This window comes from Nerophis lumbriciformis, linkage group LG04, assembly GCF_033978685.3.
Source record: "Nerophis lumbriciformis linkage group LG04, RoL_Nlum_v2.1, whole genome shotgun sequence".
NCBI lineage: Eukaryota > Metazoa > Chordata > Actinopteri > Syngnathiformes > Syngnathidae > Nerophis > Nerophis lumbriciformis.
The window spans coordinates 11,868,296-12,012,474 of NC_084551.2; the positions used below are offsets into that span (position 1 = coordinate 11,868,296).

A 144,179-nucleotide genomic window follows, 5' to 3' on the forward strand; every position below is an offset into this window, starting at 1 on the left:
GTTCCCACAATGATGCATGGATGCTGTGTGATACGGCGTCTACCCGTGTCAGGTTTATTATAGCAGCTATTACCCCGCAAGCAGGGGCGCCGCTAGGGATTTTGTGCCCCATGAAAAGAATCTTTACAGGGCCCCCAACACAGTGTCATTATTTTTTCTGTATTATAATTTCATCATCATTAGGGGCCTCTCTGGGCCCCCCTCCATCATGGGCCCCTAGAATCCGTCTCCTTTACCCCCCCTTTTCGGCGCCCCTGCCCGCAAGTGTCGGATGTCCACGCATGCATAAAGATGTCAACCTTTGACCTTCCACCTGTTTGTCAACATGGAGTCGCTCATAATGATCATTATATAATATACACTACAGTATATGCAACATACACCTTCTCTTATGAACTTAGTTTAATATTCTTCATTTTAATAATGGTTGATTTTTATGTTTTTTTATGGTTAGCTTTGATGTTCTTTCATTTAGTTTAAATCGGTTTTTGTCTTAGATTTAGACAAACTTTATTGATCCACAAGGGAAATTGTTCCACACAGTAGCTCAGTTACAAAGGATGGAAAGGGTAAGAATGGAAAGGATAATGCAGGTATAAAGTGGACTAAAAATGTACCATAGTAGCAATATCAAATTTAACATATATATATATATATATATATATATATATATATATATATATATATATATATATATATATATATATATATATATATATATATATATATATATATATATATACATATATATATACATATATATATATTATATTTGTATATAATATATACACTATATAACAAATCCCAACTACCATGTACAATATTACAGAATATGTAACAGCTGCAGCAAAAAAAAAAAAAAAGGCAGCATAAAATAGAGTAGTTTTATTTTATAAGCTTAGCAAATAGTGAACCGTTGCCAAATCCTAATTTTCCGTAGAAACAGAGCATAAAATTCCTCATGTGTTTAATAATTATTCAAGGTAATATCATCACTGTATGAAAAAAACAGAATGTACCTCTAAATTGTGTTTATTGGTATTTTATTCGCTTAGCTATTAGTTAACAAATCCCAATCTTCAATAGAAACAGAGAATAAAATTCCTCATGTGTTTATTATTATATCATCATATCAGAGTATTATCGTCAATGTCCGGAAAAAAGGAATGTATGTCCAAATTGTGTATGTTTATTGTTTCGGTTTAAAAATAACTCACAAAGTAATACAACAATGGCGTGTCTCAAAGTTCCTTACCTTGACCCGGAAGATGACAATTTTTCTTCTCTGCCACACACAAAAAAAGTATATCTTAATTGAAGCAAGAGAAAAGGTTGTTGTGTAGAAGTGTGCACTCACATTTTTGCCTCCCCCGTCTCCTCTGACTGCAGCCACAGAGACGCCTCTTCTTCAACTGATGGTCAAACCACCAGCTTCACCTTTTTCTTTCTCATTGCGCCTTACTTTCTTCACTTTTTACAGTTTGACTTGTAACATTTGATATTAGACGCCGCAGTTTCACATGTTCGCTTTAAACTCCTGAGATTTAAAAAATTGAGCAATAATTGTTTTGTTTGTTGGCATTTATTGATAACAAATTCAAATAAAACAGTATATTTGTCATACATTTCACTGTTAAGCTTTTTCTTATTAGTCTTATTAAATCTTTTTTTTTTGATATTACTGTCCTAAAGTTTGTACAGTTTGGGATTCAAGCAAAATTGTTAAGAAAAAAAGACTCAAGTCACACAAAAAATCCAATATAATGTTATTTTTGTTTCCTTGTTATTGTATGCATGGTATTACTGGCTAAACTAAGGCCTCAGTCATAATTGTATTTCAAACCCCCACATTTTTTTATTCACGTTAAATCATATTTGTACTTTTTGATGGGGGTGTCAAAAAATATATATTTTCGAATGAATCGTGATTCCTATTTGTAACGACAATTCATTTAATTTAATTTAATTAATCAATTAATTTAAAAAAAGCAAACATTTTAACTTTTTTTTTCTTTAAATCTGTCCTGTCCAGCCACTTAGACAAATAATTTTGTTGATGTAGATGCTACAGTAAAACAATAACACTAAAGTATTGCTTGCAATGCAGTTTTTACCTTCAAACAAACCAACTAAAAACTTGCTTAGTGCAGCGCCCCCACCTGGCGGTAAAGAGACATGTGAAACATTGCACACCATCAGGTGCAGTGAAGAATAAATCCTGTTGGTTTGCTAATAAAATCCATGTATTGAAGGGGTCAAATTATTGTACAAATATAATATAATCGTTTGTCTAGCAATGATACATATACATATACATATATATATATATATATATATATATATATATATATATATATATATATATATATATATATATATATAAATATATATATATATTTATATACATATTTATGTATATATATATATATATATATATATATATATATATATATATATATATATATGTACAGGTATATATGTATATATATACATATGTATGTATATATGTATGTATGATATGTGTATATGTATAAAGGGAATAAGCGGTAGAAAATGGATGGATGGATATACATACATATGTACATACATACATATGTATGTATATATGTATGTATGGATATGTGTATATGTATATAAATATATATATATATATATATATATACATACATATGTACATACACATATATATATACATACATACATACATACATACATATGTATGTATATATTTGGCCCACCCCTATAATGTTATTCATTTGCTCTACCCAAAGTATAAAAAACAGCATATAATTATATCCAAACAAAAAAAAACAATGACGTGTGTGTTGTTTGGGAACAGTTGGTAATGGTTATGTGCAGTAAAACTTCATGAACTCAACTCACCTTAATGTGTGTTCCTAAATTTGTGTTGGACGTCTTAGATGAAGAGAGCAATTATGATTTTGGTTTACAGAGTAAACAACTAAAAACTAAGGCTGTGGGCATTGTTTTCTCTAAACGCATACATTTGTCTAAATATTACCAAAGACACTCATTATTGTTGGGTTCCTGCACATCGTCTTCATCACTAGAGGAAAAATCTAATCTGCGATAGAGAATTCCTCTGCCATTTACAACTATGTTTGTTTTTTGTCATCAGCTTGAAGCGTCCTTCTGTCTCCGACTCCCTTGTCGTCATGTGACATGAGTGCGTGTCTATTATGATTTTGCTTACTAGTTTCAATGACCCGCCTTATGTTGCCTCTGATTGGCCAGTCCGTAATGTTTCGTCCTTACCTTAACCAATTGTGACTCATCATACAAACATCAACCAATCATCATGGATTTTCTCCATATGTATGGATGTTCTCATTTATCCATGCATTTATAGACCATGAGCTTCAGTTCTTTCTATGGATTTTTGATTGAATTCAACTCACCTTTAGTTTTTTCTCTGAAACCAATTGAGAGTTTCATTGGCAGTATGTTTTGGATCATTATCTTGCTGAAATGTCCACCCTTGTTTCATTTTCATTATCGTCCAAGATGGCAGCAGATTTTTGTCAATATGTTGGTACATTTGCCAATTCATCCTTCCTTCAATGGGAAGTTTACCAGTACCATTTGCACCATCATGTTCCCACCTCCCAACTTCACCGCTGGTATGGTGTTTTTAGTGCCAATTCATCTCCAAACGTGGTACATTATGGCATCCAAACAGTTCAATTTTGCCCTCATCAGTCCAGACTATGTTCTCCCGGTATTTAACTGGCTTGTCCAAATGTTGTTCAGCGCAGCAAACTTTAAACAAACGTTTTATTCAGCAATGGGTCTTGCGTGGTGAGTACCTGCTAATTCCAAGACTTTTCGAAGTTATCCTCAGGTGGTCTTTGGCTTTTGGTCAACTCCTCTGATTATGCTTTGCACTCTGTCAGAAATCTTGCGAGGAGCACCTGATTGGAGCAAACTTATAGTGGTATGATTGTCTTTCCACTTACGTATTATGGTCCCAACCGTGCTCACTGGAACATTCAGAAGCTCACTGTAGATATGTGCCTGTAACCAAAGCCATCATTATATTTTGCAACAATAAGTTTGCGATGGTCTTGGGACAGCTCTTTGCTCTTATGTAAGTTGGTCTTTCACTATGTAAAAGCGCTTTGAGTCACTAGAGAAAAGCGCTATATAAATATAATTCACTTCACTTACCCATCATGAGATGTGTCTTGACTCACACCTTGGCAATGAGACCTTTTTGTCGACCACCAATTAGGACTGAACCAGCTAATAATAATTTGCACTGACAAGGGCTGGATTGTTGTTGATTATAGATAGATTGTTGGTGTTGTTTTGGCTTTGCATGCCTTTTTGCGCTTCCCCTTCTTCATGTGTTCAGTACTTTTTCTCAGTGTCACACAATTTAATTTCTGATTAGCTGTTCTACTTTCTTTGTATGTATGGATAACTTGGGTTGATTCCAACATCTGGTGAAATGTTCATGTCAATAGCACCTTTGGAAAAAAGTAAGTATGTATGTAACTATATATATATATATACATATATATATATATACTAGAGATGCGCGGTTTGCGGACACAACCGCGGAGTCGGGCGGGTAAAAATAGATTTTAAATAGATGCGAGCGGGTTGCGATTGCGGTTGAACCAATTCGGAAATATATATACATAGTTAAATGTTGTTACCCACATACGAAAAACGAGCAGCACTCTTTGAAACAGTCAATTTTTCATCAGGCACCGCATCCCAGCAACAGTGGCGAAAGTGAGCGCTCCTTCAGCGCAGCAGGGCGCATTTTAGAGGCCAGGCGCTCTCGCATGAATCCTGGCACTGTAGATGCCATTTTATTCCTGCATAGTGCTAACAAAAAAAAAAGTAAGTAGACATACGGTTGGATATGTTAAACGAATTAGTCTACGTTACCTATAGGCTATACCAAATAAGCCCATGTCTAACCTATATTGAGTTCGGTCAGCTAAATAATTTTGATGGTTACGTGTTGTTTGGGCGCACTACAATGCAAAGGAATTAAGGCAATTGCGTTGTTTATTGTGGGTTTTTTCTATTCGAGATATACTACTATGTGTGAATAATTATTTGGCCTCGCTTTCAAGTGAAGCTCATCTCCGATTGGCAACAATGTAAGGATATTTAGCCTGCTTTGTTTGTCGCGACCGTCTATTTTCATTATAATTCAAGTTTGATGATAAAGTGCAGTCTGATAGGTTTGATTTCCCCCCTTCAGCTATTTGCCTTGGCCAATAAGTTGCAGGTAATTTGTTATTATTATTTATTTAATTTATTTTTGTTTAAATAGAGATGACATACATGTTATTGTATAATTTAAGTTTGTGCGCGTGATTGACAGGCTAAGGCTTATGAGGCACATTTTTTTTATTTTTTTTTATTTCAACTTAAAAACGTATGAGCCTATGCCTACAACATAGGCTATGTGTTTATCTTTATTTCCCTGCCTGTCGTTGACAATGGAGATTGTCTGATATTTTGTCATGGCTGCAGATCAATCAATAAAGGTTCATCTTTGTCGCAAAATTGTTCACTGTTTCACTGTGCACCCCGCCCTCGTCCCTATTTGAGCATTATAACGTTAACAAGTTAATATTCATTGAAATAAATTCAGAACTTTTTTTTACCTAACGAAAATATAGGCCTAGTCTTTCTAAAACATTTTTTAAACTTCTTAAGAGCCTCGTTCGGCTTGCTGCAACTGCGCACACAAAGTGTGAGGAACGCACTCCTGATCTGAGGGCATTGGCAACAATAGTCAACACTTTCTTAATGGAAATGACAATAATATTATAATAATGATAAATAATATTATCACGCATTAATATCTCTTAGCCACGAATGCGTGGCCAAGAGATGCGTGGCACACATTGAATGTCTCTGCTGCATTGGATCAGTCTCCTTTCTTTAACAGGCAAAAGCTTTATAACCTCACTAATGCCTTGCATCGTCTATATTAGATATATAACAACGGGCGGGTGCGGGCGGGTGTGGTTTTGATAAAATGTTGGTTCGGGTGAATGGCGGATGGATGACGACTTTTGTAATGCGGTTGCGGATGAAATAATTGCCTATCCGCGCATCTCTAGTACATATACACACACACGTATACATACATACCTGTATTATGACTTCGAAAGAATACTATAAACTTAAGGTGAATAAGACGTTTGTTCTGATTATTTTTTTTACTTTAATTTTTTTCCTGATAAGTTTTTTTTAATATATATTTTCTGCAAATAAGTGTGAATTCACTGTACTTATTTTAGCATTACAACAGAGCAGCTTGTGGTTGTCTTTGCAGGTTCCACTGTAAATCTTGAGCAGGTTTGTAATGTCTAGTCAAATAGAAAAAGGTAAAGTCAGAAGTTCCATTTCAAAACTGGACAATTGGACATAAATGTGGTACTGCTAATTCATGTGGTCGTCAAGTCCAAACACAAGTCTCTGCGAAGGTTATAAAGTCTATTTTTGAGATATATATCATCCAAAGTCGAGCTTGGGTTTATGGAAAGACTCCGTCACTGGAATCCCAACCACACAATGAGCACTTCGCAAGGTAGTAGATCATATCTTACAAATACTTTCCATGTTTTATTCACACCCCAGAAGCAAGGATGTATTAAAAGTATGAAGGTAATACAAGACACATTTTGCAAACATCTATTTATTTTTCACTTTGATTGCACATCACAGCATTTTCCAATAAGCATACCTGGGGAAACAGACGTGTGTTTCCACATAGCAGACCACTGGCCTTATTAAGGAAAACACAACTCGGGTCCATTTTCTTTTTTTCATAACACAAAGGCCCGATGCTTTACAACAAGACTATTTTTTCAATAAAATAAACATTTTCAACATGTTAAGGTGCAGCTGATAGGAGACAACATGATAGGACAAAACAACACAGCAACCATTCACTCTTTACTAAGGGTACTTTGCATGAATACAAAGTGTGTGTCTGACGCACAATACAATTACACGCACACAGCAAACACAGCATTAATAAAAATATATCTTTCATCTATTAATAATGTCAGCCAAAATGACAGATATTGGTAGTTAGTCAGTATGACTAAGAAGAAGGTCACAAGTCCATTACACAATGTATTATTAGGGATGTGACAAGATCTTGTGTCACGAAATCTCACCAGAATAAAACGTGACGATATTTCTCCTCATAAGAAAAGTGGGTAGAAGATAGTCAGAAGGTTGTTTGTTTAATAGAAGTATATTTGCCTGGCCGTGCGTGAGTGATTGGAACCACACGTTAATAAGTACGTTGTGCACACTAAAAACTGAACGCTAGCAAACAAAGCTAGCTTCAGCTCTCCTTCAAGCCAACGCTCCATGTCTACGCCAAGCATAAACTGCTAAATTGTCAATAATGGACGCCAAAAGGGGACTGAAAAACACTCTTAACGCACCGGATTGCTTCTGCCAGCAGCAGATGCAATCCAGCAATCTACAGCAGCCCAGAGATAATACGATACAGACGAATCAGTGACACACTTGACAGCTGCGATATCAGAGATGCAGAAGACGCTGTAGAGCTCCTCAAAAAATATTACTATATTTTCTTTAACTTTCTATGATTTTTCATTTTAGGTTTTAGTTGTGAAAACAAGTTATAAGTTAATGCATTGCTCCATAAGCCCCCTCAACACCAGCCAATTGTCACAACTCTACCACCCTGCATGGGCACCTGCTTGAAATTAATGTTAAAACCTTGTCTCGCGAACCCGATATCATGTATCGTCTCGTGAAATGAGAGTATCGTCACACCCCTACGACGTACACAATGATGGTGTGTGACGGCTGTTCATAGCAAATGTGTTACCGAATGCTTAAAGAGGCAGTGAGGTGCAGACGTGGATTGTACAAAGACTTCCTACCGAGGGTTCTTGGGAATGTCCTCATGCGGTCATTGTGGGAGAGGACCGAGGAGCGCCCTGTTTAGTCGGAACATCCACGCTGTTGTCATAAGGAGGAAAGAGCACCTGTACATAAGGGGAAGCAGACGGAGAACAAGCCTTTAAAAGAAAACTGCTTGCTTTATGTGAGCCAACATGCAGTCCAAAGCAACATTGTCGTTATGTCTGACCAATGACCCAACAAACAATGACACGTTGAAGTGTCAAACAATGCAGCGTTTCATTTGGAATTCTAATCTCATAAGGAGTTTATGGACCTCAAATAATGAACTCCCTCTGACTGCCGGTGTAATTAGATTATATTATATTAGCTGTACGTGAATAAATCAATATCTCGGTCAGCTCTGCTCCTAATTGGCTCGTCATGGTACCATAGCATTATACCATGTTAGCATCAGTATAGTAGTGTATAGTAATACACTACCATAGTGTCATACAATCATAGTATCACACTATCATAGTCATGGTATCACAGCATCATAGTATCACCCTATCATACAGTAATATCATACTATCACTACATCATGGTATTACAGTATCGCACTATCATAGCATCATACTATCGTAGCATTGTAATATCGCAGTATCACACTATCAAAGTATGATACTATTATAGTAAATAGAGATGTCCAATAATATCAGCCTGCCGATAAATGCTTTAAAATGTAATATTGGAAATTATCGGTATCGTTTTTTTATTATCGGTATCGTTTTTTTATTTTTTTTTTTATTTTTTATTATTAAATCAACATAAAAAACACAAGATACACTTACAATTAGTGCACCAACCCAAAAAACCTCCCTCCCCCATTTACACTCATTCACACAAAAGGGTTGTTTCTTTCTGTTATTAATATTCTGGTTCCTACATTATATATCAATATATATCAATACAGTCTGCAAGGGATACAGTCCGTAAGCACACATGGTTGTGCATGCTGCTGGTCCACTAATAGTACTAACCTTTAACAGTTAATTTTACTCATTTTCATTAATTACTAGTTTCTATGTAACTGTTTTTATATTATTTTACTTTCTTTTTTATTCAAGAAAATGTTTTTAATTTATTTATCTTATTCTATTTTATTAATATTTTAAAAAAGGACCTTATCTTCACCATACCTGGTTGTCCAAATTAGGCATAACAATGTGTTAATTCCACGACTGTATATATCGGTTGATATCGGTATCCGTAATTAAAGAGTTGGACAATATCGGAATATCGGCAAAAAACCATTATCGGACATCTCTAATAGTAACATTATATTATAGTATATTATTCTATGTTAGTATCATACTATCATAGCAACACTATCATATCATCATAGTCCATCCATCCATCCATTTTCTAACGCTTGTCCCTCTCAGGGTCGTAGAGGTGCTGGAGCCTATCCCAACTGCATTCAGTTGGAAGGCGGGGTACACCCTGGACAAGTCACCACCTCATCGCAGGGCCAACACAGATAGACAGACAACATTCACACTCACATTCACACACTAGAGCCAATTTAGTGTTGCCAATCAACCTATCCCCAGGTGCATCATCATAGTATCATACTATTTTAGTGTCGTACTATAATACTGTAGAATGATAACATCGTAAAATAACAGTATCATACTGTTGTAGTATCATATCATCATAGTTATCTTAATATCAGATCATTATCGTATTATACTATCTTAATATCATAGTTTCATACTATTACAGTATTAGAGCCTCATAGTATCATACTATCATAGCATCGCAGTATGACTATTATAACATCATACTATCAGTGTCTTAGTACAGTTCTGCAGTATCATAGCATCATACGATCACAGTAACTGACCTTATGTTACTATAATAGCAGCCCTTCTCAAAGGGTGGATGGGGCCCCCTGGGGGGGAGTGGTGCGATACCAGGGGGGCGCATGTGACCTTGGGGAAGATGCTTTTTTTGCCGTACCAGAATATAATGAAGCGTATGTTGCACTTGGCATCACTGTAAGCACGGTGGGAGACGAGGAACGACCGGTGTGCTGTTTCCTTGAATGTTAATACGTTTTAAATGTTATGCAGAGGTATACTTGTAACAAATTACACTATTTATAGTCATGGTGGAGAGTGAGGGGGCACAAAATATTTTCTTCTTCCTGGGGGTGGGGGGGCGTAACATAAAATATTGGAGAAGCACTGCTATAATAGTAAGAACGTACATAGTATCATATCATCACCGTACCATACTAAGATGACATGACACGATGATACATCACAGTATCATACTATGAGGACATGAAAATATTACACCATCATAGTATTATGGCATCAGATCCACAGAAAATGTTAAATTATTGTACATAACGGCTGTGGGAAGCTGAGCATATTACATTTACATATTACAATAATATAATGGATACATAATTAACAATTACTATAATTTAATATTAAGAGTATGTGAAAGTTCAACTCCTACCTTGTGTACTTCCGTGACAACCTCTTTAAATCTTTGTAATCAATCAGAAATATCTAGCAGCTAAAAGTCAAACATAGATAAGTGTCAAGAGAGCATTTTTCATATTATGCCTTGCAAGGGATTTAAATGGGTGCAATTTCAAAGGGACAAGCGGTAGAAAATGGATGGATGGGTGATGGGACACTTTTTTTTATTATATGCACAAAGTTCAGTGAGCAAGTTGTGTTATGTGTGACCATGTGTTAACTTTTTGTGCTGGTTGATTTTTTTTTTTCTGCACAATGACTAGGAAAGGTTGTTTGGATTGGGTCATACAAGTAACTGCTGTGCTTGTAATGCAAGTACAAATCATGGTCACTGACTAGAGTTTCTCACATTGTCTGCAAGATGGTGACAAACCGCTCGGGATGGTTTCCTGCTGGCCCCAATATGGACTGGACTCTTACTATTATGTTGGATCCACTATGGACTGGACTCTTACAATATTATGTCAGACCCACTCGACATCCATTGCATTCGGTCTCCCCGAGGGGGGGGGTTACCCACATATGCGGTCCTCTCCAAGGTTTCTCATAGTCATTCACATTGATGTCTTACTGGGGTGAGTTTTTCCTTGCCCTTATGTGGGCTCTGTACCGAGAATGTCGTTGTGGCTTGTGCAGCCCTTTGAGACACTTGTGATTTAGGGCTATATAAATAAACATTGATTGATTGATTGATTGAAATTGCCACCTGTCAGACTCCTGGCTACTTAAAGGTGCCATATTTAATAATGTGGCCAGAAATGGTACTGCAATCACGGTCAGGATTCTGTAGTCCCCTCCCTCTCTCCCTGACTGAGGTTGCCAGATACGCAGGCTAATCCAGCTCGATCAACTGGGCTACTCCAAGGAACTTCCACTGCCTCTAACTAGGGGTAGAGGGGCTGGGACCATAATAGACAAGCGTTGTCAATAACAAATCTCTAACCAATAAATTTTACACAGAAATTAGGCTATTTTCAGGAAGAAGTACATCATGCCTGTGTACAATATCACAACAAATGGCAATCATATGGTTATTGTCAGTACTATCACAAAACAAAGACTTAAACAAACTACAACCAATGCTAGCAATGGTTATACTGGTGAAAATAAGTAGAGCATGCTTAGCAGCCTAACGTACACCAAAACTAATGAGGAGACATTTATCAAGGTATGCCTATAAGCTACACGAATGAGTAGTTATTTTATCATGTGATTTGGCTGTCTCCATACGTTTCACATTGCCATGATGACAGCCGTGCTAATATTGGAACCCATTTCCTCAGAGTATCAGCATATTGAGAACCAAATAGGCACTGACACTACCCACAGCCACATAGGTTTTATTTGTCGAAAAAGTATCTTTTGCCCTGTCAGTTTGAATACACATTGACATACAGGCTAACGGGCATACATTTCCCCTGTTAGCCTGTATGTCGATGTGTCATTGACCGGGCTAGCATGCTAAGCATTACACTAGGAGCTACACACTATCACACACTAAGGATTCGTTCCGCGAACATTCTAGCTTTGTTAGACAAGATCATAGACTGTATTGGACAATATAGTTTACAAACTAAATGTCCATTTCCATTTATTAGAAATAATAAGAAAACTTAAATGCCCGACTTACCTATCAAGGAGGAAATTAGCAAGTTTGGCGTCAGATGAAAACATCTTCTCCGCCTTCAATCGTCTCCATCTTTCAAAGGCATCATCGATACAAATCCTCGTTTTGTTCCTGGCTTTGTCATGAATAAGTTGAGAATCGTAACGGCGCCTTTTAGATTTACTAAGGTCTGACATGTTTAGTAACTTTACCAGTGGCAGTAGCCAGACAAGACGAAGATGGCGGTGCGTAACTGGCAACCTGAATGTGACACACTCATTGACTTTCTAATTGGTCAAACGGTGGAGGGCGGGACACCGAAATGAAAACAATCACAAGATATCAGGGCTGTAAATCTAATTTTGAAATGAGCATATCCCGGCTGTACTACTGTTATTAGTCATAGAGGTATTCGAAAAGAAAATGATTTATTAATGCCTTTTGACATATCAGGGCCATTTAATGATGACTTGACATGAAATCATTACATAAGGCTCCTTTAAATTTAATATGATAACTCCTTGCAAGGCCAGGTTCAATCAATCAATCAATGTTTATTTATATAGCCCTAAATCACAAGTGTCTCAAAGGGCTGCACAAGCCACAACGACATCCTCGGTACAGAGCCCACATAGGTTGCTTATCAAAATTGCACACGTGCCGTGTCTCGTGGGCCAAATTGAAAATGGTCGTGGTTTGGACACCCCTGCTCTAAATATACCATACTGATGTTGAGTTTTAATTGGCCTTGTGGACCAGGGCCCGTATTTATCAAGCGTCTTAGAGTGCCATTTTACACTTAAGTCCTGAGAATTTGCGAAATGTAGTCCTACTCTCAAACTTAAGAATAAAAGCTATTTATCAACTTTCTTAAGTCTAAGAATCACTCCTACTCTCCACGATATTTAAGAGACCTTCAGAGGTGTCCTAAGTGGTTAGGAGTTGCCAGCGGGGGATGGCACTGAGGCGAGAGAGACGTGCGCGAACGTTCAGGGAGCGGAAGGATGTCCTGGCTTTGTTTGATGACGAGCAGCTGATCAAACGGTATCGTTTAGACAGAGCGGGTATTATTTTTGTCAGAGATTTAATAAGGGGCGTCATCTCATCAGCAACATCACACAGCAGAGCTTTCACAGCAGAACTAAAGGTCATCACAATGCTTCGATATCTCGCCACTGGGAAAATGAATTGGAAAGAAAAGGAAACATTTATTTTTGATTCATTGCCAATATTGTTTGTTTGTTTTGTATTATTTTGTAGTTTATTGTCAAAATATACACTCCCATTGTCCACTTAAATATTTATAAGACATTTCTTTATTCTTAGACAAGGGATTCCCTTCCGTGATTGGTCATTTCTATGGACTCAGAAATGACATCACCTAAAATTCCGTTTACGGCACATAGTAATGTCGTAATTCAGCTCTGAGTGTGACACTTAAGATTCAGTCCTACACTTCGCTGAAAGTATGAGTAAGACCAGGGCAAATGCTAAGGGCGCCGTCCATCAAGGGGCGCCACGTCAGTGCCACAAATGTTGGAGGAAAAGAAAAAAAAAAAAAAAAAAAAAAGTTGGCACTATTATTTCTAAATGCAAAAAATAATCCCACGTTAATTAAAATGCAAAGTAAAGCCTATTTAATAGAAATATTATTTGTTACAACATTACGCCCCCCCCCTCCCGCACGGTGCGCCCCTCCCTTCCCGTAACGTCACCACATCAAAAAATCAACACAAGATGTCAAAACGGCCAAAACTGTCAGGTGCTCAGGGAAGAAAAAAGAGAAAAGAAGAGGAGGAGAAACGAGAAAAGACAGAGGTAGCAGGTAGGTAACGTTAGCCTACATGAAATTATTTGTCTGTTACAGAATGTGATAGAAACCTGGCTTTTAGCATTAAGCTAATGTTACATGATTCGGCAATTGCTAATCAATAAATAGCTAGTTCTGTTTTAACGTCGGGTTAATATTGTGGAGGGGGCTAAATTGTTTTGGAAAATAATAATGTAACGTTAGGTAATTACAGTACTCCCACCCAGAGGTGGGTAGAGTAGCCAGAAATTGTACTCAAGTAAGAGTACTGTTACTTTAGAGATTTATTACTCAAATAAAAGTAAGGAGTAGTCACCCAAATATTTACTTGAGTAAAAGTAAAAAGTATGTTGTAAAAAAACTACTCAAGTACTGAGTAACTGATGAGTAACATATACACACACACACATATATATATATATATATATATATATATATATATATATATATATATATACATATATATATATATATACATATATATATATATATATATATATATATATATATACATATATATATATATATATATATATATATATATACATATACACACACACACACACATATATATACATATATATATACACACACACATATATATATATATATATATATATATATATATATATATATATATATATATATATATATACATACATTGATATATACAGTATATAATTTATTTATTTTTTTTTTGCCGTTTTTGTTTACATGTTAATAGTGTTTTAATGAATATACACGCATGTTTAACACATATAGATTCCTTTCTTTCATGAAGACAAGAATATAAGTTGGTGTATTACCTGATTCTGATGACTTGCATTGATTGGGATCAGACAGTAGTGATGACAAACGTCCACGTTTTCAAATGGAGGAGAAAAAAAGTTCCTCCTTTCTGTCTAATACCACATGAAAGTGGTTGGTTTTTGGCATCTTATATGTCCAGCTTCCATTTTCGTTTTTATACACTTTACAAGAAATACATTGGCGGCAAACTCCGTAGCTTGCTAGCTTGTTTGCGCAGGCTTTCGGAGACTCTTATTTTGAAAGCGCAGGCGCGATGGAGCGGCACTTTTATTGTGAAGACAGGAACTGTGCAGTCAGTCTTTAGGCTTTTGACGGTGTGTACGGTTGAAATAAAAAATGGTCTATTTTCCTTCACACTTTTGATTGATTGATTGGAACTTGTATTAGTAGATTGCATAGTACAGTACATATTCCGTACAATTGACCACTAAATGGTAACACCCCAATAAGTTTTTCAACTTGTTTAAGTCAGGTCATGTGACCCCTGGCTCTGTTTGATTGGTCCAACGTCACCAGTGACTGCATCTGATTGGTGGAACGGAGTGAACGTCACCAGTGACTGTATTTGTTGAAACGCAGGCACTTTGAAGGTCTGTCTGACAGACCAAAACAAACAAAGCGTGCATTAACAGATCGATAAAAATTAGTAGCGAGTAGCAAGCTGAATGTAGATAAAAGTAGCGGAGTAAAAGTAGCGTTTCTTCTCTATAAATATACTCAAGTAAAAGTAAAAGTATGTTGCATTAAAACTACTCTTAGAAGTACAATTTATCCCAAAAGTTACTCAAGTAGATGTAACGGAGTAAATGTAGCGCGTTACTACCCACCTCTGCTCCCACCTTACATTCCTCAGGGACATTTGTATTAGATCTTTTAAGCAGGTGTTTTTATTTACATTGTTATTGCCTTCTGGTTAGCTAATGTTTGCCCTGTAGGTAATAGTCACTTTTCCACCCCTTTATATATTAGGTATAGTTGTAAGTAAAAAAAAAAAAAGGTCAAAGACAAAGCTATTCGGTTTCTTGTGAGTATATACACTTCACTGCCGATGTGGGGGGGCGCCACCTAAAATCTTGCCTAGGGCGCCAGATTGGTTAGGGCCGGGCCTGAGTAAGACGCTTGATAACTAACTTTTAAGTGCAGCTTTCAGCGAATAATTTCTTTACTTATAAGTCAACTCTTAGCAGACTTCTTAGGAGTAATTCTAAGACACTTGATAAATACGGCCCAAGGTGTTCATCGAACAAAATGTTAATAATTGTGTTTGTAGTTTACAGTGCACCATACATAGCGGCGTTTGTAAAATTGTGTCTTACCGTTGTGTCATCGGTTGTGACGTAGAGTAGGATTTGTGCAGTGCCGCGGCTGCACACGTATCTGTAACAGCTCCACACGCATGCTATCAGGTAAGCCTGGTGTAAAATGACAGCATTAAAATTATTATGTACAGTGTGAAAATATGCACTCCTTTAACACCATCAATGTAGTATGTTTCTGTTCACATCTGACTGTTACACTGTACAGTAAATCAATCATTGGTGTGAAAATTTGCAATCCGACATCACATCAACTCTACAAGCCAGAAAAAAGGAGCTTTAACTGTTTTACATGAATATTTATGTAATATGATAATATAATTGATCGTGTTGCTCCACAAACATGGAAGAGGACATACCTTGAAGGCCAAAATACAGCTGATGAAGAGCAGCACGACGAGGACCAAGCACACATTACTGAGAGCTGCAATGTCCTCTTTGTAGGGAAAATTGTCAGGCTGCAAAGGGGGGTGTAGAAAGTGTACATGAAGTACAGTATATTAGAGCACTATACTTGACCATATCCATAAAAGATGTACAAACACTTTAAAACATAACACCAGGCTGTCTTTCTTACCAATTGCTGCAGGTAATCCTGTATCGTATTTGGATAGACCACAATGCTCACAGCAACAAGGGTGTTGAGTGCAAAGTCGAAGATCTGATAGCAGAAAAACGGTATGATCCAGGCAGCATGCAACTGAAAAAGATTGTTTACATTTTAGATGCAGGGACAGCATCAAATAAAACCACTAACGATTAGTCTTTCGATTAAATAAATGAACTGTTCAAATAATTCATTAAAAGTTCTATATACATCAGAAGTCGGTGAATATGCAGCTTTCATTTGACTAGTGGGTAGACTGTCTGTTTTCTTCCGGTACTTTCGTCGCACGCGCCAGTGCCTCAATGAATGAGAAGCGCCGAATTCTGTGTCGTAATGGTCATGTGTGAGGGTCCTGTCAGCTCATTGGTCCCGTGCTGCAGCTTTACCGTAAAATGCGATATAAAAGCGCCTTGTCATGCAATAATTTTTCAACATTTCAAATACTGTTTTGATTTACACGGTAAACGGGACAAAGTGCGTCCCTTTACAGATTGATATGCGTACTTTTGTTACTAAATACGGAACGATTCCGTTTTTCAAGGGACCGTTGGCAACTACAGAATCCTGCCCAATTACAATACTGTAAACGTGTAGGGACTAGGGATCAGTATTGGCGGATTTATGTGAAATAAAATCTTTATCGCCATTGCCAATTAAGGCTTTTTAATGTTGAACACAAACACCCAGCCCCTCTGCCTGACACTGTATTTATTGCTGGAGCTGGTGTGGAGGCGCTCTTATAAGCTTACAGTTGGTACAAAATGCGGCTGCTAGACTTTTGACAAGAACAAGAAAGTTTGATCATATTACGCCTATACTGGCTCACCTGCACTGGCTTCCTGTGCACTTAAGATGTGACTTTAAGGTTTTACTACTTACGTATAAAATACTACACGGTCTAGCTCAGTCCTATCTTGTCGATTGCATTGTACCATATGTCCCGGCAAGAAATCTGCGTTCAAAGAACTCCGGCTTATTAGTGATTCCCAGAGCCCAAAAAAAGTCTGCGGGCTATAGAGCGTTTTCTATTCGGGCTCCAGTACAATGGAATGCCCTCCCGGTAACAATTAGAGATGCTACCTCAGTAGAAGCATTTAAGTCCCATCTTAAAACTCATTTGTATACTCTAGCCTTTAAATAGCCCCCCTGTTAGACCAGTTGATCTGCCGTTTCTTTTCTTCTCTCCTCTGCTCCCCTCTATCCCTTGTGGAGGGGGGGTGGGCACAGGTCCGGTGGCCATGGATGAAGTGCTGGCTGTCCAGAGTCGGGACCCGGGGTGGACCGCTCGCCTGTGCATTGGCTGGGAACATCTCTGCGCTGCTGACCCGTCTCCGCTCGGGATGGTGTCCTGCTGGCCCCACTATGGACTGGACTCTTACTATTATGTTGGATCCACTATGGACTGGACTCTCACAATATTATGTCAGACCCACTCGACATCCATTGCTTTCGGTCTCCCCTAGAGGGGGGGGTTACCCACATATGCGGTCCTCTCCAAGGTTTCTCATAGTCATTCACATCGACGTCCCACTGGGGTGAGTTTTTCCTTGCCCTTATGTGGGCTTTGTACCGAGGATGTCGTTGTGGCTTGTGCAGCCCTTTGAGACACTTGTGATTTAGGGCTATATAAATAAACATTGATTGATTGATTAATTGATTGATAAGCTAATAATAATAATAATCACCTCCATTGCGGCAAATAAACTGTACATATCTTAAGTACCATTATCACTGGAGGACGAGGATAAACATGTTACACACCGAGAGCAAGCCCGAAGCAGGCATGCTAATAGCTAGGCTAACCGACCACTAAGCTAGCTTTAAACAACACCAATAAAGAGGTGCTTAGTAAAGTTTTGGAAGTGTAGATGGAAGCAAGTTACAGCAGAAAGTAATCAGTTATTAACATGAAATTACTTTCCAGAGTAGATTAACAAGAGTTAGAGAGAGGATAATATGACGACAATTCTTGGTGTGTCTGCATTGTCCCAGTCAGTACATGACACGCAAGAGGAGGACAGATCAATCCATAAATTGGTTGTGTCGATAACAAGGGTAGTATCATTATATGTGCGACACCAGAGTGGTTGTATCAATATTTGTATTTTCTCAAAATAATCTTTTGGTCGTTTTTGTTAAGATTTACACACTCATGAAATGATTCCCTAGACACAGGAGGATTTAGGACTTGGAGGGCAAAATATTGAAATTAGTAGTTTAATTTATTGTGCACTATAGACTTTTTTTTTTTTATCAAACAATTGTATGTAAATAAGAGAATAAGGAATGAGTTTAATTATTGGATTGATATTGTTAAATTGTCAATAGCACTCACCATAATTACATTTATAGTTAATACATTTGATTGGTATCGGTGTTGATATCAGCCAATCTCACTCATTAGAATAAGCAGCATAAAACGCTGATCAGAACATCCCTCACTTAGGAATTAGATACAGAGTGATAATCCAATTATGTCCCATTTTTTTTTCAATAAGACGCGTGAAGGTGTGCAAAAGCACAGCAAACTAATAATAAAACAACATTTAGTTGACCTTGTATGCACCATATGTTGCCATCCCACATATGAGTATCATCAGCAGGGAGATGGATGAGGCGATGCACATGTCTAAAACAGAAAGACAAGGCACACTTTTAAGAGAGTATTGTAACGTTTCAGAGTACTACAGAGTCTACGCCTGTAAAAAGAGACAATCCAAGACATGTCAATAAACGTATTATAAAAAAGCAGATTTAGAAGATCCTGGCGCAGTGAAAAACCCACACAATAGAAAGTAAAATAAAATAATAATTTTTACTATGAGCCAAAAACACCCAAACAACTGGACAAACTATTGTCTTTCCTGAAAACCACAATAAGAGACAATCCTTTGAATTCTAAAAGAACTTCATCAAAATATTTGGTAGAAAATACAAAGGATTTAGACTGCATGAGAAGAGGGCTGCTGTGGGAATGTTGGGAGCCTGTAAAGTGTGTGTAAGATGAAGAAGACTGCAATATCACACATCTGATATAAAACAAGTATTGCATATAAGATCGTCATTACGTTCTCCTTCCAAGAGAGGACAAAAGATGATGAGGATTAAAAAAGACAACAGGCAAATGTATTAATGAACAGCTGAAATGTTTGTATTAGCTTTCCCCGGAAGACAAAGAAGGAATCAAAAAATATTTAGCAAACAAATCAAGTACTTTATGGAGAATGATGACACATCAGAGATAGGTGATCATTACTATTGCAGTGGTTATCAAACTTTTTTTCACCAAGTATCACCTCAGAAAACCCCTGGCTCTCCAAGTACCACCATAATAACAAACATTGAAATACAATAGTGTAGCAGGCCTAAGTATTCATTAAAAACAAGGCAGAGGTTTTATTTAAAGGAGCCATATGTAATAATATCATGTCAAGTCATCATTAAATGGCCCTGATATGTCAAAAGGCATTAATAAGATTTACAGCCCCGAAATCTTGTTGTTTTCATTTCGATGTCCCGCCCTCTACCGTTTGACCAATTAGAGAGTCAGTGAGTGTGTTTTTTTTGATTGAATTGATTGAAACTTTTATTAGTAGATTGCACAGTGCAGTACATATTCCGTACATTTGACCACTAAATGGTAACACCCGAATAAGTTTTTCAACTTGTTTAAGTCAGGGTCCACGTCACATCCAGGTTGCCAGTTACGCGCTGCCATCTTCGTCTAGTTCAGGTGTCGGCAACCCGCGGCTCTAGAGCCCCATGCGGCTCTTTAGCGCCGCCCTAGTGGCTCCCTGGAGCTTTTACAAAGATGTATGAAAAATGGAAAAAGATGAGAGGAAATAATTTATTTTTTGTTTTAATATGGTTTCTGTAAGAGGCCAAACATGACACAAACCTCCCTAATTGTTATAAAGCACACTGTTTGTATTAAACATGCTTCACTGATTGAGTATTTGGCAAGCGCCGTTTTGTCCTACTAATTTTGGCGGTCGTTGAACTCACCGTAGTTTGTTTACATGTATGACTTTCTAGGACGTGTTTAATGCCACTTCTTTTTCTGTCTCATTTTGTCCACCAAACTTTTAACGTTGTGCATGAATGCACAAAGGTGAGTTTTGTTGATGTTATTGACTTGTGGGGAGTGCTAATCGGGCATATTTGGTCACTGCATGACTGCAAGCTAATCGATGCTAACATGCTATTTAGGCTAGCTATATGTACATATTGCATCATAATGCCTCGTTTGTAGGTATATTTGAGCTAATTTAGTTTCCTTTAAGTCCTCTTAATTCAATTTATATCTCATGACACACTATCTGTATGTAATATGGCTTTTAATTTTTTTGCGGCTCCAGACAGATTTGCTTTTGTATTTTTGGTCCAATATGGCTCTTTCAACATTTTGGGTTGCCGACCCCTGGTCTAGTTACTACCACTGGTAAAGTTACTAAACATGTCAGACCTTAGTAAATCTAAAAGGGGTTGTTACGATTCTCAACTTATTCATGACAAAGCCATGAACAAAATGAGGATTTGTATCAGGGATGCCTTTGAAAAATAGAGACGATTGAAGGCGGAGAAGATTTTTTCATCTGACGCCAAACTTGCTAATTTCCTCCTTGATATGTATGTCAGGCATTTACGTTTTCTTATTACTTGTAATAGATGGAAATGGACATTTTGTATGTTAAACTATATTGTCCAATACAGTCTATGATCTTGTCTGACAAAGTTAGTATGTTTGTGCAACGAATGCTTTGATGGTGCTCCTAGTGTGACACATCGACATATAGGCTAACGGGGGAAATATATCTGTCATCGAACTGACAGGGCAAAATATATTTTCGACAAATAAAACCTTTGTGGATATGGGTAGTGTCAGTGCCTATTTCGTTCTCAATATTGCTGATACGCTGAGGAAATGGGTTCCAACATTGGCAATGTGAAAACGTATGGAGACAAATTAGCCAAATTACATAATAAAATAATTTTCATTTGTGTCGCTTATAGGCATACCTTGGTAAAATGTCTCCTCACTAGTTTTGGGCATACATTAGGCTACTAAGCACGCTCTACTTATTTTCACCAGTAAAACCATTGCTAGTGTTGGTTGTAGTTTGTTTTAGTCTTTGTTTTCTGATAGTACTGACAATAACCATATGATTGCCATTTGTTGTGATGTTGTATGCAGGTATGACGTACTTCTTCCTGACAATAGCCTAATTTCTGTGTAAAATGTGTTGGTTAGAGATTTATTATTGACAACACGCTTGTCTATTCAGCTATTATGGTCCTAGCACAGGGGTCGGCAACCTTTACCACTCAAAGAGCCATTTTGACCCGTTTCACAAATTAAAGAAAACATTGGGAGCCACAAAACTCTTTTGAAATTTAAAATGAAATTAAAGCTGCAAGCAGCGTTGGTCGGGCCCGCGTATTTGGCAGGTGCTAGTCCTAAGTCTCCCAATACTTTTGTCCAGTTTTAGTCCCAAGTGTCCCAATACTTTTGGCAAGTTGTAGTCCTAAGTGTCCCAATACTTTTGTCAAGTTGTAGTCCCAAGTGTCCCAATACTTTTGTCCAGTTTTCGGCCTAAGTGTCCCAATACTTTTGTCCAGTTTTCGGCCTAAGTGTCCCAATACTTTTGTCCGGTGGTAGTCATAAGTGTCCCAATACTTTTGTCTAGTGTACCTACCTTGTCTGCATTGTGTAGGCACGCTGGTGCTTCCTACTTTTAAGCAGCCATCTTAAAAAAACAGCAGCGCAGCAGCATCAGCGCAGCAGGTCTTTGAAGGGTCATAAAATCAAAACCAGAGCAGGTATTAAAACGCTGTTCTATTATTTTATACACAAGGGTTTAATCTCTCTCCTGTGTTAGTTTGAAGCAGAAACGACAAACGCGCTCAGAGGAGATAGTTTTTGAAGGAAGGTGACCGGTTTTTACAAAAAAATTGTTTTGAAGGGGGAATAGCAAACTTCCTGTTGATTTTTGCTGGGGGTTGTCAATTTATGAAATGTCTAAGTGAGCCCTACATAGAGGTTTTTGTTTCATGTCTCTCCGACCTTCCCAGTGGGAGTTACAGGCAGTTTTGTCAGTTTTTTCATCCGAGGAGCAGTTTTTTGTGCGTTTCATTAAAAAATTGCGCTAGAGCACAATTTTGAGATTTGGGGTTAGGTTTTTTTATTAGATCGCAATTTTTGCCAGTCCTGATGTGTGTGTTCAGTTCGGTGAGTTTTGAAGCATGTTAAGGGGGTCAAATTACAGCTCAAAGAGGCAAAAGTGACAGTTTTTAGTACTTTTTTGTCTTGAAGGGGGAATTGCCAACTTCCTGTTGATTTTTGCCCGATGATATACAATTATGAAAACTAGGTCTAAGTCAGACCTACATACAGGTTTTTGTTTCATGTCTCTCCGATCTTCCTAGTGGGAGATATAGGCAGTCTAGTTTTTTTTTTTCCTAGGGGGCGCTAGAGCGCAATTTTGAGTTTTGAGGTTGTTTTTTTTTTTAAAAAGGTAATTTTCGCAGGTCCTGATGTGTGGGTCAAATATGGTGAGTTTTGAAGCATGTTAAGTGGGTCAAATTACAGTTTAATGTGGCGGCGGAAGAATAAAGAATAAAGAATAAAACCTTACAAATTCAATAGGTCCTTATGTCCCATTGTATAAGGACTCCCAAAGGGAGTCCTTATACAATGGGCCATGCGGGCCCTAATAACACTGCATACAAAGCTTTTTTTTGTTTTGTGCTATGTATAAACCAGGGTTCTCAGACACGCGGCCCGTGAGACGTTAATTTGCGGCCCGGCCCGTGAGACGTTATTTTGCGGCCCGCACCTTAATATGAAAATTTAATGTTAGTGCGGCCCACAAGTTTTATATGAATGGCGCTTGACAGCGTCATACTTGCCAACCTTCCCGATTTTTCCGCGAGATTCCCGTAATTCAGGGCTACTATCCTTTCAAAAGTCAGCTGATTTTCGACCAAACAACAATAATAAGGACGTGCCGTGATGGCACTGCCATTGGCTCCCTCTACAGCCTGTACTAACAACGTGCCAGCTCTTTTACATGTTGTATGCGGCCCCTGCCTGCAAACGTAAGTGACTGCAAGCATACTTGGTCAACAGCCATACAGGTTACACTGAGGGTGGCGATATAAACAAGTTTATCACTCTTACTAATATGCGCCACAATGTGAACCCACACCAAACAAGAATGACGAACACATTTTGGGAGAACATCCGTACCGTAACACAACACAAACACAACAGAACAAATACCCAGAATCCCATGCATCTCTAACTCTTCCGAGCTACATTATACACCCCCGCTACCACCAAACAGAATTTTGACTGTGATTGCTCCTTTAACAAGTACATTTAATATTTTTGGCCACTGTAACATTACACAACGTTTGAACAGTAACACCGTGTTTAAAATTTTAATCAGGTGATTCTTGGACGTACCACTAGATGGATGAAAAACTCGAACAAACAAAAGAAGTCGAAGATAAATTTCTAAAGAGCAATAAATATGGCTAAAGTGGTGAAGCTGAATTTTCATTTGCACTTACATTTATTGACAGTTTAGTTAAATATAAAAAAATTCACCTATTTAAATATTAATTTTAAAATATTTTATCAATTTTAACTATTTCATTATTATCATTTAGCAAGATGGAATATTATTTTTGTAAGTAGGTTAGATATAAATATTATTATTAATATCAAGAGTAAGATTATTAATTCAGTGTTAATATCAGAGTGGGCCCTTGGGCCCTCTGTAGTGGAAAAGTTGGACCCCGAGGTCAAAAATGTTAAGAACCCTTGCTATAGTACACACTGAAGAAAATTATGTGCACTTATTAGAAAAAAAGCAAAAAAAAAAAGTGTTTATTTCAACTGGCCTCCCTAAAATATGCATTGAGGTTATACAATGTGTTTTATCTGATTACTCAATTAATTAATCAAACTAATCTATGGATTACTAAAAATCGATAGCTGCTACCCTACTGTCAACAACTCAATTAACCAACTACTATAACCATCTACGCTAATCATCACTTTCTTCAATGCAAGATATTCACAATGTTCATAGAAAAGGTAATTGGTCATTAATTATGTGTGATAAACCTGCGTTCATTCTTTTATCTATCAATGGTTGGTTAGAAAATAGGTTGCAGTGCCAATCTGTGGCAAAAAAATCAGGGAACAGTTTAATCCCTGGAAAGTAGGACAAAAAAGGCTAACTATGACTCTCACTGCGACCCACCTGCCATGTTGTTCTGTGCACACCTGCTCCAACTGTGAACAACTACGGTATGCACCTATTAATATTATGATCGTATATTTTATATATATATAATGGTGTAACATATCAGTTTGACAACATGTCCTGTTTGGACGATTTGCTTACTTACTGGCATCATCCATGACATCCAAGTCATTAGCCAACTCAGCACTGGTCAGGTGGTACTGCTCAGGATCACCGAGTGCCGTGAGCAGGATGAGTAACACCACGGCGTTGATGAGCTTAGGGACACAGGACATATGGGCAGATAAGACAAACAATACGGAGGAGGAGGCAGGCCGTTTAGAAAGTAAACTCACAGAGACATGTCAGGATTTCAAATTACATGTACTGAACTCACTATAATAAAACATTTAAAAAAAGCAATATCTTTATTATCTCATTTGTGGTGTGCAATGGCGTATCTATACTGGAATGTTATGCATTCTGCCCCTAACTAATATATAACATGTATATTTTAAACATCTAAAAGCAACCAGCTTCCCAATAATGTACAACCGTTTTTAAGAGAGAAAATTACATTTAAAACAATTGTGAGCATATACAGTACTAAAATAATTTTGCATACCCCGAAATGGAATTAAATAATGGAGTGAAGAACTCAAAGGATGTACTAATGTCAGACACTTGAAGAGACAGTATAAGCATAGGATGTTTACCAAGTACAGGGACGAAGAGGACGATTAATCGGATATCATCTATCATCTAAAGTCGGAATTTGTTACAAATCGATTAGTTTGTCGAATTAATTGAGTAATCGGATAAAATACCCTTAATATTCTCAATGCCTATTTCAGGGTAAATAGTTGAAATAATCAAAGATTTTTCTGCTTGCCATAACTGGCACTCTTTTTTCCTAATGGAGAGACATCAACACTGAAATTGTACTTACATGTGTTAGTAACATTTTTTTTTTTTTTTTAAACTGCACTCTATTGAAGAGGCTCTTTGGAAACAATGTGAAGTGAATTATATTTATATAGCGCTTTTCTCTAGTGACTCAAAGCGCTTTACATAGTGAAACCCAATATCTAAGTTACATTTAAACCAGTGTGGGTGGTACTGGGAGCAGGTGGGTAAAGTGTCTTGCCCAAGGACACAACGGCAGTGACTAGGATGGCGGAAGCGGGGATCGAACCTGGAACCCTCAAGTTGCTGGCGGCCACTCTACCAACTGAGCTATACCGCCCAATATGTGCGTATATTTAAGGTTCCGGGCACTCTGTGTGATCTGCATTTTCTATTTTGTATTAATTACCCTTATTAAAGGATTAATTAAAGCAACGGAATAAAAATTAAAGCTTTTTTCTAATCAAATTAATCAATTTTATCGAATAATCGTTGTATACCTATATACACCTTATGAGGACTGCAACGATTTATCGATTAAGTCCCTCGTCTATAAACAATATATATTTGTCTGTCAGTTTTGGCTATAATACACTTAAAAGTTAAAGTTAAAGTGCCAATAATTGGCACACGCCGCGTCTTAGTATTCATCTATTCATTTACAATGTTTACGTCACTCTTCGGGCGGCACTTATTGATTATTTTAGTAATTGCGTAATCTATCAATCACTCAGCATCAAGGGTTGGAATTGGGGGTTAAATCACCAAAGATGATTCCCGGGCACGGCCACCGCTGCTGCCCACTGTTCCCCTCACCTCCCAGGGGGTGATCAAGGGTGATGGGTCAAATGCAGAGAATAATTTCGTCACACCTAGTGTGTGCGACAATCATTGGTACTTTTCTATTCATCGAGTAATCGGATACAACACACTTTATAGCCTCAATGCGCATTGTAGGGAAAATAGTTGGAATAAACAAATATTATTCAACTTACCGTAACCTTCATTTTTTTTCTAACAAATGCACATCATCAACATTGAAATTGCAGTAATAAAAACTAATAAATAACCTGGCAGTACAGGTGTACTCAATGAAATCATCGGCATAGAAAACTACACTGACCAGAGTAAACTAATGGAAATATCTCATGAATGAAATTTGCAATGTTTAGTTCACTGGTATAATACTACATGCATGGCATGAAGATCCTATCTGGTCAGATGATCAGGTGGTGGTAATGGAAAATTGTCTGGCAGTCTGAAACTAAATCCACCTGCTACCTGCAGAGTTTTCATTTATTCATAGGGAGGGACACATCATCTTTCCATGTTTGCCTTCTGCATTACAATTACAAAATGGCAAATCAATTATACATTTTGTACATAAACAACATTCTAAAGTGTGCATAGGCATGTGAGCTCATGACTTGCTATTAGCTGACTATTTTGAAGCTAACTAGTTAGGAATGGTAGTATATATCAGTACACATTGTAAAGTCATGTCTAATATTTATTATTTAATTGTATGTATACGCCAACCTGCCAGGGGAATACCGACGGAAATTAGCCTTTGGCCATAACCTGAAATATTTACATATATCAATGTTTTTAATATGTGCTGTCCCTATTTTAAATAAAGAGAAACAATAGGTGAAATAATATTGATAGTGATGCTCACCATGTACCAGACCCCCAAGATGATGGTTCCTGTGCGGACATGGCAGCACAGGCAGCAGTTTGTGGAGTACCATTGGTTCAATGTCGTCATTCTGTCAAGCAACTTAAAAAAAACAGCATTTAGAAAACACCAACGTCCTTACTACGAGGGTCCCCAATGAATACTGACGAACACGACACCATCTGCCCGCCTTTGACCTGCACGTTGTTTATCTACGTGGGCAGATTAACCGAAGATAGCGTCGAACCTACTTCCGCTTTCAAATTAAAACCTTGAATGGATTAATCAGCGGTTCTTTGAAATTAATTACGAATTATCGGAATTGTATACATTGTCAGATACATTGTCAGATTTATCGTATCAACCGTGCCCCACAGCGGTACATTTGGAAAGGTTAACAGGATGTGGATGGTGTGCTTTATTTTGGAACGTAATCAGAATATAACGATGTTTTATACGAACGTTATAAGACCGAAAACGTACGTATTTTGGAGTTATCTTATCACATATGTATAGTATCTGTATTATCGTACAAAAGCAATTTGTCATCTGGATTTTTATATTAAAAGTAGCACTTCCGGTGTGCGTACACTTGTCAAGGGTTTGCTCGAACATCTCTTCTTGCTTTAAACGGCATACAGTATCCTTTTAATTGTAACCACCCGTTACTGTTAATGAAAAAAATAGTTTCAGTGAACCTGAGAAGACCAAAATTATCAAAATTGGTGCTCATTATGATATGGAAATAGTGTGTAGATGCACCAACATAGTGGCAATAAAAACAGAATAAAACGTCCAATGTTGGTCTTTTTACATATGGCTTTAGCTGTACTTTAATTACAAACAAGTTTTTACAAAACAAGTCAAAGACTTTTGAATTAACTACAGTTGGAAAGTCAGAAAGAGGTTGAAGGTTGTAAGATCTTCAATCAGCAGTCATATGTAGTTAAAAACTGGAAGGAATCAGAAAGCTTGACACAGTATACCACAGACAAGTTAATTAACCAGATGGACTTAGTCGGCTGTAATCTCACAGATCATGAAAATACAGACATGTTCACACTGTTGAGCCAATAAAATATCTTCCGACCCTTTTCCACTCAACGATGCTCACTGTACCATCAAGGCCGACAAAGAAAAGGAAAGGCCAGTTCAGCATAGTGTTGTCATGCTGAGTAACCGCATAGTCACCACAACAACAATTTCTTTACATCTACATTTCTAACTACTATATCCTTCACTTATTTTAATAGAATTACAAGACAGTATCAAAAGCATGTTTAAAAATTAATTCACAAAGCATGACGTTAGATTCAGCTGCTTCGAGGTTCACTTTTGATGATGATCCAGACTGACTGGATAAAAAGGTTGTCGTTATTCAGTCAGGATTTAAGGTAGTCCATCAAGTCGACCATAGATCAGAGTTGTTTTCTTCTTGCATAATCAGGATATCAAGTCTTTTGCATGTGGTTGACTAAAAAGTGGACTCATGTCTCCCTCCTTGCCTTCTTCTTCTTCGATGGCTTGGTTGTTTGGCTTTCGTCAGGTTTTTCTGCAATAGCAAGAATAGAGGATGTTTACTTTCGATTTAGACATTTCCAAATGATTCTATTTCTCTGAAACAACAATCAAAAATAACTACTGAAAGACTGGTCATCAATGGCAGGTAATAATGTTTTAAATAATTGTAATCAGACTATTGCGCTCACGTTGTGTTGCAGGAGGAGGGTTGATCTGAGCAGTGGCTTGTCCCTCAGGGAGCTTCGGTGGCACTTGTGTGGCGAGAGGTTTCTGCGATGCGTTTTCCTTCGCTGATCGCTCCAATCTCAACTAAAAAAAAACAAATTTCAGTGATGGGTGGGGTGGAACTACTGACAGTTATACCATTTTTTTATAATTTGAGGACAAGCGGTAAAAAAATGGATGGATGGATGTTGTATTGACCTCAATAGCAGACGCTTTTACAGGCTTGACAGCGGCAGGAGGACCCTGGACAGGCGGCTGCTGCTTCTTCTTCGGCTGAGCTGAATGTTCCACCTTCTTGTCTGGCACTTCAACCTAAGTCAGACACAGCGACAAAATAGTAATAACTACTAAATATCAAAATAAAAAATGATATGCCGCTACGAAGACAGCCCAATATTAATCATGACACAAACGTATTTCCACCGGCAGTCACCTGGCCAGTTGTTCCACCCTCCTCAGCTGCCTTTTTCTTTTTCTTCCTCTTCTTTTTTGTTTTAGCTGCTCCATCAGCCGCAGTTTCGTCATTGCCCTTCTCATCTTCATCATCATCCTTCAGTAAAGCATCATGTAAACCATGCATTCAAGTGTTAAATTGAGTGTGTTATTCATCTAAATGTCATCGGGGGTAAGTAAAACATTTTCAAATGTCGGGTAGGTAGGGAAATTACTCAATTTTAATAAGCTAAACAAAACTGATAATTACAAGTAGATCAAAAGAACTGTGCCGCAGCTTTAATTATTCCTATAAAATAAATTTAAAAAGTTATAATAAAATGTTTGATGTGTTGAAAGTTGAGATCTGTGCAGTCAACCACAGAAAACAGAACCCATTCCTATAGGCCCCAGCAATCGTTTTATGATATATATATATATTTTTTTACAGGGTTCTAGGTGTCTCCTACAGGTGTAACTTACGGCAGCTGCACTCAGCAGAACAGGCTTAACAGGCTCAGGTCGAGGCTGCTCCTGAACAGGAATCATCTTAGGGCTAGTCTCTTCAAAGTTTCCCCAGGCTTCGGCGGGGGCATTCCAGTCCGAGCTTGGATCCAGTGAACCACCGTCTGACAACAGAAAGCATTAGTAAGAAAATGACGGCAGCAAACACCAGTCTTAGTTAAGAGTGGAGAAAAAACATAATGGAAAGTGTTTCACTTGAAATTCTTACTGTAGGCAGACCACTCATCCTCCACTTTGGTGAGCCATGGCACATTATCTGCCGGCTTGGTTTCTAAACACACAACATACCATGACTATTAGGTATTGACCTCAACGATGAGAAAGACTAAACTCACTGCACTTACCAGCACCACCCAGTTTAGTGAAGGACATCATATTAAGATCAGATGGAACCCTATCAATCACAGTCCAGGAATCTTTAGGGGAGAAAAAAAATAGGCTGTTCACATTTATTAGTGACCAATGACAACCTGCCAATAGCAAGCAAATTTACAATTTTAGCCAAGTGACACGACAAGCTGAGCTCACTTATGCGAAATAACAGACACCCTCCGCAACACTGATAGCTGAGCAATGTACTTCTGTCAAAATAAAGCCTGGATTATGCTCTTGTGCCACCACTACGCTGTCTTTATCCTTTCGCAGCTCTGTCTGTGTTGACAGCACGACATGCAATTCACGAAGTGGCGGTGTTTTCCCCGAGTGAGCAAACGCAACCCACAATTCTAACAATGGCGACTGAAGCATTGTTTGAGCTCGAACTAATTAGTGTGAAACCATCACCCAGTGATTCTCAGTCAACTGTGTTACTTGTCAAACTGTGTGTACTGTTAGAGTGGCCAAAAATATTCAATATACTTGTTAAATAAAAGCTCTGCCTTGTTTTAATGAGTACTTAGGCCTACTACGCTACTGTATTTTAATGTTGGTCATTATGGTGGTACTTAGAAAGCCAAGTGTTTTCTGAGGTGGTACTTGAAGAAAAAAGTTTGAGTCACTACCCTAACCGTCAGGAGTTTTACTGTAGCTGTCATTATTAATGTCTATGGTTACATCCCTATTTACAACACACATTTTTTTTTTGGCATAATTCAGGCTTAACAGTGGTCTCGCCTTTTTTATAGCCAATGTGTAGAATAGACACTTTTAATTTTGATCATCAGGAAGAATACATTCTAAAAGGCCAGCCAGTGTTCAACCTATATGAACACATACACTGAGATACACTGACTACTGATAGAGGTGGAATATCATTTGATACCGTCAATATCTGCCTTCCACAGTGGTGCCGCAATAGTTGGTGCTGGTTCTCTCGTAGTACTCCACGAGCCTGGTTTCTTTGGCGCGACAGTATGGAGAGGAACCTTGACCGCCTTCACTGCTTGACTGTCAGTCACACCACCAGCTGCCACCAATGCTATGTCGCTTCTGTTACCTGATAGCAACAAAGAAACCCTTGATAGTCAGCCAGGCCTCGCATAGATCGTAATAATGGCACACCATAGAATGTCGTTACTAAAAGCATGAACCTTGAAGAGATCATATTTTTTTCTACTGGTAATTACCTTGAGAGACAACAGCATCCACCTTTGCAGCTGTCACCTTTGAAGACTCTACTGAGAGGAAAGTAACAAGAGCGGTCAATAAAAACACATGAACAAAGAACACATTTGTAGGACTGTTTGTCAAGATAGAGCATTCAGGCAACTGTTTCTACCTACAGCACTTAAGGGAAAACCATTCCCCTGATGTGCGTATTATTAGCCAATGGTAGCAACACAAACAACAAACACTTGGTACACAATAAGATCCAATTAAAGTCACAAGGTATGTAATATTTGTCTAATTTTCTTTGCTTTTAGATAAAAAAAATTCTCCAGGGAACTAAAAATATGCACCTTTTTTCTTCTTCTGGGGAGCAGGCGGAGTGGCTGTTGAGGGCTTGCACTGCTCTGGAGGAACACTGGCAGGCATAGCACTGCCTCCAGGACTGGACGAGTCATCACTGGAACTCTTGTCCTTCTTGCGCTGCTCACGTTTCTCCTTATTACTGACTTTGGTCTCCCAAGTGCCTAAAGTCAGTCACAAACACAGAGTCCAATTAGTTGACAATTACAGAATAAGTTTATTGTAACAATTTATGGATTAGATAGGACAATAGACTACTTAGGCACATTCGCTACTGAAAAAATACCTCGAGGCAAAACCTGAACTTTTGGATGGCATGCATTTTTAATTTATTTTTGCTTTGTGGGCTCTTTGGAACTCAATGAATATAAAAACAAAAAAAAGTTGAAAGTTGCCATCTGAACTTTTGAATTTGTATTTTCAGTCAGTTTGTGATGCCCCACCACTAATTGGCAGTATACTGTCCTCGTAAGTGGAAACCAGGGTCTTGTAGAGAAAAATGCTGTATAAAAATAAAAATGTGTTGTCTACAAATGTGGACGCCATGTACTCGAAGGTTAAGTACATGTATGTACGCATGTATTTATAAATTAGAAGTAAAAACACCTTAAAAACAAAAAAGGTGTGAACAAAGTCGTCCGTGCATCCATCCATTCATTTTTGTACCGCTTTTCCGTTTCGGGGTCGTGGGGGTGCTGGAGCCTATCCCAGCTGCATTCGGGCAGAAGGCGGCGTACACCCTGGACAAGTCGCTACCTCATCGCAGGACCAACAAAGATAGACAACATTCACAAACTATAAATAAAACAAATTCACTTTTAATAAATAAAAGTTTTTTTGTTTTAATGTTGAATTTGTTTAATTTTTTTTTGTATATTTTATAGTGCTTTTCTCTAGTGACTCAAAGCGCTTTACATAATGAAACCTATTATCTAAGTTATATTTAAACCAGTGCGGGTGGCACTGGAAGCAGGTGGGTAAAGCAGTGACTAGGATGGCAGAAGCGGGGATCGAACCTAGAACCCACAAGTTGAGCACGGCTGCTGTACCAACCGAGCTACGCCACCCCACGTTATATCTTTAAAAATTTAAATAAACTTACAAAAAAAATCTTGACTGTTCAGATCTTTCCAAGGGGGTTAAATTTACAAAATTAACAGGCGATCAGATGCTTCTGCAATTGTTGATTTATGCCACTAAATGTTTTATTTTGAAATTATCATTTTAGCCTAATTATTAAATCAAATGAAATGTTCACTTTATAGAAAGAGCATGTACTAGTCATAATAGGTGGGAATCTTTGGACATTTTATTAATTTGATTCTAAATTGATTATTCATGCATGTTTTTCCAAGATAACTGACGTTTAATGAAAATTAAAGTCGGTGAGTTTTCCAGCATTGATAAATCGCCATGTGCATGCTTTTCAAGAGCATTCACGCTTTTTGTCGCTTTTAGCAACTACGCCCATTTGTACCATAGCGGAGTGGGGGGAAAAAAGGGTGAATTTTGTTGGCCTTACTAAGTGCCTGACTCTAGCAGACAATGGCATCACACAGTTAGCATGTATCAGCTAACAATGTAAAATGTGATCACAAAATCAAATTCCTCCGCACCAATGTGGGAATATTTTATTGTAAACCTTTGAACAAGATGAGCCGATCATCGAGAAGCCAGTTTGCCGAATGTGCGCGACTACAACAAACCTGCAACCCCACTCGATCTTCACTCACTTTGCGTTTGGCGAACAAGCCAGGTCAGTGTAAACAAAACAGTGCAAAATGGTGTGCGCTCACAGAAAGTGTGGTTAAATTAATTGCCAAAGACATGCTGCCATTTTAATACTGTTACAAAACTACAATTTTTTTAAAGCACTGTCATGATGTCATGCCATGTAGGTGTTCCTCACTCGGAATCTGCCAAACTTAATTTTGTTTTGCATTCGACCTGTTAATACATCGGTTTAAACTGTAGTGTTTATATTGTTACTTTGCACTTTTGTTTATGAAGGTCTGAACTTGATTGTCAGTTAAGTAATGTACAACTGATGATGATTAACTTGTGTGATGACTGTATTATGCTGATAGTACGGTATATATTTATACCATGAATTGATTAACGAGGACCCCGACTTAAACAAGTTGAAAAACTTATTCGGGTGTTACCATTTAGTGGTCAATTGTACGGAATATGCACTGTACTGTGCAATCTACTAATAAAAGTCTCAATCAATCAATCAATCCTCGACCTCTGCCTACCTGTTCAATATTGAAGTGCAGCTTTGTTTGTCAATACTTTATTTAGCTATTTTATTTATGGTTATGGTTATATTTGAGGCCGCCCCAAACCCCTCAAGATATTTTATTGCTGTCGGTTGTACTTTTTATTCAAGTGCAAAATTTTGCTAACAAAGTGTATTTTATTATTTGTTTAATTTAAACATTTTAATGGCAATAGCAATGTTAAAATATACAAAAATACCACTTTATTGAATTTGAAAGGATATAAATGCATTATTATGCATTATCATTACATCAATGGTTTATTTGCTCTCATAAAAATAATGGCAATAATATCATTTAGCGGCAATAATTTGTAGGTCAATATATCGTTACGCAAAATTTGTTATCGGCCCAGGCTTATAGACCCCGTTGTGTTCTTTGAGGTTTCCTTCTTTTCATGTGTTTTTTCCTTATTTTGCTTTTTGTAGGCTTTTGGATCTGCTTCGTGGGAGCTTTAAGGCAATGACTCGGTTGTTTGCACCGGAGACCACTCTACTCACCAGAGTCTGCATGACGAGATTGTATTTACAATGGAGATGCAGAGGAGGGGAGAGGGCTGCCCAGCTTTCGCTAAGCCTTGGGCCGTGTTCGCCCATAAAGTCCTCTAAAAAACGTCCAAAAACCGCCAACAATACTCCATTTACATGTCATGACCTAAATATTAAAAGTTAAAGTTAAAGTTAAAGTACCAATGATTGTCACACACACACTAGGTGTGGCGAGATTATTTTCTGCATTTGACCCATCACCCTTGATCACCCCCTGGGAGGTGAGGGGAGCAGTGGGCAGCAGCGGTGGCCGCGCCCGGGAATCATTTTGGTGATTTAACCCCCAATTCCAACCCTTGATGCTGAGTGCCAAGCAGGGAGGTAATGGGTCCCATTTTTATAGTCTTTGGTATGACTCGGCCGGGGTTTGAACTCACAACCTACCGATCTCAGGGCGGACACTCTAACCACTAGGCCACTGAGTATTATATATATATATATATATATATATATATATATATATATATATATATATATATATATATATATATATATATATATATATATATATAGTATATTAACTACGTAATTAGCAATATTGTTGTTATAAGCGCCAAAGCAGACAAATTAGTTTTAGCTGCGACGTGATCACAGAGAGTTAATTACCGGTATACAGGTATTGACACATTGAGCCGATGAGCTGCTGCTGCATCACCTTTAAAGTGGTAAAAGATAATTCTAGATAATAAATCATGCATCTCACCTGAATAGTAGAAAGATGTGGCCATAAACTGAGAAGTTATATCTTTAATTATTATATTGTATAATAGTATTATATTGTATATATATTGTGCATCTATTACACTTAACTAATATGTATAAAAAATACTCCTGCTGTTTAGGTGTGCAGTATTTCATAATATCTGGGTTTTGGATATCAGTGCGCACAGCATAGACAGATTAAGACTAAATACGTGAAAAATGTGATAAAATAAACAAACGTCTCTACTTAGCAAGGAGGCATCCTTGTTTTTATTTCCGTGCCTTCTAAAATAAAATGCTAAGAAACTGTGCCCCCTGTCGCCATAAACATGGAGCTCAAAGAGGCGTGTTATATTTACTATCTACCCATTCATATCTGAGGCTGAGAGCGTTGTCGCACAGTGTGACTATTATTCTTTCTCCTGATTTATTGATCTACTTGTTAATATCCTCTTCTTAGCGGGTTACTCTCAGCTTGGCCTGAAAAGTTGGTGAACTTTAAATCGCCAATTTTTTTCACGAAAAATTAGATTTCTGATTTGTTTTCCCTACTGTAAAAAAAAAACAAAAAAACTAAACATTAAACACATGACAGATAATTCAAATCAAGTTTTTCTTTTATTTAATCAAAAACCAGTAGTTTGAAATCATACTGCATCCTACTCTTGGCAAAATTATAATTTGTATAATGTTCTTTTTAGACCAGCTATAAATTTCACCTTTTATGGAATCATTTTCAAATAATTAAATTTACCTTTACTAGTCATTAAAAAAAAAGAGAAATAGACAATGCTGAATGACAGCATGAAACTTGATGGTCATTACAAAACGCAACTAAAAATAATGACTACCTGGCTCACTCTACACACAAACTTCTGTAAACAAACAAAACAAAACTTGATATGAATATTATTCTTTGCATTTTACCTTCCTCTGGCTCCTTTCCAGATGCTGTAACTGTCACCTTTGCTGCCTGCTTGCCTTTTTTCTTGGTCTTTTTGGCCTAGAGGAAAGCGAAATGAGAGCTTATCTTTGTTGGAGAACAAAAACCAGACAGTAGCAAATAGAGTGACACCCTGCACCTAACAACATGATCAGTTGAGGCTCAATCTGGACTCACATAAAAGTAAAAATATTTTTATCAACTAATATAATCATAGTAATCAAGCATGTGTGCAATATTTATTGATAGCTATTTTTAGTTGTTTTACTTTTGTAGCTGTATGTAGAAATGGCTGCGCTGAAGTGGCAGCTGGTTACATCACCTCTGTGCTGTTTTAATGTCCTTTGATGTTCCCCTCTTGTTTACTTGTGGGGGGGGTTTTTTTACCTTTTTGTGGACTTTTAGTATTTACACTGTAACCCACACCATTGTGGGGTAAATAAAAGTCTATATATCCATCCATAATGCTGTGTAGCGTGTTGCATAATAATGAAACATTGAGAAAATCAATGTCAAGAAAAAAAACTAAAAAATTTGGGGTTTCTACAGCAAGTGTCATCCAAATGTTATTTGTGCATTTCCAGTAGGGACATTGGATGTGTGCTGATAGTGCAGCCTGAAAAACCAAACCCGACAATCCCCAGTTATTGCATCAGCAAGTAATGAATCAAATGTGCACTCAGGCTATAGCTATAGATAAGTGGAAGAAGAACAGATACATGCTGTAACCACATGTCGTGATTCTTACCACCATTTTGGACACGGGTTTGTGCTGCTTCATGCTATCTAATTGCTATACCATGTGACATAAGCCGGGAGTCATACCCTGGGGGATATCTGCTTGTTACAGTTAACACTGTAACCGAATACCAGCAGCTGCTGTGGTTGCATCACAGATGTGTGACAGTGACACAGGAGAGGGTCGTCATCCACCCTCCCCCTAATCGTATGATGATAGTATGTGGATGGTGGACTCGGACAAGAAATGTGGCATGAGAAGAGGTTTGTATATCCCCTATTCATTTTAAAAGGTGAAAAGCTGGTAATTCCAGGCAAACCGGGAATTTTCGGAATACGTTTGCTTGAAAATCCAGAAAGTGTGCGGATGGTGAAAGGTTCGAATCAGATGTCTTTTGCATACACGTGCACGCACACACACACACATACATACTTGGACACACCTACTCCTCATTCAATGCGTTTTCTTTATTTTCATGACTATTTACATTGTAGATTGTCACCGAAGGCATCAAAACTATGAATGAACACGTGGAGTTATGTACTTAGCAAAAAAAAAAGGTGAAATAACTGAAAACATGTTTTATATTCTAGTTTCTTCAACATATCCACCCTTTGCACACTCTTGGACAAGTTTGGAAATTGGCCAATTAATTCTCAATGGGAAAAAAAGTGTCCCATAAAACCTGGATTTACTGGTAATCTGGGATAATAAAGTTAAAGTACCAATGATTGTCACAAATTGTGAAATTACCCTCTGCATTTGACCTATCCCCATGTTCACCCCCTGGGAGGTGAGGGGAGCAGTAGCGGTGGCCGCGCTCAGGAATAATTTTTTGGTTATTGATTTAACCCCCAATTCCAACCCTTGATGCTGAGTGCCAAGCAGGGAGGTAATGGGTCCCATTTTTATAGTCTTTGGTATGACCTACCGATCTCAGGGCGGACACTCTAACCACAAGGCCACTGAGCAGGTTTAATAGGGCGTAGCGTTTAGATCAGGTGTGGCCACACTTTTTCTGCAGGCGAGCTACTTTTCAATTGACCAAGTCGAGGGGATCTACCTCATTGTAATATATATTTTATATTTATTTATGGAGACATTTTTGTTAACAAGTTAAATGTGTTTTATGATAATACAAAGCTTGCTTAACACGTATAGATTATTTTGTTTCATGAAGACAAAAATATAAATTGGTGTATTACCTGATTCTGATGACTTGCATTGATTGGAATGAGACAGTAGTGCTGACAACGTCCGCATTTTCAGATGGAGAAAAAAAGCCCTTCTTTCTGTCCAATACCACATGAAAATGGTTGGTTTTTGGCATCGTATTTGTACAGCTTCCATACTCGTTTTTATACACTTTACAAGAAATACTTTGGCGGCAAACTCCGTAGCTTGCAAGCTTGTGCACGCCAGCTTTCTGAGACTCTTAGCGCAGGCAGGATGAAGCAGGGCTTTTATTGTGAAGACAGGAACTGTGCAGTCGGTCTTTATAGAGTTTTGACGGCAGGTACGGCGTGAGAGTCTATTGAAATAAAAAGTGTTTCTCACCTTCCTGTCGGTGATTTTTTTTCTTAATAATGAGCGTCATCTCACAAGACCCTCGGCTGCCGTGAATTTCAATCAAGTGACAAAACGTGGGACGGCGTGGCGAAGTTGGTAGAGTGGCCGTGCCAGCAATCGGAGGGTTGCTGGTTACTGGGGTTCAATCCGCACCTTCTACCATCCTAGTCATGTCCGTTGTGTCCTTGGGCAAGACACTTCACCCCTTGCTCCTGATGGCTGCTGGTTAGCGCCTTGCATGGCAGCTCCCGTCATCAGTGTGTGAATGGGTAAATGTGGAAATACTGTCAAAGCGCTTTGAGTACCTTGAAGGTAGAAAAGCGCTATACAAGTATAACCCATTTATCATTTAAAAGTGTCGTCATGGTGAAGATTGATGATTGCTAATTTTGAGGTCTATTTTTTTTGGCTGGTGATCGACCGACACACCCTCCATGATCGACCGGTAGCTCGCGATCGACGTAATGAGCACCCAGGTTTAGATACTCTGACTGTTTGGATCAAATGAAAACTGGGGAAGAAGGCCGTCGAAGTTTGACAATAACAAGAGTAATATTAAATTTTTTTTTGGTGCAGAATCTTATGTGTGAATGCATAAAAAACATGTATTTACCTCAGCATTCTTGGCTTGTACAGAAGGCGGCTGGTGATGTGGCACTACCTCCTCTGTAACTATGGCATCTTCTTCCTGGATTTCTGCGACAGCTCTCCCGTTTGGCTGGGCTTTCTAAAAAATAGAAAAAAGATTGTTAGTTTTGAAAATGTACTACAAAATGATTAGTAGTTGGATATTAAGAATAAACATATCGTATGAAGAGTTAGCTTAGCAACTAGCCTAGCTAACGACACGGTTCATTAAATACGTTTAGTGTGGTTAAATCCACATGCCTTTTCAGACTTTTTCTTCCTCTTTTTCGGTTCCTCCGCTTTAATTGCCTTGTCGGCCTCTGGCTTGACGCCGACGCTGTCGTCCACGACGGTGACAGCAGGCCGCTTCTTGGAGAAGGGAGCCCGGCACATCGAGGCCCATAGCGCGAGCATCAGCACCAAGCCGGCGCAAGCCGCCAGCAGGGTCGCCCATGGCGGAACCAACTCGGGCTTCAGCCCCAGATCCACGCCGAGCTCCGTGCGCAAAAACTCCAAGCCTTTGGACAACATTTCATTCAGGCGCTCGGCAATTAATTCCGCCTGCTGAGAGGCCTCGTCCTTCCACTGTTCCATTGCTAATGAAGCTAGCTAAGGATTTACAATGAAGCCCGCCCCTGTTAGCCGTCCAAGCTTGCGGTTGCTAGCTAAAAATAGCGGAACGACTTTGACATGATGGAAAGAATAAAAACCTTCCTCTACGTAGCTACATCAGACTGGCTAGGCTATTCTAACCTATCCGGTCGTTATACAAACGAGGACGTAGCGGGGAGCATCGCACAGAACGGTGACAATGTGGCCACTGTGAGCGCCACTCGAGGGCGGCAGGTTCACCTCATATGGCTTCGACCGTGCCCTCGCCGTGCTAACATGTGCTGCGTTCAGGTTCCACCCGGAAGTCAGAAAATCATAATCACATCGCATGTCAGAAATCCTATTTGCGTGTAACACAACACCAAATGTAGCTTGTGATGTAATGGGGAGTGTGGGGGGAAAAAACGTGAATGTAAACAGACATCAATTCTAATAATGTATTTGTAAAAAAGCTTGATACATATTGCAAGTTCTTATTTCCGGATTCTATTTTGTGCTTGATGTCTACCTGATTCTGAGTCTGACCTCAGGAACTCTCCGATAGTGATACGTGAGTATCGATCTGTTGATATTAAAGCATTAGTGCACACGTTCTGGCACTATGTCGTTTGGTTATAAGTCTTTCATTTAAAAAAAGACATCTGCTCTAATTGTTCAGCCTACGTGTTTGGGGTCATAGACTGGACACTTTCAAACGTCCTCGCACAGACTGATTTGATTTTTATTTTTATTAATGATCCCCAAGTTGGTTGCCTCAACAACCCACTAGTCTTCCTGGGGTCCACAATTCGATACAATTACAAGTAAAAGCATATAATTAAAACTATACAATACAGACAAAATAAAAAAATAAAAAATAAAAGCATCAACAATTAAGAAAACAAGCAAACAATTTACAGTCACAGAATAATAATTACCATATAAATATAACTACACAATATAAAACCAAACAAATCATCAACGAGCAAACTAATTTAAAGACTCAGATAAAATATTACTTCCATCCATCCATCCATCTTCTTCCGCTTATCCGAGGTCGGGTCGCGGGGGCAGCAGCCTAAGCAGGGAAGCCCAGACTTCCCTCTCCCCAGCCACTTCGTCCAGCTCTTCCTGTGGGACCCCGAGGCGTTCCCAGGCCAGCCGGGAGACATAGTCTTCCCAACGTTTCCTGGGTCTTCCCCGCGGCCTCCTACCGGTCGGACGTGCCCTAAACACCTCCCTAGGGAGGCGTTCGGGTGGCATCCTGACAAGATGCCCGAACCACCTCATCTGGCTCCTCTCGATGTGGAGGAGCAGCGGCTTTACTTTGAGCTCCTCCCGGATGGCAGAGCTTCTCACCCTATCTCTAAGGGAGAGCCCCGCCACCCGGCGGAGGAAACTCATTTCGGCCGCTTGTACCCGTGATCTTGTCCTTTCGGTCATAACCCAAAGCTCATGACCATAGGTGAGGATGGGAACGTAGATCGACCGGTAAATTGAGAGCTTTGCCTTCCGGCTCAGCTCCTTCTTCACCACAACGGATCGATACAGCGTCCGCATTACTGAAGACACCGCACCGATCCGCCTGTCGATCTCACGATCCACTCTTCCCTCACTCGTGAACAATATTACTTTCTTTTTAAAAACCTGTTTACTTTCAATGCCGGTGAGAATTTGAGGCAGGTTGCATGTTTAGTGAAATGCTTCGTGTAACGCCAACTACAATATGCAGGAATTTAACCCACCTTTAAATAATTTAAAAAGGTGATTTAAGTACAGAAAAATTAAAGCATGTGCGGGCCATTGTGATGTTTTTTTCATTTTCAAAACCAATAAAATGTGTAGATTTTTTTTAGCCTATAGGGCTCCTCTGATGTTTGGTCTCAGTGATAAACTGTTAAAGATAAGTCCATCCATCCATCCATCCTCCATCCTTTCGGGGTCGTGGGGGGCTGGAGCCTCGCAAGTCATAAGAGAGAGAGAGAGAGAGAGAGAGAGAGAGAGAGAGAGAGAATCGGGTGAGAAATGTGGGAATTGTGCACATTTGAAAATTGACACACACACACACACACACACACATTCTTGTATTTGTTTCCTTCTTGAGACCTCCGAAAAATGCCTACCTCTTTAGGACCACCCTTTCTAGATGTATAAAGATGTTTTGTTTGTAATTGTTTTTTGATCTTCATTATTTACTTTACGATATTACAGTATGTCTTCATATACATATTTTATCCTATTTTTTTCATTAGTTTTGGCCAAAAGAGGCGCATTTCAATTCCTTACACACACTTGTACATATGTTGGCCAGAGGGGGAGCACTTCAATTTTTTTACATACACTTGTTATTTCATATGTTGACCAGAGGGGGAGCACTTTTAAAACAGACACAGTCAATTTGAAAAATCCCTCCTTTTTGGGACCACCCGAATTTTGATAGATTTCCCCACTATTGGTGCAAATTAGATCTCTATTTTTTGTTTTTTTTGGAACGTGCTTAAGGCCGATGACAAACGGGTCACGGACCACAGACGGCCCCTGTGCCGCACTTTGGCCAACCCAGCTGTAGAAGCTAACTGTTAATGGCTACTATAGTCTTAGCACCGTAGTGTATTTGTTCATCCTACGGTCACATATGGGACGCGGGTTGTCTTACGTCAGCACCGGAAGTCGTAAAATCAGCTGTTCACCTGGCGGGTTTTTTTCGGGGATGAATAGGGAAGTCCTTCTTTAGCTGATGTCTTGTTTTATCATATATTGCTGCCTTTGCACCTGTCAATGTTTACTTTTGTATGCACATTAAATCACCAAAAAATCCTGACTTTGGAGCAATGTTCACGGACTCTGGTATTTGTCTCTCTATTAGATACAATGGTTTTCCGTATTGGGACCATGATTTTGGTCCAAACGTGTTCACCAGTCCTTATGTGGAAGGTACTTTTCCATTTTGATGTCTCAAGAAGGGTAGCAATACAAGAACCCACACACACACACGCACACACATATATATACAGTACAGACCAAATGTTTGGACACACCTTCTCATTCAATGGGTTTTCTTTATTTTTATAACTATTTACATTGTAGTTGGTCACTGAAGGCATCAAAACTATGATTGAACACACATGGACTTATGTACTTAATAAAAATAGGTGAAATAACTGAAAACAAGTTTTATATTCTAGTTTCTTCAAAATAGCCACCCTTTGCTCAGATTACTCTTGGCATCGAGAGAATGCCAAGAGTGTGCAAAGCCGTAATCAGAGCAAAGGGTGGCCTTTTTGAAGAAGAGCAGTTCGGACCCAAATATTTTTAATAACTACCGACCTGTTTCCAACTTACAGTTCTTCGGTAACAGAAAAACTTGTTCTTAACCAAGTCATTGACTTTTTAGATATAAATAACAATTTAGAAAGACATCAGTCTGGTTTTAGGATGAACCACAGTACCGATCCAGCACTTTTAAAGCTATTAAATGGCATCAGGTGCAATCCAGATCACAGTGTTGGTTCTGCTGGATCTAAGCGCTGCTTTTGATACAGTAGACCAGTGTTTTTCAACCACTGTGCCGTGGCACACTAGTGTGCCGTGGGAGATTATGTCATTCTACCTATATTGGTTAAAAATATTTTATGCAAACCAGTAATTATAATCTGCAAATGATGTGTTGTTGTTGAGTGTATGTACTGTCTAGAGCTCGGCAGAGTAACCGTGTAATACTCTTCCATATCAGTAGGTGGCAGCCAGTAGATAATTGCTTCGTACATGTCGGAAACAGCGGGAGGCAGTGTGCAGGTAAAAAGGTGTTTCATGCTTAAACCAAAAATAAACAAAAGGTGAGTGCCCCTAAGAAAAGGCATTGAAGCTTAGGGAAGGCCATGCAGAACGAAACTAAAACTGAACTGGCTACAAAGTAAACAAAAACAGAATGCTGGACGACAGCAAAGACTTACTGTGGAGCAAAGACGTCATCCACAAAGTACATCCGAACATGACATGACAATCAACAATGTCCCCACAAAGAAGGATAAAAACAACTGGAATATTCTTGATTGCTAAAACAAAATAGATGCGGGAAATATCGCTCAAAGGAAGACATGAAACTGCTACAGTAAAATGCCAAAAAAAGAGAAAAAGCCACCAAGATAGGCGCGCAAGACAAGAACTAAAACACTACACACAGGAAAACAGCAAACGACTCAAAATAAGTCAGGGCGTGATGTGACAGGTGGTGACAGTATACCTACTTTGAGACAAGAGTGATGCATGCTTGGTTATGCTTTAACTTCATATCCAACAATTGCGACAACTTTTTACTGACAATTAGTTTTTGTTTTTGAATGATTTCTGCTGGTGGTGTGCCTCCGCAATTTTCCAACGCAAAAAATGTGCCTTGGCTCAAAAAAGGTTGAAAAACACTGCAGTAGACCATCACAATCTTTTCAGTAGACTTAGACACCTGGTGGGCCTCTCTGGTACTGTTTTTAACAGGTTCCACTCTTATCTCACAGATTGATGTTTTTATGTACCGGTATATACATGCATGTTTCTCAGGAACCCATGAGATAAGATGTGAGGTTCCTCAAAGCTCAATTTTAGGTCCCATTCTTTTTAATCTTGACATGCTGCTTCCTGTGGATGTCAAAAGAAGACACGGCATCACCATGAATTGATTAACGTGGACTTAAACAAGTTGAAAAACTTATTCGGGTGTTACCATTTAGTGGTCAATTGTACGGAATATGTACTGAACTGTGCAATCTACTAATAAAAGTTTCAATCAATCAATCAATCAAAGTTTCCACAGTTACGCTGATGATACACAGCTGTACATTGCTGTGTGTCCTGATGACATAGGACCAATAGATCCCCTTTTAACTGCATTGTAGACATCAAGTCGTGGATGGCAGTGAATTTCCTACAGCTCAACCAGGACAAAACAGGTTTAAGTTATAGGCCCTGAAGACCAGAGGGGGATTTTAAACCAACACAATCTAAAAAATCTCTGTGTGACTTTTGATTTGACACAAAAATGTTTTATCATCTTAAGAACATAGCCAGAGCCTATACCTGCTTCTCTGTCAGGCCAACACATAGATGCTAATGCATGCTTTTATTTCCTGTTGTTTAGACCAGTGGTCCCCAACCACCGGGCCGCACAAAAAATGTAAAAATTTTTTTTTTTTAAATTTTTATTAATTTGTATTTTTTTTAAATCAAATCTATAAAAAACTCAAGATACACATACAATTAGTGCACCAACCCAAAAAACCACACCCTCCCCCATTTACACTCATTCACACTCATTCGCACAAAAGGGTTTCTTTCTGTTATTAATATTCTGGTTCCTACATTATATATCAGTATAGATCAATACAGTCTGCAGGGATACAGTCCGTAAGCACGCATGATTGTATTTTTTTTATGACAAATTAACCCCCCCGCCCCCCTGGTCCGTGGGACACATTTTCAAGCGTTGACCGGTCCGCAGTTACAAAAAGGTTGGGGACCACTGGTTTAAGTTATAGGCCCTGAAGACCAGAGGGGGATTTTAAACCAACACAATCTAAAAAATCTCCGTGTGATTTTTGATTTGACACAAAAAGGTTTTTATCATCTTAAGAACATAGCCAAAGCCTGCCTGCTTCTCTGTCAGGCCAACACATAGATGCTAATGCATGCTTTTATTTCCTGTTGTTTAGACCAGTGGTCCCCAACCACCGGGTCGTGGCCCGGTACCGGGCCGCACAAAAAATGTAAAAAAAAATTTTTTTTTAATTTTTATTTATTTGTTTTTTTTTTAATTAAATCTATAAAAAACTCAAGATACACTTACAATTAGTGCACCAACCCAAAAAACCACACCCTACCCCATTTACACTCATTCGCACAAAAGGGTTGTTTCTTTCTGTAATTAATATTTCTGGTTCCTACATTATATATCAATATAGATCAATACAGTCTGCAGGGATACAGTCCGTAAGCACGCATGATTGTATTTTTTTTATGACAAAAAAAAATACCCCCCGGTCCGTGGGACAAATTTTCAAGCGTTGACCGGTCCGCAGTTACAAAAAGGTTGTGGACCACTGGTTTAGACTAATGTAATGCTCTGCTCGCTGGCCTTCCCAAAAAGAATATTAGAACTCTACAATTATTACAAAACTCATCTGCACGAGGACCACAGGGCGGGAGCACATTACACCAGTTTTAATTTAGCTGCATTGGCTCCCTGTCTGCTTCAGCGTCGATTTTAAAGTTCTATTATTAGTTTTTATCTCTTATCTCTCTGACCTGTTTTTACCGTATCAACCCTCACGGATACTGAGGTCCTCTGGCACTTGCCTTTTAGCTTTACCAAATATCAGAACACAGACCCACGGTGAGGCGACATTTAGCCACTATGGCTCCCACCCGTGGAACAGTTTGCCAGAGAGTCTAAGGACTGCAGAGACCATTGAATGTTTTTAAATAAGGCTAAAGACACACCTTTTTAATTAGGCATTTTACTGATCACATTAAACTCTGTTTTTATTTTGTTGTGTTGTTTACTATCTTAATTATTAATTTAACTACTATTCTCACAATGTTGTTTTTATTAACTTATTAATGTAATATTGATATTATTTATACTTTACTTTTACATATTTTATACTATTTTTTTTAGATGTTAATTTTAGTTATTCTCCAGTGTGGACGTCTCAAAGGTGGCGTTTTTCCTCAAATCCTCAGTGCCATGCCATGTTTTGTGTTTGCTTTGTTACTGTCAATAGTGCTGTGTGTGCGTGTAAATGCGTGTGTATGTTTTATTCTCTTCTATTTTTTTTTGTACAGTACTGTTTGCCACTTGCCTGTGTATGGAAAGTGCTATATAAAAAAGTTTTATATACCGGTACACGATAGTTTTATATACGATAAATACATTTACATATATAAATACATATACATATGTATATATATATATATATACACACACACATGTATACATACATACTGTATATATCAATATGTATATAAAATATATACATATATGAATACCTAAATATAAAAGATACCATATACAGATACATCTATATATATATATATGTAAAATATATACATAAATCTCTATTATTCAATGCTTAAATCTGTAGAATAGATCACCTTCAGGTTTATATGTCTATATGAAGTTAAAAAAAAGAAAAAATGTGGTATGCCCTTTTTGTCAAAGAAAACATTCTTTAATGGCAAAAACAAAAACTATGCACAAAAAAATAATTACACTAAAATGAGGATGGGTATCAAAAGGGCTGCACTCATGTTATAATTCTTTTTTTATTTGTACTTTCAACACAGTCTCTAGATCAGCTTCAGATTTGTCAAGTTTTTATTTCATGCCCTTTGAGCCAAAGAAAATAAAATAACATTATTATGCATTATTTTCCCCAAAAAATATTTCAAAGTGGAATATTTGATGTGAACTAATTGAAAAAAGAAAACAGCCTGCCTGGCAGCTTTGGTGTTATTAGTCGACATTGCAGTTTCTTCTCATTACATGTCATCCATTTGGTCTTTTTTATTTTGTTTTGTATTTTGAGAATGTGCTGCGGACCGCAAATGACCCCCAGGCTGCACAAGGTTTGATTTGTGAATAGCTTATTATTCTGATATAGCAGCAATTAATATCTTAAGATACCTGTAACACATTTCAATCTAATTTGTCATGTCAAAGATGAAGAACGGACTCAATTTTGCATCCAAGTTTATTTTGAAATTCCCTACTCCCCCTGTACAAGAAAAAAAAAAAGATTTCCCAGAAAGGCAGCAGTGAACTGTCAGTGATAGTACTTTTCTGGGGAAGGAAAATTATAATCACAGTGCGTCTTCTTTTAAATACCTCTACTGCCGTCATCTTTGGCTGGGTTTCGGCAGACAGCTTTCTGTCAAACCAAATTTATGGGAAGCAAATGTTTAAGTCAATAGAGCAGAGCTGTGGGCTTTACATTTTACAGTGCCAATGCAGGAATGTTCTGGACTGTATACATATTTTTCATGAACACAAAAAGAAAAATAAACAATAAAAATTGAAATAAAAATAACAAGTTTGTGTTCACAACACATCGTTGGGGAGATAGCGACAGTATGTCAAATTTAATAAAATTGTATAGACAAAAAATAAATCTACAAAATGGAGCTAAGTAAATATTACACAACAGTAAACATGTTTTACTTTTTTTTCTTTTTTCATTTTTTAAAACTCTTTTCTGTTGAGCCTCTACACAAAACCAAAGTTCTTGGTCTTAATGGCTAACAGGAGTTTCTGTTTAAGTATCTGTTTTGAAGAATACAGTGGCACGTAGAGGCGCGAGATGCATGTATTTGCTGTAGGGAGGTGCTGGTCGTCTGGAGGCCGGATAGTAATGGAGGGCATAGGCTGAAAGCCCTCTTCGCTGGCTGGCAGGGAAGGGCTGGACGTCCAGAAGTATACCTGATGATCAGAAAATTTAAAATTTGCTACTGGGTCGAGGCAGAAGCAGAGGTCGTTTCACAAAGACCCAATCTTACCAGATCTTGCCGCTCAGTCATGCTCATCTTTTCAACGATAGACCAGAACCAGCGCTTAAACTGCAGTAGTTTGTCAGCATTTTCCCCTGTTAGAGTACCAGTTTTGGCTTAGTATTATACTGTCTTAACAAATAAGTATTGTATACTTAGATAATTAGCAGATGAAAATCTAGACAGCCATACCAGACTCATCATTGAAGGAGGTGAAGCTAATGAGCATCTGCACGTTGACCTCGCCGCAACCATTGACCAGCAACCTGAAGTCCTCAGCAGTCAGGTCTTCAAGGGCATTCTTAGGAAGAACATCCAGCAGACCCTTCCTCATTGCCTTGGATAGACATAAAACATAACGCTTGTGAGTACATGATTCAATTAGAATACTGTACGTCAGGTGTGTTCACCGCCAAGAGAAAGTCGATGGACTCACGTGGAGAGGTTGCTCAGGCACCACCAACATTCTGTGCTCTGCATACTTTCGAACATACTCGTACACATTGAGGGGAGTTACTGGCATGTTGACCCCACCAGAAAGAAGCTCCACCTGAACCAAGAGGAACAGTCAATGTCATATATTGTGGACCCTCCAAAGTCGCACGTGGTACAATTTGTATCTTTTTTTACTTTAAAGTTCATCTTGTGATTTAGATTGTAAATACAGTGGGACCTCGGTTTTACAAATTAGGTCCAAGTGGTCTGTAAAACCGTAACAACACTTTTCATAAAAAAATCATTTGTGTTATCTATATCTACATACTATATTTATGACAACATATGTATACATTTACGAGTGTAGTGTTATGTAAAAGTCTATCATATCTAGATAAATAGCTATTACTACACTACCATCAGAACTGTATAAAGAAAGTTATAGTAACCTACGGTATAGTTAAAATTTTAATTTAAAACCTCTGTTTCTTATTATTTATTCCAACTCATGAATTGAAAGTGCGCTCAAATATGTATGCAGCTGTTTTCACACGTGATTAGGGACGGCGTGGCGCAGTGGAAGAATGGCCGTGCGCGACCCGAGGGTCCCTGGTTCAATCCCCACCTACTACCAACCTCGTCATGTCCGTTGTGTCCTGAGCAAGACACTTCACCCTTGCTCCTGATGGGTGCTGGTTAGCGCCTTGCATGGCAGCTCCCTCCATCAGTGTGTGAATGTGTGTGTGAATGGGTAAATGTGGATGTAGTGTCAAAGCGCTTTGAGTACCTTGAAGGTAGAAAAGCGCTATACAAGTACAACCCATTTATCATTTATTATCATTAGCGATCCCAATGATTTACCGGTAAGTCTGCAATTTTCGGGGGACATTGCCAACACACTGTCACAAGGACTCGCGTGCGTGCGTGCGTGCGCACAAAAGCACACTTCATGCACACACACATGACACATTTTCTTGCTAAGCAGCAGACTGTTTTAATTTAATTTAATTTAAAGGGGAACATTATCACCAGACCTATGTAAGCGTCAATATATACCTTGATGTTACAGAAAAAAGACCATATTTTTTTTTAACCGATTTCCGAACTCTAAATGGGTGATTTTTGGCGAATTAAACGCCTTTCTATTATTCGCTCTCGTTGTGACGTCACATCGGGAAGCAATCCGCCATTTTCTCAAACACATTACAAACACCGAGTCAAATCAGCTCTGTTATTTTCCGTTTTTTGACTGTTTTCCGTACCTTGGAGACATCATGCCTCGTCGGTGTGTTGTCGGAGGGTGTAACAACACGAACAGGGACGGATTCAAGTTGCACCAGTGGCCCAAAGATGCGAAAGTGGCAAGAAATTGGAGGAAATTTGTTCAAAATACGAGGGTGTGGGGAAAGCCGACGAAATGGTCAGTCGTTTGTTCCGCACACTTTACCGACGAAAGCTATGCTACGACAGAGGTGGCAAGAATGTGTGGATATCCTGCGACACTCTAAGCGGATGCATTTCCAACGATAAAGTCAAAGAAATCTTCCGCCAGACCCCCATTGAATCTGCCGGAGTGTGTGAGCTATTCAGGGACACCTGATAATCGTAAAATAATATTTTAATTTACTCTTTCGAATGCACTGAGAAGGCAAGACGAACACACAATACAAACACTATCTTGACAACATTTTGAATTGAACTGGTGATTTCGAGATGTACTTATTTATTTATTATTTATTATTTATTAACCACAATCGAGGCAGAAAGGAACGAATATGCGAAGGCTGTTCAAATGTCCAGATTGAGCCAGTACTTGCAATTAATAAATCACCCAAAAGCAATCACCCACTGATTTAATAATGGTGCCAGAAAAACAGATAGTTTCAGTGATGAAGGGATGCCATTTTTTCCAGTGAAGATTGATTACACATGGAAAAATGACAAAAAATAGTTAAAATCTTTTTAATCGGTCACTTCAGCTGTAACTGTAGGCTAGTATGTATCTTACTGGACAAAAACAGCACATTTAAAATGCTGAAATCGTGGAAAAATATATGTTCTTAGCGCGCCTGAAATGGGCTGTCTGCACTCTCAAAGTGCATGTTGTTGCCAAATGTATTTCATATGCTGTAAACCTAGTTCATAGTTGTTAGTTTGCTTTAATGCCAAACAAACACATACCAATCGTTGGTTAGAAGGCGATCGCCGAATTCGTCCTCGCTTTCTCCCGTGTCGCTGGCTGTCGTGTCGTTTTCGTCGGTTTCGCTTGCATACGGTTCAAACCGATATGGCTCAATAGCTTCAGTTTCTTCTTCAATTTCGTTTTCGCTACCTGCCTCCACACTACAACCATCCGTTGCAATACATGCGTAATCTGTTGAATCGCTTAAGCCGCTGAAATCCGAGTCTGAATCCGAGCTAATGTCGCTATACCTTGCTGTTCTTTCCGCCATGTTTGTTTGTATTGGCATCACTATGTGACGTCACAGGAAAATGGACGGGTGTATATAACGATGGTTAAAATCAGGCACTTTGAAGCTTTTTTTTAGGGATATTGCGTGATGGGTAAAATTTTGAAAAAAAAACTTCGAAAAATAAAATAAGCCACTGGGAACTGATTTTTAACGGTTTTAACCCTTCTGAAATTGTGATAATGTTCCCCTTTAAAAGGAGACGATTTGAGATAGTTTTTTGAGTATTGACTGTATTGGCAGTTTAGGTCATTACCTGTCCAGCTCCTTCCTCTTTGCAGAGGTCAATAGCAAAGGCCAAGTCCATAGCAGCGAATACTGCGTCTGCTTCACCGGCCAGTGAATGGCGAATAAGCTGCCGCAGACTTTCGTACATGACAGGGTCGAAAAATGCAAAGTCGTGCCAGTTCACCTGCAACGTATGACAGCAGCTTTAAATACGGCCATTTTTTTACGATACATCCTTGGAAGATGTTATTTCCTACCTTCCTTCCGAGCAAGACCTTGATAACGTGTCTGTTTAACGTTATTGGACAGAGCTCATTCTGAAGAAGACACAACCCTAATATCCTAAAATGAAAACAATTGTTATGTTAAAAAAAACCAACGCAAATGTTATGCTTGAGTAACAGAATCTCTCCTATGACCAGCAAGGATAGTTCATTACCTGCCGATGTTGCGGAAGCAGTTTAATCTGGCTTCTGTGTTCTTTCCGGGCCGAGGGGAGTAGAAGCCCCGCTTGCCAGGCTGATAGAAGAGGGGTGCGTTGTCATCCCCATCGTCTGGGTCATCGAGCTCCATGTCCACCACACTGCGGGTTGAACCATGGCGCTTCCGGTTCTCCAGTTGCTATAACCATACAAAATATACAATTATACACACAAAAAAAACAGGTACAGGAATATAATTGTATGCTAACATTTGCTAGCCATGACTGTCTAAGGCTGGATGTATACTGCATGGTATAAGAGGCAATAGTTGTTTTGCTACCAAGTGGTACAATTGGAATATGGGTCATGGCAGCACAAAGATTCAATAGCCTCAGGTCCAAATGTAAACAAAACATCTTATATGAATTGAATATCTGTCAATCTGGAGCCTGAACAGAAATCCATTTTACTTGATTGAATTATAGCGCCTCCAGTGCAATGATAAAGGTTATTCTATAATATTCTAGTACGAATATCAGGAAACATAAGATATTGGGTTTACTTGTGCTTTCTCTGGAGCTTCCAGAAGACCCAGATCCAGTATACTGTCAGCACCATTTTCCCTGTAGAAGACAATGGATAGAAGGAGTTCATGTTTGGTCACACTTAACAGTGGTTAACATTTTTGAAATACTCAAATTAATAAGTAATAAACTAATGTTTAAGTTCTTTTACACGTAAATAAAATCTCACTAGACGCCCATTTGTAATGTTTTGGAGTTGAGTGTAATTCCCTTCCCTTTACAGGCCCCTTGTTGGAGTGCGCACACACTGCTTTGGAGGCCAAAGCCTGTTTGTATCCTCCTACAGTGTGGTGAAGCATGTAATTGACAGTGGAGTAGTTGCAATTATTAAGTGACATGTTGTCATGCAAACAAATGTAGACAAAGGCGTGTGAGTATGCTGCAGCTTTGACTTTTGGAATTTTTTTGAGTCCTCATATTTTATTTCCATGATGAATTGTGCCAACAGGTAATCTTTACCATTAACAACCTGCAAGAAGCGATTGGGGAAGTGATTAGTGTGCTGTGCTCACACTAGAAAAGTGTGGCAGACTTAAAGTGGTCATATTATGATTTTTTTTCTTCTACATTTACCACTTCCTTAAAGTCTACATAACACGTTACAGTGATTATTTGATGGTTTAGCACAGGGGTCGGCAACCAGCGGCTCTTTAGCGCCGCCCTAGTGGCTCTCTGGAGCTTTTTCAAAAATGTATGAAAAATGGAAAAAGATGAGGGGAAAAAAAATATTTTTTGTTTTAATATGGTTTCTGTAGGAGGACAAACATGACACAAACCTCCCTAATTCTTATAAAGCACATTAAACATGCTTCACTGATTCGAGTATTTGGCGAGTGCCATTTTGTCCTACTAATTTTGGCGGTCCTTGAACTCACCGTAGTTTGTTTACATGTATAACATTCTCCGACTTTCTAGGACGTGTTTTATGCCACTTCTTTTTCTGTCTTATTTTGTCCACCAAACTTTTAACGTTGTGCATGAATGCACAAAGGTGAGTTTTGTTGATGTTATTGACTTGTGTGGAGTGCTAATCAGGCATATTTGGTCACTGCATGACTGCAAGCTAATCGATGCTAACATGCTATTTAGGCTAGCTATATGTACATATTGCATCATTATGCCTCATCTGTAGGTATATTTGAGGTCATTTAGTTTCCTTTAAGTCCTCTTAATTCAATGTATATCTCATGACACACTTTCTGTATGTAATATGGCTTTTAATTTGTTGCGGCTCCAGACAGATGTGTTTTTGTATTTTTGGTCCAATATGGCTCAACATTTTGGGTTGCCGACCCCTGGTTTAGCATAAATTATAGGAATGCAACGAGTTGTGGTTGTGGTTTCAAAATCCTCGCAATAATGCAGTGACATGTGACGGTATCAAAAACTTGGTTGAGTGTAGTTTTTTTTGGTACTTTTGCATTGGCTAGTCTGAAAAACTACATCTCCCTTAATCCTCTGCGAAGCGCAGCGCAGGACTGGCAAGGTGGAACGCTGTAAAGGGGAGAAAAAGAGGAAGCCTGCAGGAGGCGTGTGCTCATAGCAGATAAAAATAATGTTTTTTTGGGATATTTCCTGAAAATATCAAAATACATTCATACATTTTTGAGTTATGTTGCTAAAAGAGACAACCTGGCGAAAACATAACCTCTTTGGCTAAGCTAGTAAAGTCTGCGTACTGCAAAGGAAAGCGCACCACCTTCATCTCAAGCAATTCCAAGCAGACAGGTGGTCACGGCGCTCAGGAAAAGCACTCAGTGAGAGGCCGACATTGCACACCATGGGGAATAAGAGTAATATGGGAAGCTACTTGATAAACCATCACCCCGAAAAGATATTGGAAGCAGCGAGGCTAAACATCAATTTGTAATGTATTTACATTTATAGAAGTGAAATTGGCAGCTAACTTTTCAGAGAAACAGCATTTTCCAAACACTACATCTCTGAAAGTAAAACTCAAAAGACACTAAACTGAACATTGTTTTTTACACTTATTATGCTGGATGTTTACATTATCACTTTAGAGACACTCAACTATAAGTGTTTTTAAAAATATTTTCTTAAAACAATGGATGTTCTTAGACAATTCTTTGCACTTAAAATGTTTGTAGTAATATATATGATTACATTTGAGCATTATGTTTTTGTTCAATTACAGTAAGTGTTTATCCTAAACATTACTGATAATTCATTTTACACACTATGGCATTTTTACCAAGTCTTATTAAATTTGGACATATACCAAAATAATGTTGTACCGTGACGTTAATACCAAGACAATGTCATACTGTGAGATTTTGATATTGTTACATCCCTAATAGATTTTGTTTTACAGAATATCTTCAAACTACTTTCTGACTGTCTCTTCAGGATACGTCATTTTGTGGGCGGTCTTATTTACGTGGCTCCGCATCGACTGTCTTCTGCCCGTCATCCACGCTGGAGTTTTTAGTGTTTCCATATGGCATCTACTTGTTAAAAAAAAACTAAGGTTGTACGGTATAACGGTACGAATAAAGCACTGCAGTACTAATGAATAAAAAATGGTACTATACTGCTTCTGAAAAATACTGGTATTTTTTACCTCCGCCGGGTACAATGCTGGTAAAAACGAGCAGGGGCGCATGTTAGGCAACGCACACAGAAACAGTGTGGAGATAGAAAAGGAAGAATGGATGCATGTTGGCTTAAAAACTAACGATAAAGTTGAAGCCATAAACACTGAAGCACCGCTCTGCAAGAGGTGCTTAGCTCTTGCTCTTGTTAACTAGCTAGCAGCTAACGTCCATCCGCAGTCGGTAGTGTTTTAGCTACTTCTAAATCAATAATCCTCGCCTTCATGGCGACACAAACTACGTTTCTTACAAATATCATCCCTGCAGGACAAGAAATAGCTAAACATGCTTCACCACACTGTAGGAGGATACAATAGCTAACTGCTAATAGCAAGCTAGCGCTCCTGAATATAAACAAATGCCATGAGTGGGTCTACCGGTACATACAGACATCGTCTGTAATGACACCAAGTACAAGAGCCATACATAGTTGATACTATAATGATTACGTCGATATTTTTATTATCACAAAATCTTTTATCTTTCTCATTGTTTATAAACCCATTAATTCAATCCCAGGACACAGGAGAACTTTAATTATGACCAATGTAAGACCCTATAACTACTTGGTATTTGATTTATACCTAAATTTATAGTATCAACCAAGACTTATGTAAAGGATCAAAGAGAAGAATAAGTGATAATTACATTTGAACAGAAGTATAGATAGTACATGTTAAAATAAAAAGTAAGCAGATATTAACAGTAAATGAACAAATAGAATAATAAATTTTCTACCGCTTGTCCCTCATAATTTTGACAAAATAATACAATCATAAAATTACAATATGTTACTGCATACGTCAGCAGCCAATTAGGAGCCTTTGTTTGCTTACTAACTACTAAAAGAGAAGTTGTCTGGTATGTTTACTATTACTTATTTATTGCCAAAATTCGTATTTGATTGCAATAAAAAATGTATGTTTAATGTATCATAAATGTATGTATCATGTATAATTTTTTGTTCAAATAAAGCCAATAATGAAATGTTTTGTGGGCCACTTTATTTTTTATCCAATGTATCTAAATACATTTTGGTACTGGTACCAAAATATTAATATTGGAACAACTCTAGTTAGAAATATATGCTACTTTATATTATACATAGCAACAGCAAAGGATGTTTGTTTTGCCATTGAGTTCAGTGACAATGAGGTTGCAATGAGGATATTACACATCCAGTTTGCACCCTTTGGTAGAAGAAAAGAGGTATGTGGCTTCAACTGTTAGTAGTATGTCATTTATTCCACTTTAATGAGCTACAAGTGTGTGTGATGCTTTTATTTAATGATAAATTACACAACATAAATACAATAATCTCAGTGAAAGGAGATTTCCTTCATAAATAAAGCACAATTGAAATGTTCCCAGTCATATTCGTTAAACAAATATCTCACCTCTTTTTGTCACAGTAGTTTTCATAGTGATGAAAGTTGGAGACCTGCTCTATCATAAAGCTGCACAATGAATGTATTCTGTTTTAAGTTAAGCAGGACACACCCCTGTTAAAGAAATATGTTTCTTTTTTATAAAGCAGGAAATATTTCTATTTAAGACAAAAAACGTGCACTTAATTCTTACTGTACTTACTGTCACCAAGTTTTGAACAAATCAATGATTTGCAGTTCAGTAAAACATTTAGAAAACGTTTCCGTATGACATTCTGACTACAAAATTGCATTTGTTTACAAATAGGTTTTTTTTAATAAGAAAATGTTATTCATGCAAGCAAATAACCTGTGATTAATCACAGAATTAGAGTGTGATTTATCTGATTAAAAAATTAATCGTTTGACAGCCTTAGTATAGTGCTGTCAAACAATTAAAATATTGAATCGCAATAATCGCATTGTTCAGTCAACTCAAAATTAATCATGATTAATACGATACAATTTTTCATCATTAGTACCGTAAGTGTACCCTAGACAGATAATTTTCAAGTTTTAACACAATGACTGGACTAATAATTTGCTTTAATAAAATGTGTTTTAAACATTATGCTTTTTAAACGGCTCAAAACAAAAAAGACAAACACGCTTTTATTGAAAAAATGCAGTGCGTTGCCGTGTCTTGCCAGATTTTGTATTTTGTTGGAATACTACATTTGTATTCCTACTTTAGAAGCACTTGCATTAATTGAAGGAGCTACACTTCCATGTTACGATAGCAGTTTCATGCATTAATAACACAAAATGTAGATTTTTACGATCATGCTTTGATTATTAAAGATGTTTGCTAATGTAATGTGATATTTCTACCTGAATAAATGCTGATATTCTGTACATCACATATTGTACAAGTTAATGGTCTTCATATAGCTGCATGGCAATGTTTGAACCTTTTCTATTTATCAATAAAATGTAATATTCAGCCTGCTAATCATTCTGTAATTGAGGACTCGACCACGACATGTTATAACATATTATATAACCTCTTAGGCTGGCTGCTGTAATCTAACTCCGCCCACTCTGCTTTTTGCTTTGTCTGCTTCTGGAGCTGATGTGACGTAGATTACCGTAATAACCCGTGTCTCACTCAATAGTGCAGACTCCAGCCATTGGAATACTCTCTATAGTTCAAGACTTACTGTAATTTGAAAAATGCACTGCATATCATATTGGCGGCTCCAGTTTTAATGGTAAAGGTTTTAAAAAAAATAATTTGGAGACGCCAGGAGGGCCGGGTTGAAAAGCTTAACAATTTTTCATCATTAGTAAGTGTACCCTACACAGATAATTTTCAAGTTTTAACACAATGACTGGACAAATAATATGCTTTAATAAAATGTGTTTTAAACATTATGCTTTTTAAACGGCTCAAAACAAAAAAGACAAACACGCTTTTATTGAAAAAATGCAGTGCGTTGCCGTGTCTTGCCAGATTTTGTACACATGGCACTCGGGCAGTAAAATTGCCCATGCCTGCCTTAAGAGATAGTAATGTTTTTTGAGAGAGAGAAAGAAGAAAAAAAAAAAGTAAAATATAAACAACCAACTACCGTAAAAAGTATGTGGTGTAATACAGTAAACAGTGAGTGCTGGTTGCTAGGCTTAGCTGGTCTGCTAAATGTATTCTAACCTTCCATGTGCAATGAGCAGCTCCATAGCCTCTTCTACTCTGGCTCTGAGAGAATCCTCACTGGCCAACAGCAGCAATAGTTGCGCAGGGGACAGCTCCAGCAACATGCCTGTAATTTTACTAGCAAAAGCCTGCAAAGACAGAACAGCAAGTCTTAGTATAGTCTACGAGTCATCATATGAAAATAAAGGCACACAAATGAGTTTAATACATTAAGCTTTCACGTCCTTGTTGATAAACTACTGTCAAATGAATTGCATTAACTAAACATAGTTCTTCTAAAGCGGTGTGCCGTGAGAGATCAAGGTGAATTGTGGGAAATTATCAAATGTATTTAAATAACGTATCTTTGTTCATTTTGTTATGTTCCTTAATATAAGCATGTTTAGAACCAACTGAACTATTACCATTACCATAAATGAACACAGGCGCTTATACCCTACCGGTTGCATTGCATGAACACGCGGATAGAGTCTTTCTCCCAAGGCTTGTCTGTGGGCAGGCAGAGGGTCTGGCTCATCACTGGGGTTGCCCTCAGATGATGGCCTGAACGGCCTTGTGTCTATGGACAGTTGTCTCCGAGAGTCTCTGGAAAATACCAAGACAGACAATACATTGACAGTATTATCTAGCAAAAGCCACATTGTTGGCTTATTTAAAAAGAGGAACATGTATAGTTGGGAGTTCACCTGTCTCGATCCCTCCTGGATCCAGCCCTTAGACCTCCACTTCTCCTTTCCCTTTCCCGGTCTCTGTTTCTCAAACGCTGCATTAGGTCTACATAACACACAAAAGGTTTACTTTGAAGTATGTTTTCATTTGAAATCTTAAATTAAATTATCAGTTTGCAAGATTGAAGTCAAGTTCCAAAAATACAGTATAGTTTCTTTGTAATTTCATACTTGAATTGTAATCGTGATGACACGTACTGCTGGCCTGCATGCCCTTGCTGACACTCTGGACGCAGTCCAAATTGGGAAGCTTGTCATTAGAAAGGAGTGCCAGCGCAATGGCTGTGTAGAAGCTGCGGGCCACACCACTGCCCTCTCCAGGCTCATCTTTAAAGGTGACTTTTACTCTGTGTACAGCCATCGGGGTGGTAGTGCAGCGTCTGCCAAAGTGAGTGTTGAGCTGACGCATAGTCTGTTGTATTAGTTGGTCTCTATCCCTATCAACTTCCAAGGCCAAGTCTCGGGATTGCAGATTTCTTAACTTCTCCATTTCTCGACGGAACTTTGATTCTTTCACCTCAAAGCCACCAAGCTCAGTGAGGATCTAAAAAAAGAAAGAAACAAAAAAGGAAAAGACACACATGATTAACTTGGAAAGTTACACTGAATGGCCACAACTTTATGACTACTGGTACAAACTAATGAACATTTCTGACTTTACAAAATATGAAAATGTCTAGTTTTGACACTCTCAAGACATGTATATTGTTGTATACATTTTTGCTCTTTTACTTGGCTAAATAACGAGACCAAAATATTACAAAAATTACCGATCCTGGCTCAGCTCCAACATCCTCCATGAAGACACGACCAAAAAGTTCCAATGAAAGACGCCAGCGTCCAAGCAGCATGTCATGTGAGATCATCATCCCCATGAAACTACAGTGAGGTCTGCACACAGTAAGGCAACAAGGGGCATCAACGTTTAGTCAATTACCATATAATAAATACATTCAATGTTACCACATGGAATAGCTAGTTATCATTAAGGGTGTCCCAGTCCGATACCAGCAAAATTACATCGGCTTATATCTAAAATTCATATCAGTGTTTCGACTTGTGCAAAGCTCGACAGACAGTTAACATCTAAATGTCCTCCAATGAGCACACAAGGCTGGTTCTTTCATGTGTTTTAGTGAAGTCATTTACAGAAGATAAACATTGTAGGCTATAGGCAAATTGGAGGTAGCAACTACACAACAGCTAAGCTGACAATAGCACACAATCTAAACATTTGTAATGACAACATTGCAGTCTAATACACCACATTTGTTAATAAAGGAAGTGTCAGTTATTGATGCATATTAAGAGCACAGACCACCACGCCCTACCTCCCAATAGCAAAAAGATACAAATCACCCCCATAATTTAATCACTTGTTCCTTATCCCATTTCTGACATTTCCTGAAAGTTTAATCAAAATGTGTCCATAGCTTTTTGAGGTATTTTTAGCAGAGCCAATTACATTTTGTGAAGCCTCGTCAGTCATTGGGCGGCGGTAAAGTACGTGCCCACATCATTCAACTTAAGTGTATTTAACTTAATTAAATATTTTGTCCACTAAATCTCCCCAAAAAACTCCACAATTATCAATCCACTTCAATTTAAAAATATAAATCCATTCCAATGGTTATTATTGAACAGGTTAGTGTTTTCAAACCTACCATTGTTCTGAGTAATTTCACTTAATCAAGCCCTTTCTATCATTCCACGCTACAAAGTATAACTTGTGCTGATATCATACTGGTAAATATCTGTATCGTATCGGAAATGAAAACGTATCAGGACCCCTCTAAGTATTATTACAATGTTAGCATTACACAGACATTTTAATGTTGGTATGTCCCTGAATAGTGACGATTAAACAATGTCAGTGTTTTGCACATTAATTATATTTAGTTAGCAAACGGTTTGCAACCTGAATGACGGGAGAGGAGGTCCATCACTTTCAGTGAGGCCAATCTCAGCTAGCAGGCTGCTCTTCAGCTGAGCAGCAAGGTCATGGGGTGAAGGACCAGCTTTTGAGGCTTCTATTTCCTGGTTTGCTAGTGGTTGGTCCTCAGAGCTTTGCTGAGAAGTCTCCATACTCATTACATTCTTCAGGTTGGCCGAGTAAGACATCTTAGTGGGAAGGACCTGTGGTTAATGGAAATCAAATTCAGGTCAACATTCTGAAGGTGTCAAAATAACAGTTAGGATGAAAGAATGGAAATGGTTACACAGGACACAAAATAATTAAGCTGCATAAGTTGTATTCTAATATTCATTTGAATTGTGAGCAACACCACTAATCATATCAATTAGTCTTTCTAGCCAACATTCCTAATGCTTTACCAGAGCAATGAGCATAAGAGAAAGGAAATTATTTCCATTACATGTAACTATTAGAACACAGCTACAAACATATTTTTGAATGAAGATGGGTGGTATACCTGTGAGGGGGAGGGTAGAGAGGAGCCCAAGTTTACCTCCAGGCAGTTCCTGTCTGCGCTTGCCTCAGCCAGGCCTTTAGTTGCCAGGTAAGAAGATGAGTACAAACCCTGAGAGGGTCGCCCAAACAGATCCTCCTTCCTCGCATTAGGCTGAAAAAGTAGTAGTGCAACAAAAACATATGTAACTACAAATTGAAAATACCTTAATGGTGTTCACAAAATCACAAACGGTAGCCCCAAAACTTGAACAAATTGGTTTCTTAACTTCAATCATAAAATATGTTGCGAGAGGTGCCTTCATTCGGGGCTATTTCTGATGCCCCAAAGAATGAAGGCAGCATGATGAGCATTGAACCAAACACGGAACTTTGAGGTTAAGTTTCAATGCAAAACAAGAAAGCTGAATGCAATGCATGTTTGCAAAGCTGCTGTACAGAAAGGCGGAACCACCGTCGTGGACTACAATAATAATAATAACAGATTTATTTAGTGACCTCTGCTGCAGAAGTAATCCCAGCGTCTATGTTTTAAACTACTTGCTCGTCGAGCAGATACCAGCAATGACAGCAGCATCAAAAACAGTGAAAACCATCTACTCTAACTGTTATGAGGCAATGCATCATTAATAGTGAACTCTTTAAGCTGTTGCCACTTCAGTGGACGCTGGAAACAATAGGGACAGGTAAGGCTTTTTTGTTGTTGCAGAGCTAGCCTACTTCATTTGTGCTGTATACATTCCTATAAAGGATATGCAGATCGATCGGCCACCGGATGGTATCGGCCTATTATTGGGGAAAAAGTGTGAATAAGGCAGTAATTAGCTAAGTAATGCTTTTCAATGCTGATCACAAACACCGATCCTCTCTGGCTGAGAGTCGGCGAGCAGCTAAATAACTGTCTCCATACACATTGTGCAGCCGCTGCCCTAGACTAATAATCACCTCCATTACGGCGAATAAACAGCCTTTCTTAGTATCTTAAGTACCATTATCAAATATCATTATCACTGCAGGACAAGGCTAAATATGTTACACAGAGCAAGCCAGGAGTAGGCATGTAATAGCTAAGCTAGGCTAGCTTTAAACGACACCAATAACTAAGTACTTAGTAAACTAAGAATTGTAGACGGAACCATGTTACAGCAGAAAGTAAGCAATTACTTTAAATTAACAAATATATTAATAAGAGGAGTGTCAGCATTGTCGCAGTCAGTACACAAGTAAAGTTAAAGTACCAATGATTGTCACACACACACACACACACACACACACACACACACACACACACACACACACACACACACACACACACACACGGTGTGGTGAGATTACCCTCTGCATTTGACCCATCACCTTCACCACCTGGGAGGTGAGGGGAGCAGTGAGCAGCAGCGGTGGCTGCGCCCGGGAATCATTTTTGGTGATTTAACCCCCAATTCCAACCCTTGATGGTAAGTGCCAAGCAGGGAGGTAATGGGTCCCATTTTTATAGTCTTTGGTATGACTCGGCCGGGGTTTGAACTCACGACCTACCAATCTCAGGGCGTACACTAACCACTAAGCCACTGAGGTGGACTAATCCAAAAATTATAGTTGTGTCAATATCAAGGGTAGAATCAGTATACTGTATTTATTTTCTCGAACAATACTTTAATTGTTTTTGTTAATGTTTACAAAAGGTGGAAATAATTCCATGGACACAGGAGAGAAAAAACCAAAGAGTTTAAATGAGACGCAGACAGTAGTTTTTGTTTAGTTATTGAGTACTATTGACTTTGTTTTGCTTAAACAATTGTACGTAATAAAAGAGAATAACCCCGTGACTGCGTGGGTTCCCTCCGGGTACTCCGGCTTCCTCCCACCTCCAAAGACATGCACCTGGGGATAAGTTGATTGGCAACACTAAATTGGCCCTAGTGTGTGGATGTGAGTGTGAATGTTGTCTGTCTATCTGTGTTGGCCCTGCGATGAGATGGCGACTTGTCCAGGGTGTACCCCGCCTTCCGCCCGATTGTAGCTGAGATAGGCTCCAGCGCCCCCCGCGACCCCAAAGGGAATAAGCGGTAGAAAATGGATGGATGGAAGTACCTAGTTTATATACTGTGTTGATTATTGTTAAACTTTCAATAGCACTCACCATAAAGAAATAAAAAAATGTACTGTTAATGCATGTAATTGTATCTCACTCATTGTTGATCGGAATCGACAGCACAAAACCTATACCTAATTCCTACATATCATTCTTGCGTGTTGAGAGGCTTATTACACCCTCATATGAAACAAAAATTATAATGATTAATGATATTGAAGCAAACACTCTGTAGTGATGGTATCAGAATAGTATTGGTCTTGGCTATTATCCAAATTCAGGTACAATATTAGATTGGATCAGAGAAGAAAAAAGTGGATCAGTGCATCCCAAGTGACGTCACATTACACACTTAGTATACCGGTAAATACTTTTATTTTCAAGAAATATTGTAAAAGGTGACTAACTTCCACCAAAGTCAGTGACTAAGTTTCCATGCACGGAATTAGAGTTCTCAAATAGTTCATTTATTTAGTATTTTCACACTTAAATGTGAACTCCTAATGGACACTCTAGTGCAACTATTGGTCATATGCCATGTGCTTACCGCACACTGGGGGGCGCTTATTTCCTTTTCCCTAATGTATTGCTTCTCAGATTGAGCTATGATGTCACACAGCCCAGCTCTTGTTTTAACTGATGCCCGCTGTAATATTGGCACAGATTAGAAATATAAAGTCTCTTATGGGTATGTTGATGTTAAATAGCAGACAACATCAAAAAATGGTCTTAGATTGCGCTACGAACATGACACTACTTCCCAGAATGACTCAGAGCAGTTATGTGTCCAAAGCAAAAAAAGACTGGCAGGGGAAGAGTTGTTTAAGGAATTTTTGGACGGAGAATGGAAAGAAAACTTTAAAATGTCTCAGAGTTCATTCAAAACGCTCTGTGGTTTGATAGAGGGAGTTTTAAAACCAAAGGAAAATACAGTTTGTGCCCCAATACCGCTCCAGAAAGTTGCTATTGGTGTGGACAAGCTTGCCAATTGTGCCAGTTATTGCTCACCAGTTTGGAGTGCACTAATTCAGCGTGAAGAGGTTTGAGTACACTTTATCCTTTGCTTTGTAATATACCTGCTTCATTCTCTTCCATCTCACTCGTATTTAGTTCAGGAGTCCGAATGAAGCCAGTAGAATGCTTCTTTAAACCAAATTATTGGAGAAATCCGACTAATTTAGTGCATGGAAACATAGTTTCTGGTTAGATACTTGTGTCTTCACTTAAGTATTGATTTCAAGTACTTTATACAAGACTGCTTATGATCTTGCAGCTACAACTCTCACCTGCAGGAGGTGGGGCTGGTCTGCTAGTGGTATGGCCTCAGCCAAGGGAACATCAAAGGGGTTGGGTGGAATGCAGCCCAAGAAAGTCATGGAGTCCGAGCGACGGAAGAAAGGGTGATTTTGACCCGTTTCAGCAGGAGCAGCATCTTCGTCTTTGTCTTGTAGAGTCGAACCTGCAGTGAGACAAAGAAAGACACTGTTAAACACAAATTGAACACTGATTTTAAATGTAGCAGTCATCGAGCATACTTTGATTGGTGTCTTCATCATTTTCATGTTCTGAATCCTCATTGTCCAAACCCAATTCCAAAATCTCTCGATTCCTAGGAAAAGATTAATATGAACAGGAAATGTGTCAGTTAGGTAACTTTTCTTTAATGGTTAAAAAAAGACCCCTATAGAGCAAGTGCATACCATAAAGTAATGACACCTTTTTAAAAATGCATTTGATATTTTTTGTAAATAATTGTGTTTCTTGTTTATATTATTTTACAGTGAAAACTCGATTTACGATCTCCTCTAATTACAAATGCGCAAATCCTTCATCCAGTCATTCATTTTGTGTCATGCCTGTAGGCACAAAGCAGGGCGCTGCATTTTTGGGGAGGCAGAGCCCTCCACGTCACTTGCTGCCCAGCACAATACTGGTCACTCCTCAGCGCTTCAGCCTTTGTGCCTTTTGTGTGTTTTTCCCTTTTAAAAAGTTTTGTCTATTTTGCTACAGTGCATCCTGAAAGTATTCACAGTGCTTCACTTTTTCTACATGTTATGTTGCAGCCTTATTCCAGAATGGAATACATTTGTCAGTGCACAGCCATTTTCAGATTTCTCCAGAGAAATCGGATTCAAATCTGGGCTCTGGCTGGGCCACGCAGGGACATTTATAGAGTTGTCCTGAAGCCATTCCTTTGACATCTTGGTTGTGTGCTTAAGGTTGTTGTCCTGCTAAAAGACAAATGTTACCCCAGTCTGAGTTCAAGAGCACTCTGGAGACGATTTTCATTCATGATGTGACTCGTCTCCCAGTACCCGCCGCTGAAAAAACATCTCCACAGCATGCTGCTGCCACAACCATGCTTCACTGTAGGGATGGTATCGGCTTATCGGCTTGGTGATGAGCGGTGCCTGGTTTCCTCCAAACATGGTGCCTGGCATTCACGCCAAAGAGTTCATTCGTTATCTCATAAGACCAGAGAATTTTTTTTTCTCAGGTGCATTTTGGCAAACTTTTACAAAGGAATGGCTTCTTTATGGCCGCTATAACATACAGGCCTGATTGGTGGATTGCTGCAGAGATGGTTGTCCTTCTGTAAAGTTGTCCTCTCTCCACAGAAAAATGCTGTAGCTCTGACATTGTGACCATCAAGTTCTTGGTCACATCCCTGATTGGGGCTCTTCTCACCCAATCGCTCAGTTTAGACGGCCGGCCAGCTCTAGGAAGAGTCACGGTGGTTCTAAATTTCTTACATTTACGGATGTAGAGACCTTCAAGGCAGCAGATATTTTTCTGTACCCTTCCCTAAATTTGTGCTTCGAAACAATCCTGTCTCGGAGATCTAAAGACAATTCCTTCAACTTAATTTTTGGTTTATGCTCTGCAATGCACTGTTAAGTGTGGGACTTTGTATACAGTATGGACAGGTGTCTGCCTTTCCAAATCATGTCCAACTAAACTGAATTTACCACAGGTGGACTTCAATTAAGCTTTAGAAACATCTCAAAGATGATGAGTTGAAACAGGATGCCCCTGAGCTAACGTTTGAGCTTCATGGCAAAAGCAGTTAATACTTATGTAGATGTGATTTTTTTATTATTATTGTTTTTATTAACTTTGCAAAACTTTCTAAAAACGTTTTCATATTGTCATTATGGGTCTATTGTGTATAGAATTCTGATGGCAAAATAAATGTATTCAATTTCAGAAAAAGGCTGTAACATTACAAAATGTGGAAAAAGTTAAGCATTGTGAATACTTTCAAGATGCATTATGAGTCCCAAAAAGACAACAGATCAGCGTGGAAAGGAGGGAATCGCTGTGGAATAAAAAAATAAAATAAAATAAAAATAAAGACTTTTAGGAGAACATTAATGGCACTCACAAGTATGGAGACTTGACAAAGCAGGCTTTGTACCACAGCAAGTTTGAATTGGACTTTTCTGGAAAAAGATGCACGCCTCAGCACTCCGTTCTCCTTGTCTGTGCTCCTTTCTAGCCAACTACTCCTTCGCCGACAATGGATAGTAAGTGGATTTTTATTTTTTTAATTGTTTATATTTGTAGCTGTATTGTTGTTAAAGTTTAGGGATTTTTGTGATTTCTGATCATTTGTGTAGGCACATACGTGTGTGTGCGCGCGCATATTGACAGTGCAGCACATACAGCAGCTTGTGGTTTGGGCTTGTTAATAAAGAGAAAGTTGATCTATCTATCACCCCCTTGTTATGTTTGTTTAATATAGAGTACTGTATAGCACTTTATATTGTGTTAAATGTATACAAACCTTCAATAAAATGTGGACTTATGTCAAGGCTGGAACCCATTATGCATATTTACATGGTTTCCTATGGAAAAATTTGCTTCACTATACAAACTTTGCAATTTACGAACTCTGAGAACCAATTAAGTTCGTAAATCGAGGTCCCACTGTATATCAATATATAATTATTTTACTCTGTTATCTGAGACCTAGTTGCTAAAATGAAGCGACAAATATTAAACAAGATTTGCCAATAGGGCTGCTAAAAATCTGGTGCCAAAAAGGTTAACAGGGAAGCTAAATTAAACATTATTACAGCTACTACTAAAATTTTGGGTTACTTTCTTCTCCACATTGAATTCAGGTTTGTTTATTCATCATAGTGAGTTCAAATTAAAATGAACTAGACAAATCTTTCCACACTGGTATGGGAGACAACGTTACTCGGAAGCCAAGTGTGTGACGGCTATGCGATTGTGAATCAAAAAGCAAATGTGAGGGATGATATGCCCAATTACCTCTTTCTATCCATCTGTGGGGTCTCCAGAGTGGTCTGCTGGTTCATGGCCTTAATCCAGTAGATTAGGGCCTGGAAAACATAGGCTACATGTTTCAGCGAGCAAACATCCAGCACTGGAAGCACATCTGAGTGCTCATCATTGTGGGAGCGCATGAGTGATAAGGCATAGTTTAGGAAGTCGCCTCGTGCAGACATCATGCCTTGGCGAGCTGTCAGCAGAGTGGCTGCTCTTCTGAAAAACAAAACAAGTGAGCCTCCTTTACATTTCACAAACCATTACCGGTACACAGCTACATAAATTATTCCAAGGATGAGAAGTGAATAAGGCTACTGTTTTTTTTTTTGTACCTCCGGCCTTCTAGGGTGCGGAGGTTGGCCTCCTCCCGAGCAGTCATGCGTTCCCTGCGTGCTGAATGTTGAGAGGCGTGAAGGGGGTGACTAGGGTGACCAGGGTCTCCAGCAGATGACAATGCAGACCCATATCTCAACTGAGCCTCTGTGGAATCCATGATGGACACCATCCAGTTCCAGGTGGGTATTAACTTTTCCTCAACATAGTTCTGATTCAACAATAAAAAAATGGTACAATTTATAGAGCAGAACAGATCGAAAAGCTCAAGTAGCGAAAAACCTTCTGAAGTGAAAGAATAACCAGGGTCTACAAAAACAAATATGATACTGATTAAACCAGTCTATATTGTGTCCTGTAATATGATGTGGTCAAAAATACTAAAAAACATGAGGCACTTTACATAAATGTATTTCAAAAATGTCTATAGCTCACCTGCAGGTTGACCGCATCCTGATAGGTAAGCTTCACAGAGGCAGGATACTGTGAGTAGACAAGGTGGTTGTACTTTGGAATCAAACTCATAAGGTCTGAGATCTGTCTGATGACAATACTGTAGGCCCGAGCTAGGCTGCTGGCAGATGTCAGATAGCTGCTGGAGTTGCTGGCCTCCAGAGCAGCAGCAGCTGCAGCAGCGCTAGAGGTGATTGCACTTGAGCGACGCAAGTTTGTTGGATCAATATATATGAGGCCAGTTGAGCTCGCTGTCAAAATAAAGACAAATATTATAGCCATTTGTGTTTGTTACGCAAGCGCAAAAATGCATTTGGCTGAAGAAGGCAACAAAGATCCACCGACCAGCTGATGCTGATGAACTGGGAGGAGCACTTCCAGCAGCCCTTTGGTTGGGAGTGTTTCTAACTGCCCATTGCATGGATCGAGGAGCCTGAGCTGCACTATTGGCATGGGACGCATTAGTTGTCCTTTCCAGCGGTTCATCGAACAGAAATGTTTCAGGGTCGACATCATCGCTTTGACTACTGCTGCTGTCAGAGTCACTGGAGTCATTGGACTGGGAGTCATCCTCTGAAAAGAAGGCAGGGACACTGCTTGCACCTTTAAAAACAATACACAGACAACAGGAAGTTATTGCTTATTTGCATCACTTTTTCTTTGTATTTCAAGTCAACTGTATGCATTTGGAAAAGTCACTTTTGCCCTGTCATCTCTATCTGCATAAAAGATTAAACAAAAATAAGATATGTGAAAGATACTCTACTCCCTGTAAATGAAACAGTTTGGGTATTCAGCTGGGAACCATTTTATCTGCTGTATCATTAGGTGTCAAAACATCCCACAACCAAAATGCTGACAAAAGCACTTGCATCTTTGAGAGGAGTGAATTAGTCAGCAATTTAAAAAGATACACCACAATGAAGCAGGTGATTTAAGAGAAATGTTGAATTCCCTTTCCATGAAAAAAGCTTATTTAGATGAGTCATGAATAAATACCAACCTGCTTCAGAGCCAGCTGTGGCTGCTGTAACAACGCTCCTGCGGCCACTAGCATTATCTTGATTGCTGTGGTTGCTTTCACTATCGCTCTCCGTTTCTGCAGCTGCGAGAAGATCAAGTTCCATGTCACTCCCTAAAAGAGACAAACATACAAAAAAATGCTTAAATTCTCTTTAGATTATAGTTCCCAATTTGACTGTCAAGAAAAAGTCAGCGCCACACCATCTTCATCATGCTCATCATGCTGTCCTTCTGCCTCAGCATTTTCCTCTCCCTGCTCTTCTTGATCATCATGGTGGTCTTCCTCACCCGCGACTCCCTCCACCACTTCAACCTGAGAGATAATCATTTATCACAGTTAAGTATTTCAACAGTTTCCATTCTTGGAGCCAACATGCAGTGAAATTAATTGGATATTCTGTTAAATGAGGCCTTAATGAACCTCTTCCACATCTGCTGATACGATGTCATCCTGTTCTTCATCTCTTCCTCTGACAGGCTGGGACTGGCCACTGTGCCGAGGTTGGGGGTTCCTGATGATATAAGAAGCGGTCGTCTGACTGGAACTTGGGAAAAAAGGAAAACATCTACTAAAATATTTTTGGGTGGTTTCATTGTCAAAACAGCTGGATTAGGAATGGGCAATATGGCCAAAAATGTATATTACGATATATTGCAAAAACGATATACCGGTATATCACTTAAATGGGTTACAAAGACTTAAATAATTAATATGCTAATACTGATATAATTTTTTTTGTAAGACCAATGATTGATTACATTTTTGATCAAAATTACAATGAGACAAAAACACAGGAAGAGGTGTAACAATATCAATTACATTTGTTTTATTATTTGCTACTATTGGCTCTGATTTAAACCTGTTTTTTTGCCCTAAAGGCGCTGCTTTGTCCAGGGACTTATTTCCTGAGTTAGTAAACAAAAACAAAAAAACGACAAAATATTTTTTGACAATAAAAAATATTACTTTAACCACTGAAGCATTGGCCAAATACTGATACTATACTTGGTATCGTTACCGTCAATATTTGTATGGCTCACCAACCTGTTAAAAGTTAAGCTCTAGCTCAGCAGTTAGCATATCATCCTACTCTGTGTAGTGTAGCATGTTTAGCTATACCTTGCTCCTCAGTGATATGACATGTGACAAACATTGAATTTCCGCAATTGATACAAGGATTAGTGAATTGGAAGCAACTTCATACTATGGAGGCACGTTTGCCGCTGGCTAGCTAGCAGGAATGCTACAAAGCGTTGAGGACGCGTTCGTTCTTGTGGAGCTGTCAAATTTGGGAGACACAGCTAGTATGTGTCAACAAAATGCAATATCACGATATAACGTTAGTATTTACAACTATTGTCGGCCAATTTTATATCATTTATACCGTCTATATCACCCCACCCTACAACATATGTCAGGAGTAATTAATTTACACATAACACTTTGTTTGCAGAAAACGTACTTGCTGGACTGATCGGGTGAAGGTCTTGGAGGAAGTGGTTCAACAGAGAAGAGCTCCTCGCTGCCCTGAACAGCATCAATACTTGTACTAGCCAAAGTAAACGGGGCCGTTGGTCTTGCGATGCCCATCCGAACTGGAACGATCAGTGACTCTGCCACATTACAGAGCTCCTCCACAGCATAGGGAAGAAGAGCTTGGAAAACACGCCGGCATTTTCCAATGGGCTGAGGGATGAAGTTGCTATGTTGAAGAAAAGATACAGTCAGTGTGTGTCAGAAATCAGAGGCATAAAATAACAAATCAATTATTAAATTTTTTTCTTTCTTACTTTTTCTTCTTGGATGAGGCCATCTCCACACTGAGTATCACAAATACTCTGGATACAGAGCGAAGAAACCGCCTAGTGACGGTGACTGCCTCCTCTCTTCGACCAGGTGTGTACTTGACCTGCAGCTCCTTTACCAGTGTACCCAGTAAAGTGTCTATGAACTAACACAGGGGAGAAAAAGGATAATCTCTGTTCATTTGAAAGTTGTTTGAAATGATAAAAATGTACAAAAAGGTTTGGTTTCACAATATGGCAGCAGAGGAACAAAGTTATATGGCACTGGACAGCTGATGAGTGGACTTACAGTGATGTCAGGTGCGCACTTGACAATAAGACAGTGGGTGAAACAGTCAAGGCGAATGGTGCCACTCTGCTGATTCAAATAAACTTGCTCTTCCGGGAGGAGGTGGGCAATTCTACTGCTTGCACTCAGACTAATAAACAACAAAAACAGAAAACAATTATTGGCTCAGGGAAACCAGCCCAGGTGTGGTAACAATACTGTTCATCCAAAGCAAGGCTAAAACGTAATTAAAATAGTGTCATTATGATTGTACTTTATGACTGAAAACATATTTGCATACAGGCTGTTGAATATATTGCTGAAAGTCACAACAGGCTATTTGCTTACGGGTCTTTATTCTCTTGTGAACCAAACATGATCATAGACTTCAGGGCATTCCAGTCCTGCAGAACTCTCTCCAGAGCCAGCTGAGCAAAGCGAGGTGGCTCCAAGTCATGATCTGGCATATCAGAGTCTGAATGAAAAAAGGAAATATTTGCATACAAAATAGTAACGAGACTGTTCTTTCAAATAAAAACGGGAGCTCATGGTGGACCGACCTTCTGCACTTGCAGCCTTGCGATTCCTGTCCTCTCTGATTCGCGGTGGTCTGTACTGACAGTGTTCAACACTCTGCCTGGCAACAGTCTGTACTAGGAACAGTAGGATATGCTCACCCCTGGTGATGAAAACAATTTCAATCAGAAATGTGTCCTACATAATCAATTGTACTATTTTGAAAATTGACCTTGCAATTCAACCAATACTCGTATTACAAACCAAAAAAGATGTACTAATATCTAAGTTTATTGGCGATGGATAACTGACCTGCTATTTGGTGCTGTAACCAGGTTAGTGGTAGTAAGCAACCTGTATAGCAAATCTAGGCGAGCAGCCTTTTGGCCAGCAATCAGTGTTTTACACTTGCATTTCTCCCAGCAGTCACAGTACGCTGTTGGAGAGGTCCTCTTGAGTCTGACAAAAAAAATATTATCAACATGTGGTGGAGTGCAAAGCGGGATAAGTTTACAGTTAAGACATTTAAGAAGCTTAAAATAGCCACATTCAACACTAAGACTTACTTGCAGTCGTGTCCTTTGTGACACACCCTAGCACACTCAGTGCAGCAGCAAAGGGACTCAAGTAATCCACATGTCCGACACTCGAAGATGTCCTAAATACAAAGTCAGTGAGGGCTTTCTAGATAACATTCATGTGATTCAATTATACGCAGAGATTCCCCAAGTGTAAGGGCTAACCTGATTAATGTGTTCAGCTCCAGTCCAAGTAAAACTGCATGTGTCATTGCAGCAGAGGACATATAGGGGTGAATCGTCAGGGTTGGTCCCCAGGGGACAAATCATTTCCATGAAAACAGAGTCTGAATCCTCCTTCTCTGCAATGCCTGGATCACCCACTGTGTTTAAGTCACAAGAGCAAAACACAAAAGGTAAATTGATGGCAATACAAATACATGACGACATAGGTCAGAAAGTGGTTCCCACTTCTCTGTGAGCGCTTTGAGTATCTAATAATAGAAAAGCGCGATATAAAATCTAATCCATTATTATTTATTATTAGAAAACAGTCACATTATTATCATGAGTAGTGCAGCAAAATAGGCTAAGGTTCTCAAATTTCAGACAATATGGAGTTATTCAGCTGCTATGACAGCAGACAATATACTTAAATCTTGAAATGCTCTTTGACAGACTGAAGCAATTCCACGACAAATGATAATGTGTCAGAGCCGGAAATATTGTAGCTCAGTGAGAACTTTGCTAGCTAATTATTTCCTAAGGCCAAATGACTGAATGAAAAGACCAACCTCCCCACATACAGTATACTGTTTGGAACATGTTACAAAGAGACTGGAAGCTGACTGAAATGTTATCTTTAAATGCTTTTAAATCTAAACAGAGAGCATTTGAAGCAGCCTCAGTTACCTGTAACTGTTTTACTTGATGCCCATCCTGACATATTAATGTGTAATGTGAATGTAATTTTATATGTAACGTTGCTGCATCTTGGCCAGGACTCCCTTGAAAAATCGTTTTTTAATCTCAATAGGATTTTTTCCAGGTTAAATTAAAAAAATAAAATAAACTCAATTTTCACTGAGGCTGTTTCAGAATTATTTTAGGATAAGTTCCAGCAGAACTTTTCTTTTTGATGATCAAAACGCCACAGGGTTGCCGAGCAAGAGCAGTTTTTTTGGTTCTCGCCTGGCTCCCAGTGCTGTGCCAATAAGCCAAGTCTTTGCAAAATAGGTAACTTTCATTTTAATTACTCTAATGCTGTGCGACAGAGCGCTATTGCGCCGACATTTGTTACTTGAATATTACACAATAATAGCTGTCAGTGGTTTTAATTAATTAGCCGACAGTTGCCAAATTCTGCAGAGAGAATGGGAATTTTCAAAAGAAAAACTCTCGTGTTAACTGCAACCCAGAAAACTAATTATTTCGTTCTGACATATGACAAAACAAATACCATTACCGAGCAGCTCACAATGATCTACAGATCGGAGATCTAACCTGGTGACGCAACGACACGTGGACAATGAAAGTGGTGCGTACTCAGTTTGCGGTCGGAGCAGTCTTTGAACAGACTCGATTCCGCACCCACATTAAACCACCACCAGCACTTTTGGTTTGCGACAGTGGTTCATTTTTAACTACTTTGCACTGAAGAAACTAGACTGAAAAAAATAACATACAATAGACAACAGCTACATTTAAATCATGTGTCAATGACCTTTGCTTAGGAGCTGATTCTATTCTTTCAAATGTCATTTAAGTGCCGCAAGTAATGCAGCAATTCAACATATCAGCATACCTTTAGCCATTTTCTGTGCTGCCTCCAGCACAGTGATGGCTGCAGGATAGGCTCTCCCACTGACTGCCAGCATAAAGGGGGTCATTCCTCGGGCATCCCTAGAAAAACCACAAATACATTCATGTAAATGTGCCAAAAATATTTAAAATAAAACAAAATAAAAAGCCTTCATGTTTCTTCATAAAAAAAATAAAAATCATACTTAGCAGACAGCAGTTCACGTAGATGTGGCCTCAGAACAACACTGTCACACATCAGCTTCAGAATAAGGTGGGCATTGGCCTTCCTGTCTTTGGATTCGACCACAGATGGTTCCATGGATGGTCCTGACCATATTTAAAAACACATTTGAAATAAAACAAAAACCCAAACATGTCCACATACAGGGATAACACCTAAAACTAAACATTTTAAAGATTATATTTTTCACTTGAGAAACACAGTAACAAACATTTGTTACAAAAAAACCCTCTTATTTTAAAATCATCTGTCCAGTTCAATGCGCATCAGGTACACGGTCAAAACTGTGAGGAAAAAGGTCTTACTCTCATAACAATGGTCAGACAGTAATATGTATACAACTATTTTTACAACCCATTGGCAAAAAGATTTTAAAGAGAAATTAATCTTGTAATAAATAATATACCGGTAATTATAAAGATGTGCCATGAAACAACCAGCATATCTCAAAGAATTGTCATTAGACTGGTTGGTCATGACATTGGTTTTAATGCAAAGCCAATGCAATAGCACAACTGAACCTGAAATACAGTGAACTAATAACGTTCACTGTATTTTTACTATTTCATGAAACTTCTAGGGAACCTGGTATGGTAGAGGTGCTAGGTCCCTGGCTGGTCCCAGTGGAGGCTGTTGTTAGTGAAGCCACAGGTGGTGCTAGAATGAAGTCAATATCACCATCTGTTAAGAGAAGATCGACAATAGTGTAAGAAAAAAAAAAAGAATATGCTAGTTTTGTTTTTTATTTATCCCAACAATCACAATCCCCCAACTTTCGTAGTGAAGTTTATATAAACTGTCAAAAATCGTAATTATTTTCCCCAACAAATATTTGTTGAATAATGGCAATTTGTCATCAATATTGTTCAGTTGGTTTTATACTAATTGTTAGGCAATGAAAGGATGTTACAAAAAAGAAAGGGGGAAGAATATCTCTCTGGACAATGCAATATTTCGGATCTACAAAACATGCCGATCTTTAAGGCTCTTGGCAAAGACGGTCGCAATCCCTCCCCTCTCCATGTCAGCCCTGCTTGCCTCTTTGTCTCATCCAGTCTTGTTTAACTTTCTTCTTGCCTCTTTTTCTAAATCTAAACAATTTTTTGAAAGGGCAGTTGATCAATTCCATTGACAAGATCTCGGGTTCTGTCCTGTCGGAACTTTCAGTCGAGGACGTTGACGATATCTACCTATTCGAAATCATGATAATAGTACATCTGCTGATTGGAGTAAGCTTTCCCCTCAGTCTGTGTCCTCTCCCCCCATAGGAGCCCAGTCTGAGATCGACTTTTTTTATACTTCATATTTCCCCAGCGTCTACACTTTTCCCACCTTTACGTGACACCATACTGGCGACCCATCACTATTCCTGTTTGGTCTACCTGTATAATGTTTGTCTAATCTTGAACAAGTTTGTGGTGAAAATTAAATTCTGTTGTACTTGTGCAACGACAATAAAGAGCATATCATACATGTAATGTGATGACAAAGTAACTGACTCGGAAATACAGACAGAATACATGCTGACAGTACTATATTGTCACATTAAGGCAAAGGTTTGCGATTTGGCTTAATGTTTCATACAATAAACATGTTTGTCAAAAACATGCACATTCTGTAATGTGCATTTCAAACATGGCAAGCTAAGCCTTATGCAGTAGATCCTTCCTTTTTCCAGTGACACACTTAGGACAGTTAACTAAAAGCTCCTAAAAAAGTCATGGAAAAAGCTTATTTTTTCCACATTTATAACAGAAGAATTATGATTTGCATTAGTCAAATTGAATTACTACAATTATTTGATCATTAAATACTGACATAGGTGTATAGGTTGTTTACAGATTATGATCCAAATACAAGGCTGATTAGCATTCCACATATAAAGCCCATAGAATAAAAATAAAGACACATCAGGGTTTTCCATTACAATGAATATAGAAGCCAGCTAAAGTGAACTTTTTTTTATGCATATCAGAGTATATAATCCAATCAAAGCACACACCAGGGTCCATGGGAGGAGGGTCAGGAACCCAACTTGGTGGGGCAATTGGAGGTGACACAGGGTCCTGGTGATCGCTTGAGGATGGGCCTGACTCATGGCGGCCAAGGCCGGCGGCTCTTAGAGAGCGCCGCATCATTTCTCTCAGCCGAAGTCTTAAAGTAAGACACAAAAAAAGGAAGTGTTAAACAAATGCAAAAGCATTATCCGTTCCTTCTATTGAACAATAACTCCCTCACCCTCTGCTACTAGAGGAGCCAGTCCTGTTTCCAGAGCTGTTGCTGGAGACCACAGAGATGGCATTTGCAATGGCCTCCACAGCAGACAAGCGCTCAGCAAACGTGTTCCGCTCTGACCTTTCAGCCTCTGAAATTGAATAATGGTTGTTTAGCATTAGCAGGCCGCTCAAGAATGGTACACAGGTTCAAAAGAAAACAAATGTTTTGAATATTTTTAAAATCATAAATGCTTCGATCATTCACAATTCACGTTAGGTTATTGGTCACAGAGAACAAGTGAGAGCTTTACTAATCAAAACTATAAATGTAAATGAAATGAAAATGAACATTCATACATTTAACTATTTGATCTTATTTTCACCTAAAAAAACACTAATTTTTCAAGTGTGGCGACCTATTTTATTGTTTAGTAGTAGTAGCCACTTTCTTGTTCATTTACAGAATTTGTTAAACTTTTTTTTCACTTTATCAAACTGTGCATGCAAGTGATGTCAGACCACATTGGGGCCTGTGCGCGTTTATACTGGAGTCTGATAAAGATAAAATTTTACTTGCAATGTATACAGTTAACTGGAAAAAAATCCTATTTAAAAAAAAATAAAAATGATTTGGGCCACTTTGGCTTGCAGTGTAAACATAGTGCTTGATACAATATTTGTTATGTACAAGTTCATTTTTCTCATTTAAAAGCAAGTTAAATGTTAAAATGCTGTGTTGTTTTTTGGGGCCCAGAACAGAATGATGGTATTTCAGTTAATTTCAATGGGGAAAAATTATTTGAGATCTGAGTATTTTGGGTTACGACTTCACTGAAACAAACGTGTAAGACGAGGTACTGCTATATTACATGATGTCCCTAATGTAACTTGTTAAACATGTCGGAAACAAATCCTATACGTAATCATAAATCCTTTTACAAAAATGTAAATCATCTGATCAATCTTTCAGGTTAATTTACCAGAATAAATATACATTGTATTCGAAAGTTAGCTTTTAATTTTCTATTTTACTCTTTCTGCCAAAAAATGTCTACCAAATAGTGAGTGCCTAATACCAAGCTTACCTTCCTCCTCTTTGGTTTCTTTGTTACTAACAGGGAAGCAAACGGAGACAGCAGCATGCAGAATGTTGCGGTTTCCGTCACAGCGGTGGCCTAGAAGTGCGCCGAGGGCATGGGTGCCCTGATCAAACAGGAAAGCTTGTTCAAGATTCACCAAATACTGCCGACACGCTTCGTAGTCACAACGCAAAACATGCTGCATCAGCATCTGCTTCTAAATAAGACAAAAAAAGAGGATTCATCACATTTTTGAAAGAGACCTGCACATTTGAATAGTGCATTGCAATTTTAGACAAGCATATCAACATGTGAAATACCATGTTTACCTCAACAGCCATAATTATAATAGCAGCTTTCTTTTTAATGGTAGAGTTTAGAGAGGGAATATTGGCAAGAGAATGCACCCCCATTCCTAGGCTATTTATTGGTGGCAGATCCAGCCAATCAGGATCTCTAATTCCACCCATGCAGTCTTTTGCCATTGGGTAGATAGTGCCATTTCCATCTCGAAGAATGATTGGAGATTCCTACAGAACACATTTTTTCAAGTGTCAGGTATTTTTTTAAAGCACACCACTCATTAAGGAGGTTATCTCACCTGTCCTGCAGTAAAGATGGCCACATTGCGCTCACTCTGACCCAGGAAGGCCATGTTGCTAGTAGGGAAGTTATTTTCCTGCTCAGCTTTGCCGGTGGCCAGATCAAAGATACAGTACCTAACCCAGTTACCAGTTTTCAGCACTGCATGAACTCCTGGAGGATGGAAATATAAAGTAAGGCCATATACATAGACACAATTGATAAAACATTTAATTCCATGTATATAAAATGAAGAGTACAAATGACAAACCTTTGGAGTCAACATTAACAGCTAAGATCTCTGCCTTTTCTGGGATACAGAGCTTTTTGGGTGTGCGCTGAAAACAGTCAGGAACCTTTGGAGTACCACCAGTTTTGACCACCTAGTTGTGACCAAGCAAATTAGCAAGTACTTCAATTATTTATCAGAACAGTTTTATCAGTTTGCGTATTTACCTGAAGTTCATCTATCCTAAGAAGCCTACAGTCCTGCAGCAGTGAAGAGGGGTCTGAGTCAGCGGGGGCAGTGGTCGTCTGGTTGCTCATGCTGCTCGATGTTCCTGGAAACTTTACAGCAACATATGCACCATCCACTTTCAGCACCTAAACAATTGTGAGGATTGGAATATATTCAAATTAATAATGAAACAACTTGTAACATGCAGTAACATTTAACATGAACCCACCTTTCCCACAGGGACATTCTTAACATCCTCCACAAACACCACCTCTCTAAGAAGCCATTGTTCTTCGTTCACTTTCTCCTCTTCCTTTGGGGCCGGGGTGGAGCGTCTTCGCTCTGTAATCCACACAGTGTTTGTTGCAGCAGTATAATGAAAAAAGATATGATTGTGATGATGCAAGTAAGCCAATTTGTACCAAGGTGTGGAGTTTCGCATACGATTTATACTACCGTATTTTCCGCACTATAAGGCACACCCAAAACCTCCAATTTTGTCAAAAGCTGACAGTGCGCCTTATAATCCGGTGCGCCTTATATATGGACCAATATTGAGCCTCCAACAGGTAAAAGTTTCAATCAATCAATCAATCGCAACTACGGTAAGCAGCCGCCGACTTCATTTTCCTACGGTAAGCAGCCGCCCCCATAGAAGAAGAAGCGTGCGGTGCATGCTGGGATATATGACTGTGCGAGACGTGCGTTTTGATTTCCATTTGTTTGTTTATGTAAAGACCCCAAAATGGCTCCTATTAAGAGACACGCTTACGACGCAGAGTTTAAACTTAAGACGATCAGTCACGCAGTAGAACACGGGAATAAAGCAGCAGCGACACTGACTCCATTAATGACGACTTCAACGAGACGCATGTTGGATGCCGTATTCGCCCAACTGTTTAATTCGGACACTGAAGAAAAAGAATTTGAGGGATTCGTGGATGAGGAATAACTTCATGAAGTGAGCTTTACATGTTTATTTTGTGTGTTGTGTTGTGTGACATTAACATTTGAGCAACGTTGAGTTATTGATATATTGTTATTGCTCTGCACTATTTCGAGTGTTACTATATTGTGATTGCACTAACGTTTGATTTACCGTAACAGTATCACTGTTTTTTACGTGTTTATGGAATCAGAGAAAAGTTCCCCTTCACTATGTGATATAAATGTTGCACTACATGTTATACCTTGCTGTTGTTAAAAGATAAACAAAACACCACGTCACTGACTTTACCTCGGGGAAAATAATAAAACAGCTGTTTATTCATTTTGGGAGTGAACAGAGTTGTCAGAACGCTGGTTTGTAATCTATTAATAAAGTTTGACTGACCTATCTGACTGTTTTGTTGACATTCCCTTTAGCACAGCTCCATCTAATGGATGCATAGGTGCACCTTATAATCCGGTGCGCCTTATATATGAACAATGTTTTGAAATATGCATTCATTGAAGGTGCGCCTTATAATACGGTGCGCCTTATAGTGCGGAAAATACGGTATCAGAAATTACAGTAATTAGAGCAACAACAACAAAAATAGAAAAATGCCATATGCACTGGTTGCCAACTTGTACAACTTATATTTACTTGCAAGGTATAAGAACCTGTGGTGTGTAATAAACCAACAACAATTGTTTAAAAAGATCAACAAATTTAATATTTACTGTCATTTTTTAAAATAGTCTATATACTGAAAGTTTGTATATTTTGAAAATAAATGCCATTTAAAATGCAGCTGGAATCATTTTAAATGTGCAACTCTATGTACAGAGCCAACTGTGCAACTTGCTGATAAAAGCTTGTACACGGTGCCAGGACTTGAGGGCTCTCGAGAGAAGCAGAGAAGCAAGCAAAAAAACGGACATACTGTATGGCAGTGAGGCGCTGCTAGCAATGGAGGAAGTATCACTGCATGTAGAAGCTGGGGAAGGTGGAGGACCCATTTCAGTCTTTACCAGCTCAGGTTTGCTTTCAGTCCTAAAGAGGAGAATCATTTAGAGGTCCATATGCTTTATTTTTACCCGACAAAAAAACCCAACTTAAAACTGAAAAATTGGGTTGAAAAAAAGACTGACTTGGTTTCTTGGGTTTTAGTGGTCTTCTCCATGTTCTTTAGGCTTTCTGGCGAGCGCAGCTGAAACCTGCAGCTGTCATTCATGTTCCACACAGACTCCAACAACACGCCCACTTTTGGAATCCCAGCGCTGACTGAAAAGGCCACTGCCCCAGCATGGTAGAGTGGGTTATTCCTCAAGCATACCTGAGGAAAGAGGTGGATTTGTCAAAAGTACCAACGATCAGGATAGTTACAGCCATTCATTTACATGTGGCGACCAGCCACAAATAAATTTGGTGCTACCCGTTTGCCTTTGATTAGAGTTTCTGTACCCATTCCTGCACATCGGCAACTCACTCTTGTTTGTGATATTTGCGACAGAGGAACGTTCATTTGTATTTCTAAACATATTTGTTCAGCTTTTCATGTTTACTTTTTATCTCTCCAATGTTATTTCTCTCTCTTACAGCAACTTTATCTCTAAAAAAAAAACACCACCACAAATAAATTGCAAACCTGTAGGAAACTCTACAAAGTAATTCAGTTTCAATGAGAGCTTTGTGCAATTGTTTGCAGTCAGAAGTTGTTAAGGGGAAAAAATAAATAATATATTTGTATTACTTTTTGGCACCTATTGAAGTGGGATACCAATCAGAGGTTCATACAGTTCAATTACTAGTCGACTGAGAATTACTTTGAATGTTTAATGCAAAAGAACACCAAACTCACATTTTCTCAAACAACAACTAATTGCATATACCAAAAACACCACCATGTTGAAGGACTCAATTGCTGCCTTTGTTGACTATGATACATTATTGTGCTTTGTTGAATTATTTAACAGGTTAACCGTCATGTCTATTTTCACATTGCTAACATTGCTTTTCCTTCCTGCTTACACATTGATACTGGGATTAGTGTACCAAACTCACTGTACTGCTAGGCAAGAATTTAGGATAAAATGCACAGATTTTCTCATGTGAAAAGTACAGACATTTTAAATGAAGTTGCCTTAATTCTAGAGGTGTAGCGATTCATTTTGATAACGATTTGATTAGATATTTGTGGTTGCCGATACGATTCAGAAACAATATTTTTTGAGAACAATATGATACGAAAAAATACAGTGAGTTGAAATTGATTCAGTAACTTTTTAGCAATACAAATAAAGCAGTGTGACTGTGAAATAAATACTGGATACTGGACTCTGCAGGTGAAGTTTCATATATTCCTGTTATTTCTTGTAAGGAAATTACCGTATTTTCCGGACCATATGGCGCACCGGATTATAAGGCGCAGTGGGTCTATTCAGGTCTATTTTCATACAAAAGGCACACCGGATTATAAGACGCATTAAAGGGGAGTAAAATACATACTTGTGGTCTACATAACATGTAATGGTGATTCTTTGGTCAAAATGTTGCATATATTATGTTTTACAGACCATCTTCAAGTCGCTTTCTGACCGTTGTTCACATTGCGCCGTTTTGTGGGCGGTCTTATTTACGTGGCTCCACGTCTTTATACAAACACCATAATAATACTAATATAGTGAAGCAGGGTACGTCTGACTACGGTAGCTGTAATTCGTAGACAATCCATCAAGCGGTGCAGCTTCATAGCTTACCGAAGTCGTACCAAAACAATTTTGACAGATTTTTGAGCGGCGTGTGTAATGTTCTATATTCTCAATGGAACATTTAAAGTTTTGGTGTTTACTGGCGTCGTATTGCAGTCTCCACGTATCTCGTATTTGTGACTGTCATCTACTGGTCACACCTATCATTACACCATGTATCAAATAAAATAGCTTTGAGGTCGGTAAGCACAACCCAAAATTATTCCGAAAATTAGGCGCACCGGGTTATAAGGCGCACTGTCGATTTCTGAGAAAATTAAAAGGATTTTAAGTGCGCCTCATAGTCCAAAAAATACGGTAGGTATAAATTAATTATGGATACAAACAAGCAAGTACACAAATTAAATGGGCAATGCATTCACATCTTACCGGTACTTGATAATTCAACCTAAATTGTTGGTTGCACTAACAGGAGGAAACACTTTCTGCTCACATTTTAAATATTCAAACAACTTTCAAAAAAACTACAGTAAACAACATTTTAACAGTAGATTTACCTGCTAAATAAAGTTGCCTGATCCGGCCATACAATATCTGTTCTTTGCCCTGGTGTCGCCAATGAAAGACAGTGTCTCAGGTGTGCGGAAGCATGTATGCTCCGTCATACCTGTTAATAGTGTTAGCACCTCGCTTCCTAATTTCCATAGCCTCAGTCATTTATCTCTTATATTAATTTGTTTCTCATCAAATGACTTCTTGTGTTCCAGAGTCGGTGCGTCGCCGTAACTTGCTAGTGTCACTTCCATTGTGTCGGCCGCGTCTTCTGTGGTTTAAAGTTGGGTTGATTGTGTTGTGTCGTTTGTATTTATTATGGATTTTGCAATTGTGCTCTAGCTGAAATGTATGATATTGAAATGCCTGGCGGTGGCGAAGAAGAGAAAGTCGGAGATACATTGTCAAGACGCTTTCTTAAAAAGCGGTAAACTCGGAGTCAAAACACACACACATACATACATACATACATATATAGGAGTTGCTGTTCGTCACAACTTGCGTTTAGATACACTACACAGACACCCTAACTCTCGCGCGACTCCATTCATTCTACGTCACACACACAACAGCACCCCTTAAAAGGCACACAGACACGGATATCATAGATATTACACTAGTGTCTTGTTGCGCTTGTTATCTTTCTCAACCACCGAAGATATCCACAATTTTGGCTTTGATTACGCCACAAATGGGAAAGAAAAGTTAACGTTTAACATCTTTATTACTAAAATTGCTAAACTTCATACAAAGTCTACCACTTTGCAATGCAATGTTTCTCTTTTTCCAGTATTGATAAAATCGATGGATTCCCTTTTAAAATGATATTGATCAATATCTATCTCTTGAAAGGCAAAGTTGCCGAGCACAGATTGATATACCGGGTATTTGAAATTTAGGAATATACATCGATATATTGATGTATGGATCAATCGTTACACCCCTAATTAAGCCTAAAACCTACAAATTATAAACAGACAGCACTTACTTGGGTTCCCACTGTGATGTTGGGTATCAAGGAAATACCAGCACTGGACTTTGGCTTTTTATTCTTGGCTCTGGCCTTTTCAAGCATTTTCTTCCGCTGACTAAAAGGCACCACACCCCTACGGACACATGAGACATTGACATTTATGCTTTTAGTTTGTTGCTTTGCATTTTTGATTTTAAGTTACCCTTACAATGACATCAATATTGATGGTACAGAGACAGAGAGACAGAGAGAGAGAGAAAAGATCCAGGAAAAGATCATTATACATTATAAATTAATTTGTATTTGAGGACTTCAAGCCATGCACCTCAAGATTAAATCTCGCACGGAACTCCAGAACAATGGTGATCCACTGTTATGTTGTATTTCTTTCATTTCCACAAATTATTACACCAATAGTGGTCACCTCCTCACCATGCTTCTTGCTAATGGTCTTGTAGCCCAATCTGGTCTTGAACAAGTCTACAATCTTGCCAATGGTATGGGTGGAAGAGGCAGTACCGTACTTACAGTAGAGTAACAGACCGCAGTGTTTATCTTAGTACGTTTCTATAGGGACAGGACTGATCTGTGTGCTTCATGGGCACATGACTGGAATATGGGGCTCAAAATGTTCGCTGGTTGATACAAGAGCAAAAACGTATTTCCCTCATTAAAACCTAACTATCATTTAATGTTTATTTTTAAATTGTTTACATGATGTCTCTCAGTTACAGAAAACCTACTATATGAGTTCTGGATTGTTCGTATCTTTGTAATATGTGGACAGCGTGGCTCGGTTGGTAGAGCAGCTGTGCCAGCAACCTGAGGGTTCCTGGTTCGATTCCCGGCTTCCGCCATCCTAGTCATGTATGTTGTGTCCTTGTGCAAGACACTCATGATGGGTCGAGGGTAGGGCCTTACATTAGTGTGTGAATGTGTGTGTGAATGGGGAATGTGGAAATAGTTTCAAAGTGCTTTGAGTACCTTGAAGGTAGAAAAGCGCTATACTAGTATAACCCGTTTATGTATGTGATCAGTGTTGAAATTTAAATTGCATATTAAATAGTGATGCACGATAATGGACATTTGAACAGATATCGATAACCTTTACAACTGATAACCGATATCGATATAGTTACACAAATATTTAACAAGTCACACTTTACGAAATGTAGGCACTTTTACCAAAAATATATACAAATCAACTGATATTTTTCTACTTAAGTATAATTTGAGTAGAAATACATGTCCTACTATACTGCCATGCAAATAATTATAATCATTGTACAGGGCAAAAAGAAGTGTAATTTATTGATATATATTTCAACTTTTAAATGATTTAATTGAAGGACAACAAGCAACTTAAACATTCTGAACCAAAAGAACTAAACCAATAATATTCTGCATTGCAGTTAAAAACAACACCATAACAAGTCGAGTCACATCTCTTGTTGATTGACAAAAATAAAATCAATACAATATCCTTACCCGACAGTAATAAAATAGTGCAATAAGTGCCTTCTCCAAATACGGCATCATTCAATTGTAGAACAAAGAAATCAGGGTTCAAATAATAAAGTGCAGTTTTTCCCACTAAGAAATCATAAAAGGCAAGTACCTAAAGCCTGTGCCTCCAGATGAACAATGAAGTTAAACATAAACAATTACTCATTTTGTCGTAATGTTATTTACTCCTAAGGTCTATTCTTTCAAATTCTTGCCTTAAATGCTTTATCATTGATCCTGTGGCTTTAAATTAGCTGCGGACGTCGTTATTAACGCTAGGTCTCAGCGTAGCAGTCCTACTGCAGTCATAAATTTTCATGATGGTGAATTTTAAAGTGACATAAGATATGTTGTGTTGAAGATTTTTCCCCTCTTGGTGGAATATCTGCAGAAAAATGTTTGCAAACTGAGTAAAATGTCTTCTTCTGACACGGTAAAAAACATCTTGCTGTGTTTTTTGGCAGAGACCAGGGATCTTACCGTCGCAGGCGAATGATGATGGTCATTGACTCGTGGTTGAGGAAAGAGTTGTTTGATGATGGATATTAGAATGCATTGCGACAATCAGCCTAAGTGCATTGTTGCAGCTGGATGATTTTTGAGCATGCCATGCAATGTGCGTTTGCGAAACGCACAGGTGTAGTGTGCGACCTTCCTCGGGGTGTGTGGCCGCGGTGTCGAGAGCTACGGGATGAGAGGCTTAGGAGAGAGGCAGAAGCGTGCGGGCCTATTCAGGGGTTATAATACTTGGCTGATGGCAATAATACTTTTCCCCCCTAATATCGCGATTGACCGGTAGACTCCCAAAGATCGACTGTTTGATCGCTATAGATGGGTTGGCAACCCCTGGGTTGAGGACAACGATAAACACAAAGATGATAAGCCCTTATTATCATTGGCTCATTTTATCTGGATTTTTTCCCAACAGGAATTATTGATGTGACGTCATAATTGCCATTATCGGTGGAGAATTATCGGCCGCCGATATTACCGTGCATCCCTACTAAAAATGCCTTAAATGAGAATTGTTCAAATACAGACGTATTTCTGCAATTGTGAATATAATTACCGTATTTTCCGCACTATTAGCCGCACCTAAAAACCACAAATTTTCTCAAAAGCTGACAGTGCGGCTTATAACCCGGTGCGCTTTATATATGGATTAATATTAAGATTCATTTTCATAAAGTTTAGGTCTCGCAACTACGGTAAACAGCCGCCATCTTTTTTCCCCGTAGAAGAGGAAGCGCTTCTTCTTCTACGGTAAGCAACCGCCAAGGGAAGCACCCGCCCCCATAGAAGAGGAAGCGCTTCTTCTTCTACTGTAAGCAACCACCAAGGTAAGCACCCGCCCCCGTAGAAGAAGAAGCGCGCGGATATTACGTTTCATTTCATTTGTGTGTTTACATCTGTAAAGACCACAAAATGGCTCCTATTAAGAGACACGCGTACAACGCAGAATTCAAACTCAAGGCAATAAGTCACGCAGTAGAACACGGAAATAGAGCAGCAGCGAGAGAATTGAACATAAATGAATCAATGGTGCGTAGGTAGAGGAAGCAACAAGATGACCTGCGCCACTAAGACAGGGAGACAGCGCCGGACGACATACGCCAACATCTGCCAGTGGATTGTAAATGCCTGAGCGGATATATCGGTCTCAACTGTGGTCCGAGCTTTCCGGAAGGCAGGATTCACGGAACTGCTGGACAACAACAGCAACATTGACTCTGATGACTTCGACGAGACGGAGCCGGCCATTTTGGATGCCGTATTCGCCCAACTTTTTAATTCAGACACTGAAGAAGAATTCGAGGGATTTATGGATGAGGAATAATTTCAGAAAGTGAGCTTTAGATGTTTATTTTGTGTGTTGTGTGACATTAACGTTCGAGCAACGTTGAGTTATTGATGTTGCTATTGCTCTGCACTAATTTGAGTGTTACTATTTTTATGATTGCACGTTTGCACATTACATTTTGGGGGTGAACAGAGTTGTTAGAACGCTGGTTTGTAATATATTATTAAAGTTTGACTGACCTATCTGACTGTTTTTTTGACATTCCCTTTAGCGCAGCGTAGGCGCGGCTTATAACCCGGGGCGGCTTATAGGTGAACAAAGTTTTGAAATATGCCATTCATTGAAGGTGCGGCTAATAACCTGGGGCGGCTTATAGTGCGGAAAATACGGTAAGTGTAAGTTATTTTTCTCACCACCAGTAGAGGCTGTTCTCCAACTGTGCGCAAGTGTAGAGCGCACAGCAGTAGAGGGACACCATGCGTTCCCCCTGCAGTTCAGGGAAAGCTTGGGCAGTGTGCTCAAGCTTAGAGGCGACTGTGCTTAGTGTGTCGTCAACCCAAGTTGCCACCTATACAAGTGAAGACAGACACAGATTATTCATTACAAGTGTGACTGATTACTATGCCAAATATTACGACAGATCCCACAATACTAAGTCAAGAGGGTAAATATATACGCATATATATATATACCTTGTTGGTCTCTGTTGCCACTGTGGCTCTGATACTATTGGCAGACAATAAGGTGATCCTCTCATTAGCCAGACCGAGGAAAGACACACGTGGATGATGAATGGAAGGATTCTGAAGGGGCAGATGACAAAAGTTAGTTCTCAATTATGTAAGAACTGCATAAAACAAGACAGAATGCATTAACATCAGCACAGATAGTTGTAATAAATTGGGGAAAAGTGACAATTTTGTTTGTACTTCTCAAGGGTGGCTGACTGTATTGCAATCGTTCGCCCGCAGTTAGGGGAGGAATGTGGGACTTATTGACGACAAACAAAGTCAATCAAATGTTTATTTCGATTATATTAAATTTTTAACCTGGGCATTCCTGTAGGGTTCAGCTTCAGTCCATTTCCATTGATAAAGTTCTCCTTTGGAGCTGACAGCCACCAACTCAGAGAACATAGCCCCAATGCTGACAAACTTTACACCATCCTGAAGAAAAAAAAACATATTTAGCTATAGTTAGCATACACATGGATATACGTATACAACTTTCATAAGAAGATGTCCCCCATTTTACAGCGCATTACAGGCCGGATGCATTAAGCGATGCGTGTGCTCCTCATACCTTGTCCGGCCACCACTGAAGCTCCTCTCCAAGGGAGACAGGGCTCTGAACTGGGATGTTCTTCTTGTCCAAGCTGGTTTCTCCATCCCGGCTGGTGGATCCTCGTTCTGTATCGAACGAGGCCCCGTCCAGCCAGCGGCGCTCACGTAGTCTCAATACAGACTCACGCTCACGCAACAGCTCCGAGTCACGCTCTAAGGGAAGAAGGAGAACTGGTATGCAATAAGGTCACACCAGTGGGATAGAAGTAAGCCACTCTCTGGGAAAGACCCATCAATATACTTTGAAGCATAGAGAAAGAAATATGGTTCTTTAGAATTACAGCATTGCAAATAAAAGATTTGGTGCTGAGGATTGGTTGGGAGTCTCTATAATACTAATAATAGGTGAATCATTTTGCGCGCTCATATAGTAAAATGCCAAACAACGTGGATGGACAGAGAAACCATGCAATTGGTCACAGATTGGGACTGGGTAGCTTTTCTTTTTTTTTTAAGATAGACTGCCTTGTAAAGTTGTTTTAGTTCCTTTAAGACAGGCGGGCATAGCGGGCCTTTCTCAGAGAGCTCATATTTTGTACTACAGCCATGCACCATATAACACCAAACATTTATAGTCTACAACACCAAATACTCATTAAAAACCAAGAAGAGGAGGCTGAACGGAAAAATAATGAAGCTCAGGCCATTTGATTGGGTTTGCATTAATTTGCCTAAGTACCTCTTACGCAAAAGAGTTTACAATTATTTTTCAATGTAACTTGTTAATTGTTGTCGTTTTGGCTAATGGATTAAATCATTCTAAGCACTGAAATTTTAACAGATCCTGTGTTAATTTTTTGGTGAGTTACCTCTGGACGATCCTAGGCGAGACAGTGAGGAGCGTCGGAAAGAGGGGTATCCAAAGTAGCTTATGTCCTCCGAGAACATCGCATCTGCATCAATAATCACGCTGGGGTGGGCTGAATGAATGTCTGCATCCAACAAGGACATCAGGTCCTCTGCTTGGAAAAAAGGCAAAACAAGAATGGGAGAGTAACATCACTTTCAGACAACAAAAGTAGGTACAATACCTGAGTGTGTCGATTAGTGTGTCTACTCGCACTAAGGCAATTGCACAGTGTTTGGACCCACTTCACAACAAAAGTTTGGCATGTTTGGATGAACTACTCCGAGCTCAAGTTCAAAACACTTCTTTTAGCACAATTGGAATAGATGGCAGAAATGGCTGCCGCCCGTTTGCACAAAATAAATTGACTTGAGATAAGACTGCAAAGCCAGTCATTCAAATGCAAAGTCAGGGACATTTCAGGAATACCGCAGTGTAGAAGTGATGGGACAAGCAAACGAAGTGAAGCCTGAATGCTCAGTGTGAAAGAAGGCGAGCGGGGGCCACAAGAGCAAAGAACATTGTGCCTAAATACAGTATTGTACAAATGGCCTAGACATACAATTGTATTCAGTCCTTTGAGACATTTGTGATTAAGGGCTATATAAATAAACTTTAATTGATATTAATACTGCAATACAATGATTAAGTCCTAATTTTCTCTTTAAGTCATTTTTATTTTAATGACATACCTCCAGGGAGGTAGGACTCGCTGGCTGTGTCATCTCCATCATCTCCGTCTTCATCATCTCTGCTCAGCAGGTTGTTGACAGCCAGGTTGACGTCCAGGTTGGTTCTCTGGAGTTCCCGAATGATCACACTCCTGGACTTCCCTTGAAGTACTACTTGGGCCTGAGAATAAATAACATGAAACACCTAAGTATGCCAATTTGAGTTTACATTTGTTTTGTTATTATCAATTGTCACTACAGATCACTTTTACCTGGGATATCAGGTCTTCGGGTATGACTGAGGCTGGTATAACTGGTTGTGGCTGACTACCTAGAAGACCTGATCCCCGATCTCGTCCTGTACGGATCACCCTGGTCTGCCGACGAGAGTCACGTGCTGCTGTTGATGACCTGCCCGAAGTGCTTCCGCTTCCACCTCCTCCGCCGCCTCCACCTCCACTAGTTCCCCCGGCTGCTCCACCCCCTCCAGCTCCTCCTCCACCTCCACCACCACCACCACCGCTGCCTCCATTTACACCAGAGCTCCATCGACTCCTATAACAGAAAAACAAGAGGTAGCCAACGTCAGATACAAATGCCTGAAACATTGTCTGAAGCACAACAGCCCCAAAAAACATTAGGTTGAAAAATATTTAAACGGTCATGAGAATAATGATAGTATTCTAGATACAGCAATTGGACCATTATGCTCCTACCCTTTTTACTTGGCTTTTTGTCAATATAACTTGATGCCATCCCTCACATACTCTCATAAGCAAACCTAATTGCAGAAGATGTCATGCTGGACAATCATAATTGATACGACAGCCCCTTTTGGAGGGCGAGATGAACATGGAGTGAAAACAGGGTTGGGAGAGTTCAGGGTGTAGAGGGGTAGTTTATATGTGTTTTTGTATATGTTGTGTAAATTAACAGAAATAATTTGGAAAGAAAATTCATTAATAATGTATGTGACAACATTTCTATTATACGATGTTTGGCTACATTATAATACAAGAGGAAAATCCAATTATTAAAATACTTGAAATACATGAGTCATGTATGTCGATTTACAAAACAAGGTGGTTTAGCTGTAAGGATTGAAAAATAATGTGTGAGGGTTATGTCCCAATGCATATATATTCAGCAATACCATGTATTAATGCACCAGCAACACACTGACTGACGATTGGTGAATATACTGGAGGGTTCTATACATAAGGTGTGGCACAAAATCTGACAGGGACTGTCCACACATTTTTACAGGACCACTTGTCTCCGTCAATTTTGCCAGAACTTACCCAAGGGTGTTGCCTGCTAGTCTGCCAAGTGTGTCAGAACCAGAGAGGAACCAGGGTGGATCACTGGTCCTGCCTGGCCTGGAGCTCCTTCCTGTTCCCGAACCAGTGCTCAACTTTGAACTGGAAACAAAAGATGGGAGATGAGTTACCAACCTATAAGTGTCCCAGAACTATTTTTGTTCATTTCAGAAACTAAAAGCAACCCATGGGTTAATGAAATTACACCCCTTGGTTCGGGATTTGTTTTCACTTAATAATATAGAGTTTAAATCAAGGGGTTTGCTGGAGACTAGCATGGCAACACCCTTGGGAATCTGAATTGGCTACAATTTGCTCCTCCTCCAAGACTTTCTGTAAGTTCTTGGGGTTTTGTGGCTGAGACTACTTTCTTCAATTTCAAGACTTCTAGTCATATAATGTCTGTGTCTTTTATAGCAGTTAAAAGTAAGTGTTTTTTTTTACCTCATACAAATAAATACTGTGATAAACTTTGCAAAGCAATAAACTAATACAAGAATTATACAATATATTTTATGTCAGACTTGCAGAGGTAAATTCAAAGCTGAACAGTGGCTCTAATACTTTACACAAAGAAGAAAGGCTCATTAAAAAAAGTAAACAAGCTGACAATTTACAGCTGTTCTTAGTCTATGCTGTAGGGAAAAAAAAAACACTTGACCAAGACAGTTTCTAAATTTGATTTTAAAACTACCACATGTTCGCCTGGATAAATCAAAAAACATGTTTTGTGAAACGGTTTGAAATGGTGGTTGTGTTTTACAACCTGAATCGTTGCATTTTAAAGAACAAAAAACATGGCAGTAAATTGTGGCTGCCAACAAAAAAACAAAAAATGACAGAACAACGCATGCTCATAGTGAAGGCAAAAAGATACATGGTATGAAATAAATTAAATGTAAAAAACAAAATAATCCATAAACCTTTTACCATTCATAGAGCATTACAAAATCACTGTTGGTATTGCCAGTCTATAGGGTGTCTGGTGTTATACAAAAATCTAAATGTGTTTAAAGACACAAGAAAGTGCTGATGAAGTTCTCAAAACAGTGGCAAGACATGACAACTTAGCATTATTCGGTACAACTGACTATTCGAAGAACTTTGGTGCAAAGGTTTACAAAAAAAAAAAAAAGTACTTCTTATAAATTAACTTTCATAAATTCAAAACAAGATGCCTTGGAAAGCTATTTATCAATAACCAAAAAGGAAATTCCTTACCCATCACTGCTATCCGGTTTGCTAAGCTCCAGGCGATCAGGCTGGACAGCAAAGCTGATTCGACACACACGTCCGTCCTAAAAGACACATTTATATACAGCATATATCAAATTTGACATGAATAAAAAAAAAATTGCAATATCCTCAAATTGGGTCTTGAAGTACACTATTGATAGAACATTAGACTATTGGTTTTGGATCATAAGATAGCTATTGCAGCGACGTGTGTTTTGATTGCTTATGATTACAATTACTACAGCAATATGAGGGACTTAAAAGATTTGATGAAGCCAATACAGCAATATACATAATTTTATGCAATGCACATTAAATTTGTAATGTAAGGAAGCCTTACCTCAAGAAGAAATCCAGCATGGTTAGGCCCAACAACACACTGTTTCAGGGTGGCCTGCTCCAACAAGCTAAGATGTGGATGACTGCAACAACGCACAAAAACAACTGACGGTTATTTCGGAACGTTATCAGTAGTTTAAAGCTATTCATCAACTATATCCATATCAAATTACAAGATTGACAGACTCACCTATTGAAACTATATTTGTTTAGTTTCTCCGACACTTCACGTAGCCTGTCAAAAAATGATAAGATAATATGATCAAAGTGTTCAGCAACTACAATTGACCAGTACAAAATTTGTTTACAGCTGATGAATATTAATCCAGTCCTAGAAGCTTGCATGTTTCTGAAGAAGATTTCACTTGTTTGTTTAATCAGTCATTGCACCCAAACACATTTTATCTTGGTTAAAGAGCAATTGAAAATACACGAGAGAATGTCTGGTAAGAAACTTATCAGCATAATAAATAGGGATCTACCGACTATTGGCCAGACCGATTATCAGCAACGATTACATTTTTTGCCAGGAATTTCAGTTTTTGTCCTTCCTTCCTGGAGTTTTCCTCCCGTTTTGTGTGTTTTCAATAATGTAGCGAGTTGCACGACAAGCCTCCGTTCGCAACACTTACAGTGTGGACTCATTAAAGGAGTGCGGCAAGTTTTTATGCATATTCAATCAAATAACGTGAAAGAGATGGATGCTATGAAGATGACAGAAAATATATTTCTTCCAACTTTGTGGAAATTTGACAAAAAGGAAACTTCTATAATATGTAAAGAAGAGCAGGCAGCAGGTCACATGTTTTGTAACATCCAGGAAGAAATCATCTCAGTCATCTTGAAAAATATCTCATCGGTCAGCTACAGGAAGGAGCCCAAAATTGTGTATGTTAAATGTTTGCCATATTTTGAAATCATATATTTCGTACCAATCATACCATATTGAGAAATCATTGATGGAAATTGTGTTAAACATTAAAGTTAAAGTTAGTCCTCAGCATTTGACCCATCCCCATGTTCACCCCCTGGGAGGTGAGGAGAGCAGTGAGCAGCACCCTGCGCCGCGCTCGGGAATCATTTGGTGATTCCAACCCTTGATGCTGAGTGCCAAGCAAGGAGGCAATGGGTCCCATTTTTATAGTCTTTGGTATGACTCGGCCGGGGTTTGAACTCACGACCTTCCAGCCTCAGGGCGGACACTCCTACCACAAGGCCACTGAGCTGAACATATGCATGAGTAATTGCTATGAAATGGAAAAGGACTAGGATTGTAAAATATTAGCTTCTTCCTACTCCTTTTTGGACATATTGTAAATAGAAATGAACATATGTAAAATATGTGCTGTATCATATTGAAACTGTATACATCCATCCATCCATTTTCTACCGCTTGTCCCTTTTTTTAGGGTCACGGGGGATGCTGGAGCCTACATGTTTGAAATAAATGTTTACCAATTAACCAACCAGTATTTCATGGTCTCTCACATTGAAAACCTTACAATGTGCTAAAAAAAAAAAAAATGTACACAATTGAGTAAATAGCAAATTGTTGTGACGTAGAAAAATCACGTTATAATTATCCCAGGAGATTTTACATATCTTATGTAATAAAGGTGTTTGTGAAATTCCCTGATGTTGTTTGGTGCCAAATTAACCACAACATTAGCGCCACATTAAACATTATGACGCTACTGGTCTGACTTTTCCTTAAAATAATGTTAAAACAACTTAGTCTTGTCCAGCTGTTTACTGAATATACTATTCATGTTTAAATAAATGTTACTGTAAATAAAATATCGCCTTCAAATATCAGTTATCGGTCTCCTTGACTACTAATAATCCGTATCGGCCCTGAAAAAAAACATATTGGTTGAGACACTCCTCAAATTTCACAATTTACCCAAACTTTGGCAGGAAGAGGTGATGGAGGTTTCAAAATCCGGGCAGAAAAGGGTGTTAGAAAAGCTGTTGTGACATCCTTTAATGAGACGTAATTTGAAATGAAATAACTTAAGATAATACAAATGATTAAGAAATACTACTCATGTATTTTAGGACAAATGTGTTTTTATTCTTTATTAGTGTCATTTTAGTTTTTTCTCATGATCCATCCATCCATCCATTTTCTACCGCTTATTCCCTTTGGGGTCGCGGGGGGCGCTGGAGCCTATCTCAGCTACAATCGGGCGGAAGGCGGGGTACACCGTGGACAAGTCGCCACCTCATCGCAGGGCCAACACAGATAGACAGACAACATTCACACTCACATCCACACACTAGGGCCAATTTAGTGTTGCCAATCAACTATCTTTTAAATCTATTTTTCCATTTATTTGTACATTGTGCCACGGGCCACGTTCCAAAATTTTTTAACACCACTGGCGTCACCAAGAAGACAAAGTGTTACAAACAATGGAATACGCTTTTTCCAAGGTTTTGCACAAGCAATGCACACTCACTGAGCTTGTACAGCGGATTTCATTACATTTCATTGACTAAATATGTGCTAGAATCAATATTGTCTCTAATGTGGCAGTTGCGCACTGCTCCCGTGTCCTCTGCACACCAAAAATCTATGTAGTGCACAAAATCCAAATCCAAAATCCAACCTAAACTCTAAACAAAATAAACACAATTTATCATGTACCATTTTGCAACGAAACTCTATATGAGTGACAGCTGACAACAATTGATCACAAAAGGTAAAAACAATGACATCTGCTGAGGAAGAGAAGAATGTGGTCTGCATCAACAATCATTTTATTGAGCAATACTGATTATTTTTGTCCGTAACCACACCAAAAAAAACATCAGCAACAAAACTACATCCAGTACAACTGGTCACTTTCTGCCGTAATGACATCAAAACAAACAAAATATATGTCATAATGACAGCAGCTGCTCTCCCTCTTTCATTTGCGCCAAAAGACGCACACAGCCAGTGATGTGTTCAACGCCACAAAAACAATCGGACAACTCTACCACCACACAAACTGCAACTGCCAGGTTGTTATACTATCATGCGGTGCGCATGTAATTAACAGCATGCGGTTACATGCTGCATGCTAGCTATTAATTTTGCTGAACAAAACTACAAGTACACAGTCCCAAATCACATGTGCTGATTTTAGTGTCATGTATTAAGAATGTTCATTTATGGGTATTAATATTGAAATGTTCTTACAAGATTACATACATGCTGAAAAGAACTCAGTAAGGTTCAATGTGACTTTATTTGTACCTAAAGGTAGATTTGTTTGGCAGTGTAAAATGGAGACTGACAGTTGCAAATACATTAAAATAAACAAAAGTATTAATACAAAACAAATCACAACATGACGAAGTACTCAACATGCTGTCTGGGACCAGAAAAAGAAGAAAAAAAGTCACATGAACAATAAAAAGAGTCAAAGTAAAGTTAATAAAAGACAATAAGATAACATTACCAAGAATTAATAAATAAATAAAAATAAATAAATATGTGCAATATAGCTATAATTTGCTTAAAAGAATAGTTGCGGCTGGAATAAAGCTGTTCCTACACTGAGATGTTTTGCATCTTGGAAGCCTAAGCCTCCAACCAGACAGGAGGAGCTGGAACTCCCCATAAAGAGGGTGAGAGATTTTTGCAGTAGTTAAATTGGCAATCTGTTGTACCTGCCTGGGTTACAGGAACTCCAAACTGAGCTCGGCCAAACCAATAAGCAGACTTGACAACTTAAATATCTGGCTTATGATATATTTTAGACACAATTTGTACACTGTATCCCATGCTTACATCCTATTGTGCAAAATGTTAAAGTTTCAATGTGTACAAAATTTAATCTTTGAAAGGGGTACAGACATGTCTCAAATCCCACCAAAGTAGGACCCCCACCCTGACATGCAACATACAGCTCATAACAAACACTATTTTTTAATTTCACTGTCAGTGAGCCAAATTATTTATTATACAAAAATAATATACTGGAAATCTATGCTGATCTTTGTTTATTATATTAAAACATTTAACTTGAATCAGCTTTGGGACCGGTGTGACGCTAATGTTGCCCACATGTGGTCTAAGAAATGCTCAAAAAGTTTGTGCGTTTGCTCAGAAACATGAAAAATTAGGGAGAACATTGGCTAGAATGCGTTCCAACTTTTGTTCATAATCAGCTGACGCAACTTTTTTTTAATCAATCATTGTGGTAGCGTCACAGTGCATTAAGCAATGTTGAAGCAGAGCATCCATTTACTCAATGGGGGAGCATAGAGTGGGTTGTTTCACTGCAACCAAACTAAACAGTCATTGGATAAATGCAACTTTTTTTCCTGCCCACAGACAACGAGCGTGTCTGGAAGTGAATAGGCTAGACCTCGGCTGACCTAGACACCGGGTTTCCGCATGATGATTGGATGATCTGTTTGAGGCTGAATCCCTTTTTGATTAACAGCAAAATGAGAGCAAAATGAGTGAATCAACGATCTTGATGTATAAACCACTGCCAAAGCATTTTTCAACTTGAATTTCGTTGTGCCGTGCTAATAAAAATAATTACACAATCCTGTAAGTGACATTTTCTTTGTAAAATCTAGCTTCTTTATATATTTTATTTGTTACTGGAGACTGTACTCGTGTCTGGAGAGTACCCGGTAGCTGAAAATTAGCATCTGTCACGTAAAAAGACCAGCAGCTGCCACTGGTATTTGGCCTGTGTTACATTGTCGAGTATGCAAATTATACAATGACGCCACACCCATAGCCACCCTGATGCGTGAATGCAAGAAAGTATGTGACAAAATTAAACATGTTATATTTTTGGCATTGAGTATCGAGGATGAGAGACCTCACTTGTTGCTTGCTGGGCCAAGGTTTACACTGTTAGGCATTCAGGTTATATTTTAATGTGGTTTAATATGTCTACTGTTTAAGTACTGTAGAGGACATTCTGGAAAAAGTGCGTTATTCTTTTAGATCATTTACCACAAAAAAAGCAACAACCATGCATAATTGTTCAAACCTGCTTTATGCAAAAACTATGTATGGTAAATATTTAAAAAAAAATCAAGAAGTTTAATCAAACAAAAAAAAAACCTTGTCATTAATCAAAACAGAATTGCCAGCAATTGGCTGCTTAACATCACCGCCACGGTGGCAGATTTTTTTTTAAGTTAATGTGTCCGTTTCCACTGCCAAGAAACGGCACCAACATGGCGGTGACGTTCCGCATCCCTGCGCCAAGTATATACAGGGCTTCTATTATTGCCGGTTGCCCCAAAACGGCGGCTCAATTTAGCTAAAAATCTGCTTGTGTTGGATAGGAAGTCATGCAGAAACACAAAGTAAATTATTCGGTTTCTATTCAAGAAAGAATTGTCCGTCTTCAAGACGGATCGTATTTAACACTTTGAAACTTCCGAATGGGAGGGGACGGACATTAAGTCAACTTTTTAAAGGTTTTCAGATGTAATTTCCTCTTGTTGACACTAATGGATATACAGGCATATCCCGGGAAGCTATATGGGGGCCTGTATTAAATACCAGCTGATACAGGGGCCGGGGAAGCAGGGGAGTGGTTTGTAAAAGTAAAATTAAATGTGTGTGTGTGTGTCGTCTTTTCCACGGGTCAAGTCAATTTAATGCCGCCACAGACGCACCTGCCTGTGGGTATTGATGGCCGGCAAAGCTGGAGACATTCCGCAGTGTTTACTTTATCACATGATTCGCGGATTTGCGATATCTCGATGCACGGCGCAGCCGCAACACAGCAGTGGTAGGGATTGCCTAACGACAGATAGCGGTGCCGTTCTGTGGAGGCTATGTATCGCTAGCGTCGTGCATCCTGTGGAGATCAACGGTTACAGTAGGCTTACTATTAAGAACGGTGATGACATTACAACACTAAACAGTTGCTGCCAACCTGCCACCTTGTACTGCCCAATGCTGAACTGAACAAATGCAGTCATCTGATCTGAATTCACCACATCCAACCAACAGCTGTGTTGCTGTGTTTAGCAGCGTCATTTTAGATTTAAAAAGAGATAAAAATAGCTGAATGTACAATGACAAAGTGTGTTTAATAAGCCCAAATTTGGGATGTTTGTTTCAAGTAATGTTTAGTGTGGTTAAAGACTAGGGTTCGATAACGTGGCCATTTTCACAACTCGATTGAAATTTAATTCATAAGGTCAGAGGGATTAATGATATGAAAATTTCATATGGTTGTCACCAAAACTATCACTTTTATTATAGCGGTATTGTTGAATGTGCTCAACCAATACTTATACACACACTGAAATCTTTTGACCAAGATTTACTAATTTTTTAAAATACCGGTAACTAAAATACACTGTTACAAAACCTCCACTATTTTGCATGTTTTGTGTTTTTTATGCTTCACCGATTGTTCGTCTTCGTATTTTTATCTGTTTTAATGGATAAACTTTTATTGTTTTAAATATTGTCGCAATTTAAGATTCATTCAAAGTACCCGTAAAATGGAAAAACCAGTAGCCTCTATATTGAAGCTATTATCAGATAGATCTGATTTATGACACCAAAATACTTAAAGTTTGCGAGTAAATAGATATGATCAAAATAGTATCAATCTCACAGAGATTCCCGAGCCATTTTGAGAGATAATGAGCAAGCCAGTCACGTGATCCGTGACGTAGAGTTAGGAACCAGGCATCCCTTCCCCATCAGTAACAATGCAAATCATGCACTTTGTGAAAGCCAACAACAATTACTTTGGGAAAATTATGATCCAGAACCTTATATTTTATACTCTGAACACAAGGAGGATGAACAATAAGTTTTAGAAGCCGAGTGCTAAACAGATGTAGATTTATTGAAACAGTATAGCATCCAGCAGCACTGTTATGTGCTAAACAAACAAACTAACCACAACAAACCATAATAAAACAAACACTTACTGTACAATTTCCACTATGGCTGGGATGCCGTCTGACGGGACGCTCACATAATCGTGTTTACATGAAGAATAATAAGCCTCACGAAAGGCTGCAACTAGTGTGTCTTTTTTGCCTCTCGGTCCATGGCCAAGTGAGAGATGCATGAGTTATAATCTAGAATGAACTTTTAGCAAGTATGCGATGAAGCAGAAGCATCCACCGGCTCAGTGTGTCAACAATAGCAGCGTGAACTAGCAGTAGCTCACTGCCATCAATGCTTTGCTAAAATAAGCTGTCTGCGTTAGCGCTTATATTAACAATATTGCTCATATTTGGTAAATGTTAAAAATATTTGTATTGTTGTTTGCATTTTTTTAATAGTCTGGGAGTGGTAAGCAATCATAGCTTCACCTAAGTCACTGCTAGTGTTAGCACAAACTAGCAGTGTGATGCAATTCTTAATTGACTAGTGTCCGCTTAGATATCTTTTTCTCAAAAAATAACTCCTCAATGAGCTTGAAAAACCCCTCTGCAGAAGCTACCAGGCTCGCCCCGCCGCACAACGCGGTGAATGCTGGCTGTCCTTTTTAAACTTTTCTAAATACCCACAGCTCGCATTAAATTGTGCTTTTGTACTGGTTACAGCATGGTAACTTCCGGACATCAAGTAGCCATGTAAATGATGAGCCTTTTTGCAAATGATCACTTCCGAAATGTTATCAACTGCTAGCTGGTTCTCATCTATCCACACAAGCAACAGCTTTTGGACCTTGCCTTGCACACTCTCTCAGTCCTTGCAGAGATATTTAAACCCTTTGGCAAAGTCAGCAACCATATTGACGTCCTTTTTTTTTATCATGGTTGCAACTATGAAAAGCAAAAGATGCGTGGGCAGTCCTTAATATAATGGTAGGGGAAACATTGAATTTGCAGTGTTCTTATTCAGGTGCTCATACTTGGCATAGGCGAAACTATTTAGGATGTGACAACCTGAACAAACCAAATCAACCAATCAAATAAGGTATGATGCATGTTTGGCTCTGGAAAGTGGCTGTGTCACTTCTGATCAAGACTACAAATATCACTGATATGAATACATTTTTCTTATGGCTTAAAGTAGAGTGACAGAATCATGTACAAATGAAATGAGAGCAGAATGGATAAAGAAGATGAACTGTGCATGCACATACACTTATTTCCAGTGAGATTTTAATGTAGTACAGTACATAAAGCAAGTAGACCAATAAGAACACACTTTGCATCACACACAGGATGCATTTCATACAAAATAAAAAGCTGTAATCCTGCCCAGCTGTTTGACACTGAAGCTGTTTGCCTTTTGCTAGTTTGTATATTTGAATAAATAGGTCAACCAAGACAGGGCACTATCTATGGCAGTGGTTCTCAAATGGGGGTACGCGTACCCCTGGGGGTACTTGAAGGTATGCCAAGGGGTACGTGAGATTTTTTTTTAATATTCTAAAAATAGCAACAATTCAAAAATCTGTTATAAATATAAATAAAAACCTATCTTTTTTTCCAAATAGTTCAAGAAAGACCACTGCAAATGAGCAATATTTTGCACCGTTATACAATTTAATAAATCAGAAACTGATGACAGTGCTGTATTTTACTTATTTTGCACTGTTATACAGTTTTTCCTTGCCCGTATGTGGGCTTTGTACCGAGGATGTCGTTGTGGCTTGTGCAGCCCTTTGAGACACTTGTGATTTAGGGCTATATAAATAAAGATTGATTGATTGATTGATTGAATTGAATAAATCAGAAACTGATGACATAGTGCTGTATTTTACTTCTTTATCTCTTTTTTTCAACCAAAAATGCTTTGCTCTGATTAGGGGGTACTTGAATTAAAAAAATGTTCACAGGGGGTACTTGAATTAAAACAATGTTCACAGGGGGTACATCACTGAAAAAAGGTTGAGAACCACTGATCTATGGCATTGGACACACACACACACACACTCGAATGTACATTATATGTGTCAGGGTTTCCCCTCGATTGCCAAGATACCTGTAGCGGAGGCATGGTTAGGGTCGTGGTCACCATGACATCACATAATTTGCTATTATATGATTTTCTTTAAAAAAAAAAAACAATAAAAAAATGTATACATGCATTAAAAACAAATCTGTTATTAATCAGTATTAACATATGTTTATCGTTTTGCCATATTTTCAATTGCTGATGCTTATTGTACAATGTACTTTGTTGAGAATATTTTAAATGTCTAGAGCAGGGATTTTAAAACTCATTTTAACTAAGGGGCCGCATGGAGGAAAATCTATTCTCACGTGGGCCGGACTGGTAAAATCATGGCATAATAACTTAAAAATATAACTACAACAACTTCAGATTGTGTCCTTTGTTTTACTTTGGCCCTGAATAGAACAAGCACATTCTGAAAATGTACATATCACAAATAATCGCAGTGTTTCCCACACATTCATTTATTTGTGGCGGCCCGCCACGAAAGAATTACGTCCGCCACAAATGGATTTTTCGGCTTTTGACTCGCTCGACCGCTCATAAAAGCAATGGGACTCTGTCTGTGAATGTTGCTTGTAGTTACAACTCCGGTGCAGTAGGTGGCGGTAACTCCGCCAAATACGAGGGTAATATAGGTTATAGCTGCATCGCTCGCGGCTCGTCATATATTTAACGTTAATCCGCGATTTCACCGAGCGTTTCACTGACGGTGAGCAGCCTGACGCTGCTTCATTAACACCGCCGCTGTTTGACTCGGGGGCCGGGGCAGACGCACGTAGTAACAGTCACGTGTTACCATACCGACGAGCTAACGTGTCTAGGTTATAACCCTGTTGTCAATAAACACACGTGGAGACGGTGCTTCAGATACTGCTTTAATACTGAAGATAATTGTCCACTGTCCACTGCAGCATGTGAATGCAATGAAAATAATAAAATCTGAGCCAACCAGCTGTTAAAATGTTGTCCAGGTTAATGTTTTGGCCATTAAAGGCCCTTCATTTCAAGATTTCAACTGTGATCTGGCTTTAAACAGGTGGCTGACCTGTTCAGATGGGTATAACTGCTACTGGTCAAATAATGTGAAATAGCATTTAATTTTACATGTATGCAATGCCATTTAAATGTAATTATAGAAAATAATAATAATAATAATAATAAATACTTTGTAGTGTTGTAAATAGTCAACGGGAAGGATTCTAGTAAGATATAAGCCATGAGCACTACACAGCCAGAAAAAAACCTAGGCAGGACAAGTAAAAATATTGGGGCAAGTAGATTTGAGAAGTCAGGCAAGTAAAAAAAAAACTTAACGTTGAACCCTGCATGTGTTGAGCTGCTGGTTAGACGGCACTGTACATAGAGCGCTTCTGCTCGTTAGTAATACATTCTAATGTTGGATGTTCACTCCTTCACACAGATGAATATATAAAAATATTTTCAACGGCCGAAAAGGGCTGGACTTGGAGAGGAGGTAGGCCTACAGTCCGGACCACAGGTGCGACCTGTTCAGCAGCAGCAGGAGGAGGAGGAGGAGGAGGTTGACTGACTGTGGCAGGACACCTCTGCCTCTGTTTCACTTCATGTTGCTGGTAAATAATATGGTTGTAGTAGTAGGCTAAAGTTAAATTATTTAGTATTCACTAATTAAAGGGGCAGAGCTTTAAGAGACATTTTAGCTTTTATATTTTATAAGATATATTTTTTGTAAGAACCACAATTAATAAATATATTTCAGTGAAACACTAATTGTTCAAATATGTTTATAAATATGTACATAAAGTGTTGTAATTATATTCCAACTCCGCGTTCTTCTTGGTCATCGCCGCTGCCGCCACCACCCCCCGCCCCTCGACCACACCACCACAAATAGATGCCTGTCCTGTGGGAAACACTGAATCCTCTTGACAAAACACTTCAAATTGCCCACAGCTCCATCTGATTGTTGACTCAAACCACTCACCGGTAAGAGGCAGAGCCAATCAGAAGCCGAGGTCTTTTGCAGACTACTGTAACTCATGGCGGAGAAAGTATATGGAAACAAAAAAACTCTCCCAAAATTGTAATAAACATCCCAGTCCTCTACATCAGTGGTCCCCAACTACCGGGCCGCGGCCCGGTACAGGTCCGTGGATCGATTGGTACCGGGCCGCATAAGAAATAAAAAATAATAATAAAAAAAACTTTTTTTTTAATTAAATCAACATAAAAAACACAAGATACACTTACAATAAGTGCACCAACCCAAAAAACCTCCCTCCCCCATTCACTCATTCACACTCATTCGCACAAAAGAGTTGTTTCTTTCTGTTATTAATATTTCTGGTTCCAACATTGTATAGCAATATAAATCAATAGTCTGCAGGGATACAGTCCATGGGCAAAACAGCAAAGCAGAGTTGTCGCGCCGGATTTGCATTCCTGAAATATTTTGTATATGCTGCTACAGTATATGTGTGTGTCTGTGGGTTTGTGCATAGGCTGCTTAATAATGCATAACAATTAGGGGTGTAACGATTGATAATGGCATTGTGTTTATATGTATGAGTGCACATGTGTACCTTGTTTGAGTGTTAATAAAGAAATTGTGATATTTAAGACATTACATATTGCTAAAAAAAACAAAAAATTCTATGCTACTTATTTGTTTTCATTTAGTAGCACCGGTGCTACTAGTGAAAAAGCTAAGCGTACAGCCCTGTGATTGCAAAAGCCACAACAAGTAGGAAATGACAATGTTTTAAAGCCGCAACACAACTTTAAGCCACAAAGACGTGACCGACAAAACGGATGTGACAGCGGAGGAAGTTAAGGCGAAGCACCAGCTTTTGGAACACAACAACGTGAAAGGTTGTTTCATCAGAAACAAAAATACAAGAGATGGATCAAGGGTTATGGAAATTAGGAAGCAAGGGGCCAACACCATCAACAGGGATGAGGCGGCATACTTGCTTCCCGCACACCTGGGACCCTGTCAGTCATCAGATTCTGTATAGCTGGGTCAGAGAACTTTATTTAGCAGGTAAATCTACGATTAAAACGTTTGTTAATGTAGCTTTATTATCTATGTTGGCCCTGCGATGGCTGTACCCCACGAATGCAGCTCAAGCACCCCCCACGACCTCAAGACGGACAAGCGGTAGAAGATGGATGGATGAACATTTCTTGAATTTGAAAATGAAAGCAGAAAAGGTTTCCTCTTGTTAATTCAACCTAAAGTGTTGGTTGCACTTCATTCAAATAAGATGTGAATGCATTGGCCAACAGTCACACTGCTTGATTTGTTTTGCTAAAAAGTTATTGAATCGATTTCAAATTACTGAATTATTTCGAATCGAACGTTCTAAAAAAAAATTGTTCCTGAATCGTATTGGCAACCACAACTAATCGAATCAAATCATTAAAACGAATCATTACAGCCGTAATAATACAAAACTGGAGTGTGGATTGTTACGATCATACCTTGAAAAAGATGTTAATAATGTAACCTATGATATTTCTACCTAAAAAATGCTTTTGATTATCTGTACATTACGTTTTGTACTTTATATCGCAGCATGACAAAGTCTTGGGAACTTTTTTTTGTAATAAAGTGTAATATTGATCAGCCTGCTAATAATCTGCCAATGTCAAAACTTGTGAATTTAGAATAATTTTGTCAATCACAGGTGACGTTATTAAGGGATACATATTATTTCAGCTTGTTTGTTTGGCAGGGATACACAAATTTCAGGGGTACAAAACTTCAGGGAGCTATTTATTATTAACTCATGGCACTTTTAGTTTTAGTTTGTTTTTATTTACTTGTTTTTAAATAAACATTCTTTAGGCATTCAAACAAAGCTAAGTGTTGGGGTTTGGAATAATACTGTAAATTAATATCAGCTCCAAATATCGGTTATCGGCATCCTTCACCCTGAAAAATCCCTATCGGTCAATTTTTAGTAACAATATATCTTGTATATTCTAAAATGATTAAATGAAGTATGTATAACAATGTTGTGGAAGTTTTGTATGAATGTTTTATACTGTTATTTATTATTGTTGTCCACACACTGACTAACATACACATACCATTTACACTCCGTATTCATTCCATTGTGTATGCAAAAATGTTTTGCTGTCAAAAAAGGGTTGTTTATAGGTTTCTCTACTCGGGAATGTGCTCGCATCATGTCACATATTTAAAATGTCTTCTTCTGAGAGAACATTCTGAAACCTATTAAGTGGTAAGATTGATTTTAAATCACATACTTTAAAAAATATTGACTTATTTCAACTTCTATATTTTTTATTTGTACGCTTATAGATGTAAACAGTCCCTCAATTGGCTTGATCTTCTTCGCCTGTGAATAACATAGTAACAAGGAGCGTGTTGGTCCCTCATGGGGATTGATGGACAGTGAAAAAAACCTAATTGCAAAATTTACAATAGCGATTAAATTCGTGATTTTTACATTTCATTCATTTAAATACATAAAACAGCTAATTTCCTCAGTGAAAGAAGTCATGTTACTGTCAGTCAACATATTCTTGTCTCAAGTTGCAACACAGCAGCATGCAATAATCTACGTTCGAAAATATTTATTACACCGTCTTTGGCTGCTTGCCGTAGCCTCGTCCACCTGTTTCAAACTAAGTTGACAGGCCTCATACTGCTGTCACCAAAGAAATTCCTTCAGCAATTTTACACTGTCACTGTGAAAACTTTTTGTAGATCCTTCACAACAATACTGCACAGTAATACAACGCATATGGTGTTATTTATAAAACACACGGACTGCATCGGCTGCAGCGCAGACAAACTTGCTGTTTCTGTAAACACTTTTGACATGACACGAGGGTCAACACGAGGCTCGAGCCTCAGCCACTTGTGGTTTGGTTATTGCAGTAATTAAAACCTCTATGTCGATTATTGGTGTGCACAGATGACTCACTACATGACAGGGCAACGTAGACAAACTATGAAGAACATAAAAGGTTTACAAAATTAAGTTATGCATAAAAATGATTTTCATTACCAAAATAAGACAGTAATATGTGAAACTAGGGATGTAACAATATGAAAATTTCATATAAAGGTTATTTATTGTCTTCAAAATTATCATGGTTGTTATTATCATGGTATTATTGTTAAATGGGCTCAAAAAGTAAAAGTAAAGCCATATCATTTTTATTTCAGTGTTTAAATATGTTTATCTTTTTTCGTTTTAATTTGTAAGAGTTTGTGTTTTTTTAATGATAATGACAATAACGTGTGATGGGTGCGTCGCGTCCAGTGTGTGTGGCGTCACACAAATTCACTTCCTATTGTCATATTTCTTTGAGTATCAACTAATCTCTGTCTAAAAAAGTGTGCACCTTTGAATATCTTAGTTGCTCAAACAGTAAATTCATTCAAGTTTAGATTGGGGATGTCGTTTTCAACGACGAAAGAGTGTGCATTGTACTTATGTTAGCATTTAAGTTAGCTGGCACTAGCTTGCTTCTCCAGTAAATTTGCTGTGTCACCGGTCCGTGAGTTTATCAAAGTGTTACCAATCACGGTTTTACGATCATTTTAATTTAAAACGATAATACCAACCGTGGGAAGCTTTACCGTGGTTTATCATTATACCATTTATCATTACATCCCTATTGGAAATGAATTCAGATGCGTACAGCTGACTGGCACAATCTAGTACTCTAAAATGTATATAATCCCTACGAATACAATTATTTATTTTTTTAAATAGTCCAAGAAACCTTAAATATTTTCTGTATATAATCTATACTTTAACTCCTCTTCCTATTTTGATTCCCTACTGTGCAAGCATTACATAACAAAATTACGGTGGTCAGCTAAACAATCAATATGCAATAGTATATTCATCCAACTGCTCCATGGGGTAAATGTAACGGTCAATATCTGCCTTTTTACTTGCTGTGTTTGCTTCCACAACAGGACATCGGTTTGGCAGCACATGGTGATTTAAGCATGAAGTGAAACACATTTAACAGCCAGAACCCCTCTGAGAAAATAATGTCATGGGTGGCAGGGGAAAAAAAGTCTATTAACATTATTAAAACGTGCTAGTTCATGTCAGTCCAATTTGAACAAATCGTTGGGTTAGTATCACCCAAGAGCTTTATTGTCTGGAGTCTATAGTTAGCTCTTAAACTCAATGTCAGTCTAAAAGCAGTCGGACTTCTCAACCCTGTTGTCTGCAGAGTACAATAATATCTCATTGAGTAGGCCTGGGCCTATATTTGATAAGTCAATTAACCAAACAATCAATGAAAATGAACTCTGCAAGTTTTTCAGCCTTGATAAGCACCATATGCATGCGCTGTTAAGAGCTGCAAGAGCCGTCACTCTTTTGCATCGGTTTCAGCAGCTGCGGGTGTTTGTACTACACGCACAAAAGCGGTATGATAACCGCTAGGGGTGCACAATTTTGAGAAAAAGCCGAATTGCGATTTTTGTCTCCAAAACTGCAATTGCGTTTCGATTTACAATTGTCATATTTTATATATATGAATGCAAAAAACTGTCAAAATAACAAGTGAAGGGAGACATGTTACTTATAGACTGTCAGTCAAAATATTTTTGTCTCAAGATGCCACACATTAGAACAATATGCAATTTGGCTTCATGCAGACACACTAGAGCTTTTGTCAACCTCATGCTCTTAAACTGAAGAAATAACCGATAAAAACTATAAAGTGTTTATAATGTAATGTAATCATAATGGATAGTAATAACGCAGGACACCATTTTAAATTATATAAACGTTAATTTCTCATTACTGTAGAATTGTTTACGGTGGTACTGTAATTGGAAGGTAAATAAATAGTAGTTATCCTAAATAAACAAATAAAATGGACTAATTTCTGTAAGAAAAAAGTGGCATTACCAAAGGTAATGCCATTTTATGTAGCCATTTTAATTATTGTTTTGGTTGTGTGCATTTGAGGGTCCCTCACCCACTGCTTAACAAAGAAAGAAACTACCTTATTGATTTTTGTTGTGATTTTTATTGAAGTGCAAATTTTTGCCAACATTATTTTAAGTATTTGTTTGTTTTAATTTACTTGAGTATTTAAAAGTTTACAATTCAAATACAATGTTAAAACATACAGGAAATACCAGTTTGTTGCATTTGAAAGGGTATATTTGAAATTTTAATGCATTATGATTTCATCAGTGGTTAATTTGATCTCAAAATAATGTTGACAATATAGTTTATTGGCAATAATTTGTAGGTCGAGCAAAATTTGTTATCCACCCTGGCTAATCATTGAGTGATATGAATATGTTTGTTTATTTCTATTTTAAGCCCAGATGTGTGCAAATCGTCCTAAAGTACTATGGTGCAAGCATATGCATGCGGTTTCTCAGTGTATAGTGCAGCTAAACATATTTATATAAATAAGCTGGTCTGGAAAGGACAGCAACAAAAAATAGTGTCAACTTAGTATCGATCAAGCATAATTCAAAAGACTTGTGTCTGAGCTCATCAACACTACTGCCATGAAATCACTTTTATAATGTATGCAGAGTAAGTTTACCACATACTAGTTGACAAAAGAAAAACGATCGATGCTACCCACATGTACGTTCAATAACAAAATAAAATTTTTGTTAACATTATTTTAAGTATTTGTTTGTTTTATTTAACTTGGCTATTTAAAAGTTTACATTCCAAAATACAGTGTTAAAACATACAGGAAATACCAGTTCGTTGCATTTGAAAGGGTAGATTTGAAATGGTAATGTTTTATGATTTCATCATTTGATCTCAAAATAATGTTGACAACAACATAGTTTATCGGCAGTAATTTGTAGGTCGAGCAAAATTTGTTATCGACCCTGGCCAATCCTTGAGTGATATGAATATGTTTGTTTATTTCTATTTTAAATCCAGATGTGTGCAAATCGTTTTAAAGTACTACGGTGCAAGCATGTGCCTGCGGTTTCTCAGTGTATTGTGCAGTTAAACGTATTTATATATATTATCTGGTCTGGACGGCAACGCAATTTAGTATCCATCCATCCATCCATTTCTACCGCTTGTCTCTTTTGGGGTCGCCGGGGGTGCTGGAGCCTATCTCAGCTGCATTCTGTCTATCTGTGTTGGCAATTTAGTATCAATCAAGCATAATTCAAAAGACTTGTGTCTGAGCTCATCAACACTACTGCCATGAAACCACTTTCCCAACATAATGTATGCAGAGCAGGATTAGCACGTAGTAGTTGACAAAAGAAAAACGATCCATGGTACCCTCAATAACCACAAAATACAATTTTTGCCAACATTATTTTACGTATTTGTTTGTTTTATTTAACTTGGGCATTTAAAAGTTTACATTCCAAATACAATATTAAAACAAACAGGAAATACCAGTTTGTTGCATTTGAAAGGGTATATTTGAAAGTTTAATGTATTATGATTTCATCATTTGACAAGCGGTAGAAAATGGATGGATGGATCTCAAAATAATGTTGACAATATAGTTTATTGGCAGTAATTTGTAGGTCGAGCAAAATTTGTTATCCACCCTGGCTAATCATTGAGTGATATTAATATGTTTGTTTCCTTCTATTTAAGTCCAGATGTGTGCAAATCGTCCTAAAGTACTATGGTGCAAGCATGTGCATGCGGGTTCTCAGTGTATTGTGCAGTTAAATGTATTTATATACATTACCGTATTTTTTGGAGTATAAGTCGCTTCGGAGAATAAGTCGCACCGGCCGAAAACGCATAATAAAGAAGGAAAAAACATAAGTCGCACTGGAGTGTAAGTCGCATTTTTTGGGGACATTTATTTGATAAAACCCAGCACCAAGAATAGACATTTGAAAGGCAATTTAAAATAAATAAAGAATAGTGAACAACAGGCTGAATAAGTGTACATTATATGACACATAAATAACCAACTGAGAACGTGCCTGGTATGTTAACGTAACATATTATGGTAAGAGTCATTCAAATAACTATAACATATAGAACATGCTATACGTTTACCAAACAATCTATCACTCCTAATCGCTAAATCCGATGAAATCTTATACGTCTGGTCTCTTACGTGAATGAGCTAAATAATATTATTTGATATTTTACGGTAATGTGTTAATAATTTCACACATAAGTCGCTCCTGAGTATAAGTCGCATGCAAAAAAACTACGACTTATAGTCCGAAAAATACGGTATCCGGTCTGGACAGCAGCGCAATTTAGTATCCATCCATCCATCCATCCATCCATTTTTCTACCGCTTGTCCCTTTTGGGGGTTGCGGGTGGTGCTGGAGCCTATCTCAGCTGCATTCTGTCTATCTGTGTTGGCAATTTAGTATCAATCAAGCATAATTCAAAAGACTTGTGTCTGAGCTCATCAACACTACTGCCATGAAATCACTTTCCCGACATAATGTATGCAGAGCAGGATTATTAACACGCACTGGTTGACAAAAGAGAAAAACGATCGATGCTACCCACATATACATTCAATAACAACAAAATACAATTTTTGCCAACATTATTTTAAGTATTTGTTTGTTTTATTTAACTTGGGCATTTAAAAGTTTACATTCCAAATACAATATTAAAACAAACAGGAAATACCAGTTGGTTGCATTTGAAAGGGTATATTTGAAAGTTTAATGTATTATGATTTCATGGATGGATGGATGGATGGATGGATCTCAAAATAATGTTGACAATATAGTTTATTGGCAGTAATTTGTAGGTCGAACAAAATTTGTTATCCACCCTGGCTAATCATTGAGTGATATTAATGTGTTTGTTTCTTTCTATTTAAGTCCAGATGTGTGCAAATCGTCCTAAAGTACTATGGTGCAAGCATGTGCATGCGGCTTCTCAGTGTATTGTGCAGTTAAATGTATTTATATACATTACCGTATTTTTTGGAGTACAAGTCGCTCCGGAGAATAAGTCGCACCGGCCGAAAACGCATAATAAAGAAGGAAAAAAACACAAGTCGCACTGGAGTGTAAATCGCATTTTTTTGGGGACATTTATTTGATAAAACCCAGCACCAAGAATAGACATTTGAAAGGCAATTTGAAATAAATAAACAATAGTGAACAACAGGCTGAATAAGTGTACGTTATATGACACATAAATAACCAACTGAGAACGTGCCTGGTATGTTAACGTAACATATTATGGTAAGAGTCATTCAAATAACTAACATATAGAATATGCTATACGTTTACCAAACAATCTGTCACTCCTAATCGCTAAATCCGATGAAATCTTATACGTCTAGTCTCTTACGTGAATGAGCTAAATAATATTATTTGATATTTTACGGTAATGTGTTAATAATTTCACACATAAGTCTCTCCTGACTATAAGTCGCACCCCCGGCCAAACTATGCAAAATAACTGTGACTTATAGTCCGAAAAATACGGTATCCGGTCTGGACAACAACGCAATTTAGTATCCATCCATCCATTTCCTACCGCTTGTCCCTTTTGGGGTCGCGGGTGGTGCTGGAGCCTATCTCAGCTGCATTCTCTCTATCTGTGTTGGCAATTTAGTATCAATCAAGCATAATTCAAAAGACTTGTGTCTAAGCTCATCAACACTACTGCCATGAAACCACTTTCTTGACATAATGTATGCAGAGCAGGATTTCTAACACGTACTGGTTGACAAAAGAAAAACGATCGCTGCTACCCACATATACATTCAAGAACAACAAAATACAATTTTTGCCAACATTATTTTAAGTATTTGTTTGTTTTATTTAACTTGGGCATTTAAAAGTTTACATTCCAAATACAATATTAAAACAAACAGGAAATACCAGTTGGTTGCATTTGAAAGGGTATATTTGAAAGTTTAATGTATTATGATTTCATGGATGGATGGATGGATGGATCTCAAAATAATGTTGACAATATAGTTTATTGGCAGTAATTTGTAGGTCGAACAAAATTTGTTATCCGCCCTGGCTAATCATTGAGTGATATTAATGTTTGTTTCTTTCTATTTACCGTAAGTCCAGATGTGTGCAAATCGTCCTAAAGTACTATGGTGCAAGCATGTGCATGCGGTTTCTCAGTGTATTGTGCAGTTAAATGTATTTATATACATTACCGTATTTTTTGGAGTATAAGTCGCTCCGTAGAATAAGTCGCACGGGCCAAAAACGCATAATAAAGAAGGAAAAAAACACAAGTCGCACTGGAGTGTTAGTCGCATTTTTTGGGGACATTTATTTGATAAAACCCAGCACCAAGAATAGACATTTGAAAGGCAATTTTAAATAAATAAAGAATAGTGAACAACAGGCTGAATAAGTGTACGTTATATGACACATAAATAACCAACTGAGAATGTGCCTGGTATGTTAACGTAACATATTATGGTAAGAGTCATTCAAATAACTATAACATATAGAACATGCTATACGTTTACCAAACAATCTGTCACTCCTAATCGCTAAATCCGATGAAATCTTATACGTCTGGTCTCTTACGTGAATGAGCTAAATAATATTATTTGATATTTTACGGTAATGTGTTAATAATTTCACACATAAGTCGCTCCTGAGTATACGTCGCACCCCCGGCCAAACTATGCAAAAAAACTACGACTTGTAGTCCGAAAAATACGGTATCCGGTCTGGACAGCAGCGCAATTCAGTATCCATCCATCTATTTTTATACCGCTTGTCCCTTTTGGGGGTCGCGGGTGGTGCTGGAGCCTATCTCAGCTGCCTTCTGTCTATCTTTGTTAGCAATTTAGTATCAATCAAGCATAATTCAAAAGACTTGTGCCTGAGCTCATCAACACTACTGCCATGAAACCACTTTCTTGACATAATGTATGCAGAGCAGGATTATTAACACGTACTGGTTGACAAAAGAAAAACGATCGCTGCTACCCACATATACATTCAATAACAACAAAATAACATTTTTGCCAACATTATTTTAAGTATTTGTTTGTTTTATTTAACTTGGGCATTTAAAAGTTTACATTCCAAATACAATATTAAAACAAACAGGAAATACCAGTTGGTTGCATTTGAAAGAGTATATTTGAAAGTTTAATGTATTATGATTTCATGGATGGATGGATGGATGGATCTCAAAATAATGTTGACAATATAGTTTATTGGCAGTAATTTGTAGGTCGAACAAAATTTGTTATCCACCCTGGCTAATCATTGAGTGATATTAATATGTTTGTTTCTTTCTATTTAAGTCCAGATGTGTGCAAATCGTCCTAAAGTACTATGGTGCAAGCATGTGCAAGCATGTGCATGCGGTCTCTCAGTGTATTGTGCAGTTAAATGTATTTATATACATTACCGTATTTTTTGGAGTACAAGTCGCTCCGGAGAATAAGTCGCACCGGCCGAAAACGCATAATAAAGAAGGAAAAAAACACAAGTCGCACTGGAGTGTAAGTCGCATTTTTTTGGGGACATTTATTTGATAAAACCCAGCACCAAGAATAGACATTTGAAAGGCAATTTGAAATAAATAAACAATAGTGAACAACAGGCTGAATAAGTGTACGTTATATGACACATAAATAACCAACTGAGAACGTGCCTGGTATGTTAACGTAACATATTATGGTAAGAGTCATTCAAATAACTAACATATAGAATATGCTATACGTTTACCAAACAATCTGTCACTCCTAATCGCTAAATCCGATGAAATCTTATACGTCTCGTCTCTTACGTGAATGAGCTAAATAATATTATTTGATATTTTACGGTAATGTGTTAATAATTTCACACATAAGTCGCTCCTGAGTATAAGTCGCACCCCCGGCCAAACTATGCAAAAAAACTGTGACTTATAGTCCGAAAAATACGGTATCCGGTCTGGACAGCAGCGCAATTTAGTATCCATCCTTCAATCCTTTTTTCTACCGCTTGTCCCTTTTGGGGGTCGCGGGTGGTGCTGGAGCCTATCTGTGTTGGCAATTTAGTATCAATCAAGCATAATTCAAAAGACTTGTGTCTGAGCTCATCAACACTACTGCCATGAAACCACTTTCCCGACATAATGTATGCAGAGCAGGATTATTAACACGTACTGGTTGACAAAAGAGAAAAACGATCGATGCTACCCACATATACATTCAATAACAACAAAACACAATTTTTTACAACATTATTTTAAGTATTTGTTTTATTTAACTTGGGCATTTAAAAGTTTACATTCCAAATACAATATTAAAACAAACAAGAAATACCAGTTTGTTGCATTTGAAAGGGTATATTTGAAAGTTTAATGTATTATGATTTCATCATTTGACAAGCGGTAGAAAATGGATGGATGGATGGATGGATCTCAAAATAATGTTGACAATATAGTTTATTGGCAGTAATTTGTAGGTCGAGCAAAATGTGTTATCCACCCTGGCTAATCATTGAGTGATATTAATATGTTTGTTTCTTTCTATTTAAGTCCAGGTGTGCAAATCGTCCTAAAGTACTATGGTGCAAGCATGTGCATGCGGTTTCTCAGTGTATTGTGCAGTTAAATGTATTTATATATTACCGTATAAGTCGCTCCGGAGAATAAGTCGCACCGGCCGAAAACGCATAATAAAGAATAATAAATAAATAATGAGAAATGGGTTATACTTGTATAGCGCTTTTCTACCTTCAAGGTACTCAAAGCGCTTTGACAGTATTTCCACATTCACACACTGATGGCGGGAGCTGCCATGCAAGGCGCTAACCAGCAGCCATCAGGAGCAAGGGGTGAAGTGTCTTGCCCAAGGACACAACGGACGTGACTAGGATGGTAGAAGGTGGGGATTGAACCCCAGTAACCAACAACCCTCCGATTGCTGGCACGGCCACTCTACCAACTTCGCCACGCCGTCCCCCAAGGAAAAAAACATAAGTCGCACTGGAGTGTAAGTCGCATTTTTTGGGGACATTTATTTGATAAAACCCAGCACCAAGAATAGACATTTGAAAGGCAATTTATGTCTGGTATGTTAACTTAACATATTATGGTAAGAGTCATTCAAATAACTATAACATATAGAATATGCTATACGTTTACCAAACAATCTGTCACTCCTAATCGCTAAATCCGATGAAATCTTATACTTCTAATCTCTTACGTGAATGAGCTAAATAATATTATTTGATATTTAACGGTAAGGTGTTAATAATTTCACACATAAGTCGCTCCTGAGTATAAGTCGCACCCCCGGCCAAACTATGCAAATCAACTACGACTTATAGTCCGAAAAATACGGTATCCAGTCTGGACAGCAGCGCAAATTAGTATCCATCCATTTTTCTACCGCTTGTCCCTTTTGGGGGTCGCGGGTGGTGCTGGAGCCTATCTGTGTTGGCAATTTAGTATCAATCAAGCATAATTCAAAAGACTTGTGTCTGAGCTCATCAACACTACTGCCATGAAACCACTTTCCCGACATAATGTATGCAGAGCAGGATTATTAACACGTACTGGTTGACAAAAGAGAAAAACGATCGATGCTGCCCACATGTAACATTCAATAACAACAAAATAAAACACGACTTTAACAAAAGCGTGCCAGCTCGCTGTCTTTATGAAGCCCCCTAGCCTTGAGCTACGTTGGCTAACGTTAGCTCCTTCATTGATATGGATTATTAGCGAGACACGCAGAAAAACAAATATCGATGCACGTCAAACTCGTTGACGTGTAATATACGCGGAAATGGCTCTTATTTTCCTGGACAACGACATGCGTTGCGAGCCTTATTTCCCTCTCTTTAACCCATCCCCCAACCCGCATTGTCCATCTCAACTTCGACTGTGAGCCAATCCTTCCAAGAAGCTGCTAGCCTGTTAGCCGTTTAGCATCCACGGCGTGCTAACTGCTACAGATAGCAACACGGCTAAAGGATCGTCCAAGACAACCGGGCCTAGCCTGGACGCTTATAGTACATTTCATACGTTCGAGGGAGCAATTCACGGGCGTGACAATGTCCACGTCAACCACACCGCTATTCACCACAAAGCGGGGACAAATACGGAATAGCGTTCTTCTCCACGGGCCGCGACAACATACCTGTCATTGAGCTGATCTTCGGTCCCGGGCAACGGGTGAACCACGAAGTGTATAGATGTCATGAGGACGCTCCCGAATCACACCCGGCCTGTGTGAACGATGTGGGAATTGATGTCGTTTCGATGACTGTAAGTTTGTGGATTCATAGGAATCGTTTTTGTTTAATGGCGAGAAGCCTCGAGTTTAGATCCCAGCCTCCTCACCCACATGCCGCCATCTTAACTCGAGCAAGCTTCTTGTGTGTTGATTAGCGCACATGCACGCGCCCCGCTGGCTGGAGCTCGAGCACAAACAGGAAACGTGTTACACTGGATCGGAGTCTACAGGAAAGGCAATTAAAAAAACATTTCATTCATTAACATTTCACCTTCCACAAAGGGCATTTCTTTCTTTGAAAGTGCGTGGAACGTACATGTACATATTTTATTCTACGGAGCTTTTCTTAGTGAGTAAAATACATTGCTTTTGTTTGACGATGAGACAAAACAATGCCACAAAAGATACAAAAAATTCTCCCAGCTAGAATTGTTTGTTATTATTTCAAATAGCTTGGTTTTTTTTTTCGAATCATGGACGTTATTCATAGTATATTATACCACTGGTTCTCAATTGAAACTCTTATTACTAAGGCGGTGGTGTCCAAAGTGTGGCCCGGGGGCCATTTGCGGCCCGGAGCTCGTTATTTATTGGCCCAAAAACACAAATAAGAACATTACATAAAAAAATTTGAATATGCAATTTTGAAATGTGCAAGTCAAACTTAAATGCTAACAATAGCTTGCTAATAGAGACGTCCGATAATATCGGCCAAATGCGTTAAAATGTAATATCGGAAATTATCGGTATCGTTTTTTTTAATTATCGGTATCGTTTTTTGTTTTTTAAATCAACATAAAAAACACAAGATACACTTACAATTAGTACACCAACCCAAAAACCTCCCTCCCCCATTTACACTCATTCACACAAAAGGGTTGTTTCTTTCTGTTATTAATATTCTGGTTCCTACATTATATATCAATATATATCAATACAGTCTGCAAGGGATACAGTCCGTAAGCACACATGATTGTGCGTGCTGCTGGTCCACTAATAGTACTAACCTTTAACAGTTAATTTTACTCATTTTCATTCTTTACTAGTTCCTATGTAACTGTTTTTTTTATATTGTTTTACTTTATTTTTTACTCAAGAAAATGTTTTTAATGTATTTATCTTATTTTATTTTATTTATTTTTTTAAAAGTACCTTATCTTCACCATACCTGGTTGTCCAAATTAGGCATAATAATGTGTTAATTCCACGACTGTATATATCGGTTGATATCAGTATCGGTTGATATCGGTATCAGTAATTAAAGAGTTGGACAATATCGGAATATCGGATATCGGCAAAAAGCCATTATCAGACATCCCTACTTGGTAACAGTTAAAACGCGCCAAGTACCAAGTCATATGACTATAAAAAGTACATGAATTACCATGAATTGATTAACGTGGACCCCGACTTAAACAAGTTGAAAAACTTATTCGGGTGTTACCATTTAGTGGTCAATTGTACGAATATGTACTGTACTGTGCAATCTACTAAAACAAGTCTCAAATCAATCAATCAAAAACACATGTAGAATTAGCTAACAAAAAGTTAGCATGCTAACAGTTAGCATGTATCAAGTATCAAAATATATGACTGTGAGGTGTTGGGCTTCATAACTGTCTGAAAAAAGTTTGCATACGAATGTGTGTTAGAATGCTAATGTGTTGATTAGCGCACATGCACGCGCCCCGCTGGCTGGAGCTCGAGCACAAACAGGAAACGTGTTACACTGGATCGGAGTCTACAGGAAAGGCAATTAAAAAAACATTTCATTCATTAACATTTCACCTTCCACAAAGGGCATTTCTTTCTATAAAAGTGCGTGGAACGTACATGTACATATTTTATTCTACGAAGCTTTTCTTAGTGAGTAAAATACATTGCTTTTGTTTGACGATGAGACAAAATAATGCCACAAAAGATACAAAAAATTCTCCCAGCTAGAATTGTTTGTTATTATTTCAAATAGCTTGGTTTTTTTTCGAATCATGGACGTTATTCATAGTATATTATACCACTGATTCTCAATTGAAACTCTTATTACTAGGGATGTCCGATAATGGCTTTTTTACCGATATCCGATATTCCGATTTCGTCCAACTCTTAATTACCGATACCGATATCAACCGATACCGATATATACAGTCGTGGAATTAACACATTATTATGCCTAATTCGGACAACCAGGTATGGGGAAGATAAGGTCCTTTAAAAATATATATATATAGTAAAATAAGATAAATAAATTAAAAACATTTTCTTGAATAAAAAAGAAAGTAAAACAATATAAAAACAGTTACATAGCAACTAGTAATTAATGAAAATGAGTCAAATTAACTGTTAAAGGTTAGTACTATTAGTGGACCAGCAGCACGCACAATCATGTGTGCTTACGGACTGTATCCCTTGCAGACTGATTGATATATATTGATATATAATGTAGGAACCAGAATATTAATAACAGAAAGAAACAACCCTTTTGTGTGAATGAGTGTAAATGGGGGAGGGAGTTTTTTGGGGGGTTAGTGTACTAATTGTAAGTGTATCTTGTGTTTTTTATGTTGATTTAATAAAAATAAAAAAAAACACAAAACGATAACGATAATAAAAAAACGATACCGATCATTTCCGATATTACATTTTAAAGCACAAACAGGAAGCATGTTACACTGGATCGGAGTCTACAGGAAAGGCAATTAAAAAACATTTCATTCATTAACATTTCACCTCCACAAAGGGCATTTCTTTCTATAAAAGTGTGTGGAACGTACATGTACACATTTTATTCTACGAAGCTTTTCTTAGTGAGTAAAATACATTGCTTTTGTTTGACGATGAGACAAAATAATACCACAAAAGATACAAAAAATTCTCCCAGCTAGAATTATTTGTTATTATTTCAAATAGCTTGGTTTTTTTTCGAATCATGGACGTTATTCATAGTATATTATACCACTGATTCTCAATTGAAACTCTTATTACTAGGGATGTCCGATAATGGCTTTGTTGCCGATATCCGATATTCCGATATTGTCCAACTCTTAATTACCGATACAGATATCAACCGATACCGATATATACAGTCGTGGAATTAACACATTATTATGCCTAATTCGGAAAACCAGGTATGGGGAAGATAAGGTCCTTTAAAAAAAAAAAAAAAATAGTAAAATAAGATAAATAAATAAAAAACATTTTCTTGAAAAAAAATAAAGTAAAACAATATAAAAACAGTTACATAGAAACTAGTAATTAATGAAAATGAGTAAAATTAACTGTTAAAGGTTAGTACTATTAGTGGACCAGCAGCACGCACAATCATGTGTGCTTACGGACTGTATCCCTTGCAGACTGTATTGATATATATTGATATATAATGTAGGAACCAGAATATTAATAACAGAAAGAAACAACCCTTTTGTGTGAATGAGTGGGAATGGGGGAGGGAGTTTTTTAGGGGGTTGGTGTACTAATTGTAAGTGTATTTTGTGTTTTTTATGTTGATTTAATAAAAAAAACAAAAAACAACAAAAAAAACAACCGATAATGATAATAAAAAAACGATACCGATAATTTCCGATATTACATTTTAAAGCACAAACAGGAAGCATGTTACACTGGATCGGAGTCTACAGGAAAGGCAATTAAAAAACATTTCATTCATTAACATTTCACCTTCCACGAAGGGCATTTCTTTCTTTGAAAGTGCGTGGAACGTACATGTACATATTTTATTCTACGAAGCTTTTCTTAGTGAGTGAAATAAATTGCTTTTGTTTGACGATGAGACACAATAATGCCACAAAAGATACAAAAAATTCTTGCTATCGTTATTTCAAATAACTTGTTTTTTTCGTCGAAAAATGGTCGTTATTCATAGTATATTATACCACTGGTTCTCAATTTAAACTCTTATTACTAAGGCGGTGGTATCCAAAGTGTGGCCTGGGGGCCATTTGCGGCCCGGAGCTCGTTATTTATTGGCCCAAAAACACAAATAAGAACATTACATAAAAAAATTTGAATATGCAATTTTGAAATGTGCAAGTCAAACTTAAATGCTAACAATAGCTTGCTAATAGAGACATCCGATAATATCGGCCAAATGCGTTAAAATGTAATATCGGAAATTATCGGTATCGTTTTTTTTAATTATCGGTATCGTTTTTTGTTTTTTAAATCAACATAAAAAACACAAGATACACTTACAATTAGTACACCAACCCAAAAAGCTCCCTCCCCCATTTACACTCATTCACACAAAAGGGTTGTTTCTTTCTGTTATTAATATTCTGGTTCCTACATTATATATCAATATATATCAATACAGTCTGCAAGGGATACAGTCCGTAAGCACACATGATTGTGCGTGCTGCTGGTCCACTAATAGTACTAACCTTTAACAGTTCATTTTACTCATTTTCATTCATTACTAGTTCCTATGTAACTGTTTTTGGTATTGTTTTACTTTATTTTTTACTCAAGAAAATGTTTTTAATGTATTTATCCAATGGGGGGTTGGTGTACTAATTGTAAGTGTATCTTGTGTTTTCTATGTTGATTTAATAAAAAAAACAAAAACAAAAAAAAACGATACAGATAAAAAAAACCCGATACCAATCATTTCCGATATTACATTTTAAAGCACAAACAGGAAGCATGTTACACTGGATCGGAGTCTACAGGAAAAGCAATTAAAAAACATTTCATTCATTAACATTTCACCTCCACAAAGGGCATTTCTTTCTTTGAAAGTGCGTGAAACGTACATGTACATATTTTATTCTACGAAGCTTTTCTTAGTGAGTAAAATACATTGCTTTTGTTTGACGATGAGACAAAATAATGCCACAAAAGATACAAAAAATTCTCCCAGCTAGAATTATTTGTTATTATTTCAAATAGCTTGTTTTTTTTTTTCGAATCATGGACGTTATTCATGGTATATTATACCACCGGTTCTCAATTGAAACTCTTATTACTAGGGATGTCCGATAATGGCTTTTTTGCCGATATCCGATATTCCGATTTCGTCCAACTCTTAATTACCGATACCGATATCAACCGATACCGATACATACAGTCGTGAAATTAACACATTATTATGCCTAATTCGGACAACCAGGTATGGGAAAGATAAGGTGCTTTAAAAAAAAAAAATTTGTAAAATCAATCAATCAATGTTTATTTATATAGCCCTAAATCACAAGTGTCTCAAAGGGCTGCACAAGCCACAACGACATCCTCGGTACAAAGCCCACATAAGGGCAAGGAAAAACTCACCCGAGTGGGACGTCGATGTGAATGACTATGAGAAACCTTGGAGAGGACCGCATATGTGGGTAACACCCCCCCTCTAGGGGAGACCGAATGCAATGAATGTCGAGTGGGTCTGACATAATATTGTGAGAGTCTAGTCCATAGTGGATCCAACATAATAGTAAGAGTCCAGTCCATAGTGGGGCCAGCAGGACATCATCCCGAGCGGAGACGGGTCAGCAGCGCAGAGATGTTCCCAGCCGATGCACAGGCGATAAATAAGATAAATAAATTAAAAACATTTTCTTGAATAAAAAAGAAAGTAAAACAATATAAAAACAGTTACATAGCAACTAGTAATTAATGAAAATGAGTAAAATGAACTGTTAAAGGTTAGTACTATTAGTGGACCAGCAGCACGCACAATCATGCGTGCTTACGGACTGTATCCCTTGCAGACTGTATTGATATATATTGATATATAATGTAGGAACCAGAATATTAATAACATAAAGAAACAACTCTTTTGTGTGAATGAGTGTGAATGAGTGTAAATGGGGGAGGGAGTTTTTTTGGGGGGTTGGTGTACTAATTGTAAGTGTATCTTGTGTTTTTTATGTTGATTTAATAAAAATTAAAAAAAAACGATGCCGATAATAAAGAACCGATATCGATCATTTTCGATATTACATTTTAAAGCACAAACAGGAAGCATGTTACACTGGATCAGAGTCTACAGGAAAGGCAATTAAAAAACATTTCATTCATTAAAATTTCACCCTCCACAAAGGGCATTTCTTTCTTTGAAAGTGTGTGGAACGTACATGTACACATTTTATTTTATGATGCTTTTCTTAGTGAGTAAAATAAATTGCTTTTGTTTGACGATGAGACAAAATAATGCCACAAAAGATACAAAAAAACCCTATCCCAGTTAGAATTATTTTTTTATCATTATTTTAAATAACTTGTTTTTTTCTTAATCATTCATAGTATATTATTATATCACTGTCCCCTTATCTAAACTGTCCACCATGGGTGCCCGAGCTTTCAGCCGCTCTGCCCCACATCTTTGGAACTCTTTACCACCAGACCTTTGTAACTGAGACTCAATATCCCTCTTCAAATCAAGACTCAAAACACACCTATTCCTGACTGCTTATTCATTGTAATCAACTTATCTTCTCTATCTTTGTTGTTGTTGTTGTTGTTGTTGTTGTTTTTATCCAATTTGATTTTATTGTTTTGATTTTGTACGGTGTCCTTGAGTGCCCAGAAAGGCGCCTTATAAATAAAATATATTATTATTATTATTATTATTCCTCTGGTTCTCAATTGAAACTCATCCAACGCCCTTAACGCGAATCCCTTAGGGGTGATGCACGGCTGGGCAGCGCTTGAAGAGCTGCAGCCTGCCACCATGGCCCCCACTCCCTCCCCTCTGTTGCTAAATATCCCGAGATGTATGTTGTAATATGTATATGTGCTGTGCTGTGAAAGTTTGTTCCCGCTCCAGACAAAAAAAATACAATCTAGACTGGGCTCCTAAGGGGGCCCAGTCTAGATTGTATTTTTTTACTCATCCTTCCCCAGCGTTGACCTTTTTCCCTTCTTTTACGGGTCGCCTTATGGAGACCCATCAACGTTCCTGTTCTGTAACCCTGTACACTGTTTGTTTGTCTAATCTTGAACGGGTTTGTGCTGAAAACAAAGTTTTGTTGTACTTGTGCAATGACAATAAAGACCTACCTTATTACTATAATGTACCGCTAAGTCGGTGGTGTCATTGGCCATTTGCGGCCCGCAGCTCGCTATTTATTGGCCCAAAAACAAAATAAGAACATTACATAAAACATTTTTAATATGCAATTCTGAAATGTGCAAGTCAAACTTAAATGCTAACAATAGCTTGCTAACAGTTAAAACGCGCCAAGTACCAAGTCATATGACTATAAAAAGAACACATGTACAAACCCCGTTTCCATATGAGTTGGGAAATTGTGTTAGATGTAAATATAAACGGAATACAATGATTTGCAAATCATTTTCAACCCATATTCAGTTGAATATGCTACAAAGACAACATATTTGATGTTCAAACTTATAAACATTTTTTTTTGTTGCAAATAATCATTAACTTTAGAATTTGATGCCAGCAACACGTGACAAAGAAGTTGGGAAAGGTGGCAATAAATACTGATAAAGTTGAGGAATGCTCATCAAACACTTATTTGGAACATCCAACTGGTGTGCAGGTTAATTGGGAACAGGTGGGTGCCATGATTGGGTATAAAAACAGCTTCCCAAAAAATGCTCAGTCTTTCACAAGAAAGGATGGGGCGAGGTACACCCCTTTGTCCACAACTGCGTGAGCAAATAGTCAAACAGTTTAAGAACAACGTTTCTCAAAGTGCATTTGCAAGAAATTTAGGGATTTCAACATCTACGGTCCATAATATCATCAAAAGGTTCAGAGAATCTGGAGAAATCACTACACGTAAGCGGCATGGCCAGAAACCAACATTGAATGACCGTGGCCTTCGATCCCTCAGACGGCACTGTATCAAAAACCGACATCAATCTCTAAAGGATATCACCACATGGGCTCAGGAACACTTCAGAAAACCACTGTCACTAAATACAGTTGGTCGCTACATCTGTAAGTGCAAGTTAAAGCACTACTATGCAATGCGAAAGCCATTTATCAACCAAATCCAGAAACGCCGCCGGCTTCTCTGGTCCCGAGATCATCTAAGATGGACTCATGCAAAGTGGAAAAGTGTTCTGTGGTCTGACGAGTCCGCATTTCAAATTGTTTTTGGAAATATTCGACTTTGTGTCATCCGGACCAAAGGGGAAGCGAACCATCTAGATTGTTATCGACGCAAAGTTGAAAAGCCAGCATCTGTGATGGTATGGGGGTGCATTAGTGCCCAAGACATGGGTAACTTACACATCTGTGAAGGCACCATTAATGCTGAAAGGTACATACAGGTTTTGGAACAACATATGCTGCCATCTAAGCGCCGTCTTTTTCATAGACGCCCCTGCTTATTTCAGCAAGACAATGCCAAGCCACATTCAGCACGTGTTACAACAGCGTGGCTTCGTAAAAAAAAGAGTGCGGGTACTTTCCTGTCTCGCCTGCAGTCCAGACCTGTCTCCCATCGAAAATGTGTGGCGCATTATGAAGCGTAAAATACGACAGCGGAGACCCCGGACAGTTGAACGACTGAAGCTCTACATAAAACAAGAATGGGAAAGAATTCCACTTTCAAAGCTTCAACAATTAGTTTCCTCAGTTCCCAATCGTTTATTGAGTGTTGTTAAAAGAAAAGGTGATGTAACACAGTGGTGAACATGCCCTTTCCCAACTACTTTGGCACGTGTTGCAGCCATGAAATTCTAAGTTAATTATTATTTGCAAAAAAAAAAAAAAAGTTTATGAGTTTGAACATCAAATATGTTGTCTTTGTAGTGCATTCAATTGAATATGGTTTGAAAAGGATTTGCAAATCATTGTATTCCGTTTATATTTACATCTAACACAATTTCCCAACTCATATGGAAACGGGGTTTGTAGAATGATCGAAAAAAAAGTTAGCATGCTAACAGTTAGCATGTATCAAGTACCATAATATATGACTCTGACGTGTTGGGCTGCAAAATTGTCTAAAAAAAGTTTGCATATGAATGTGTGTTAAAACGCTAATGTGTTGATTAGCGCACATACACGCGCCCCGCTGGCTGGAGCTCGACCGGTGCAATGCTAACGTTAGAATGCTAACAGCATGTGTCAAGTACCAAGTTAAATGAGAAAATTAGCATGCTGAAGAGCACGGTCTGATTGTTATGGTCTCACGTTAGAATGCTAACAGCATGTGTCAAGTACCAAGTTAAATGAGAAAATTAGCATGCTGAAGAGCATGGTCTGATTGTTATGGTCTCATCTTATTCTCCTGAGGTATAGATGAATCTTTGGTAAATGGATTATACTCGTATAGTGCTTTCATACTTATTCCCACAAACGGATGGTGGCAGCATGCCACGACCCATCTGGAGGAAGGGCGAAGTGTCTTGCCCAAGGACACAACAGACATGACTCGAGTGGTGGAAGTCGAGGATTGAACCAGGAACCGTCAGGTTGACGGCACGGCCGCTCTCCCAACTGAGCCGTTTTTCATGTAGCAATTGTTATGCTTGTTTACTACACGTTCTGACTATGTTCGGTTAAATAGATGCAAACTGTTTATATTTTCAGTTGGAGAACAGTGCAAACAAGAACAAGAGCACATAATAAATATAATGCACACACAACAATAAAAATAATAGAAAGTTTAGTTAAAAATTCATAAAAGTGTCACCGTAATCTTAAGTAGTTCAGCTGGTAACATATCCCAAAGTCTGGGACGAGCCACAGAGAAAGACGGACCCTCCCACTGTTTATATTTAGACAGAGGAACCTCCAGCTGCTGTCGGTTGGCAGACTGTAGAGCATGCCTGGGGCCAAGGGTGTTTATGAGTTCGCACAAATTAGATGGAGCAGTACTAAAAACATCCATCCATTTTCTACCGCTTGTCCCTTTCGGGGTCGCGGGGGGTTGCTGGAGCCTATCTCAGCTGCGTTCCGGGCGGGAGGCAGAGTACATGAGGCTACTAGTGGACCTCGACTTAAACAAGATGAAAAACTTATTGGGGTGTTACCATTTAGTGGTCAATTGTACGGAATATGTACTGTACTGTGCAATCTACTAATAAAAGTTTCAATCAATAAAAAAAAACCACCCTGGACAAGTCGCCACCTCATCGCAGGGCCCATACATTAAAAAATTAAAATCAGCTCTAAAATGGACTGGATTTTAGTGCAGAGAGCACAGAACTAGAGTGATTGTGTACCCGTTAAAAAAAGATATAGAGATAAGTGGTGGACACCAACATGCAGGGCGTTACAGTAGTCTATGCCAGAAGTGCTAAACGCATGAATATTTCGAGATCTCGCTTGCAACAAGTATACATTTGGTTTACCCAGAAAGGCTGCAGAAAAAAACTAACTCAGACAGTACATTTTTTGGCAAAATTCAGATTGTAGTCCAGATTGACAACCAGATTCTTTACCACGTGTCCACAGTAGGGGGCAAGAGAACCCATATCAGGGAAAATGTTAGATCCAAACAAAATGCATTCTGTTTTGGACTCATTTTTAAATGAAAGACAATGACGGGACAACTCTGTCTCAAAGTGTTAACATGTGCTCAATGTTTCCTTACCATTATTGCTATGTTGTCTATTACCATTATTGCTATGTTGTCAATTACCATTATTGCTATGTTGTCTATTACCATTGTTGGCATTTTGTCTATTACCATTATTGCTATGTTCTCTATTACCATTATTGCTATGTTGTCTATTACCATTGTTGGCATTTTGTCTATTACCATTATTGCTATGTTGTCTATTACCATTATTGCTATGTTGTCTATTACCATTGTTGGCATTTTGTCTATTACCATTATTGCTATGTTGTCTATTACCATTGTTGGCATTTTGTCTATTACCATTATTGCTATGTTGTCTATTACCATTATTGCTATGTTGTCTATTACCATTGTTGACATTTTGTCTATTACCATTATTGCTATGTTGTCTATTACCATTATTGCTATGTTGTCTATGACCATTATTGCTATGTTGTCTATTACCATTATTGCTATGTTGTCTATTACCATTGTTGCTATGTTGTCTATTACCATTGTTGCTATGTTGTCTATTACCATTATTGCTATGTTGTCTATTACCATTGTTGGCATTTTGTCTATTACCATTATTGCTATGTTGTCTATTACCATTGTTGGCATTTTGTCTATTACCATTATTGCTATGTTGTCTATTACCATTATTGCTATGTTGTCTATTACCATTATTGCTATGTTGTCTATTACCATTGTTGCCATGTTGTCTATTACCATTATTGCTATGTTGTCTATTACCATTGTTGCTATGTTGTCTATTACCATTATTGCTATGTTGTCTATTACCATTGTTGGCATTTTGTCTATTACCATTGTTGCTATGTTGTCTATTACCATTATTGCTATGTTGTCTATTACCATTGTTGGCATTTTGTCTATTACCATTATTGCTATGTTGTCTATTACCATTGTTGGCATTTTGTCTATTACCATTATTGCTATGTTGTCTAAATTTACCATTGTTGGTATATTCATTATTCCTACATTGTTGATACAAATTATTAGGGTTGTCCGATTATGGCTTTTTGCCGATATCCGACATTCCGATATTGTCCAACTCTTTAATTATAGATACCGATATCAACCGATACTGATATCAACCGATATATGCAGTCGTGGAATTAACACATTATTATGCCTAATTTGGACAACCAGGTATGGTGAAGATAAGGTACTTTTTAAAAAAATTAATAAAATAGGATAAATAAATTAAAAACATTTTCTTGAATAAAAAAGAAAGTAAAACAATATCAAAACAGTTACATAGAAACTAGTAATTAATGAAAATGAGTAAAATAAACTGTTAAAGGTTAGTACTATTAGTGGACCAGCAGCACGCACAATCATGTGTGCTTACGGACTGTATCCCTTGCAGACTGTATTGATATATATTGATATATAATGTAGGAACCAGAATATTAATAACAGAAAGAAACAACCCTTTTGTGTGAATGAGTGTGAATGGGGGAGGGAGGTTTTTTGGGTTGGTGTACTAATTTTAAGTGTATCTTGTGTTTTTTATGTTGATTTAATAAAATAATAAAAATAAAAAACGATACCGATAATAAAAAAAAACGATACCGATAGTTTCAGATACTACATTTTAACGCATTTATCGGTCGATTATATCGGCAGAACGATAATCGGCAGGTCGATATTATCGGACATCTCTACAAATTATTGTTACAGTGTAATAATTATTGTTACCTGTGGTAATGCCACTATGATACAACATCTGTATTATAATCCTTGAACAAAGTAAGAGTGAAACTCATGTGAATAATCACTGAATGGAGAACTGGGGGTGGGATTAAATAAATTATCTTCTTCCCACTCCCTTTCAGGCAAAACTGGACAATCATGCATTACATACTATACATTACCTTTTGCACTATATTAATTTATATTAATTATGTGTCGTCAACTTTGTACTTTTTTATGTCATTGCCTGAAATAAATAAATAAATGAAAAAAAGAAAGAAAAATTAAACAATGCTTTAATGTTTATTATACAGTAAAGAATGAATTCCGGTGAGTTAGGACGGTAAATAAAGTTGCTGCAATTAGGGGCAACAGTACTGGTCCAAGAATAGATCCTTGAGGCAAACCAGAGAACTGGGAGACTCCTAAAGTCATTCATCGTGACCGCTGAAGTCCCGTCTTTCAAGAGCGACTTGAACCATTGAAGAACAGACCCACAAAGGCCAACTATTTGAGCAATGAGGAAGGCGTGGTCCACGGTATCAAACCAGCAGTGAGGTCAAGTATCACCAGCATTAACAGGCTTTTTGGAGTCAAGGGACAAAATAATATCATTCTGGACTTTTAGCAGTGCAGACTTGGAGCTGTATCGACATCTAAAACCAGACAGAACCTTATCTAAAACATATTATTTCCTGAAAATATAAAATGGTCAAATATTGATAGTATCAATACCAAAGGTAGTGTCAGTATCGGGTTGATACTAGCGATATTTTTCAGTTCGCGTCACAAATATCTGTGTTCTTGTTTTTTTGTGTGACATTGTTACTTGTAGCTGAATTGTTTACAAACTCAGGGACATAGAGGAGTTAGGGGGTAAAAAGCCCAAAATATTCGGATTAGAGTACTTTTATTTTTTGCTTTTGTGTAGTTATTTCGCACTATTGACTTTTATTGAGGCAGCATGACGGCGTAGTGCTTTGCATGTTGGCCGCCCAAAGGTTCAAATTTCCATTTGGGTGTCTCTGCGGGGAGTTTGCATGGCTCCCCCCTTGTGTGAGTTCTTCTTTCATTCCGAAAACATGCATGTTAGGCTCATTAGACACGCTCAATTGTCCATATGTGTCAATAGTTATTTGTCTATGTGTCATGTCTGTGTAATCATGTTTTGTTTTAAGTCATGTTTTGTTTAGTTTCTGGCTTTTCACTCCCTTGTCTTGTCACCATAGCAACCCATTAGTTTTCACCTGTCACGTCACGCACCTGTTTCACGTCTTGAGTCACGCACCTGTTTTCGTTAATCATGTCTGTAGTATTTAAGTTCAGTGTTTTTCAGTTTGTCTTTCTGACGACCACCACATTTATGCTCTGTCCATGCCTGATACTTCTTTCCATGTCAATTCCTCAAGCAACTATTTTTGTCCAAGCCAAGTAAGTTTTTGTTCCATGTTTATAGTCTTTTTGGTTTCATAGTTTGTTCTCCGCCATTGTGCGTGCTTTTCGTTTGTACTTTTTTTGCTATAGTCTTTTGGTTTCATAGTTTATTCTCCGCCTCTGTGCGCGCTTTTTGTTTATTCCTTTTTTTTTTATAATAATTAATAAATCATGTACCTTCATTCCCGTCTCGCCCGAGCCAACTTTCCGTTGCTTCCCGGAAAAGCACACACCCAAGATCAAGTCATGACACTATGATTGGCTGGTGACCAGTCCAGGATGTACCCTACCTCTCGCCCAAAGTCAGCTGGGATAGGCTCCAGCTTACCCTTGACCCTCATTTGAAGACGAACGGTAAAGAATATGAATGGAAGGACTTTATTTCCTCTAACAATTGTAGCCTACCGGTATATGTAATAACAGGGAATAATTGTATTATTTGTTTATATTGTTTCATTGTTTTATATTGCCACATTTCCAATTTGTTATTTTTTTCTTAAATCTTTCTGAAAAGGATTGTTGATAAAACCATATTTCTTGTTTACCTGAAATCTTTATTATATTCCATCAAAATAAAGGCAGTATCCCAAAATCAGTCCTGCATTTAATTGGTATCAGGTTTATACCTAAATGTACATCCCTATACCCCTATAGCAGGGGTATAGGGGTATAAAAAATGTCTACCCATTTGAATGAAAGAAACTGCTGTTCTAAATGTGTCCACTAGATGTCACAATAGCAATTCTTTGTATGTTTGTAGATGATGCTACATATGTAAAAACAAAAACACATGACATAACATCCTGTAATTTGATTTTGATATTATTTTTTTAATCTTGATAGATTGAAAAGTAACACCAATGAGTTGACTTAATTTATAATAATAATAATAGATTTTATTTGTAAAAAGCACTTTACATTGAGTAAACAACCTCAAAGTGCTACAGTGTATTATAAATAAGTAAATAAAAAGATAATAAAAAGAAATAAAAATAAAAACTAGAACAGCCTGGAACTAGTATGCATACATCTAAAAAAAAAAAGGCTTTTTAAAAAAAAAAAGAAAAAAGAAGAAGGGTTTTAAGCATTTTTAAAAGCATCCACAGTCTGTGGTGCCCTCAGGTGGTCAGGGAGAGCGTTCCACAGACTGGGAGCGGCGGAGCAGAAAGCCATTGTTTTATTCAATTTATTCAGAAAGTATAAATACCGACAAATAAAGATAGAGTACTATTAACCGCAACATGTAAGGGTAAAAAACAACAACAATATGATTTGTACATTTTCGGAATGTGCTTGTTCTATTTCTAAACAAAGAAAACAATCAGAAGTTGTCTTTATTCTTAAGTTATCGTGCCGTGATTTTACCAGTCTTGGGAGTAGCTTTTTCTCCAAGTAGCCCCCGATCTAAAATGAGTTTGACACCTGTGTACTATATAAAGCAATGAGTGGTCAACCAGCTGTCAGCTTGTCTGTCCCTTGTGAATGTAATACATGTGTTGCACCAGCAGATGGCAGTGTTTCCTTTCAGTGAGAGGGGATGGGGGAAGCAGCTGGTAACATTCTTCATTATTGGTAGTACAATTAATTGTGTGTTGTACACGTGTTACATAGCAGATGGACAAGCAAAAGAAGAGACTTCAACTTTATAGGTGACAATAAAGGCATAAATCATACATAATATCAGTAATCTGCAGGTGCAACGAAGAAGGAATAACAGTTTTGTACGCATGAAGTTACTGAAATAGCCGCAGATGATATGTTGTCGAGGAACCAAGGAACTTCTCATTGCCAGACAGTGTCAGTGTCCTTGTGTGTGTGTGTGTGTAGATCTCTATTGTGTGCCTTTTGTTCTGGTTCTTTGTGGTCTGCTGGAGAGTCTAGACAGCTGATACACATTGTTCGCACATAATCCTTGGGCCTGCCTGAGGCCATCTTTGATGATCCAGAGAATTGTTATTTAAGACATACATAATTGCAGATTGTAAACGAACCACTGGAGTCCGTGGTTCCACAAATGTCCGAGGTTTGACCATATATATTTTTTGGGATATGTCAAACTTTTAAAAGTCCTCGGCTCACAAGTCACTCTACAAAATATAAGGCTATGAACCTCTTGAGAAAGTGATGCATTGTCACATAATAAGCTTTTAAAGAAAAAGGTAAACTAGATGTGACTTTAAGGTTTTACTACTTACGTATAAAATACTACACGGTCTAGCTCCGTCCTATCTTGTCGATTGCATTGTACCATATGTCCCGGCAAGAAATCTGCGTTCAAAGAACTCCGGCTTATTAGTGATTCCCAGAGCCCAAAAAAAGTCTGCGGGCTATAGAGCGTTTTCTATTCGGGCTCCAGTACTATGGAATGCCCTCCCGGTAACAATTAGAGATGCTACCTCAGTAGAAGCATTTAAGTCCCATCTTAAAACTCATTTGTATACTCTAGCCTTTTAAATAGCCCCTCTGTTAGACCAGTTGATCTGCCGTTTCTTTTCTTTTCTCCTCTGCTCCCCTTTTCCTTGAGGGGGGGGGGGGGGGGGGGGGGGCACAGGTCCGGTGGCCATGGATGAAGTGCTGGCTGTCCAGAGTCGGGACCCGGGGTGGACCGCTCGCCTGTGCATCGGTTGGGAACATCTCTGCGCTGCTGACCCGTCTCCGCTCGGGATGGTGTCCTGCTGGCCCCACTATGGACTGGACTCTTACTATTATGTTGGATCCACTATGGACTGGACTCTCACAATATTATGTCAGACCCACTCGACATCCATTGCTTTCGGTCTCCCCTAGAGGGGGGGGGGGTTACCCACATATGCGGTTGTCTCCAAGGTTTCTCATAGTCATTCACATCGACGTCCCACTGGGGTGAGTTTTTCCTTGCCCGTATGTGGGCTTTGTACCGAGGATGTCGTTGTGGCTTTTGCAGCCCTTTGAGACACTTGTGATTTAGGGCTATATAAATAAAGATTGATTGATTGATAAACACATTTGAGTAAAAAAAATTGTTAGTTTTTTAACAGTTTTATTTTTGTCCTAAATTTGAAACTTAAATGTAAGTATAACAATACCTAAACAAATACTCTGTTTACATTCAGTACCAGTTAAAAATTGGATAGATTTCTCATTCAAGAGAAAGTGTGTCCAAACTTTTGTGTTATCTGCTAATTATTGCAATAATTTAAATATACACTTTCTATATACCATGTGGAGTCGTCCCTCGTTTATCGCTGTAGTGCTGCTTGGCACTCAGCATCAAGGGTTGCAATTGGGGGTTAAATCACCAAGATGATTCCCGAGCGCAGCCACTGCTGCTGCTCACTGCTCCCCTCACCTCCCAGGGGGTGGAACAAGGTGATGGGTCAAATGCAGAGGGTAATTTCACCACACCTAGTGTGTGTGTGACTATCAGTGGTACTTTAACTAACTTTAATTAGTTCCAGGTATAACCACGATGAATTAGTTTCTGCAAAGTATGAATCATTAATCATAAATTGAATATTTTTAAAGCTCCAGCATAAAAAGGCCTCTTTGCGACCTTTCAAATGTTTTTCAATATGAATGACATGACACCTTTAGTCACCTTGACACTCTTTAAATCCAATATAGTAATGCTGCCTGAGGCTGAGCCAATCAGTGGACACGATACTGAACAGCACACTGTTTGGTTTGGTCTTCTCTTGTGGCCAATAACATGCATCATTATGCTGGAAAATGCTAAATTTAGGCCATAAATGTTGTAAAATGGGCTTAAAAAAAGCGATATTGCGTCTTTACAAGAAATGTATATTAAAGATGCTAATACTAATTCAGTTTTATATTTAGGACACTATATTTTAAAACATCTACAGCCGAGCTTTGTGTTATTGTAAATTGATGTAACATCTAATATATCATTAACAATTGTACTTTTAGAACATAACAAGGGCTGATAAAGAGAGAAAGCTGCATGGTGCTAGTAGCCCCTGATCACACCCAGTAATACAACATTGTCTGCAAACTGGCTTCAAGTTGACCAACAGTCATTTTCAGCTGTTTAAGTCCATGTGCACGTTTGTATGTTATTGACCGAGAATAACACATTAGGTCTGGTCAATTACGTTTTTATTATTTCATCTGTAAGCATCAAGCATGGAAACAAGCTATAAACAGGCTTAAGACAGACAGGGAGACAAACACTGCAACTACACATTCTAATTAACTTACACTTATACATTTAGGCCAAAACACTGAAAACAAAGTGAGGTTCCTGGTATTATAAATAAACTATTCCATACTAACAGATTTACCATAAACACTTTGTTTCATCTACAGCGCATGCTAACAATAGACCTGCTTTTCTAAGTGACACATCAGCGCTTCAGTGTTCTGCGAGGCGGCAAATGGCAGAAGAGAATATTGCACTATCGCACTCGTGTTTCGGCAAAACAGTGTACTGATTTACAGCATCAAACTCATGACTAATACAGCTTCATGTACGAACTTCAATACTTTTAAGTGAAAAGTCAAGAAGTTCTCTTTAAAACAAAGTTTACCGTACAACCAATTAAATTCATAAATAAAAACAAACTGTAGGTATGGTTTAAATACATTGCTTACAAGACTCACTTTACAACACTATCAGGCAAATCCTTTTTTTTGTTTGATATTTTATCATTACTGAGCATAAAAAGCGGTATAGTAAGAGACTCATCCATGTTGTTGCATCACAGACTACTTTCTGTTGTAATTACATAAAGCCCAGGGCACTGATGATTGAGAAGTGCACCCAGCAATGGCCAAATTTATCTTGGGGGGAAGAAGCAGCAGAACAACTGGGGCCTGCTAAGCCGGGATAGAGAGTGCAGCTTCTGTTTGGCAGGCATTGAAGAAATAGGGGACCAATGACAAGCTCTTCAGTGTTGCCTCCTGGGTGACACCTGTGTCCTGCATCTCATACCTGTTGGGAGGATGTACGTGAGTCACACACTGTAAGGATTACGTTTCACAACAGTCAGATCCTTACCAGTCTCTGGAGGAGACCACATAGACTACAGTTGGTGTGGAGGAGTCAGAGGTGCAAAGAGGCTGGCCCAGACAGTAGGCTCCTGCGTGGCTGAACAAGAGCCAGTCTCCAATGTTGAGCTCAGGCAGCAGGCAGTGATCCATCACCTGGTCCAGATCATCACCAGTGGGACCCCACAGGCTGCTGCTGTACACTGGAGCATCAGCACTAATGTTCTGCCGGCACAAAAATAATAGAAACGCCACCTTAGTGAAAAAAACTAAACAAAAAAAACACATTTTAATCAAAAAATTCACTTATGTGGGTTCCTTTGTGGACAGTTTTTCCTTGTAAGAAAACTAGAACGTGAAGACAAAAGAAAACTAGCCGCCAAACATTACCGTATTTTCCGCACTATTAGCCGCACCTAAAAACCACAAATTTACTCAAAAGCTGACAGTGCGGCTTATAACCCGGTGCGCTTTATATATGGATTAATATTAAGATTCATTTTCATAAAGTTTCGGTCTCGCACGTCATCTTTTTTCCCCGTAGAAGAGGAAGTGCTTCTTCTTCTACGCAAGCAACCGCCAAGGTAAGCACCCGCCCCCATAGAACAGGAAGCGCTTCTTCTTCTACTGTAAGCAACCACCCGCCCGCGTAGAAGAAGAAGCGCGGATATTACGTTTCATTTCCTTTGTGTGTTTACATCTGTAAAGACCACAAAATGGCTCCTACTAAGCGACAGGGATCCGGTTCATGAAAAGACGCAATCTCTCCATCCGCACACGGACTACTATTTCACAGCAACTGCCTAAAGACTTTCAAGAAAAGCTGGCTACTTTCCGTGCATATTGTAAAAACAAGATAGCTGAAAAAAAGATCCGGCCAGAGAACATTATCAACATGGACGAGGTTCCACTGACTTTTGATATTCCTGTGAACCGCACTGTGGATACAACGGGAGCACGTACGGTGAATATTCGCACCACAGGGAATGAGAAGTCATCCTTCACTGTGGTTCTAGCTTGCCATGCTAATGGCCAGAAACTTCCACCCATGGTGATATTCAAAAGGAAGACCTTGCCAAAAGAGACCTTTCCAGCCGGCGTCATCATAAAAGCTAACTCGAAGGGATGGATGGATGAAGAAAAGATGAGCGAGTGGTTAAGGTAAGTTTACGCGAAGAGGCCGGGTGGCTTTTTTCACGCAGCTCCGTCCATGTTGATATACGACTCCATGCGCGCCCACATCACGCTGGTTTTTAATATATTATTAAAGTTTGACTGACCTATCTGACTGTTTTTTTGACATTCCTTTAGCGCAGTTAGATGCGGCTTATAACACGGGGCGGCTTATAGGTGGACAGAGTTTTGAAATATGCCGTTCATTGAAGGCGCGGCTTATAACCCAGGGCGCCTTATGGTGCGGAAAATACGGTACTGTAAAAGGAAGTGGACTCACATTCTAAGTAGAAGAGACTTGACTTTTGTTTTGACTAACATGTTTAGTGGAATCAATGACATTCATTTAGCATGCAGATGGCCACAAATACATTTGGTGATTCTGCGAATGTCACTTGTTACAATTTTGTACAATAGATGACATTGTATCAGGAGGGATCCGTGTTGCCAATTTAGCAACTTTGTCGCGATATTTTAAGAGTATTTAGACCCCACTCAATTATATTTAAAAAAAAGTCCCCGCCCAACACAAAAAGAAGCAGCAAAAGAGTTACATTTTTATTTCTAATATTGTTTCAAAGCAAAAAAATATAACAAGAACACCATTGGCTAGCTTGTGTTACCATTAGTGGTTTAACAGAACACATTTGTGTTAAAACGGTCTATATTTTGAACAATTACTAAGTTTGTGTAGTAAAATTTTTTGAGGGCTGAATAAAATGATTGGCGTTTACGGCTGCCACTTACCCTCTCTCGTCAAAACGTGCACGCTGAGAGCGCGTGCACACATACAAAAGCAGTCCAAGAGAAGCAACGAACAATTTGCAGTCATGTTGTTTTTTATGATACAATATACATTCAATGATTCACTATCCCAGGGGTCGGCAACCCGCGGCTCTAGAGCCGCATGCGGCTCTTTAGCGCCGCCCTAGTGGCTCTCCGGAGCTTTTTCAAAAATGTATGAAAAATGGAAAAAGATGAGGGGAAAAAATATATTTTTTGTTTTAATATGGTTTCTGTAGGAGGACAAACATGACACAAACCTCCCTAATTGTTATAAAGCACACGGTTTATATTAAACATGCTTCACTGACTCAAGTATTTGGCGAGCGCCGTTTTGTCCTACTAATTTTGGCGGTCCTTGAACTCACCTTAGTTTGTTTACATGTATAACTTTCTCCGACTTTCGAGGACGTGTTTTATGCCACTTCTTTTCCTGTCTCATTTTGTCTACCAAACTTTTATGCACAAAGGTGAGTTTTGTTGATGTTATTGACTTGTGTGGAGTGCTAATCAGACATATTTGGTCACTGCAAGACTGCAAGCTAATCGATGCTAACATGCTATTTAGGCTAGCTATATGTACATATTGCATCATTATGCTTAATTTGTAGGTATATTTGAGGTCATTTAGTTTCCTTTAAGTCATCTCAATTCAATGTATATCTTATGACACACTATCTGTATGTAATATGGCTTTTAATTTGTTGCGGCTCCAGACAGATTTGTTTTTGTATTTTTGGTTCAATATGGCTCTTTCAACATTTTGGGTTGCCGACCCCTGCACTATCCAAATTGCTATTTTTAGCTAACCACACCCAAAGCTAATGCATGTGCATGTGTTACATATGTATGTAGATACGTCATTACGTCCCCAAACCTGGAAAAGAGACAGGATATACGGTGCTAAATACATTGAAAAGTTAGCGCCCTCTAGACATCTGTGTAAGTGTTATAAACATCCCCTTTAATGCAAGGTTATAAATCATGCCTCATACCTAGTAGCAAGTTGTGAAAGTTGTGAAAGTTGTAAATTCAACATGTTACATAAATATACGAGCCGACTCAAGCAGTGGATACTTGTTCTCAACAAATGGAAGGCAGCACAAGACCCAACATTGCTCATGCACATTTTTTAAAGAAATGACGATTATGTTGAGCTCAAAGATCGCACCAGAGCTGAAGGATATAACCATCCCATCAGTCAGCATCGCAGTGAGAGCAGACATTGTAAGTCACCGTTTTATGTTCTTGTTTTGTCAATGAAGCGTTTAGCAATAGTGCTACGAGATAACGCTCCAAGGCTTCCACAAAGTCCGCCATGATTAGTGGTAGCTAACACTCCAAGTACTCTCTACGCACTTGTTGATGGAAGCAGCATCTGTTGCTGCGCACGCAGTGATATCAATGTGCCTCAGAAAGAAGTTACAGTAATACTTAAAATGACTAAGTTAACATGAATGTGCCTGTTACTACATCATATACACTTTTATTCCATGGCTTTTAACATTGATATCCATCCTGCAATGGCGCCCCATAATACACCTGCTGTGAACCTGTTTTTATGTTTTTATTTATTCTATTTTATTTATTTATTTTTTATCGTGTTCTGTTTGTGTTGTGTTTGCTCTGTACTCGTTTTATCTTTTAACCTGCCCATTGTACAGCACTTTGGCTACCCCTGTGGTAAATTTAAAATGTGCTTTATAAATAAAGTTGATTTGATTAGGATAAAGACAAGTGTTCTTATTTCACGTAAACAGGTATGAAAGGGCAAAATTCTCAAAAAAGTGCAGTTCTCTTTTAAATAATATTTTATTGTTTTCAGCAGATTAATATGACTCGGTAGCTTCTGCTTTTAATTTTTGACATATATTGTTATAATATTGGTTATTGGTTAGGTGGCATTGTGGTCAAATTGCGAGGTAACAATGACTTTTTGTTTTATGAAACAAACTCACCTTGTGAACAGTTGGAGCAGTGATGTCGGTTTCAGTGAGTTTGCAAGCAAATGATCCATACACTCCTTCATTCATGTAGTAGTGGAACTCAGGCTCATCATTGGGAGACGGATCATCTGCTCAATGGGGTCAAAAAAGGCGAGAGATGCTTTCATTTTACAGTGGTGTTTTATTTATTTAGTCCTAATTTGAACTGTGGTCCATCTCTCAGTATGGAATGTTTTATCTGCTGCTAGTATAAGGCTACTGACCATGTACTTGATCTTGGCAGTCCCGCGTCACCACCTTTTTGGAAATGATGTTGGCGACCAAAGTGAAAGCAGAGGACACAAAGTAGCTGCCAGGCTCAGCAATGATGGTAACTCCAGTAGAAGGGGGGAAGTAACGGTCCACCATAGGCATGACTGCTTTCTTGATCTGCAAGAGAGATTTTTTATAATTAGTAGGTTGTAATGTATAATAAATGTATACTATTTACACACAATATGGCTGTAGAATAACTAAAAGAACACAAATTGTACTGACCAATTCCAGCTGGGTGCCTGAACCACCAAAGCCGCCTCCAATGTCCAAGATTTTCATTTTAAAACCAATTTCCTTCTACAAACAAGAAGATGACTGAGTGTCAAACTAACAGTTATTACCACAGCACAGAAAATGTTTGAACTGAGCATGTATAAAATCAGATGTTTTGTCAATAGTAAGCAAACTTTGTAACCGCAAATATTTACATTTATAACTAGAAAAGCACTAGGAGAGAGCAGATCACCAAGTCCTACCCCTCAATGGTAAAAAAAAAAAAGTCCTGGATCCAGACAGGAAATGTTTGAGTTATTAATAACGGAATGAAAGAAATGGAGGGAACCCTCTTGTCAGTCATCTACTCTCTTTGTGTCTGTTGGTGGAGGCAGGGCCGCACGTTAACTGATTACTTTACTGACAGTCAAACAAAACCCAACGATTACATAACCTCCTGGCAGAGGTAAAAATGTGTCATTCCTTAATTGCTACACTGGTCGGTTTAGTGAGAAGCTACACCCATAAAATATGATCATACTTGACACATGCTGCAGCATTAGTGTGTGATGCGCTCGTACAGGATTGTGGATTAAGGTTGATGCTCATTTTTTAAAGGCATAAGGGACTATTTTACAGTCACCTCAAAGGTAGACAAGAGCCTTCATGCAGGCTTTTTTTAATTTCAGGTTTATTTGAAGAGAGAGAATAATATTTTTGCAGTAACAAACTTATTATTTGGATTTCTCTAGGCTGAAAAACATTTGGGAGATACAAAGTACAGACATAACCATAAATCAAAATGATCCATACTCACCGCCATATCAAAAACACAACGAGCATCAGTGATAGCATTAGTATAAACTTTGTCATCCTTGCACTTGCGGGGGATTAGGGATCTGAAAGGGACAAAAAAAAAGTTATTTATCTTCCAACCTGATTTTAAACACATATGCTTGAGGCAAAATACTGACTGTGAAATAATTTAGCCAATTGTGATGAAAGTGGCAAAAGAAAGAGCTTTGCGCGAGTCCACCATTTTTATTCTGTTGTAGTCAATAAAATCCTTATTTTTCTCTATCCTCTTGTTGTTGGGCAGACTGGCTCGTACATGCACATGCATGATTACATCCTCCGCTGTTGCCATTTCTAATAAGAATGAGTGTATAATTCTAACCTCTGTTAGAATAAGATTATTAATTTAGTGTTAATATTTGAGTGGGCAAATTGGGCCCCGAGGTCAAACAGGTTAGAACATCTGATGTAGACCAAAAATAAGTGTTTTAAATGTAAAAAAAACAACCTTTAAAGTAGAGTTGGTGAGTACTGATTGTGGCCATGGGGCAAGTAAAATATTGTCTACGCGTTATTTTAGATTTCTGCAAAGCTCACCTGACCCCGACCACCTGTACACCCAGATCCTTTGCACTCTCCAGAAGATGTCGACAGTCTTTGAGGGAACAACCAAATGACATGCTCAACTCATTGTGCTGGCTTGATGCTCCTGTTGACACTTGAAGCAGTAACCTAAATAAAAGGAAAAGGTATGTTGCATTAACAACATTCCCCCCAGAAACCTACATTTCAAAATAAACAACATAAAATGATATCATCACATGGGAAAAAAAAAGGAAATAACAGTCTTCTGACCCGACCAGCATCCGCCGTCTCTTTAGTAGAGTACGTACGGGCAAGGCCGCAGGCCCTGACGGCCTCCCAGCCTTTTTGCTCAAAAGCTGTGCAGAGGAACTAAAACTACAGCATGGTGTCCAATATTCCAACAGTCACTTAACACTCACACTGTTCCAGCTCTGTGGAAGAAGTCAATTATAACTCCAGTACCTAAAAAGCCCGGTGTCACAGTAAACAACGACTTTCGTCCCGTAGCTCTCACTTTGATTGTTATGAAATGTTTTGAAAAATTTGTTGTGTCACTGCTCATGAAGGATGTCAAGCCAAATTTAGATGTGTACCAGTTTGCGTACAAGCAGGAATGCAGTACTGATGATGCAATCCTTTGCACCTTGCATTTTATCTCCAAGCACCTTGAAAACACAAAAGCTTATGCTAGAATTTTATTTGTTGATTTCAGCTCAGCTTTTAATACAGTGCAAATTCACATACTCTTGGAGAAGCTCAAAGACATGGGTGTAAACTCCACCTTGATCAAATGGTTCCACTCTTTTTTAACAAACAGAACACAGCAAGTGAAGGTCAACAGAACACTGTCAGACACCAAACACTGCAACACAGGCGCCCCACAGGGTTGCGTTGTATCACCAACACTGTTTACATTGTACACCAATGATTGTAGGACTGTGCACCCTAACAATTATATGGTGAAATTTGCGGACGATACCGTGCTCCTAAGCCTTCTACACAAGGATACGGACCACTCTGTGTACCAAGACGAGATAGACTTATTTATTAGGTGGTGTGATACCAACCATCTTATTCTAAATGTGACCAAGACACAGGAAATGGTTTTGGATCCGAGGAAAGTGACTGACCATGACCATGGTCATCAAAAATCAGGAAATCACCCAGGTATCCTCATAAATATTTAGGGGTTCATATTGATAATCTTCTCTGCTGGAAGACACATATTGACAAACTGTGCAATAGACTGCAACAGAGGCTATATTTTTTGCGAAGATTAAGATTGTACGGCGTAAGCAGCCACATCATTATGATTTTCTACCGTGCCATTGTAGAGAGCATCATTAGATACGGAATCACCTCATGGTTTGGCAACCTAACCGTTAAGCTAAAAAGCAAACTGGCCGGCATGCATAAAACAGCAATGAAAATCGTAGGGAGGAAAGAATATGAGCCTATACAGAGCATCTATGAGCAGGCAGTTAGGAAAAAAGCTAAGAAAATTATTTCCAACTCACAACACCCACTCTTCCCTGAATATGGAACCATGCCATCAGGGAGAAGACTCCGGGTCCCACTATGCAAATCTAACCGCCTTAAATTATCATTTGTCCCAGCCTCCATTAAGCTTACAATTTTGTATTTTTCCATGATCCTGTTAATAAATGACTACCATAATAAAGAGCCTATCTTCTTACCATACAATAGGAATACTTCTCTAAGAATGGCACAAAAAAAGTCTTAACTTATTACAGTTGTCTGGGGTATAATAATTCCTTTTAACGATTCGAATAGTCATTTGTAATTGCCGATACGATTCAGGGACAAGATTTGTTTATTTAGAACGAAAAGATCTGAAATGATTCAGTGGGTTGAAAACAATTCATTAAGTTCTTAGCCAAAAGGTCCAGCAGTGTGACTTTTGAATCAATATTGGTTACTGGACAATGCAGGTGAGGTTTCCTATATTGTTGTTACTTCTTCTGAGAGAATTACATATACCGGTACATTAAATATGGAAATGAACAATCAAGTGAACAACAAATAATGGTTAGTGCGGTCACATTTTATTTGAATAAAGTGCAACCAACCCTTGAAGGTTGAATTAACAAGAAGAAACCTTTTCTGCTTTCATTTTCAGTATTCCAAGAAATGTTCAATGAAAGTACAGAAACCAACATTTTAACAGTAGATTTACCAG

General features: G+C 38.3%; 5 protein-coding genes across 12 annotated transcripts in view; all 5 read right to left on the minus strand.

Annotated features, from left to right (window-relative positions):
• LOC133596114 (matrilin-2-like) overlaps positions 1-4,073 on the minus strand; it is a 19,263-nt gene extending 15,190 nt beyond the window's left edge. For 3 of the 5 annotated variants that reach the window (XM_072912965.1, XM_072912964.1, XM_072912960.1), the window contains exon 1: positions 1,256-1,625. The gene's annotated coding sequence lies outside the window, so the exon portion shown is untranslated. Of the gene's footprint in view, positions 1-1,255; positions 1,626-3,827 lie in introns of those variants that run through there. The other 2 variants (XM_072912963.1, XM_072912961.1) reach the window with 2 other exon arrangements.
• Positions 4,074-6,671: 2,598 nt separating this feature from the next.
• LOC133596176 (lysosomal-associated transmembrane protein 4B-like) lies at positions 6,672-27,529 on the minus strand. Its single transcript, XM_061948935.2, has 7 exons — positions 27,428-27,529; positions 25,010-25,121; positions 19,144-19,217; positions 16,559-16,681; positions 16,341-16,439; positions 15,982-16,077; positions 6,672-8,027 (listed from the first exon to the last, which is right to left on the minus strand). Exons 1-7 carry the CDS (start codon positions 27,515-27,517, stop codon positions 7,944-7,946), a joined length of 678 nt encoding a protein of 225 aa, XP_061804919.2. The 5' UTR covers positions 27,518-27,529; the 3' UTR covers positions 6,672-7,943.
• Positions 27,530-28,228: 699 nt separating this feature from the next.
• LOC133596158 (protein LYRIC-like) lies at positions 28,229-40,335 on the minus strand. The gene is made up of 13 exons (XM_061948916.2): positions 39,710-40,335; positions 39,435-39,548; positions 36,498-36,573; positions 32,029-32,202; positions 31,696-31,746; positions 31,392-31,565; positions 30,475-30,546; positions 30,339-30,401; positions 30,089-30,234; positions 29,607-29,723; positions 29,372-29,485; positions 29,137-29,257; positions 28,229-28,979 (listed from the first exon to the last, which is right to left on the minus strand). Exons 1-13 carry the CDS (start codon positions 40,040-40,042, stop codon positions 28,915-28,917), a joined length of 1,620 nt encoding a protein of 539 aa, XP_061804900.2. The 5' UTR covers positions 40,043-40,335; the 3' UTR covers positions 28,229-28,914.
• Positions 40,336-47,763: 7,428 nt separating this feature from the next.
• ubr5 (ubiquitin protein ligase E3 component n-recognin 5) lies at positions 47,764-117,706 on the minus strand. 4 transcript variants are annotated; one of them, XM_061948955.2, is made up of 58 exons: positions 117,442-117,706; positions 93,666-93,710; positions 93,477-93,558; positions 93,122-93,198; positions 91,883-92,002; positions 90,854-91,136; positions 90,603-90,762; positions 89,873-90,025; positions 89,023-89,234; positions 88,770-88,886; positions 88,413-88,523; positions 88,134-88,288; positions 84,429-84,546; positions 81,329-81,513; positions 81,121-81,230; positions 79,482-79,594; positions 79,252-79,398; positions 79,067-79,178; positions 78,815-78,969; positions 78,543-78,743; positions 78,220-78,430; positions 77,157-77,283; positions 76,921-77,072; positions 75,504-75,599; positions 74,881-75,004; positions 74,679-74,776; positions 73,100-73,257; positions 72,923-73,014; positions 72,669-72,815; positions 72,401-72,519; positions 72,189-72,315; positions 71,862-71,991; positions 71,558-71,718; positions 71,230-71,469; positions 70,188-70,311; positions 69,968-70,079; positions 69,747-69,878; positions 69,089-69,346; positions 68,726-68,994; positions 68,290-68,501; positions 67,940-68,173; positions 65,194-65,267; positions 64,945-65,117; positions 61,571-61,720; positions 61,057-61,274; positions 59,909-60,029; positions 59,337-59,682; positions 59,097-59,184; positions 58,851-58,995; positions 58,408-58,538; positions 52,693-52,753; positions 52,148-52,329; positions 51,966-52,050; positions 51,737-51,892; positions 49,011-49,124; positions 48,767-48,911; positions 48,584-48,669; positions 47,764-48,506 (listed from the first exon to the last, which is right to left on the minus strand). In XM_061948955.2, exons 1-58 carry the CDS (start codon positions 117,501-117,503, stop codon positions 48,294-48,296), a joined length of 8,529 nt encoding a protein of 2,842 aa, XP_061804939.1. In that variant the 5' UTR covers positions 117,504-117,706; the 3' UTR covers positions 47,764-48,293. The 4 variants fall into 4 exon arrangements, with proteins under 4 accessions (XP_061804939.1, XP_061804931.1, XP_061804957.1 ...); XM_061948947.2 differs by having other exon boundaries at positions 59,310-59,682; XM_061948973.2 differs by having other exon boundaries at positions 89,873-90,022; positions 117,442-117,705.
• A 17,555-nt stretch (positions 117,707-135,261) lies between these two features.
• The window catches only part of LOC133596210 (antizyme inhibitor 1-like), a 14,483-nt gene continuing 5,565 nt past the window's right edge, over positions 135,262-144,179 (minus strand). Inside the window, exons 6-12 of the mRNA XM_061948984.2 lie at positions 141,992-142,126; positions 141,417-141,498; positions 140,609-140,683; positions 140,335-140,500; positions 140,084-140,199; positions 136,180-136,394; positions 135,262-136,113 (exon numbers count right to left, since the gene is read on the minus strand). Coding sequence (XP_061804968.2) covers positions 135,999-136,113; positions 136,180-136,394; positions 140,084-140,199; positions 140,335-140,500; positions 140,609-140,683; positions 141,417-141,498; positions 141,992-142,126 — 904 coding nt within the window. The 3' untranslated portion in view covers positions 135,262-135,998. The remainder of the gene's footprint in view (positions 136,114-136,179; positions 136,395-140,083; positions 140,200-140,334; positions 140,501-140,608; positions 140,684-141,416; positions 141,499-141,991; positions 142,127-144,179) is intronic.

What these genes read in the sequence shown, in the direction of transcription:
- LOC133596176 (XM_061948935.2), bottom strand. Translation starts at nt 27,517, where the DNA reads ATGACGACATTGAACCAATGGTACTCCACAAACTGCTGCCTGTGCTGC. An exon ending in GGATGTCATGGATGATGCCA is followed by an intron (nt 19,218 to 25,009) that starts GTAAGTAAGCAA and finishes TTTCTGTTTTAG; the next exon opens with ACATGTGCATCGCCTCATCC. An exon ending in AGGATTACCTGCAGCAATTG is followed by an intron (nt 16,440 to 16,558) that starts GTAAGAAAGACA and finishes CCCCCTTTGCAG; the next exon opens with CCTGACAATTTTCCCTACAA.
- ubr5 (XM_061948947.2), bottom strand. Translation starts at nt 117,503, where the DNA reads ATGACATCTATACACTTCGTGGTTCACCCGTTGCCCGGGACCGAAGAT. An exon ending in GGCTCCTCTAGTAGCAGAGG is followed by an intron (nt 77,073 to 77,156) that starts GTGAGGGAGTTA and finishes TCTTACTTTAAG; the next exon opens with ACTTCGGCTGAGAGAAATGA. An exon ending in GTTACAGCACCAAATAGCAG is followed by an intron (nt 72,520 to 72,668) that starts GTCAGTTATCCA and finishes TTTCATCACCAG; the next exon opens with GGGTGAGCATATCCTACTGT.
- LOC133596158 (XM_061948916.2), bottom strand. Translation starts at nt 40,042, where the DNA reads ATGGAACAGTGGAAGGACGAGGCCTCTCAGCAGGCGGAATTAATTGCC. An exon ending in TACAAGCCAAGAATGCTGAG is followed by an intron (nt 36,574 to 39,434) that starts GTAAATACATGT and finishes GCTTTCCTCTAG; the next exon opens with GCCAAAAAGACCAAGAAAAA. An exon ending in CACTAAACTGGGTGGTGCTG is followed by an intron (nt 30,402 to 30,474) that starts GTAAGTGCAGTG and finishes TTGTGTGTTTAG; the next exon opens with AAACCAAGCCGGCAGATAAT.